The sequence below is a fragment of the Diceros bicornis genome, chromosome 4 (genome assembly GCF_020826845.1).
Source record: "Diceros bicornis minor isolate mBicDic1 chromosome 4, mDicBic1.mat.cur, whole genome shotgun sequence".
Taxonomy (NCBI): domain Eukaryota; kingdom Metazoa; phylum Chordata; class Mammalia; order Perissodactyla; family Rhinocerotidae; genus Diceros; species Diceros bicornis.
In genome coordinates this window covers 32,206,672-32,350,850 of record NC_080743.1, presented here as the reverse complement: position 1 = coordinate 32,350,850, position 144,179 = coordinate 32,206,672, and the positions used below count along the sequence as shown (strand labels likewise).

At 35.6% G+C, this 144,179-nt stretch overlaps 1 protein-coding gene across 5 annotated transcripts; it reads right to left on the bottom strand.

The window, feature by feature from the left end:
- Positions 1–48,366: 48,366 nt before the first annotated feature.
- PTBP2 (polypyrimidine tract binding protein 2) lies at positions 48,367–119,639 on the bottom strand. Of its 5 annotated transcripts, none has more exons than XM_058538597.1 (14): positions 119,524–119,639; positions 117,825–117,855; positions 91,611–91,686; positions 87,269–87,441; positions 86,151–86,294; positions 80,777–80,941; positions 80,575–80,685; positions 76,180–76,375; positions 59,079–59,233; positions 57,596–57,629; positions 57,086–57,178; positions 50,225–50,441; positions 50,047–50,124; positions 48,367–49,858 (listed from the first exon to the last, which is right to left on the bottom strand). In XM_058538597.1, the coding sequence occupies exons 1-14, from the start codon at positions 119,529–119,531 to the stop codon at positions 49,726–49,728; spliced, it is 1,614 nt and encodes a 537-aa protein (XP_058394580.1). In that variant the 5' UTR covers positions 119,532–119,639; the 3' UTR covers positions 48,367–49,725. The 5 variants fall into 5 exon arrangements, with proteins under 5 accessions (XP_058394580.1, XP_058394582.1, XP_058394583.1 ...); XM_058538599.1 differs by having other exon boundaries at positions 48,367–49,855; XM_058538600.1 differs by having other exon boundaries at positions 59,079–59,218.
- Between the last annotated feature and the right edge of the window lie 24,540 nt (positions 119,640–144,179).

The following is a 144,179-nucleotide window of genomic DNA, read 5'->3' as shown; positions in this document are numbered from 1 at the left end:
CGTGTAAGACAGGTCTAGTGGCAATGAACTCTCTCAGCTTTTGTTTGTTTGGGAAAGTCTTTATCTCTCCTTTATTTCTGAGGGACAGTTTGCTGGCTATAGAATTCTTGGTTGACAATTTTTCTTCTTTCAATATTTTGAATGTATCATCCCATTCTCTCCTGGTCTGAAAAGTTTCTGTTGAGAAAACCACTGATAGTCTTATGGGGGTTCCCTAGTATGTAACTTCTCTCTTTTCTCTTGCTGCTTTCAGAACTCTTTCTTCGTCTTTGACTTTTGCCAATTTAATTATAATGTGTCATGGTGTAGCCCTATTCAGGTTCAACCTATTTGGGGGTCTCATAGGTCTGGATGTCCATTTCTTTCTCCAGGTTTGGGATGTTTTCAGCCATTATTGCTTTAAATATACTTTCTGTCCCTTTCCCTTTCTTTTTTCCTTCTGGAATTTCCACAATGTGGGTATTATTTCTTTTGGTTGTATCCTATAAGTCCTGCAGTCTTTCTTTACTCTTTTTCAATCTTTTTTCTTTTTGCTCCTCTGACTGGGTAATTTCAAATGTCCTATCTTCTAGGTCATTGATTCTTTCTTCTGCATGATTGAGTCTGCTTTTGAAGCTCTCTATGGACCTCTTCAGTTTAGTCATTGTATTTTTCAGCTCTAAGATTTCTGTTTTCTTTTTTTTTTTTTTGAGGGTTTCTATTTCTTTGTTGTACTTCTCATTTTATTCATGTGTTGTTTTCCTAATTTTGTTTAGTTGTCTGTGTGTTCTTGTAGTTCACTAAACTTCTTTAAAAGGACTACTCTGAATTATCTGTCTGACAGTCCATAGATCTCCATTTGTTTAGGGTCAGTTATCAGAGCTTTATTAGTTTCCTTTGATAGCGTTATGGTTACCTGATTTTTCATGATCCTTGATTACTTATGTGGGTATCTATGCATTTGAGTAAGCAGTATCCTCTTCCAGACTTTACAGGTTCACTTTGGCAGAGATAGTTTTTCACAAAGTCAGCTCAGTTTGGGTTTCTGGACATGTCTGCTGGTAATATCCTTGGGCAGGTAGGTCTCGCTATTAGTGTCTATTTTTGTGCGATGCCACTTGCCTGAGCTCTGAGGTCAATGGGGGTCGCCTCTGGCAGAGAACAATTGGATACAACTGCTGGCTTGGTTTCCTGCCAAAGCAAAATCTAGTGATACAAATTTCTTATCCTTTTAAACATACAGAACATTACTTATAACAAAACACCCACCCAAAGAAGTTGCAAACATTTGCATTAAAAACTTAAAAATATATATTTGCTTAAAATATTTGCTAAAAAAGCAAATATTTTTCTTAAAAACACAAAAATTTATACTTCTTAAGTATTATAATAGTAACATGGGTATTGCTCCCTTTTTTATCCTAAGTGATAAGGATAACTTTCCATAGAAGTGGCGTGTTTGAAAAGACCATCCCAATGACAACTACTTTTCAGCTAGGTTTTCCTGGTGTTTGCCACTCATACTTTAGCTTGGCTAAGGTATTCCCCTCACTGAGATAGTCTACCTGACAGGTAATGAATTAGAACTCACTCTCCTTTAAAAGCACAGGATCCTGAGGAAGCAAATAGGATGCAATTATAGTACATTCAAATACACGGAAAGAGAATGTTAAAAGATTAAAAGCCTGGTGCTACTTGAGTCTCAGGAGAAGGCAGAACTGCAGTTTACTCCCCAATCTTCATTTCACAGCTTCTCCATAGAGCAACATAGATTAGGGAATTAACCTCAGCTCGAAGGCTGTACCTGATTGGTTCAAGTTTAATCCCATCCCCTTGATTGGTTCAGGTCATGTGAGCTAATTCCAACCAGTAAGACAAAAGGAAACATTCACTAGAATCTTCAGAGACAGTTTTCCTTTACTCTGAAAAGAGAGCCATCTCTCTCTTCTGCACAATTTGTTTCCATTGTTACTGGCAGCCATCCAGCTGCCATATTGGGAAGGAGCTAAATCAGTTTGAGTTAGTTTTATATTACTTGCATACAAAAGTAGTCTAACAGATATACAAAGTATGTTTTACAAAACTCTTTGTATTTCAGGTGACTATGTTGTTATGGTGAAAGCAATTCTGAAAGAGAAAGCAATGTTATAATGAAAGCACTAGGATAGGGTCAGATAAACTTGGATGTTAGTCTTGACTCCACTGCTTACAAACTCTGTGACCTTGGGCAAATTACTAAACATCTGTGAATGTCAGTTTCCTCATCTATAAGATATCTACCCTTTCTATTTCAAAAGAAGATAAATACGCTTAACCAAAATAAAGGGATTCTTATCAAAGAAGTGTAGAGCAATGTAGACAAATTTTGTCTTTTTAATGCTTTTCCTAGAAAGAGTTATCTCTACTCACATTTCAGTCAGAAATGTTCAGAAACATCTGTAAGGTGAAAAACTGTACACCATGCACTAATTTACATATATTTCTAGCAGGACAGGATTTGTGAAGGGGCAAGGTGACTTTAAACGGAGTGCTGTAGGCACAATGCTCTCTAAATTACATTGTATGAAAAAGTAAAGAATATTTCAGAAAAAATAAATCATGTTGTATTTCAATACCTCTCTATAATTAACATTCAAGGGGACTTCATTTGGTAATTATGTTATCCCTGTGAAATATTACTTGGTTAAAAATATAATTCTGAAACTGTAATACATAACCTGAATGCTTTGGGCAGATGGAATTACTTTCCTCTGGGACCTCAAGGTACTTGGCAAACATTTATTCACTTCTGCTCTGCCTCTGTAAGTCAGGTCAGGGTTTTTGTTTTATGGATGAGAAAATTAAGACCCATGGAGTATTTGGGAGATTTGGTCATGACAGTCCATTTTACTTCCAACATTGAAAGGGAGAAGATTATATAAAGTTTTATAAAGAGAAGATTATATAAAGTACGTCCATTTCTTATCGATCTACCATCTTGTACTCAGTGTGAGTGTTACAGAATCACATAGGTACAAAAAAATACCTTTCTAAAATATCAGAGTTGGGATCCTGTTATGGCCTGAATTGTGTCCCCCTAAAATTCAGTGTTGAAGTCCTAACTCCCATTACCTCAGAATATGACTCTATTCAGAGATAGTGCCTTTAAAGAGGTAATTTAGTTTTTAACCTCAATTTATGAGATCACTAGTGGGGGCCCTAATCCAATATGACTGGTGTCCTCATAAGAAGAGGAGATTAGGACACAGATACTTACAGAGGGAAGACGATGTGTAAACACAGGGAGAAGATAACCATCTACAAGCCAAGGAGAGAGGCCGGAGAAGAAACCAACTCTGTCAACAACTTGGTTTTGAACTTCCAGCCTACACAACTGCAAGGAGATAAATTTCTGTTGTTTAAACCACTTGATCTGTGATACTTTGATATGGTAGCCCTAGCACACTAATAGAGATCCTATGGGTGTTTAGATCCTAGAGCAGAAAGGGTTATATATTGCAAATCCTGCCTTTTCCCTGGATTCTTATAGTCTGAAGGAATAATTCCTAAGTCCTCACAACTTCTATAACTCAGGCCGGAGGCCAGCACATCGGGTCCCCTTTTTGGAGCTGAGCAAGACTTAAATGTCTGAACTCACCAATTCTAACTCCAGAAGACTTCTGCCTTGCTGTTCTCAGTACCCATCTCAGGCTACACTTTATGACTTGCAATTGTAGGAAGTCCCAGATATGCAGGTTCTACTATGGCACCTGTCACTAATGAGCTAGATTGTAAAGGCAGTTTCTCTATCTGTATAATGAGTGAGATAATTTTGACAACAGTTTAAAATTCATTCTGGCTCTTAAATTTCAATTCTAATACACAGATAAGGATAGTTTAAGGGAAAGAAAAAATTTTAGCAAAATATAGTTGACGATCCAAATCCAGCCCACTGCCTATTTTTGTACAGCCTATGAGCTAAGGATGATTTACATTTTTTAAAAAATCAAAAGAAGGTTAATATTTATATCAAGTGCTTTACAATGTGTCATGCATTGTTCTAAATCTTTGCATTTCTTAATTCATTTAATCTTTACAATAACCCTGTGAAGTAGGTACCATTATTCATTTTATAGATGAGCCAACTGAAGTAAATAGTCACAGATCACACAACTAACGAATTTCAATTCTGCTGAAATTCACAGTCAGGGATACTCACCTCAGAGTCTGTGCTCCAAACCTGCCTCCTCATGTTGAAAATGGTCCAACACTAAGATGATAGTACATAAGTGCCAAAAGAAAGGTGCTGGCGACACATTCCAGAAAGTTCCCTGGAAGAAAGATCACTGTGTTTCAGAGAAGCAAGGGAAGGTTTTGTAGGAGAATTAGGAGAATGAGGCCACATTTCCACCAGGAGGATAGAGAACACTAAGTTTGGCCCCCAATTAAGCAAAATGTTATACCCCGAAAGAATTCCATTCTTCTCATTAATAGACATATATCACAAAAAATTATATTCATTTATTATTAACTAAGTTATATTGATTAATAATATTTGATTATTATTATTTTAAAAATTTGTGAACATTTGTTTTTTCTCTTTTATATAAGTACCTGCATAATATCCTAGATTTTGCCCCTTGGCCCACAAAACCTAAAATATTTACCATCTGCTCCTTTACAGAAAAAGTTTGCTGATCTCTTCTCTAGAATGTTAAAGTGTGAAAATAAATTTGGGTGATTAGAAAGATGATTGTAACTATTAATATTAACTCTTCTCTCCTTTATTAGCAAGTTGTTGTCAGTAAAATTAGGTACACTTCAGCCATTATGATACTGATTATATTTTAACTTTCAATGCATCATTTTAGGTTTAAGAAGTGATTATTTTTTGAATGACAGAAATAAAAACATCTTTTGAACAAAAACAAAATGGAATAAATGAGTGTCCATAGATGCATCATACAGTGACTGTTTTAACCAGATATTCATATTTTGTTCCTGTAGATAACATTCTATAAACATAAAAGGTAAAGACAAGATAAATCTCAATGCAAGGTGCCACAGACCCAAGGTTAATAGTCTCACTATGTCTTCTAACTGGATTGTTGTTAATTTACGGTTTTGCTTATTAATTTATCCGGATACCCCCATATGGAAATTTCCCCACTACACACACTCTTGATTTGCTTAAAAACATTGCCATTATTTGTGTGAAATTAAATGTGAATTAGAAACTGAGCATGAGTAATTCCTATAACTTTAGCTAAATATTTACGTTTTTAAAAAATAATACATATCATCCAATGAGCTGAGAATTTTTAGCGCTGAGTTTTTCAGTTTGACCTAAGCCCATCAAAATGTTCAAAATCTGTTCTACAGAAATGCTAACACATTGCTATTTCTCTCTCTAAGTGTTGAAAACTGGGTTCAGAATTTTTATACAACTGTACTATTTTAGTGACTCTCCTCTCACCATATTTAGTAGTGCTCAAGAGGCAAATTCTGGTAAAATTAAAAGCCAGGATAGTCTACAATCTCTTCAAATTCAACATGGGTGAAACGCAGTTCTAGCACCTTGTCAAGCTAATAAATTCTCCTTCTGTCTGCTGTATTTCTAAAAACTACTCCAGGAATAAAACCTCATAGTCTTTTATTCTTTTTTCTCTACGACTTCAGAAACTAATCAGTCACTAAAATTGTAAATGTTTATCATAGACCTTCTACAGGCTTTGACATCTAAGTGCTTCACCTATTATATTATTTCTAATTCTCATAATAGTCTTGCAAAGTCATTTTTATAATTTGATTAAAAAGTCTGATTCTCAGAGAGATTAAATAAATTGCACGCTATGTATCTACTAAGTACTAGAGCCCAGATTAAAATCTAGTATGTCTGATTACAAAGACTTGATCTTCCTAAGTATTACTGATTTTTCCTTCACACAAACTCTCTATCCTGTTCCCTTCCATTCCCAACACCCCCACTAGCTGCTCAGAGGCCAATCATTTCCCTCCTACCAGCTTCACAGGCTCTAGTTTCTTCCCATTCAATCATCTGCCCTCTCCCACTGTTACTGATCTTTCAATAGTGTGAATGGAGGACAGGGGTCTTTGAAAACTTCCCTAATTGACTCACAGAACAAGATCTCTCCTTTGAATCTTTATTATTCTAAAATTAGTTTTAAAATATTAGTCTAATATAAGAAGTAATTTATCCTTGTATGATAATTTTGTCAGCACTTTTCCTATTAGAGTCAAAGGTTTTAGCAGGCAGGAATTTATACCCAATAAATATTACTGAACGCATGAAAAATCTCCTTTTTTCACTCCCTAAAAGAATTTATTTGGTTGTTTCTTTCTTTCTTGTTTTCTAAGTAGTTATTTTCTCCTTCCTGAAAGTCAATAAGGCATTAAAGAAAATATAATAGCAGGAAGACCTTACTATGAGAAAACTTCTTTATAAATGTGTGTTTGCCTGGCATGAGAAGACAATTCTGCTTCTCCTAGGGAAACTGTGCATCATTTTGAATAGCATTCAAATGACTATCTTTGCTAAATCTCCTACCTCATTGCCATCTTTGTTAAAGTCAGGGCACCAGGGAGTTCAAGGTGAGATTTTACCGACACAATGTAAAGCAACACTCCGTCCCCTCTTGTACTTGAAAGATCGCTGTACATCGTCTACATATCTCAAAATAGCACTGCCCTTCTTCCTCGTGGCAGTGCACTGTGAACTCCTATTCAATTTGTTATCCACCATCCTCCCCAAATCTCACTCAGCACGACAGCTTCCTGAGTAATACCCCCATAATTTGAATCTGTGCTGAGAGTTATTTTCTCTCAGGCGCATATATTATCTTGTATGTCTTTATATTAAACTTCATCTCACTTTTTTTCAACTAGTGCCTTGAATTATCTATATCCTGCTAGGTTTGTAATATGTCATCGTCTTTATCTCCCCTACCTGCAAGCTTTGTGCGATTTGCAAATTTTGTCAATATCTCTTTGACCTTCTTTGACCTTTTAAAAAGGATTAGATGGTAATGGTGGGCTCAGGCTCTTACTCTGATGGAGCACACAGGACCCTCATCCCAGTCCTGTGCTACCCTGATGATAACCGCTCTTTGTATCCTCTTTGTAAGCCATTCCAGTTTATCCACCATCTCTCATTGTTCTCCAGATAATACTTATCTAATCTCTCAATGAGTTGTGAGTGATTGGGGGTCAAGTGCCCTGGGAAAACTAGAAAAGCATCAAGACTATTGCAAGCACCAAGGTGGAAAGGGCAAAGTGGAATACAACGTCCAAACTTTTTTTTAACCTCTCAAATACAGGTATTATTCAAGATTCATGCCATTTAGTTAAAAGCTGAAGGCTGCTTTATCCATCATTTCGTGTGTTGGGTGTTTTAACCCTGTTCTGCTTTTTATTTTTTTTGTTTGTGTGTGTGAGGAAGATCAGCCCTGTGCTAACATCGGCCAATCCTCTTATTTTTTTGCTGAGGAAGACTGGCCCTGGGCTAACATTCGTGACCATCTTCCTCCACTTTGTGCATCGGTGTGTGCCGGGATCCGAACAGGCGAACCCCGGGCCGCCTCAGCGGAGCGTACTTAACCGCTTGCACCACTGGGTCCGCCCCTGTTCTTCTGCTTTTTAAACCCAACATCTGTACTTTCTTCTCTCAGAGTCCGTCATGGGATTTACTTGCAGCTGAATGCTTATTTATGTGTCACTCTGCAAATGTGATTACCTGTGTTCACCACTTTATCTCAGGTGTATTTCGAATTGCTTATTAAAGTTTCAAACCCAATTCAAATGCTTTTTCCCTGTGTGTTTGGACTCCAAAGAGGGTAGCAGCTAATGTACAATGCTGAATTCCTTAAGTGGGAAGCAGAGCTCTGGTCTGAGGTCAGTGGTTGGAAGGGTTAAAGAGAATGGGGTGTGATTAGGTATTGCTGTGGCCTCAATTCCATTCATCAACTTTATTTTTACTTCTCTCTTGCCATTGGGACACTTGGAGTTATTTGTCATTAAGGTGGATTTTGTAGTATTTTTTATTTTTTCTTTCAGTTTTATTGAGATATAACTGACATACAGCATATATATACCACATTTTCTTTATCCATTCATCTGTCAATGGACACTTAGGTTTGTTTCTGTGTCTTGGCCATTGTAAATAATACTTCAGTGAACGTGGGGGTACAGATAGCTCTTCGACATAGTGATTTTTTTCCCTTCAGATATATTCCCAGAAGTGGAACTGCTGGATCATATGATAGTTCTATTTTTAATTTTTTAGGAACTTCCATACTGTTTTCCACAGTAGCTGTACGAACTCACATTCCCACCAACAGTGCACAAGGCTTCCTGTTTTTCCACATCCTTACCAGCATTTGTTAATCTCTTGTCTTTTTGATGACAGTCATTCTAACAGATGTGAGGTGATAATTCACTGTGGTTTTGATTTGCATTTCCCTGATGATTAGTGATGCTGAGCATCTTTTCACGTACCTGTTGACTATTTGAATATCTTCTTTGGAAAAATGTCCATTTGTCTCCTTTGCCTGTTTTTTAATTGGATTATTTGGTTTTTTGCTATTGTGCTGTGATTTTGTATTATCTTTAGGATTTTGTAGTATCTTTAATCTCTGTGGACTCTAATATTTCTATTTTAATCTACAATTTTTGACAAAAGAAGTGAAATGGCTCTTATTTCTATCTTTATTCCCCCTTTAACATCCACCTCTCTGGCATCTCTACAAACACTCTTCTTCCTTAGACTTTTTAAAGAATGTTATGGATAGAAATGCATCTCCAAGTGAACACTATCGTGTACCTGTTACACCCAGAGTAGTTGAGGAATTTCTCAACAGGTGGCATAAAAATTTCAATTCATTCTACTCTGGAACTTAGAACAACCTGGAATCAGTGTCAGTTCACTATCAAAAAGTTTTCTGCTTTACCTTTAGACTCCAGAAATCACAGGGCTAAAACATCAGCTAGTTCTGCCCTCTAACGCAGTGGTTCTCAACCAGGGGCGATTCCTGCCCTCCCACGACCACCACCACCACCACCCCCGTCCCCGGGACATTTCGCAATGTTTGGAGACATATTTGGTTGTCACAACTTGGGAGAATGCTACTGGTATCTAGTAGGTAGAGGCCAGGGAAGCAGCTAAACATCCTACAATACATTGCACCCCAAAATGTCAGAAATATCAGGGAAGAGAAACCTTGGTCCAACGTCTTTACATTACACTACTCCAAAAAAAAAAAAACACCGATAAGACAACTGAGGTGAATCTATGCGTCTCGGCTCCCTGGGTCGCAGAGCCTCCCAGTACACTTGAGGTATTTTCCCCAATATTTCCCTCTCTAACCCACTCTAGTTCGTCTATTAATCCCAGTTCTGACTTCAGTGGAAAAACACAGATGCCACCATTCTACATAGTCACAATCCTTTCTCAGCTCTAAAGCTTCAACAAGAGTCCCTCAATTTAGGACTTCTTACAAAAATCATTTCCTTTCTCTTTCTCTCTTCTGGCTCGCATTGAAGGTTTGGGGTTTTTATGTCATCGTTGGGACAAAAGTTCCCTAACCTGTGTCTATCCCAAGGCTGTTCAACTAATGAATATCTCATAAGGGATGGAGGGGCTGGTTGATAAGCAAACAGGGAGGAGAAGGAGAGGGAAGGGGGTGGGGAGACAGGAAAGGGAAGGACTCCTGGATCAGACAGAACACTGCATTTCATTCTCATCTGGCAATTAATTTACAGAATTTCTTTTGTCTAGCCAAGTGCAGCATACATCAAGTCACCCTCTTGGTTGTCTCACACCTTCACGGTGGGTCTGTTCTCCAATTAATTTTCTACTTCATGTGGATGAAGACACCTACCAGGTATCTGATTAGTGATGCTGGTGTCACTTTCCTTCATGCCGCCAAATAGTCACAGCCACAGACCTCTCCAAGGAGTCCAGCATCCTGCGCTGTGGTCTAATGTCCCAGCAGCACCACAGAAGGTGAGGCAACCTGGGATTCGGAGCCAGGGGGCTGGCCGCTGCCATCAAGGAGGAGATGCTTGCTGCTGCTCCCTCCTCCTGTGAACCGCAGCCTCCCCTTCCTTTCTCCTGGAGAAGGAAAACTCTTGTCTCTTGTCATCTTGTAACAGCTGCTGACATCTCTCACTGCAATGTGGCCCTGCATTTCTCAGTGGCCTCAAATTTGAATGAACGCCGTAGAGATAAAAAATTTTGATGAGTGTGGACAGAGGAGCACTGAAAATTATTGTACATTCTTTAAGCTAGAATCAGAGGCAAAATTTGCTCTGGTCCAGGCGATGGGAGATAATTGATCTCATATTCTGAACAGGGGTATCTGATTTCTTTGCCAAACAAACTTTCTTGCTCCCTGCAGTTCAGATTTTAAGAAGCTGGACTTAACAGAAGTGATCTCTCCCTCCGTTCTGTACTATTACTGCATTTATAGGTTATGTACCACTCTACAAATATGGCGAGAATAGTACATCATCTATAAATGTACATATTTTATATGTGCCAATTTTTTCTATTAACTATATCGTAGATTATATATGAGTTCTTTGTGCCAGGCACCACACAAACCAAGGTGAGCTAGACAAGTTGGAGGGCTGTCAATGAATCAGGTGTTGTGTGGAGTCTTTTACAAACATGCTACCATTAATCCTTATAATAACCTTATGAAGAAGGAATTTTTTCTTTTTTTTTAAAAAAGAAAGAGTCCCTCATTTTCCCGAGGAGAGTTATCAGAAGGTTCATAAGATTGATGTCAAAGCTGAGTCTAAAAGACTTGTACGGGTTAGGATCTCTGTCTGCAAATTCTGATGTGCAATATATTCTATTTAATTTTTTTAAATTCAACTTAATTTCTATCTTGCGTGCCCGTTCTGCCAGATGGTGGAATGTTCACGCAGTCAGTTTGGGGTTGCAGCCCCCTTCTGGGGATGTTCGTAGTGTGTAGGTGTTGTGTGGAGGGGACGGGAGCTGGCATCTACAGGGACATCCATCCTCCTACCTGCTCCAAAGGGCTGGTCCATGAGGGTTACGACCGGGTCATCCCTCACGCGCAGTAAAAGGCCGCTTCCAATCTAGCAAATGCCTCCGGCAACTTTCTTCCCGCTGCTGCCGCACTTGGAAAAGCTATGGTGCTAAAATCCTACCACACTTTCCTTCATGAGATCATTCTGAGATGTCACGGCTCCCTGGACTGGCGGGTCCCACGTGGGGCTCTAGGGCCGTCTGCTGAGATGAATCACACACCATTCCTTCTCTGGGCGCTGCTCCCCCCACCCCACCGGGGTGAGATACAGCCCCCTGTGCTCTAGGTCACACATACCTTTCTACAAGATCTGCCTCTCCCTGTCCATCTTCTCTTTTTCTGGGACCCTCCCCTGCTGGTTACTCATTCCTCATTTCTGCTCCTTCCTCCCCAAAGAGTAGAGAATTCATCTCTGGTGGCTTCATTGGGGGAGGGGAAGGGGCAGACTGCTTTTATGCATCATTATTTTCTCAAATCTATGGACTCTCTTCCTCTAAAGGCCTAAGGCTTTTAAAAATCAAAAGGCAAGGATGAACTTTTTGTCTTTTCTTTCTGCTTTTCCTGAGACAATAATGCCTGAGACAACTTATTGCTGAGAATAAATGCCTTAGCTGACTGAATGAGAGAAAGCCCGGGGTAAAATGGGCAACAGGAGAGAGGCTATATTCGCCATTTTAACAGAGGAAGAATTTTTCAGGTAGACAAGTTAAGGAAGGGATTGCAGACCATTGGAACATAATGTATAGAGTCATCAGAAATCACACGGCAGGTGGTTTGGAATAGATGAGGGGCAGACTTTAGGGTGAGGGATGAGAGGTGGGGGGGTGTGCAGTGGGGAGAGAGTCAGGGAGAAGTGGGAGAGAGGCTTTGAATTCAAGGTGGGAGATGCTTTAAAGGGCTTTTAAGTGAGGAAGTTGTGGTGACTGAATGTTTGTATCCTTCCCTTCAAAATTTATTGTTGAAGCCCTAACCCACGGTGTGATAGTGTTAGGAGGTGGCGCCTTTGGGAGGTAATTAGGTTTAGATGAGGTCATGAAGGTGGAGTCCCCATGATGGAGTTAGTGCCTTTATAAGAAGAGGAAGAGACATCAGAGCTTCCTTTCTCTGACTTATGAGGATGTAGCAAGAAGGCAGCCATCTGCCAGCCAGGAGGAGAGCTCTCACCAGAACTCAACCATGCTGGCAACCCTGACCTCAGACTTCCCAGCCTCCAGAACTGTGAGAAGTAACTGTCTGTTGTTTAAGCCACCCAGTCTGTGATATTTTGTTATGGCAGCACAAGCCGACTAAGACAGAGGTGGTGAATGAGTCTGTGTTTTAGGAAGCTTGTCTTGGCACCGTGAAAACAGAAACCAGGCCTCAACCTCTTCCAGGTTCCCCACCATGGCAATACTGAAGTGCAGAGGAGGCAGTCAGTAACGACACTGAGGAGAGCAGAGTTTCACAGATGAGAAACCCTGCCAGTCAAACAATCTCATTACTTACGCTAACTTGACACCTCAAAAGGAACTCGGGCCCGCGGGCTTGAGAACCACATAGCAGACGGGGAACTTGGATACTCCTTTAAATTCCATGTTGTGTTTACCTTCTTCACAAATGCCCGTGGTATTTTTCAGACTTTTTTATTTTAAATGGTGGTTATTATCCCCAATTTGACTTTTCAAATTAAAGAAATTGAAATGTAGCAAATACCTAATCAGGTTATAATTTGTTTTAAACTGAATTTAAGTGCCTAAGCGCTTAGATTAGTCAATGGGAGATTTTTCCCAATATTGAGCCCTAATTTTTAATTAAAAAACAAAATCCTGATTAGTTGCTTACCATAGGTACTTAACTAATTCAGAAAGGGTGTAGATAGAATTATAAAAGAATTACTCAGGAGGGATTCTAAGTCTGTGTATGGGTCATAGTTGACAAAAAGCCTTGATTTTCTTTTTTTTCTTTCTCTTTGAGATTTGATTTTGTTATTTAATTTATACTACTCTTATTTGAAAGAGTTGGTCTGTGAAAATGGGCTGAATCAAACTGCTCTTCCTAAAAAGAGGGGCAATTTTTAAATTTCAGTGAAATAGACCCTCTTTTGAGGGAATGCTGTGAATCAACATAGTCTTCTTGGCCTATTTTGTATGATTTCAAAAACGGATGACTCATCTTACACCCAATTTAAAGCCTCAAACCACCTGATTTTAGGACAGGTACTTAAAAATATAATTATAGGATAGAATTAGTTTTAACTCTACAGTTGAAATAAGGCAAAAAATGCAAACAATATGTCTCTTCTGGAAAAATAAAGTACACTTAAAGTTATACTATGGTGTTAATGAATGATGTCCCACCTTTTGATGAATGCAGATTTTAATAGCACGAAGAAAAAGGGAGCAGAGGTATAGGGTACTTAAAGTAGAGAAAGTCCATAGATGAAGGGTTTTTGTTGTTGTTTGTTTGTTTGTTGAAATCTCAAAAACAATTAACTGAAATATGGAAGACAAAGACTTACCTTTTTGACCTGTCTGCTGGGAACATGCTCAATCATCAGAAGCACAAATGTCTTCAGGAACTGTATTTTCCCCCAATATAATAAGTAATTCATGTTGAAGTTTTAAGCCGTTGGCTGCATCACTATACCTAGTCCAATTCTCAGTCCTAGAGTCACAACTCACTTGTGTGGTACAATCAGTTATGAGATGTTGCAATTTGTCACCTTTAATAAATACCAAGGTACAGAGACAGTTGGATTTTTCATAAATGTTAGAACAGATTCAAGATTATATCACTGTAATAACATAATTTGACTCGCAACTCAATATGTTCTTTTGAGTAAAAAAGGAAAAGGTGGACTTAAAGTAGACTTCCAAGAATAGCACATAAACCGCACCCCTTCTGATCCTTGCCACACCCTATAATCTGGGTATAACCATGAGAGTGTGGTGCACTTTTACAGGCTGTCTGTAATATGAATCATGGCAGAAAAAAATGGAAAGCCATTGATCTAGTGTCACCAAAATCAAAAGCAATCTATACTCGGAGTCCAGGTGTTTTTTTCAAGGCAGCCAGGCCCAAATCAAGGTCAAACAGAGACCCTCAGGGGCCCGTGTCCACTACTTGACCTAGTTAATAAACATGGAAGCAAAGCAAAAAGTGACATTATACTTGAAACTTGAAAGACTGCTTAGCTTTTCCTCTGGCTTTGATGAATTGCATAGATATCTTCCTAATCAAGTCCCAGGGTCTTAGAAAAGCACCTTAAAGCAAACACAGTCTGAAGAAAGGCTGACAGATTAATGGAAAGGTTGAAGAGTTGAGCAAGAGAGTATAGCATGAGATAAAGCGAGTAAATAACTAAAATGTAACCGCTGGGCTCTCTCTAATAGCCTCCTGGGCTGTACGACGGCTCTCAGTTGATTGGGCACTAGGACACTGCAAATACATGGGAATTTAATTACACCTAAAGGAAGGCTCTAAAAGGCTATGTTCTGAGAATTTTTAATGTTCCTGCAATATCTTCGGAATCGTGGCTCTAAAACCACATGTGGTGTTCCCAAATAAATTGGATACACAATGTCTACTGTGTTCTCATGATGCGTCAGTGTAGCGGCTATATCAAAAAGGAAGTAGGGTGAGTTTGGCATGATTCACTCTTAATTAAGAAAGTTGATTTGTGTTAATTGTGCTCCGTTTTCTAAGTATTTGTGAGCAGTTTTATAAAAAGCAAATTCAGTCTAGAACATTGCCCTGCATTATCATTAATCTCATCTGCTTGTAGTTTGAAAAATTTACCCTTCATTTGTTTTTTTTGGTTATTTTTTCCGAAAACCAAGACTATTGCCTTCAGTTTGGGAGTACCTCTCCGGAACTTCTCATTTCCTCAGAAATCACTAAGTAGCATTTGGGTTGTACCTGTAGGTTCTGAGGGTAATCTGGGATGAAGTTCATCCACACCAGGACACTTGAACTTTTCCCTCCTCCAAGTCTTAATTCCCTTTTACTAACGTCTAACATAATATTTTCTACTAAAGATAATTTTCTTTGAGAGGAAAATAAAATGTGAGTTTAATGATTCTTTCCTGTATGTCTCTCTTAGGTAAACCCAAAGCACTGGTTCCTCTCATTGTGTTCTTAACCTATTGAGAGGTAAAACTGTCAAGAGAACAAGTCAAGAATTTATGTCATAATGTTTTTTTTTAAATACATATTTCTTCTTCTAGGCCCTAAGCACCCTGAAGGTTGAGACCATATCTTGTCATTTCTCTTCCTGTCTCTGAGTCATGGTACTTAGCACAGTGCCTGATGCGGAAGAGACCCTTGAACCACGATGAATTGCTCTATTTTACAGAGTTGAGTGTGAGGGGGAGATGTCGAGGGAGATTGTCCTAGTTTTTCAGATTTTGATTCCATGTCTTCCTGACTTTGTCCGGGGTCAAGGATATCCTAGGCTACTGAGGATTTCTGATTCAGAGCACTGAAGGGCAGAAGGGTCTCTTTTTCCCAGATAAAGTCATCTATTCATGCTATGGTTCGGTAAATATGAGCTTCCTGGATTCTTATTCATATGTGAATAAAGTAGGCTCAGAGTTAGCCAGAGAAGGTCCTCATAATCCCTAGCACTCGACGTTAGGGGCAGCAGAAATCCCTGTTCCGCCTTTGTCCTCCTTCCTGCAGCAGTCGACTGTAGCACTTGTTTCTTCTAACGGTGCCCAAGCTTGCTGCTAAGCTTAGACGAATCTTCAAAAGGAGGCTAGACGTTGCTCTCTAAGTCTATGCATCCACGAGGAACTGGAAAAGGTTTTCTGCTACTGAGGAAATGCTAAGACTTCCTGCTAATTGGGAACTGCCCTCTAGGACCTGGCAATGCGTTCATTACTTTGCGTCTGCAGCTGAGTCTGTGAAACACAGGCAAGTAGGGTGTCATCTTCACTTGGATGACCTACAAGCACCTCAAAGGCAACATGCCCAAAACCAAAATCATTTCCTCCCTGACAAGCCCAATCCTCTTCCTGCATTCCCCTCTCAATGACTGGCACATTCATCAACACAGACACTCAAAAGAGAAATCTGACGGCTATTCATAATCTTTCCATTTCTCTCACAATCAACCTCGCTTCCTCTATAAGGCAGTGAGTCACCAGATCCTGTATATTCTTTCTACTTAATTGCTGTAATCTGTCTACTTGGATTACTGTCTCACCTGATAATTGTAACAGCTTCCTAAGTAGTCTTATCTACAATTATCCTTCAAAACTCAACCTGAGCATCACTCTTCCAGGCAGCTTTCCTAAACCCAACAGTCTGATTTTGGTGCCCCTTTTGGATACATCTGTCAGGACACTTACCTTCTGCGTCATGAGTGTTGTCTACCTGTGTCTCCTCCATTACCTCCTGAGTTCCTTTAGTGTCTGCATTGTGGCTTTTTAGTCCTAACATCTGTGAGACTATTTTTCAGACTAAATGAATATGGTGTTTCTTGCTTTAAGATTCTTCTTCCTATGGATTCTTGCTTGTAACTGAAATCTTTTCTGTTAGAAAAGCTCCCCTTCATTTAATGACAAGAGTCTGTGGCCTCAGACAATGCTAGACAGCCAGGCTGTGAGTCAACTCCTGGTATGAAAACTGGGGGTCACCTATCCACCAAGCACGTACCTGAATTCTCAGTGACAGCAGCAAGGCTGTAAAGAAGAGACTCTAGTTAAAAAAAGAGAGAGAGAGAGAGAGCCCAGAGTTGGGGAAAAGCCCAGGCAATAAAGAAGGCCCTCATCCCACAATGTTCACAAGAGTTGCATTAAAGAGAAGAAGAGTTCCCGTGGCTCCTATGCCAGGGAGGGCAGGAGGGAGCACGAAAGCAAAGATGCCAGTCTTAACCTGTGGGAATGCAGAGAAAAGGCCTGGAGAAACAATCCCTGGACAGGAAACGGTGCACCCAGCCAGCCTCTGTGCTCAGTGGGGGCGATGAAGACAGTCCCCAACTTAGCAGAGAAAGAACTTGCTGGATGAGGGAAGAAAAGTAAAGCTGACCCTTGTCTCCTCCCCGCCAAGCTCACTGGGTATCTTGTGGCTACAGGCAAGGAACACAAGACTGCTTATAGCTGTAGAGACCTCGTCTATCGAAGCAGTAGGCAGAGATGGCCCTTTGGTCAAGAAACGGTAGGAGCAGATAAGGGGCAGCATAGTTGGCACCTGGCCCCCAGAGGGTTACTGTTCTTGACTACAAATCCCTTTGTAAGACTTGTGCTGGCATTTCTGGCTGCACATCAGATAAGCATCCACTCCTTACCAGCCATGTGAAGAGTATCTTCTGGCAAAGTTGATCTCCCCGGGACAAAACCCTTTGATCAGAAATTTTGTTTTGTTTCAGCTCATGCAGATAGATCACAGTAGGTGTCTGAGAGTCAATAAGAAAATCCTCTCGCTGGGGAGGCCGAAATCAGTGTTTTAATCATCTTGTGGCTGCTTAATTAACATTTGTAGGCATTATTTTTGCTGCTGTTAGCAAAAGGTAACTATTTAAATGGCATGTATTTTTCATGGAGCAGGAGAACTGTGAGCACACAACTTGAGGAAAAGATCTAGCCTCTTCTTAATCTCAGCTCATAGAACACCCTTTTCAGCTTTTGTCAAGTGTCTTAACTTCCTGACTTTTCTACCTCAGTTTTTCCACCTGTAAAAGAGAGAGAATGCAAATGGTTCTAAAGGGGGTTATAAAGATTAATCACCAACTGTCTGGAAAAATTCTTTGAAGATGAAAATGGGCAAATGTAGCACTTCCACCTATGAGCCAAAGGACTCAGCAGAGAGAGAACATGAAGAGACGTGAATTATATGCGGAAATTATTCTACGTACTTCGCATTCACTCCATTTTAGCTGCTCAGGGTGCTGCATATCAAGTATATGTGCTCATAGACCACGGTGAGCAACAGAATATTCAAGAGAATAAACTAAATAACCCTAAAAATAAAGTTGTTCACTGAGAAGCTGTTTATTTCAAATTGTAGCTTATGCCCAGATGAATCCATTAATATATCCATATCCCAGCTTTTTTGCTTAAACTTCTGGATGCAAACTATTTACAAGTTAAGAAAAGAGAAACTGCAAAAAATAAGGATTGTAAATGTCATAGAGTAAGCAGTCCTCAAGGGGAAGCATTATCCTTCATGTTCAGTCTATGAGAACGGAGTTTGTAAATATCTTGTCATGACTGCATGGAGATCGGTCCTTCCTCAGGGAACTTCCGGCCCTTACATCGAGCTCATATAATGCAGGAGTTTACATGACCAATGACCTATTACCAAGGCTACAGGAGGAGGAAAGGGGCTGGATAGTGAAGTCTGGAACTTCCTAAGCTGCCTTTAATAGTGAAAAATTAGCTTCATTCCAAGTCCATTTTTATCCCATCTTCCAGGTTAAACAAAGCAGCTTCCTAGACCTTCCATTTTGAACTTTGCCAAAAAGTGCTAGGTATTAAAAGGGAGGTTTTAGGAGGTGGAAAGTTTGCTAAACCAGGGGTTATATTTCTAGCTCCATCATTGAACAGCAGTGGTGGAGCCTCTGTTTCTGTACCTGCAGAACAGAGACACCATAGAGGCATACAGCAGAGTGCTGAATGTGCAGGCTCCAGATCGGACCTTCTGGGTTTAAATCCTGACTCAGTCTCATACAGCTAACATACCTGGGATGATTTACCTTAATTCTCTCTCATTTCCTACCCAATAAAGCAGAGATATAATAATCTTAGGGGATTTCATGAGGATGAAATAATAATATATGTAAACCACTTAGAACTGACAGGGGCCCAAAGTTAGTAGTCCACTAAAGGTTAGCAGCTAACGTCATCACCATCCTTGTCGTCCTCCAGACTACCTCCGAGTTTTGTGTCAAGTGCAAATGAATATAGAAACGCATTGCAAACTGCAAAGAAGTTATAATTATTTTAAATAAAAACTCCAGACCTAGGGGCCAGCCCTGTGGCGGAATGGTTAAAATTTCACGTACTCTGCTTTGGCAGCCTGCGTTCATGGGTTCGGACTCCGGGTGAGGACACACTCCACTCACCAGCCATGCTGTGGTGGCAACCCACATACAAAATAGAGGAAGATTGGCACAGATGTTAGCTCAGGGCTAATCTTCCTCAAGCAAAAAAAAATAAAAAAAAAAGAGGAGAATTGCCAATGGATGTTAGCTTAGGGCGAATCTTCCTCACCAAAAAAAAAAAGTCCAGACCTGAGGGTCTGAGGTATCCTAGACAATGTAGAAGCCATCATAAGCAGCTCTCAGAGCGAGGTAGCACATTCCACAGATGGTCTGGGAGAGCCTTCTTTGTTGAACAAACCCGAGCGAGGCGCCAGGAAAGCTCAGCTGCTTATGAGAGCCCTAATGTGGTACGCCAGGGAAATGCTTTTGCCGATCTGTACCTCAGGCTCCTCTTCTTTCCAGAATGCCGTGGCTTCAACATCCTCGCCCAGTGACCTGCACAGGCAAGGAGGCTACTTGTGCCCCAGGAGGGAGGAGCATTTCCTGTATAGAGAGCTTGCAGCAAGTCCAGGAAGTGAGAGAGGAGAGTGAAGCACGGTGAAATGCGGAACAGAAACACGGGGGCCTACAAGCCCAGAGCTGCTTTTCCAGCAGCAGACTCGGGGGTGGGGTGTCACACACCCAGAAAAAGAGGAACAGTTGAGGCAGGATGCGGAATCTAAAGTAGAAAGTGAAGGAGAAGGGGCCGCCCTGTGGCTTAGCCGTTAAGTGCACGCGCTCCGCTACTGGTGGCCTTGGTTGGGATCCCGGTGTGCACCGATGCACCGCTTTTCCGGCCATGCCGCGTCCCACACACAGCAACTAGAAGGATGTGCAACTATGACATGCAACTATCTACTGGGGCTTTGGGGGAAAAAAAAAGAGGAGGATTGGCAGTAGATGTTAGCTCAGAGCCGGTCTTCCTCAGCAAAAAAAGGAGGATTAGCATGGATGTTAGCTCAGAGCTGATCTTCCTCACAAAAAAAAAAAAAAAAGTGAAGGAGAAGGAGAAATAGCAGATTGCCTATTTTACTGGTAGAGCAGCTACAAATTCCAGTCTGTCGTCTCAGGTGAGAAAGAAATGCAACCGTATTTTTCTCTTATTGAACTAATTATTGAGCCCTCGTTTCTAACGTGGTTGATGGAAATACTGTCAAGCAGTTCCTGTCCCAGTCTTTGTGGTTCTTACACACATCCTGCAGGAACTGCTCCCTTATCAATGAAGCCTCTCCTGATCACATTATACAAAACAGCACCCTCAACTCTATTCCAATCTCTTTCTACCTTGTTCTGCTTTATTTTTTTTTCTCCACTGCACTTGTCACTACTTGATATATATATATATATCAAATTATATACACATAATTTGTTTATTGTCTATCTTCCCCTACTAGAATGGAAGCCCCATGAGAACTTTGTTGAGAATCAAGACCACTTGTGGCAATACAACTTCGATGACTGTAGACCACCTATGTCAGCATGACTTAATTGTTTGTTACAAAAAACCTTTGCCCAGAAAAGAGAAGTCTGTAAGCCAATAAATAACTTCACTGTTTACTTCAGGAAATTCCTTCAGAACAATTTAGCAAAGATAAGGATCTGCTTGATGCTGGCTGTGATATCAGTTCCCCAACGTTAAAGCCAGCATATGTGGAGTTAAAACCAAAAGCACTCATCCCATTTTCCCTGCTCCTCTAAATTACATTCACATGTAAATATCAGTTTTTTTAACCTTTGTATCCCTGAATCTCACAAGGCAAACGGAGGTTACAAATTGTTAAAGCCCAGGTGGCCTCACGCTGGGGCTCACACTGAAGTTCGGCTAGGTATGGGTTCTTTGAAGTTTTGTTATAGGGAAACTGATATCCAGAGACTATCAAGAAGCTAAAGCTTCCCAGACCCCAACTCCTTGGCTTCCTAGTGCCAGAATCCACCATTCATCACAGAGGCAGACAACCAAGGACACTCACTTGCAGATTCCCCTATCTTACCACCCTCCTTCCTGCGAGCAGCCTCACAAAGCCAAATGCAGGTTGATGGAAAAGCGCTGACCTGCAAAGCCACAGCTCCCCCTCCTCTATCTAAAACCTTATAACAGCTGGCTCAATGCCAGAACATCTGGGACCCTCACATAATTGCCCCACCAGATGTTTGCAGTCATGTAGACAGCACATTTTTCCCCCATGGATTTCTCTTTAAAAATCCTAACTGCTAATGCTTCGCGAGGACTGTGGGTTTTGTGGCAATAGCCTACCGCATCCTCATTTGCTAGCAAATTAAAAATTACTCTTTCTTTTCCTCAATCCCTTGCCATTGTGTTCATTGATTCAGCTGTGGTGACAAGGTCCCGGTTTTTCAGCAATACACTCACCTGGACAAACAGTTCGCTTATCAACCATGGTTTACTTAGCAAGACTCATTTCAAGACTCTCACTTCTCTGTGTTGGCCAATCCTGAAAGATTACATCACAATCTCTGCTCAATTACATTCAATTCCCCACTTTGAAAGACCCACCTTCAACTACTTGAGCTCAGACCCCAAAGTCTTATAATATTTTAATTTTGACTTCTCCTTTCTGAGACACTCATAAAACTCCATCAAGGTGATGCTCTCCCTTAATGCAGTAAGTTCTAATAAATTTATCTTTGCTTTATTATCAGGTTGTCTGGTGATATTTTGGGGAAAATCAACAATGTTTTGTTTAATTCTGTGTTTCCCACACCTAGTTCAGTAATAGGAAGATAATAGGTGATCTGTGAGTATTTGCTGAACAGATGAATGAACAAAGGAATGAGTATAGGGTCTCCACCTTCCTGTCCCTGCAACTCGTTGAAGAGCGTTTATGCGTTGGAGCCTGCTCTGCGGTGCATGTTCTCAGTCCTGACTGGCATCTGTTATGACATCAGTCATCCTTTTGGGTCCTTGACCATTGGATCCAAAAGGACCTGAAGAATGTTGACGGGTCATTCCTTTGTTCTTGTCTGTGCTGGCTTCTCCAAGCCCTGATGACATTCTTGGTTATTTTTGTACCATCATTATTCTGCTGCTTCCATGCTACACACAAGCTGCAAAAAACTCACTAGGACTATTTTAGGCTTTTCTTCATCTTTTTGCCATTTTGAGTTCATGGGAAACATTTGAGTGTTATGTGCTGCAGAGTGGCACAATATTCCCACACAATATTCCACACATCTACTTGGGGAACTGGAATTAGCCAATGCTCTAGGCCAGGGATTGGCAAATGTTTTCTGTAAAGGGCTAGATAGTAAATATTTTATGCAAGCTGATAGGTCTTGCAACTATCCAACTCTGTCTTCTCAACATAAAGCAGCCATGGACAGTACATAAGTAAATGGGCGTGTATTTACAAAAACAGGCAGCTGGCCCACGTGACAGAATTTGCTGACCCCCACCATCGGCTGTCCTAGGCAATAGAAAACAGACTTTTTCTATTCTTGGATCCACAAATTTATTGAGATTTGATCACTTCTCTCGAAGTCTCAACCTATTTTTGGGGGCAGGATATATAACTCCTCCTCAGCCCTTCCAACATTCTAATCTCTTTACTTGTCCTTTAATCATTTCTTTCTCCCAAGATAAAGTCTTGGGGACAAGAAAAAGCTGGCTTTGACAAATGACTTTTTCTTCCAAATCTATGATTTTATCTTTATACCTCAGCTTTAAGAAATGCCAAGAATTTGACTCTCTTATCTATTCTTCTTGAGGGAAAGATGCATTACTTGTCCAGTTGGGAGAAAGTAAGAACATAATAGGATATTCCAGGAGGAAATATCAGCTAATGTTTCAAAATATCACGAGAATTTTATCAATAGTTCTTGGGGAGAAGGACAGATGGAAACAGGAAGAAAGCTCATGCAGTCCATCAGTTGGATAACTGGGGGTTGCGTTGTGACAGCAGGAGGTCCACTTGGGGTTCTGCTTCACTTGGGATGGAAGCCACGGTGAATCATGATGTGGCGGGCCTTTCTCTCACTCACTCAATCTGGTTGGGGCCAACCACTCAAACTGAAGAAAGAATTTATCTGTGACCTTCTGACCAGAAGAGAAATTTGACTCTTTTTGGGTGGTATCAGGAGAAAGGAGGCAGGTAGGAGCTCGAAGATGTTGTCACCTGCTAATTTGAGATGAGACACTCTGCTAATTTTCTTCATGATTGGAAACTGGATAGTGATGAATTAACAGTTCAATAAAATCAGCAAAGTGTGGTTTGGCCTGGAAAAAATGAGTGTGAATGGAACTATGCACAGGGAGTCTTGCCATGGTTCTCAAACAGGTATTACTAAGAATATATTATACATGTGGCTGAGACACCACATGAGTTTAACGCTACATATCACAGAGAGCGGCTCCCATTTGGAAATGGTCAGAATAGTGCTTCCTCTAAAAATGACTGGCTTCCTCTTTTGGCATAAAGAACCTACCTTGCATTTATATAGTGCTTTACGATTTCCAGGGTACCTCCTTATCTGTGCCCATTGCACAAAAGTATGTCATAACAGGAGAGACAAAGATCTGGGATTAAAAAAAGAAGAAAAAAATATGAAAGTGGGTAATATTTTCCCAAATGAATGTTACAGAAGCCACTTTGGAGGGTGGAGAAAGCTGGAAATGGAAACTTTAGAAAGAGGTAATGAAGGAGATGGATTTCAGAGGAATGATGAAAGCAAAGGCAAAGGAAAAACTAATGTGAACGAATTATGGGGACAATTAGAGAAGAAAATGAATATAATTTTAGATCAAGGAATAAAGCCAAATTCCAAAGGAGCTAGACGTGGGGCTCTGCATTTTATGTATGAGAATTTATGCATGAGGATAAAGAGATGCTGACACGTAAGACGGACCATGTGGCTTTTTATCCTACTTCCACTTTGTCCTCATCTTTGGTTTCATTTTCCTTCACTTTTACTTCTGCTATCTTTTATGATATATATCCTCATACACTGCCTTTAAACCTGTCTGGGACAAGACGTAGTAGAAATAAACAAATACCATGTGCTCTATCCTGGTAATAACCAACACTCACTGCTCATTTGCCTCAAATCCTTCTGGAAGCGGGTATAACATAAATCAGTGGTACTCACTCTGTGTCCCACAGAGTCCTGGTGGTTATTACAAGGAGTCTGCAAACTTTGAAAGTATACAAACATTGGCTGAGGCGGCACTGAAATATTTTTAATTTTGTATGGTTAACAAAGTAGTAGATCCATTTAAAAATCATAGTTTTCTACTAGTATGTACTCTCTCAATCACAAAGGTACTAAAAGTAAGAATTTTCGTGAAATCACCTAATGAAAAGTCCTCAAACTCAAAAAGACCGGAGAAATTTTGTAGAAATGTATGGCCTTGTTAGAATAGCCTAGCTTTTCTTCTATTCATGACTATTCAGAGAATACCTATTGAAATAGAGTGTATATGGAAGGTCCTGGAGGAAATTTCTATAGGAAATGATTTTAGAACTTTAATTTAGTAGGTAGGGCACTCTCTTATGTGTGTATGGGACTCAGGAAACACAATGGCAAAGGCCTCAGTTTTATCAGAATCACATGAGTATGATATAAGGTCTTTAACCAGATCAATGGAATTTAAGGCAGAGTGTGAACATACATGGTATGCAAAGTCTGTCCAGGGGGAAATGAGTGTGAATAGCCTTAAAGAAATCTGTCTCTGCCTCAGCTTGCATAGTACTCTCTTTAAAAGCTGGTTTGCCTAAGTGCCTGCCTGGGTTCACACTAGACCTTCTCCCCTATACCAAATAAGGCATACCCTTCCCACATATTAAATATTACTGTAATTTCTTGCTGGAGGTTTGAAAATCTCCCTGTAGCCAGAAAGGGTACCTTTCAATAATTAATCAAGATGGCATAGACCCATAAAAATTCTTATATTTTCCTATCATTATATATTCTCATTCAGGATAAAGCTTGTGTTAGAAATGTGGAATTTTGGTCCATGTTGGGATATCCTGAATCCAGACATATGCTTCTTCCCTCCTCCAGTAGAAGGTGAGAGGGTCCCAAGGAAACAACGCAAGAAGAGCATTGGTAAGAAATAGTGAAATGTTGATGTGGCAGACAGACCCTAACAAGGTGACCCCCAATGATTTTGTTCCTCCTGGTGTCCGCGTCGTGGTGTAATCTCTGTCCCTTGAGTGTGGGCGCCACTTATGACTACTTCGAACCAATAGAGTATGGCAAAGGTGATGGCATGTCACTCCCATGACTATGTCATTCCTCCTTAGCAGACTGTAGAGAGAGATTCTCTCTACTAACGTGATAAAGTAAGCAGGCCTGTTGAGGAAGCCCACATGGCAAGGAAGTACAAGCTGCCTCTAGAAACCATGGGCAGCCTCTAAGACCTTCAGGAGGTTTCCAGCCAACAACCAGCAGTAAGCTAGGATCTTTAGTCATATAGCTTCAAGGAAATGAATTCGGCCAACAATCTGAATGAGCTTGGAGCAGATTCTTCCTTTGTTGAGCCTTCAGATGAGAACATGTCTCAGCCAACACCTTGTGAGACCCTAAGCAGAAAACCAGCTAGGCCATGCCTGGACTCTTGCCCAACAGAAACTGAGACAATTAATATGGGTTGTTTTAAGCTGCTAAGCTTGTGGTAATTTTTTCCACAAGAATAGAAAATGAAAACAGTTGATATTTCAATTTTTATAAAGATTTTGGTTGCATAGGATGTAAGGGTAATCAATAAAATGATAGGACTATTTAGAAAAAGAGGAGTGAAAATTCAAAGTGAGAGAGTAAAAGAAAAAGTGTAAAATTTTAAATGTCAAAGGAAAGCTTTTGCAAATAGATTTTAGATGGAAGATGGTTAGTACCAAACAATTATGGGTTTTAAATTCCATTAGTTTTATTTAAAAGTAACTACAGTTTTATTCTAAAAAACATTTATAATATGCTGGAAATTAAATCATTTATAACAATTCAAATTTATAACAGAATGTTTAGATATCAACTTAAGATGTGCTAAGGGGTACATACTTTTTCAAAATTATTTTAGGAGGTATATGAGTGAAAAATACTGAAGACCACATATATATACTATAAGCTCTTTTATAGTAAGGGATATGTACATCTGGTTTGTATACTCTACCCCTACGTTCTAGTGCAATGCCTAAAACATAGTACAAATTTCATGAGTTTTTGGAATTAGGGATGATTATTTTTATAGAAAATCTACTACTATAAAAAGGGGCAGAAAATAGCTTTTTGGTAGAAAAAAATTCATAGCATAAAAAATTCATAACAGATATAAAGATGGTAGCATTTCCTTTGGGAAAGCACATTTTCCCTATCCTTAGTTTATGTGCTTAGGACTCCAGGGGTGGAGCAAGTGATTCAATCTTGGCCAATCAAAGCATTCAATTCCCCTGGCTACTGTGATTGGTTCAGAGGTAGGCACGAGACCTCCACTTGCCCAGTCAGAGAAATTCTATCCTCTGGCCTTACTGATTATCTCATGAGTTGGCATGACTCAAGCTGATCCCACAGGGCTAACATCTGAAACTTGAGAAATTACCAAGAAGTGAAGTTCTTCATCTGCAAAACTGGGCTAACCATATACGCTTGATAGGATGTTAGCAAATTAATGCATGACATATGTAAACTACTTGCATATTAAATTTGGCAGTTAGAAGGTCGTTGATGATGAGCATTAATGATTCTGTGAAAGAAGTCTCTTTGGAATGTTGGTGGCAGAAGTCAGACTACAGTTGACTAGAAAGGAGTAAGTCATGAGAAACAGTGGGTATAGATTACACCTGTAAGCAGTGTGAATGTGAAGGGAAAGTGAGAGAAAATTGTAGTTAGAAGGGGGCAGGAGATCATAGAAAGTGTGTGTATGTTTGTGTGTGTTTGATTATTTTATGCAATTTGAGTATGTTTATAGGCTGAGATAGAATCCAATGGGACAACTTAGAGCTACAGAAGAGAGTAATTCATAAAGGAGTTCCTAAATGGGCAGGAAGAAGGGCATTGAGAGGAATTATTCTTGAATAGGATGGGCTCATTCTCTGCAACTGAAGAGAAGAGTGTATATAGGTGGTTGTTACGTTGGCAGGGAGAGGTTGAGACTTTTCATTTGATTTCTATTTTGATTGTAAAGTTGGATTGGGATTGGGGAGGGATATCACAGGATCATTTTTTTCTCTAATTCAATGAAGTGGTTTTCTTTTGTTCGTTTTTTTTTTTTTAAAGATTTTTTTAATGTATGTATTTTCCCCCCAAAGCCCCGGTAGATAGTTGTATGTCATAGCTGCACATCCTTCTAGTTGCTGTATGTGGGACAGGGCCTCAGCATGGCCGGAGAAGCGGCGTGTCGGTGTGTGCCTGGGATCTGAACCTGGGCCGCCAACAGCGGAGCGCGTGCACTTAACCGCTAAGCCACGGGGCCGGCCCTTGTTCATTTGCTTTTGGCTGAGGAAGATTAGCCCTGAGCTAACATCCGCTGCCAATCTTTCTCTTTTTTGCTTTTTGTATGAGCTGCCACCACAGCTAACACTGTGGACCAGTGGTGTAGGTCTATGCCCAGGAACTGAACCCAGGCTGCTGAAGGAGAATGCGCCAAACTTAACCACTAGGTCACTGGGTCTGGCCCTGAAGATTCTTTTAAATTTCAGCTTTATTGAGGTATAATTGACAAATAAAATTGTAAGATATTTAAAGTGCACATCATGGTGATTTGATATACATTGTGACATGATTCCCCCCATCTAGTTAATTAACATTCATCACCTCACATTTTTAACTTTTTTTTTTTGATGAGAACATTTAAGTTCTAAGCTCCTAGCAAATTTCAATTATATAATACAGTGTTACCATACATATAGTCACCATGTTTTACATTAGATCCTCAGACTTTGTTCATCTTATAGCTGAAAGTTGGTATCCTTTTACCAACCTCTCCCTATTCCCCCACCCCCTAACCCCTGGCAACCTGGCAGCCACTTTCTACTCTCTGTTTCTATTAGTTTAAATTTTTTTTTTTAAGATTCCACGCATAAGTGATACCATGCAGTACAGTATTTGTCTTTCTCTGTCTAGCTTATTTCACTAAGAAATAATTTAGGTTGTTTTCATATCTTGGCTACTGGGAATAATTCTGCAGTGAATATCGGAGTGCAGATATCTCTTCAATATCCTATTTTTGTTTCTTTTGTATATATACCCAGAAGTGGGATTGCTCAATCATATGGTAGTTCTATTTTTAATTTCTGTGGGAACGTCCATATTATTTTCCATAGTGGTTGCACCAATTTACATTCCCACCAACAATGCACAAGGGTTCCCTTCTCTCCACATCTTCACCAACACTTATCTCTTGTTTTTGATGATAGCTATTCTAACAGGTGTGAGGTGATACCTCATTGTGGTTTTGATTTGCATTTCTCTGACGGTTAGTGATGGTGAGTACATTTTCATGCACTTGTTGGCCATTTGTATGTCTTCTTTGGGAAAATGTCTATTCAGTTACTCTGCTCATTTTTTAATTGGATTTTTTTTTTTTTTTGCGCTATTGAGTTCTATGAGTTCTTTATATATTTTGGATATTAACCCCTTACCAGATATATGATTTGCAAATATCTTCCCCCATTCCGTAGGTTGCCTTTTCATTTTTTTTTTTTGATGGTTTCCTTTGCTGTGCAGAAGCTTTTTAGTTTGATGTACTCCTACTTGTTTATTTTTGCTTTTGTTGCCTTTGTGTTTGGAGTCAAATCCAAAAAATCATTGCCAAGACCAATGTCAAGGAGCTTACCCCCTAAGTTTTCTTCTAGGAGTTTTATGGTTTCAGATCTTATTTAAGTCTTTAATCTATTTGAGTTGATTTTTGTATATGGCGTAAAATAAAGGTCTAGTTTCATCCTTTTTACCCGTGGCTGTCCAGTTTTCCCAACACCATTTACTAAAGAGACTATCTTTCCCCATTGTATATTCTTGACTCCTTTGTCAGAAATTAATTGACTCTATATATTTGGGTTTATTTCTGGGCTCTCTGTTCTGTTCCTTTTATCTATGTGTCTGTTTTTATGTCAATACCACACTGTTTTGATTACTATAGCTTTGTAATATAGTTTGAAATCAGGAAGTGTGACGCCTCCAGCTTTGTTCTTATTTCCCAAAATTGATTTGGCTACTCAGGGTCTTTGGGGTTCTATACAAATTTTAGGATTGTTTGTTCTATTTCTGTGAAAAATGCCACTGGAATTTTGATAGAGATTGCACTGAATCTATAGATTGCTTTGGGTAGTATGGACATTTTAATAATATTAATTCTTCCAATCCATGAGCATGGAATATCTTTCCATTTATTTGTGTCTTCTTCAATGTCTTTCATCAATATCTTATCGTTTAAATCTTTGGCCTCCTTGGCTAAATTTATTCCTAGGTACTTTATTCTTTGCGACATCATTGTAAATGGGATTGTTTTCTTAATTTCTCTTTCTGATAGCTTGTTGTTAGTGTACAGAAACACAACAAATTTTTGTATATTGATTTTGTATCATTCACTGAATTTGTTTATTAGTTCTAACAGTGTTTTGGTGGAGTCTTCAGCGTTTTCTATATATAATATCACATCATCTGCAAATAGAGACAATCTTACTACTTCCTTTCCAATTTGGATGACTTTTTTTTTTCTTGCCTAATTGCTCTGGCTAGGTCTTCCAATATGATGTTGAATAAAAGTGGTGAGAGTGGACATTCTTATCTTGTTCCTGATCTTAGAGGAAAAGCTTTCAGCTTTTCACCATTCAGTACGATGTCAGTTCTGGGGTTATCATATATGGCCTTTTATGTTGAGGTATATTCCCTCTATGGTCAATTTGTTGAGAGTTTTTATTATGATTGGATGATGAATTCTGTCAAATGCTTTTTCCCTATCTATTCAGATGATCATATGATTTTTATCATTCATTAGTTAATGTAGTGTATTACACTGATTGATTTACAGATTTTGAACCATCTTTGCATCCCTGGAATAAATCCCACTTGATCATGGTGTATAATCCTTTTAATGTATTATTGAATTCATTTTTCTAATAATTTGTTAAGGATTTTTTGCATCTATGTTCATCAGAGATATTGACTTGTAATTTTCTTTTCTTGTAGTCTTCTCGTCTGGTTTTGGTATCAGGGTAATGCTGGCCTTGTAAAATGAGTTTGGAAGTGTTCTCTCATTTTCTATTTTTTGGAAGAGTTTGAAATCCAAAGGAAAAATCTGGAGATAAAGGAAAGAGAGTACTTCATAAAGGAGTTTCTAAAAGGGCAAGAGGAAGGAGTCATTGAGAGGAATTATCCTTGAATAGAATGGGATAGTTCTCTAAGACTGCAGTGAAGGGCATATGTGATGGTTATATAGGCAGGGAATTGAGAGTTTTCACTTGATGATTTCTATTTTGATTACAAAGTTAGGGTAGGGAGAGAGGAGGGGCATCAAAGGATCATTTACTGAGTGAAACAGCACATGTATGTATTTATTAGGGCCATGTGTGCATATGTTTGTTAAGTGGGGGCTTGAGTAACTTGTGCTGAGAAGAAGGGGAGCAGGAATTCATCAAGGTCGGTTAAAATGAATAAGAGGCAGCATTGAGGACCAAGTGAGACTAGAAAAAATTTGTGGTAGCCTCAATCTGGTAGTTGTGAGCTTGTCCTCATCTTTGGATCCTAAGCCCAGGTGTGTGAATGAGAAGTCTTATAATAAAACTTCATTAACAATGTAGGCAAAACACAATACTAAACTGATATTTACAGTAAGTTTGGGAGAGACTTGCCATTTGGCTCCTGTCTAATGTAGTCTTTAAAGAATCCCATCTCTCTAAAGCAACTGTAGTAGTGTTCCACAGAGCTCTCCATCATCATTTTATATTTAACATATTCTAAGCCTATGATGATCTTAAATCATAGATGTTAAATCTTAACATTCCTATAGAGATCTTTGAGGCCAACTATGATTTTCAGGATAAAAGCACTGGTGCTCTGAGCCCTTAAGCTAGTTAAGGATAGAGCCTATTTCAGACACTCAGGTCTTCTAACCCAGAGCAGTGTTTTTCCCACTATACTATAATTTTTTTATTCTACTTACTGAATATTTTTAGTGCTTTTTCTTCCTAGAGATCAAATCTCCAATTAATTTACCACTAAAAGCATTATTTGTTGTCAGCATTTGTTTAAAAATGTACAGCATTTCCCATTTTTCCAAGATGGAATGATATTTTAGTTTCTCTGAAATTGCATCAATTAATTATAGTAATTCTACTCATGAGAAAATTTATCTCCTAAATGGTTAAATGATTTATTCGAAGTCAGATTTAAAACAGTGGCAATACTGGCTTATTCTCCTGGACTTTTGCATGCATTTCCTTAGATATTAAGTTTCAGTTTTAAATCTAAGAATTTTTCATGATAGAATAAACATTTTCTAAATGAAAAAAATACAGTCGAACTAAATATATGTAGTAAATCAGAAGCTACAAAGTCTTTAGGTTGTATAAATAGACTTCAGTGTAAAAAAATTGAAAGTCTAAATAAACAAATTTTTATTTTTATTTAGGAAGTGCTTATTTACTTTTAAGTTCAATTAATCAGTTTTGAACCATATCTTATCTAATGATTTGGAAGAAAAAAGAAAGCTTAGTTTAATACAACTACATAAGGAAAAAAAGTGCCCTGAATTTTTACTTTAGGTGAGAGCCTTCCAGTTCGTCCTTTCTTCCCCATTGACTTTAGAAATTATATGTTCATTTAAAACTCTATTGTATTATTTCAAACAAATAGTCTTTTTAGGCCTCACAAGTTCTTGCTATATCAAATATAAATGGAATGGAACTAACCTATACTTCATAAGGAAAGGTTTAGAACTTACCAAAAAAACTTATACATGCCTCTAGGCGCAAAAACAATGTAACATTTAGATAAATACACAAAGAGAAATCTTACTTTATTTGCAACATTTTGGTGAGTATCTTGATTTTTGAAACACGTTGGATTCCTCCATTTAAGAAGAAAGTACTTTAAAAGTAATAGATATCAGCACACAAATTGTTTATATGATTATGCTTTTTTTAGAAAAGTAGTTACAATTTGAGAAATTAATAAAAATGAAGTTTTTGTTCCCACAAAAGGATATTTTTTGAAACAAAACAGTATATAAGATTTTGAGCTACCAGTGAACAGTTTTAAAAGAGATATGCACTTGTTCTTATTTTAGTAAATGATTTGTCCTAACATTTTCATGGATATATCAAGTATTAAACTTGTCATCAGTAAATCATGGTTGTTATGATACTCACAACTGCCAAAATAACTTTACCGTCAAGTTAATTCCAAAGTGGAAAACATTCTTATATAGCACATGGTACTATCTCTTATCTCTGTTAAATAGATGGCTGAAAATCAGCCATAATTACAGATTTTTTTTTAAAGAAGATTAGCCCTGATCTAACATTTGTTGCCAATCCTGTTTTTTTTTTGCTGAGGAAGATTGGCCCTGGGCTAACATCCATCCGTGCCCATCTTCCTCTACTTTATATGGGATGCCGCCACAGCATGGCTCGATAAGCGGCGCATAGATCCACACCCAGGATCCAAACCCGTGAACCCCGGGCCACTGAAGTAGAGCATGCAAACTTAACGCTGTACCACCGGGCTGCCCCCATAATCACAGATTTTTGAGTTAATGTGTATTGTACTCGAATTCTTTTACTATCACTACACAACTAAAATCTGTGATATGTAGGATATGGCAAACTTCCTGATGCATCTATAGTTAACTAAATAAAGATACACACATGATAAAAGTAGCAATATACACAGTACTTATCCACAGAGAATAGTAAATTGAAATTTATATTAAAAAATAAATATAATAGGCAATAAAACTTCTGTGATTGACTGATAGGCATTCCTCAAGAGTTATATGAATAAATTTGAACCCCAGAGTCAAAGCAGTATTTTAGAACCAACTGATTTCCTATGATAAAATAGGTTTCCTGAGATTTAACTTGAGAATAAATGAAATTTCTAGCAGCTTCATTACAGCAATAAGACAACTTGAAGACAGTGCTTCTTGAAATTATAATCATGTTTGTGATTTCAAACAGAGCTCAAGTTCAAAATGCCTCAAGAGCATATCTTTTCCTTTAAAGTAATTTTAAAGAACGGATGAAAACCTGAAATTCTGTAATTTGAATGTTGTTTTGGTGCCATAATATATATTTTAAAATATAATACCCCAGGAAAAATATAGTGCTGAGTAGGACCAATGCAAAGCTTTCAGATATTTTATAAGTCAGATCATTAATAATATTAACTAAGTACTGTGAGTAGTCGATAGCTATAAGAAATGCACAGTTATTGGCCCTCTATTACTGGCTAGAGAAGTATGGAGTAACTAATGATGTGACATGCTTATGACAGACTTGATAGTTATACAGACATATAGTAAGAACTGGCACAAAAATGATAAATTGAACCATAGAAAAGAGATTTTGAAGCAATTACTAATCAGGAAAAGATTCTAATAAATCAATCAGCATTAAGGTTGCTCTTCATCAACTAGATTCATGGTATTGCAAATTATTTACATTTTTAAATGGCTCACCTGGCTTAGCAATGATATTCAAATAATTTCCATAATGTCGCCTGACAAGGACATCTTAGAAAATTGCTTATTTAACTCTAAGATTCTAATGGAACAAGGAGAGTGGGGATAGGGGGGAGGGGTAAAGAAAAAAACTCCACTAAGACAAACGAAAATATAAAGGAAAAAAAGCCAAATCTAAAGGAATAAAATTTTAACAAGTATCAACAAATATAGATCCAGCCTATTTACATAGTGTATGTGTAGATATAGAATTGTACAGTTTCTCTGTGATAGTATACCTATAAGCAATTTATATCACTACAGAATAAGCATTGATATTCTAAGTCCTTTTCAATACATTTGGTGAAAACCCTAGAGTACATAGACTAGTTGTATGTTGTAGCCTTTCTGATTAGCATATATTTAAGCTTCAAAGCAGAACAATAGAAGTAACAATACATCATTAACATTACTACCCAAAAAAAAATAATAACTTTTCTATGTTCTTGAAAAGCCTCTAAGGAGAAACTGTGTCTGGAGTTACATAGTAAGTTCCACAGAGCATTCAAATTTTTCCCTGTGGTAGAATTTCATTATATTACACACCTTGCCAGAAATTACTTTCTAAATTACTCTCTCTGCTGAATTGAACAGAAAGTGCATAAGCAAAGAAAGAAAAATGCTTTAAAGATAAAAGAGCAAAGAGAGAAAAAAGTTCTTAAGCAAATACCCATTCATGTTGAAAGTATCATTTTCTTCTACTGGGCTCCTAGAAGCATTCAAAATTGGACTCAATCCCAGCCCTCAGTGAGTACACAGTCTACTTGGACAGAGAGGACTGATAGATCATGAAATAGATAAACATAAAAACCTCTACCCACTCTCTGCAGATGATCTTCGCCACTCCTATTGCTTAAACTATTATCTATATGATACGGCCAAAAGACTACCTGGATATTATCTCCACTCCCACCTCTTTTCTCTTCTTCATAAATGCTTTTACACCCTAAGTGGGTGTTCCAACAGTTCTTTGATGCTGTAAAACCACACTATACTTCTTTTCCTACTTTTATAACACAAATACATTTGTATATTAATAATACAAATACAAATGTATATTAATAATACAAATACAAAATACAAATACAAATGTATTTGTATTATAATACAAATAATAGAGTAAACCTCTGGTCATCAACTCTTCCTTTTTCTTCACGTTCTCTCATTTAATTATTCCCCCAGCCCATGTTTGAAACATTTCTCAAATTCTCTCCATTTCCACTGCCTGAGTTTACAGCATTATCTTTGGCCTGCACCGTCCCAAGAGTTTCCCCAACTCATCTCAATTACTCTAGGCTCTCTTCACTGCAATCTATTCTCACCATTCCCACCAGGTATCTAATACAAATCTGATCACATAGAGCTCTTATTTATATATTCATGATTTCTATCTACACGGAAGACTAAAATCTACACAACAGACAGGACTTAACAACTTTTCTAGTCTTATCTCTTGCTCCTCCCCGCCTCCCATACTATATTCCATAAATATTGAACTGTTCATATGAGCTGAAAATAATGTCTTTCCATTTCTCTGTACCTCTGTACATATCTCTCACTGTACCTAAGATGCCTTCCTTATCTATTTCTCCTTCTGGAAAATGCTCACTTACCCTTCAATAATACTCTAGCCAAATGTCACTTCCACTGTGGCATTAATTTATCCTTCCCATGTACTCTCATAGCACACTTATATATACATCTCTATTACAACCGTGGCAACATGGTTGTTTTATGTTTTCTTTGCCAGCCTGTTGGTCATTTTTTGCAATCTTTGCTTGAATTAAACGGATTTGGCAAGTGCAGTGATACAGATAAATAGTTTGTTAGGGGAGACAAATTACCAAGACTAGGCTGAGATATCAGGGAAGGATTCCAGTAACACAATTCAGTCTTAAGTACAAATCAGCAGGCTGGGAAAGAGGGAAGTAAGAACACTACAGGCAGAAGAACAAACATGTACAGAAAGTGATGTTTGGTGATCCTTAAGTATTTGCTAGTGGTAAAGTTGGAAATACATATACATAGGCTAAGAGAAATAGGAAAAGGCAATTGACCTTGATCCTTGAAATGATTAAAAAACACTGCAAAGAACCCAAATGAGTTGAGCTCATCTGCAAGGATGTAAGATTTTGTTCAATGGTACTTAGCAATTCAAGCAAAGAATATAGATTTTCATATTGATCTGGGCTGGGATTTGTTGGGCAGGTGTGGCATAGGTAGAGAGGCAAGGGAAATGAAGATTTTAGTGAGAGTGGCTCAGATGACAGTTCTTGGTTCCAGACTAAGTGGTAGAACTGGAAAGTATCAAGGAATACAAGCCCTCTCTGTTTTCAAAAATCAGATATACTGGGATTGAGAAATTGAAAGTTGTAATTCCTGGATTCAACAGGTATTTATTAAGCACTTACTATGTACCAAATACTGTTTTAGGTGCTGGGGATACAGTAGAGAGAAAAAAAGACAAAAATCACCAAGATGTTTGTTGAAGTTCAAATTTTCAGAGATAAAGCAATTCTGGAATATACAAAGATCAGATGTTGCCATGGGAAGGGATGACTGAAGTGTTGTGGAAGTCTGGGTCACTGGAGTTTAGGAGAGCAAACAACTCTAAGGAGAATATATTGCATAAGGTATAAATATGGACAGGAAATCAATCAGGACATTGTCAGCACTTGTGTAATAAGAAAAAAAAAAGCCAGGTTGCAAAACTCTTCAATGAATGTGAAGGGGTGAGCAGTAGGTTGCTAGACTGTACAGATGAAAATGGGTAGAAGGTGTAGTCAGATGCAAAGGTTTCATTGTAGTAATGTTTACTTGAAAGTACGGATATGAGAGAAGCACTAGTTGAGAGACAAGAGCATGCCCTACCTTCTAACCCTGTGGGATGTAAAAGGATTAGAACCAGTTTAGCTATGGAAGTGGAAAAGCGATTATATGAACCCTGTAAGAGCTTTGTTTACCATGGTGTGAGGAGTAGGGCTCCACAAGCCCAGTAAAAAGGTCAAGGAGGAAGAGTGGCAGTGGGAAGTTGGTTCAGAAAACAGAAAGCCCATAAGTATGAAGATAAGTGCCCAGTAGATGATAAACAACTTGAGGAACTTACATTTTGGACAGTGATCAAGGGGTGGACTTAGCTGACTCGAATGTTACAAAAAGCATAGGTGCAGCAGGTTGGCTCCAGGCTCTAGAGACAGATTTCCTAAATTAGATTTCCAGATTTACCACTTATAGACTCTGTGACTTTGGAAGTCATATAAAGTACTTTGTGTAGAGCTTGCACATAGCAATTCTTAAGTATTAGCTATTATTAATGTGCTGAAGCCCAAGAAGTCTTGCAAGTTGAATGGAGCTAGTCACCGAGGCCTGTTTTTCAAGCTGGTGTAGGCCCTGGGAAATCAAAGGTGTGATCTTTAGATGTTGAAACCAGTGCAAGAATAGGTCCCTGGTGGAAATGGAGGCCAGTGTATTGAGACACTAAGAGTGGACTGAGGCCTCAGCACACTGTCAATAAAACAAAAATACCCAACTTAAAGACTCAACAGCAAACACCATCACCTAGTCTCTGATAACGCACTCCCACTGGAAAGTGAGCCTAGTTTTGTGTTTATTTGTCCCATTGCTTGGCTGTGAACCCTAGAGCCTGAGGTAGGCAGGGCAATGAGACAGGAAAAGATTAAATATCAAAAGAAAACTACACCTATTTATGGAGGCATATGATAAAGTGTTATCACTAAAGGTCTGTGAACTGAGATGACAGTGAGAGGATTAGTGTTTAAAACACGGGCTCAGGCTTTGCCATTTACTATGTGATGTTGGTAGTAACACTGAGCCAAATTTTCTCTAATATGAAAATATTTGCCTTACACTGTGGCCACAGGAATTAAATGTACAAATGCATATAGAGTTCAGCATACGTAAGCATTACTAGAAAATATTCTTTAAATTCTAACTCTTACTTACTACAGGACCACAACTGTAAATCCAGACCTACTGGACGTCAGATGTGTGTTTCTTGTTGCCACTGCTCCAACATGTGTGTTGTTTCCTGAAGCTTTACTAAGCCCCCCATTACCGGAAAGGAAAGGAAAGGAAAATAGATGTTCTCATGTTCATCCTGTAGGAGAAAAATGGAGGACAGCTGAAAGTTCTGGCTCTCTAGTGCAAAAATGCATTTAGATCTTAGGATAAAAATGGACAAGATTGACATCCAAAGGACAGAGAAATGTTAAGTAATGTAAAACTGTGTCAGGGATAAGAGTTATATTGATAAGCGACCAGGTCCACGAAGGATAAGATTCAATCAAGATCTTTTCATCTTCCTTTGACTGAAAGGCTACCATGGATCGCTTTTAGTGTTGGTTGTATAGACAAATTGAAGGAGTATGTCTTCGTTGGCACTACAAATCTAACAAAGCTAGAATAGGTTTATGGTTCTCTTTGATCATGTCTCTATCACAGCAAATGAAACTACAAATTTAGCTTCTTAGAGAATACATAATACTTTTTTTTTTCCCTGAAGGAAGACAGGGAAAGAAGAGGGTTCACCATGACTCCACATCCCTACCCATGAAAGGTTGATTGTTGAGTATAGCTACATAACAGGAAAAGGACACGCCTAACCATGTTTGTACTCTTTCAGAAATCTTGTTACATGCTATACAACTTTGCTGTTTCCTTCTGTCCTGTTTTATAATCTGAATCATTTCCTATTATTTGCTTCAACGAACCTATAAAGAGCCAAATACTTCAGCTCTCCAACTCCAAAAGAAGATACATTCTAACTAGTCTTGAAAAGACAAATAAAAAAACTCTTGTGTATTAGTATATTAGTACCTGTCTATATCATGTTCAGATCTAGAATTTAGAAAAAACAGTGAGATGGCAAATGAAAACAAAATTTGCATTAATTTTGCCAATTATTTTGCATTTCTTAGGCCATGTGTTAGACCAAGATGCTCTGAAATTTATGCAGTAAATATACTCAATATAGAATGAATAAGACGCAAGTTTTTAGATCTCCTTAGGTCAAACACCATTAAACTGATTATAAACAAATTACATCTGCTCAATAACAATTCATTTAAAGTACGTGTCAAAAATTTGACAGTCTTTTGGAGTTTCTCAACTGGGATTTGACCTGGATATGAACTCCATACATCATCCTGGTTAAGAATGATTAATAAAAACAAAGAAGAGAGACAAAGAGAGAGAATATACTTGAGGGAGAGAGAATATATTGGTAAGGAACCTCGGGAGTTCTAGGCTAAATATAGTGATTCAGTGATCAGAAAAAGAGCAAATGCTAACAAATATTTTTGGAAATTCTATTTATCTATTATAAAGCTCAATATTTCCAGACATCTTATTTGTCCACTTGATTTCAAATAATTCTCATTAAACTCAAGTACGTATGACGTATGACTTTTGTATACAAAATGATAAGCTAGGGTAGATAGCAAATTTAGAGGCACAAGTGGTAAAGTATGCTGAATTTTCAATCATTAAACTGGTTTTGAGTGTGATTGTAAACTCAAGAATATACTGCATGTATAATTCTACTTGAATTAGCTAAAAAATAAATTATGGTTAACATACTCATCTTACTAGCAAGTAATATTTAAACTTACTGAGATCTCAATGTTTTTTAAATGATTAAAACATTTTTTCCAAAGGTCTCTTCTCATTTACATCAATTCTTTTGACTCAACAAAATAACTGACATTTCAGATTTAAAATTTCTATATTACTTAAGAGTAGCGACTCTCAGAATTCTCAAGCCAAAACGGCAGCCTGAACAGCATAGGGGAGTGAATCAATATTCCTGCGGGGTCTTGAAGCACAGCCTAAAATGGTCCTAAAAGGCTAAAATGGCTTTAAAACTTCATTTTAAATTTTATGAAGTTACAATTCCTAGCTTTATGTTTTGCATTCTTCTAATGATATGACTATGTTTGTTTTAATGAGAAAATATTTTTAATATTTTTAATTACCGTAAAAAAAGACAATTCAAAAACATGCAGGATGTTTGTTCCGTGGCTTTGTCTGACTCTTATCATATGTTTAGAGAAGCATGGACATGGGGTTTAATCCGTCAGAGGATAATGCAGCCTTAGAGTAAGGGTCTTCCTTTTAATGGCATTCAACAAAAGATACTTTTGGAAGTCTCAATTTTGTATTCTTTAGAAGAATTTAATGTCAAGTTCTGTTTCAGGTTCTTAGATGGAGAGGTTTTATTTAAACCTATTTAAATTGTTTTATTTAAACAATATTTATTTGTGTGATTTTTTAGAGTTAGGAAAACACGTTATATAAAAAGATATTTTAATGAACATGGTAAATTTACCAGTCTGTCATGTCAACCCTATTCCCTCTTTTAAATCCATTTTCCAATAGTTGTGTTTAAAAACAACTGATCTGAATTAGAATAGAGTCCAAATGCTTTAGCATGGCCCATAATCTGACCTCTTCCTATTCAAATACGTTTCTCTACTCCTTCCCTGTCTCATAACTGACGACCTAGCCACACTGAACTTTTAGCTCCTCCAGGGTGCCATAATCTGATTCAGTTCTAACAAACTATTCTGTCTGCAACACTTCCCTCCATCATCCCTCCCTCCAACCCAGCTAACTCCCAAGTGTAACCACCTCCAAGAATCCTGTCCTAACTGGTAAAGGCTGAGTATACTATAATAGCACTCAGCAGTTTCTCCATAAAACTTATCAAACTATATAATTGCTTGTTGACTTATCTCACACCAGACTGAAAGCCCCATGATAGGAAGGAACTGTGTTTTATTTGCTGTTTCACAGCATCTAAGCTGGTACATAGTGTGAAATAACTGTTGAATGAAAAAAATGAATGAATTCTCAAGAGGTTTATATGCTAAAAGTAGATGTTAGCAAATAAAGTACAAAATCTTTTAAAAATTATGATTTATGTTTCTAGTTGGTAGAAATCCATAGTTTTAGGGACTTGTATTTCATTTGAAAGCATAATACTGCATATTTTATGCTGACAATCTTTAAAACTGAAATCTACCTCTTCTAGTGCTCTCCTGTAATTTTATATATATATACAAATACTTAAATTCAATTATGATTTTTTAAAAAATGGAAAGTCAAGAGGATAAATTACAAATAACTTATGTACATTGTGTTATTCATTGCGGTTTAAAGAGAGCATGGGCTTTGAAGTCGAAAAGTGTCTCCATTTGCTTAGAAAATATCTTGTATCATCTCACCTTAAAATTGGTCCAAAAAGTGATTTTTGTGTCACTAGACATTCCCAAAGCTGTATTTCTACAGCAGTTGATATTTTATAGAGTGCATAAATTATCCTGTTTGAAACTAAAAATAACCCTGTAATACAGAAAGAACATGAGAGAAAATAGGCTCACAAAACTAACATGCCCTGCTCAAGCTGCCATGATCAGAAATGGTGACGCCCAACCTCAGATCCTGTTTTCTGAACTCCAATGTCACATTATTTTGCTATCTATCTGTCATAATGTTAATCAGACTAGAAGTTCTTTGAAAGTAGACAGTCAGTTCCACTATAACACAACACAAGCACTTCCAGAAACTGCCACACCATGCAAAAATAATGTAATAAAAATCACAAGGCTTATGGAAAAAAACGGAGTTAGGGCACAACACTCAAAAACTTCATCAGTGACACAAAGACAGAAACAACTGGCAGCACAGCTTTACATATGTTAAACGGTTAAGAAATACATAAACACTTCTATAGATATGACTTATCTTGCAAAAGCTCTGAAGTTTGCTTGTGGAAGTGGGTTTCAGAAGCGTTGCAGCTTGTCAGTTACTGGGAAGTGTTGGAAGGAGGGTTTTCTGAAATTGGATGGAAAGTTGTTGACACTAGATGTGGCTAAGTGTGGCTCCTAACGCGTGGAGGACTGAGGTAGCTGAGAGATGTTTGAGGTGTGTACATGTGTGCATTTTGTGTATTTCTACACAGGCCAGTTTAACTGGGTGCAGTTTTCTGCTTTCATGTTTCTCATGACGAAATCGCACGTAAGTAAATGTGTAATTCATGTAATGTTTAATATCAAATATGTTGGAACAATTAGCGTTTTCACAATAAGCATTATAGAACGTTTGTGTAGTTCTATTTATTTTTGTATTCCCTACAATGCACAAAGCAGGTGTCCAATAAGTGTCTTTTATTGTTTTGTAAGGAAGATCGGCCCTGAGCTGACATCTGCCAACCCTCCTCTTTTTGCTGAGGAAGACTGGCCTTGGGCTAACATCCATGCCCATCTTCCTCCACTTTTTATGAGACGCCACCACAGCACAGCTTGCCAAGCGGTGCGTCGGTGCATGCCTGGGATCCGAACCAGCGAACCCCGGGCTGCCGTAGCAAAGCGCGCGCACTTAACCGCTTGCGCCACCGGGCCGGCCCGCAATAAATGTCTTTTAAATAAAAGAGATCTAAATTAATATTTAGGGGAAAAAACTTCCACAAACAGAATATCAAAAATCTTCCCCAAGCAATGGAAAAGAACAATTACCAATGAAATGGAACTGTGTTTCATATAATCCTCATAGTGAACATTATGAGGTAGATAGCTCCATTTTACAGATGAGAAAATTAAAGCTTGCAAAGGTCTCAGAGCTACCGGGTAGCAGAATAAGGTTTGAATACAGTCTAATGTCAACGCCTATGCTTTTTCCAGAATAAAAATATAATTTATTATATATTTTATATGATAAAATTTCAAACCTAGGGAAGAGATGACAACAGCAATGTTATTATGCTCTCTCGAGAGCTTTTATTTATACCTTTAAAATAATCAGTAATTATCGCTTTGAACATACGCACTTAAATTTCTAGGAATCACCTTATAGAATTTTACAAGTCTCCTTAAAGGAGCTCTTTAAGCACAATTCTTTGACAAATTCCTCTCCCCTAGAGTTGAGTACACTAGTGATAAATACATGAATGTTTCAGGTTTCTCCTAGTGATTCCAATCATCTGGAATTGTTACAATCCCAGAAGTTAAAAAACAAAACAAAAAGGAAAAAAAGGGAAGAGGATTTTAAGCTGAAACAGACAAAAATAGCAAAAGATCTAAATATTACATACGGGAGGGCCCCGTGGCGTAGTGGTTAAGTGTGCGAGCTCCGCTACTCCGGCCATGCTGAGGCCGTGTTCCACATACAGCAACTAGAAGGATGTGCAACGATGACATACAACTATCTACTGGGGCTTTGGGGAAAAAAGGGAGGAGGATTGGCAATAGATGTTACCTCAGAGCCAGTCTTCCTCAGCAAAAAGAGGAGGATTAGCATGGATGTTAGCTCAGGGCTGATCTTCCTCACAAAAAAATAAATAAATAAATATTCCAACAATCCTTTGGAAAAAAAAATAAAAATAAGAAAAATAAATAAATATTACATACAATACACTATCATTTGTCAGTTCATTAACCAGCAGTAAAAAGGAATAATCTAATTGGTTGTTACGGTGATAAAAATGTAAGTCACAGGAGCAAGAAACTTAATTGCAAAGGAGAAAAGAGAAGATGAAAAAATGAAGAGAGAAATAAACAGCACAAGTGATAGACAGCTAAAGCAGCAACAAGGTTTGGAGACAGCAATGGGGGTGGTCAGCAGGAAATACTCAGCAAGACAGGACAATAGAGAAAACTGCTAGCTACAAGAACATTAAAAAAATATATGCTAAGGGTATGGGTAACAGCCCCTGAAGGCATACTATGGCACAGCTAAACTATATTTATACCACAGCTCTTACTCTGAAACAGACTATCAGTCATCACTCAGTAAGGCTTAGGCATTTATACTATAAAACTGTGCTGTCCGACTGGGGTGGAGAAAGAAATTGAAGCATTCAGTGAATAGGAAAGCCTTCAATTTACTAAAAGACCCAAGGGCATCATTTTATTATACTATATGATAGAGTCAGGGCTTAAGAGTGTTAATTTACAGTCATTTAAAAAAATCAATTCACATGGAAGTTCCCTGTCAGGCTAAATTTGACGTTTGGTACTAAATAAAAAATCATACTGATTTTCATTACTAGCTACTTATCTATTAACTTATACATTAGTTTTAATTTACGAATACCTAACAATAGGCCTCTATTTCCTTTAATTGGTATAATACATGGGAGAACTGAACTGGATACCCAGGGACCTGGATTCTAATAACCAGTCAGTCATAAATATGTTGCTAAACTATTCATTTGACCTCTCTAGAACTATTTATCTTTAAAACAAGAGGTTAGAAACTATATGTATATGTAAGGTCCTTTTTCAGTTCTACAATTACTTCTTAGTTGAATAACTTAAAATTACCAATAAAATATAACAATTTCCACACTCAGGAAAAAAAATGGGAAAGAAAACCTTTTAAGCTGATTTTCATAGAACTGAAAAAAAATGTCTTACTAGAGTGCTTCTCAAACTTTAATGTCCAAATCGATTTTACCTGGCTATCTTGTCAAAATGTAGAGTCAGCAGGTCCGAGACGGGGCCAGAGATTCTGAGTTTCTAATAAGCTCCCACGTGATACTAATTGCTGCTGGTCTTGGGACTGCACTGAGTAGAAAGGTTCCAGGACCCAAAAAAATTGTAATGTTGACAGGCTAGGCTAGCCCACTTATTATTACAGCAACTATGACCAGGAATACAACACTGTATGAAAAATTTGCCAGAAAGTCTGATGATGAATATGTCTGGGATTTCCATTAATATGGGAGGTGAAAAGTGGGTGGAAGAAACAAGGTTATAAGTTGGTAACTGAAGCTGAATGATGGGGGTTTGTTATGGTTTTTTGGACGTTTGAAATCTTTCATAATAAAGTTCAAATTCTTTGATTCAAAAATCCTACCCAACAATAGCCCAAGTAAGGGGATGAAAACCAAAATGCCAAATACTGTTTCTGTCCATTGATAGGGGAGGGAGGGCAGGGGGCAGGAGAAAGTTGCAAGAAGAGTGGCTATGACATGAAGTTAGAAAGGCTATGTTTGTATTTAAGGATCTCACAAACAATTTCAGCTTTCAAAATACTAATAGTTCCTTGTTTACTTTTTACATTTCTACCTTAGGAGAAATGTGAGACAAACTTATTCAATATTTATTGAAAAGGAATTGCTTTAAAAACCTCCTTAAGGGGCCGGCCCCATGGCTTAGCGGTTAAGCGCGCGCGCTCCGCTTACTGGCAGCCCTGGTTCAGATCCCAGGTGTGCAGCAACGCACCGCTTGTCCGGCCATGCTGAGGCGGCGTCCCACATACACCAACTAGAAGGATGTGCAACTATGACATACAACTATCTACTTGGGCTTTGGGAGAAAAAGGGGGAAAAAAAAAAGGAGGAGGATTGGCAATAGATGTTAGCTCAGGGCTGGTCTTCCTCAGTAAAAAAAAAAAGAGGACTGGCATGGATGTTAGCTCAGGGCTGATCTTCCTTACACAAAAAAATAAATAAAACCTCCTTAAAATTGGTTAAATGCCATGATTTGATAAGGGGAGTATCAATCTCCAAATATCCTAATCTTAAAAAATTATAAAGTGTGTTGGATGACAAAATATTGTACCATTTAATCACCAGGAATATTACAGTATTTGCAGTATTTTTGTAACTAGGTAGAAAGAGAAATTTAGGCTATAGAATACAGAACAAACTCCCTTTGAAAAACCACTGAATTCAAACACTAAATCCAAGGTCACGATTACCTTTGGGGAAAGGATGAGGTAGGTACTAAGATCAGAAGAGGTACATAAGGGATGTCAGTTCAATCTGTAATGTTTTATTTTTTTAAGTCATACATAAAAATTACATATTAAGTATGGAAAGTATTAGGTGGTGAAAGAGTTGAGCGGTCAGTGCATAAGTATTCATTAGGTTTTCTTTGTATTTTTCTGCATACTTGAACACTTCATTTCGTACTTAATGTGGGGGTAATCTGATACTCTTTAACTTCAACATTTATACATTTATTTGCAAAATCTGAAACAAAAAGATAACTTAAAGGGAATAAACATATTCAGGAGAATAAAGAATAACCAAAAATTAAGATTTTTGATGACTGGTGTACATATTCTAATACTGTGGCTTAAAATTAAGATTTTCCTACCGAATTCTTACCACCAGATTTTCTAGAAACAAATATTTAGCTAAAATAGAAACCTACGTATACTCAATTTCACTAAACAATTCTGTACTCACTTCTCCTGAATGAAAAAACATGTTTTCAGATTTATGCTCCATTTTAAAATATTAAGGCAGTGAGGCAATCCTGTTCAAGTCCTGAGGTACTCACGAGAATGTCTTTTCTTCCTTTCATAGCCTTAAGTCTTTATTAGAATAACCTCCAAGTTGCACAGCAACATTTAAAGGTATATACATATAAAATCTCATTTTTAAGTGGAGTCTATAACTAAATATGTATCTATGTTAACTTTACCAGACTAACTTTAAAGTATTAAAACATTAAAAAGTATTTCTTTGTAGCAAAGAGAGACAGGATAACACTTATTGTGGATAACTAAGTTTACTATAAGCAAATCTGGCAGTCAGGGACCTCTGGCATTGTAACTTCTCCTACACAGCAGTTTACCAATTGTAGAGCATTTCTGCACTTATCCTACTTGAGCTTCAAAACAACCCTGTGAGGTGGGCAGAGCAGAATTTATTGCCTCCATTTTACAGATAAGGGAAACTGAGGCTTAGAAAGTGACTCAGCCTTTTCCTGGAAATTATATGCTAATCCAAATAGACCTACATGAACAAATTAAGTTAATTACCATAATCTGATTATGCTAACCTTAAATCTTGAAGTTAAAATGCCTCAAAAGTGTTAGTATATTCCTAATATAACTAATAGAATGATTCATTACCCTTCCTGGTTAAGCCAGGGTTTTCATAGCTGCTTTCAAATGCTAAATTAGATTTCTAACATTAAATATAAACTGTATGAATTCATTCCTTAAGTAGATACTTTGCAACTCATTTCCAAAATCCTCTTTAATGTAAAAAAAACAAAACAGTTTTTCTCTTAAGAGAAAAAAAACATCAAGTTACCTACTCAAGCAGCTCAGTCTTAAGAACACTTCACCATTAGCTAGTTCATGGTAAGAGAGAAGACTCTGAAGCATATAGGTGTACTAATCATGATGACAAAGCTGATGTTATTTTCACCCAACACTTAAGCAATTTACTATATGACAAGGATTGGGTTAATTTAATGTACCAAATTTAAAATACTCTAGAGTGTCAAAATTCCCACTTTACTGACTTGCTGCTTTGGAAGCCTGGCTGTAATGGAGTGTACTGTTAAGAGACTGTAGAATCTGCCACTCCCTAGGCACGAAGAACTTTGGTTTCTGGTCATCCCCTACCGGAAATATTGGGAACTCTCCCCAGCTCGGCAACCTGAGCAACCCCGTTCCCATGCATATCCCAGGACTTCTGTTTCTTCTTCCAGGCCAATCCCAGCCACAAGGAACTACCTGAAAAGGGGGGTTGTACCTACTTTCAGGTATTTCAACCACCACCCTATACTGAGGAAAACTTGAAGAAACTTGGTTCAATTACTATCCATTAACCACGGTATTGGTTTTTTACAGACTTGAGGCACATCTGCTGTTGCCAGACTGCCTCTGTACTACAATGCTATTTTATGAAGAAAAAATATGAAAGGTCACCTAGCTTTCAAATCACCCCCATGTTGTTGACTCAAACGTAAACAATTATTTTTATTATATTCTTCCTTTTTGGAGGTGACTGAATTATTATATTAATATAGCACATTTAAATGTATCTTATATGCCTTCATTTGCTTTTTATTCTCCTAACATGAATTCTGCATAATTATCAGTTATTTTATAACAGAATAAACCTAAGGAACATGTATAACTCCAAAGTTATCTGACACCTTTAAAAAAGGTCACCAAAAATATTTTGAGTAATACAAATAGCACCCTAATCAGAATCCTTTAAAAACTGAAAGTAGCAACCTTGCAAGTTACCCTTAAGTTTTTAAGTACCTGAATGTACACCTTCCTTCCCACCCAAGGCAAAAACAGACGACAGGTTACTGTTTCTTTCCAATAACATCTAGGTCCCTTTGTTAAAATTCACTAGGCAGTCTAAGATTAGTAGGAAATCTTTAGCAGACACAAAAGATGAAAGATGAAACTGCAGCAAGAGAGCATGGCAAATCCAAAAGATCTATTAGTGCATAAATCTACTGGAAAATAAACAACAACAACAACAAAAGAGATAGAAAGAATTAACAAGCTACAATAAAAGTTATGTCTTTAAAGCAGATTATAACAGGGTGGGAAATGTTTAATATGTGTCCTCCTGAAAAGCAGTTACCATCTTTTAAATTAAAAAAAAAAAAAAACAGCTGGTATATTTCACAGCATCTAGATTTATTTATGGTATAAAGCCATAGAATTGTAATAGTATTACTCCTTTCCCACCCTGGCAGAGAATAAACATGAATTCAGAAGCACAGTGGAGTGAAAACAAAGAAGAGGAGAGAGAAAAGGCAGCAGAGAAAGACAGAAAAGGTGAATACAGAGCTACAGAAGTGTTTATTGAGCATGCTACAGAGGTAAGCAGAGTACACACAAAAGGAAATTAAACAACCATCAAACCTCCCAACTTTGTTAGAAAATTAATTTTTAATTGTGCCGCTTTCAAACTATACTGAATTTTACATTTCTAAAGATGTAAAAACTCAACTAATAGAAAATATACATGACCATTCTGTCTACATAGATAACAGAATCTATGAATCTTGAAACTAAGTACATCAATTTCAAAAAGTATTGGTCATTTAAACAGAATCAACAATTCAGATTGACAAGAACTGTTCAAATTAATTTGACCTGTAGATTCTGAGCCATGTTTTTATTAAAGTCAGATCTATTCCTAAATACAAAATATTTTGAAGATTTATTAAAACTGAATATTACAATGCAAGGTAAATTAAGACTAAAGGCACATAAACTTTGGTCCCACCTGGTTGTCAGTTTTAGAAAACTGCCACGAAATTAATCTTCCTGCAAATTTTCGCAGTACACTTTCTTTATCTTTGAAAAATACATGCACCAGTTCCTGAACTAGCTAGACCAGTCTGCACATGCTCAGAAATCCACAACCATATTCCAAATCTTAATTACAAACTAAGGATGGCAATATATATTTAAATGCACGTAAGTCATGTCAACTTCAAAAACATCTACGAAAAATATTCAGCCACAAACAAGACATTACTTAGTGCTGACATTTATATGATACGTCCCACAAGAGTGTGTACAAAAAGGTTAAGATTCCACAATGCTTTCCACATAGGGCTCAAACTTACAGAAATCACTTTGTTGTCTTAAGAAATTAATACTCTGCCTCTTGTTAATTTTAACTAATGCCGACATTCATAACTGAATCTAGACCAGAATTGTGAGATACAAAAGGCCAATGTTTTTTTAAAGCAATAAAGCCTAAGGTAGTAAAAACTAAAAAATGCTGCTTTATTCTTTCAATATCATGTATCTTCTTTGATTAAATAGAAAGAATGTGACAAGCCAATAATTCAAAATAAGTTCCAAGCAGGAGAAACAAAAACTTAACCTTTTTACACACCCCTGCCTAAACATATTATAATTCCCATATAACAATGTGCCCTAGAAAACCAATTCCTTTTTTCTAGTAAATGCACAATAGCAACACTAGTTTTCCTTTTTAAGGCACGTATGTCAACTAAGTTGAAAAAGGAAAGTAAAATTAAACTGAAATTTTAAACAGACAATAAAAATGGCTTCCCTATAGAACAGATGAAATATAGCAGTTAACAACTCTGCCTTTACATACGCCATTTCATTTTATAACCAAGGAATGATAACAGCATGAAAAAAAAAAGGAAACAACAAAATAATCAAACTCTGGTCCCCACTTTTCTGAACAGTCAATAGGTGATGACACCAAACAACGTGATTCACCCACAATCTTCATCTCTCCTTTTTTAAATTGTTGACTTGGAGAAAGATACTCTCAGATGATGGTTTTCACCAAGGTTATAATTATGAAGATCAATCAAAGCCTGGATAGCTTCTTCCACTGTTGCCATCTGAAGAAGAGCCATTTTGTGATCTCTTCTGAAACAAAATTATGAAATTAGATACTTCATAAATATTAGAAAGGGCTTAAATACTTGAATTTTGCCCACTCCAGAATCAAAAATTTCATAACCAAAAGAAAAAGTAGAATAAAATAGAAATATTTACTTGAAGAAAATTTTTACTTCTACCAAGTCACTAATTTAAAGACAAGAAAGCTTGCTTACTGAAAAAACTTGAATGCTTTCACAGTGCCCCCAGTGTTCGCAAACAGTGTTCGCAGATCCTCTTCTGCTACTGAAGGACTAGAAAAATTGGATGCAAAAAAAAGTAAATATTAATAACAGATTTTATATTTTATCCTTAAAACATAGATCCTTAATAAACTCCAGTTTTAATACTTACGGGATATTGGATAGGTGAAGGGTTGCAGAAGGAGGAAAAATGTTCTGAAAATTTTTGGATCCAGGTTTCTTAAAACGATGCAATGGAGAATTACCAAAATCTTTCGTTAGCCCTTGATCATCAAGTCCCTCTCGAGGTAGCTGTACAGTCTGATGCTTAGACAAAGTAACACGTATAATTTTTCCATACATTTTCTGTCCATTAAGATGGTTCATGGCTGTAAGAACAAAGAATGCCTATTAAAAAACATTAACAGAGTTCAAAGCAAAATTAGTTTGTATTTTAAAACAGTTCAAAATCTGAATTCTCTTATGATTTTAAAATCAATCATGAGTTTACTATAGCCATTGGTGACAAGACTTAATTTGCACTAGACAAGGCATTTTGGCAAAAAAGCCAGCTTCTTTCATAGAATGAAAATCCAGATTATAAATATCTCTCTTCCTTGACAATCCTGCTGATAAATCATATACTTAGAGGCCCAAGAAAGAAACTCAGTACTCATCTATAACTTCTTCCCCCTTCTGCTCCACATCCTAATTGCCCAGTCCTACGATATTCTTCCTCCCATAAGTATCTCTCAAATTCATATTCTCTCCAGTTCCCCACTTTCACTGCCATTATTTATTTGTTTATTTTTTTTGTGAGGAAGATCAGCCCTGAGCTAACATCTGCCAATCCTCCTCTTTTTGCTGAAGAAGACTGGCCCTGGGCTAACATCTGTGCCCATGCTCCTCCACTTTATATGGGACGCTGCCACAGCACAGCCTGAGAAGCAGTACATCGGTGCGCGCCCGGGATCTGAACCCTGGGCCGTCACAATGGAGCACTCGCACTTAACCACTATGCCACGGGGCCAGCCCCCTTCACTGCCTTTATTTTTGATCTGAATCACTCAGTCTCCTAATTTGTCTTCCTTTTGGATTATTCTCTAGTTTTCTCCAATCCATTCTAAACACAGCAGCTGGATGACCTCTGTAAATTGCAAATCTGATCATGTCATTATCTGCTTAAAACCCTTAGGGATTAAGTCTAAATTCATTTTTTAACACGGCTTGTACCTTTCCTAGTCTGATCCTAATTTCTCTCTCCAGCCCCTCTGAACAGATATTTATTGATGATGTATAATACCAACCATTTTGTTAGTGCTGAGAATCAAGTGGTAAGACAAGAACCATCCCAGCCCTCATGGAACTTACAGTAGCTTAGTACTGCACTTCTTGCACTTGAATGCTCCAGCTATACAAAACATTATTTCTTTAAGTGCCAGTTTTTCTTCCCTTTAGTCCTGTGTGCATGGTGTTCTATCTGTAACAATTTCCTGGTGTTCTATCTGTAACAATTTCCTATCTCCTTCACTGTCCCTCCTGGTCTACACATCCTTTGATGTTACTTCCTCAGGAAGACCTTTCTTCATTCTCTGGAAAAGTTAAGAACCTCACTAGATATCCCCCATACGGTATCCTTTACTTCCTTTTAAATTCACCACAATTTATTTTAATTATCCTCCTACAGACCATTGTCCCTACCCCAGCACACAGCACAGTGCCTAAGAACATTACGAGGCTACTTCTTGAGGTAGCAGTTGGGTTATTTTTAACCTAAATAAACTGGTCTGAGACTGAAGAACAGTTATACGTTGTACATCTTATTCAGTAGTCACAACAACTAAAAAAGACTATTTTATAAGTCATATGCTTGAGCTAAAGTGAAGGTGTGATTTGACTACTCAAATCAGAGTGTTAAGAGCAGAGAGGTAGAGGCATGTGGAAGGGCAGGGAACTGTGAACAGAATCCCCACTCTCAGAATGTTTTCAATTTGATTAGTACACCATCGTCCACAGTCTGACCCAGGAGATACCCAGAATTAAAATCGTGCCTCTTGTCATACTTACTTGTATAGAATAAACTAGTTAAATATAAAACAGGCTGGAAAAGGAAAATGCTGTAAAAGTATAAGACACCATTCAGAAAAGATTCAAAAGTCAATTTTTTCACTCACAGCTTCCCTCATTTGTAAAAAGTTTACTCTTCCTGATTGTTTTACCGCAGAGCTATATATTTGTAATAGTTTTTCCTTAAATTTTCAACTGAGGCTAACAGAAAAAAATTCTCTCTCAGGCCTGAATTTCCTCTCAGTAGTTTCTTACTCTGCATTTCACATATACTGATAAATGTAAACTTACACTTAGAAAATCAACTCAATTATTCATAGCGATGGTACATAAACTCCTTTTTAATAAAATTTACTTGAATTATAAAATATTTTTCAAGTTCTGTAATTCTATTGTTTTAAGTGAACAGAACTTTGCTAATGATAAAGTGCTATTACCTCCCACGACATGTGTTGTAAGGAATGAATCTTGGGAATGAAGCGGTATAAATCAGACTGAGGCTGTGATAAGAAAGCTGTCAGTGCAGCTTTGGAAAGTTATGAAAAGACTGCACAAAAAGCTGAGCTTTGAAATATTGAAGGGCAAGAATAAAAAAACTGTAAGTTCTAGGCATAATAACTGTACAAGGAGGAGATGGATAATAGAGAAATGGGATTAAAATAAAGCAAAATAACCAAACAGCTACCTGAGGAAGTAGCCAGGTAATGAGAGTGATTCTAGTCAGCTGATTTTTGACAAAAGTGATCTAAAGTGGATGGGGTTGGAGGAGGAGGGGTAATTAGAATATCAAGGTTTTTAAGTTAAAAAAGAATGCTTGTCAAAAAGTTAAGTACATATGTAATGATTAAACAAAACAAAGCAGGAGATTATTTGAATTACTAATTTAAAAGGACATCAAGTTTAAAAAAAGGGACTCATATCTTAAAATCCATTCCAAAAAATATGGCATGAATGCACAAAGCAATGATAAAGGAGGGGAAAGTCAATGTTGCACAGTGGAATGCTATTTTTGGTTAAATATAATTTTTTACCTTTCCCTTAATCCATCTGTGAAGAAAATATTAATGAATAATGAAAAGTTAAAAGTAAAAAATTTACAGATACAAGAGGAGTTTATATAATGTGGAACTGGAGCTATATCAATAGTTATCTCCTTTATAATTCAAAATATTGTGTTGCCTCTCTCATTTTTTTAAAATGAAACTCAACATCCACTTGTCTATTTTATTAGTCTTTTCAAAGGACCCAACTTTTAGCTTTGTTTTTTTCTCTCCACTGTCACTATACTATTGATTTCTAAGTCTTGTCTTTATTATCTCCTTTCCTTGGGTTATACTGTTATTCTTCAAGTTAAAACTTTCTGTCAAAACACCACTTTCACTGTACCACACATATCTAAATTTGTATAGTACCTTCATTATCATTTAGTTTTAAATATTTTTAAGTTCTCATTAAAATAGCTTCTCTGATCCATGAGATATTAGAACTTATTTTTAAATTTCCAGGTATACGGAAATTTCAAATGTATCTTTTTATTATTAACTCTAACTTAATTGTGCACTAGTCAGAGAATTTGGTCTACTCTTTGAAACTTACTGAAGTTTGCTTTATAGTTTAGTATGTGACCAGTTTCTATAAATGCTCCATATGTACTTAAAAAGGAATGTGTTGGATGCATAACGTTAGATGCATAATTCTATACACGTGTAATTCTGTTAAGATAATTGTATTGTATCATTTGTATCTTTCTTGATTTTTTTTTGGTCTGCTTGACATAATTCAGAAACGTTGGTTGAAATCCCCCACTATGATGGTGGATTTGCTGAATTCTCCCTGTAGTTCTATCCATTTAGGATGTATATCTTTTCAAGCTATTTCACGAGGCATATACATATACAGAGCTGCTGTAACTTCCTTATGAACTAAATCTGTTAATCAACAACTTTTATCTTAAATTAATATGGGTATATGTTTTCCTTTGCTTTCTATTTACTCAATATATCTTTTTTATATCCTTTTACTTTCAACCCTTCCACATCCTTGCACTTCATATGTCTCTTGTAAATAGCAAATAGGTAGCATTCTAAAAATCAAATCTGACAATCTTTTAATTGATGAATTTACTCCTTTACATTTGTTTTTATCATTAATGCATCTGGACTTCATTCTATCATAATTTAACTTATATTTTCCCCTATTTTTCACCATTTCACTTGCTATTTTCCTCTCCTTGGTTTTGGGAAGAAAGGTCTCTTGAAATTTCTCTTTTGTGAGACCAGGAAAGCCTCAAAGTATGACTTACAGTTCTTTATTATTCATGATAGTGAAAGTGAAAGCCAATATATACTTAAAAATTGCTCAAATATCATAACACCAGAGTTACATGATTTCCACTCACAGCACACTTTGATAGACATAATTTAGTAGGTAAAGGTCTGTTATGAAGAACTAAGTAAATATACTTTTGAGATGCAAATATATATTACATAAAAACAGGCGCATTTTTATAAGTACTTCTTAAAAATATTAATTGGAGAAGCTAGATAATTATTTTAACATGAAGGAACTACTCTTTGGCATTTTGCTAGAATTTAATTGACATTTTAAGGACCAGTATACTATTTTTAAAGATAATTTACAAATTACATTATTCCTAAGCGAAAATACTATATCAATTAAATAGGCTATGGTAAAAAGTTTACTAAAGAAACATCTTACTGTTTACAAACCTTTAAACTCTGGTCTGAAATGATTTAACATGGCCTCTCTTAGAGAACTGCAACAATTCCATTCACATTCAAACATTACTGTCTCTCTTAATTTTCCTTGCTGTTTATTTCTCCCATACTACTTCCTAAGCATAAAAACATCTGCTTATATTATAAAACAATGAGTATTTCCAAACAGAATTCCATGAAAATCAAAATGAATGAGAACAGAGACCAGCCCAGAAACAAAGCATCTTAAATTTATTTTAAGTCTCATTTTCTTCAATAGTACACCCTAGTTTTGTGTGAGATTTGAGCAAGAGTGTATGTGAAAGGCACTGATGGTGTAAATACATATTTTTATGGTCATATACTTCAAGAAAGCAAAATGTACCCCAGCAGCGATGAGAAATAATAAATTATTTGCCACTACACATAGTCCAAAAATTATAAATCATGACATTAGTAAGTCAAAGCTTTAGTGAAAAGATCTTATAAAAAAATTAGGTGTAAAAGACTTACAAATGTTAAGTACTGTTATGCACTGAACTGAATTCTCCCAAAACTCAGATGGTAAATCTCTAACCCCTCAACGTGACTATTTAGAGACAGGGCCTTTAAGGAAGTACTTAAGGTTAAATGAGGTCATCAGGGTGAGGCCCTAATCCAAAAAGACTGGTGTCCTTATAAGAAGACAAAGAAATACCAGAAGCTCAGAGGAAAGGCCATGTGAGGACACAGGGAGAAGGTAGCTGCCTATAAACCAGGAAGAAAGTCCTCACCAGAAACAAATCTATTCGGACTTTGATCTGGGATTACTAGTCTCCAGAACTATGAGAAAATAAATTTCTGTTGTTTAAGCCACTCAGTCTGTGGTATTTTGTTATGGCAGCCCAAGCAGACAAATACAAGTATAGTACAAATTAAAATATCACCTATTTAAAATAGGCCTTACATAAACCAAAACCAAAAAATACCTAGAAGAACTTGGTTAAATTCTACCTCAGGTACTTCTCAATCATAATGATCCCTTATTTATATAAGGGAAATGCCACACTCAGCTCATGAAGTGATGAGTGAAAAAAAAAAAGAAATATTTGAGAATGTTTTGTTAACTATGAAGCACTGTAAAATGAAGCACTGTAAAATGCTACTTACAATGTATATAAAAACAATGGCAATGACTATCCCCACCAGAGGACAGAAGTGCACACAAGCAGAGAAAGAAAAGATTTATGCATAGATTTACTAAGCATTAAGCATGACATGATCAGCACTTTATATACCTTTCATTAAAGATAAGATATCTCCATTTTAAAAAACAGACAACCAGATGTATAAAGCTTTAGACACTGTCTAAGGCTACCATGATAGCTCATTAAGAAACCCTGAAATTTAAACTTACTTCTAATTCCAAAGGCCAAAAGGTCAAGCGTATCATGTTGTTAATCTGTGAGTCTCACTGGATATAATAGCAAAAATACACTAGTCCTTACATCAAAAACGGCAAATTTCAAAATTAACATTGTGAATACTAGTCTGAGGCACCATAATCCCTGAATCCCAATGAACAGAACCATAAACTAAGAACCTACTGATATTTACAGTCAATCACATTATGAGTTTGCAATTGTAGTCTAGATTTATGTGATCTGACTTTGTGTATGAAATCAGATGAGATGTTAATTAAAATCATCAATTACTTATCTAAATAATAATTTAAGTGTACCTTGACTGAAGTACATTTTAAGATTCCAAATGGAATTAACAATGGTGTATCTGGTGTTAAGTTTTTCATTTCGTAAGAACATGGTATCTCTAAAATACATTTTCCATTTGACTCCTTCCATTACTAAGTTTAACCAACTGCTTATAAATGATTTAGAAGAATTAAAATAACATGGCATTAATCAGGATTCCGTGGACTATATACACAGTTAACTTCTATTACAGGGAGCAACCAGGAATGAAAAACACCAAGGATGTTTAACGTAAATGCCATAATTCTTATGTGAAATTGTTATTGCAACTTTCGGGCCAAAATCTTTCTCCATTAGACTGCACCTGAGAAATGGTCAAAGGATAGCAAAAAAATATAAATATGTTCATCACGTACAACTATTCACATTAAAACATGAAAATTAACATGACATTTTGAGCCCTATTAAAAAAATTAATGGTTTCTTACTATTCACAGATTTACATTATATATTAGAAATCAGATTTGAAGATGTATAGATAACACAGTTTAATCTTACCAAGTTGTGATTGGTTTCCGTCAGCCATCTGTATTAGAGCACTGTCTTTCTTATTGTACAAAATCTTCACACGCTGCACATCTCCATAAACACCTTTTTTGGAGCCACAGAGAGGTAATCCAAAAATGGAATTAATTTTATGTGCAAGTCAGCTAAAGATTATTTTTCTGACATATTAATGAAACATTCAGACATCAACATGATCACTCATTCAAACTCATCATTCTCACAAATGAATAAAGAAGATCAAGATTTTGAACAGTGAATTTTGAAAAGAATAATTTTTGATAAACCCTCAAAGCTATGTGAATGATATTAAATTAAAGACCATGCAAAATAAATCAGCATGCATTAAAACAAATTTTGTGTCTATGGAGAGTTTTAAATAGCAAAGAAAAATAGCAAAAGATTTACTATTCAACTTTAAGCCAAAGTGCTAGCTACAAATAAGAATTAAGGTGAAACAAAAATCAAATCAATAATAAAAGTATAGTGCTAACAATAACATACCGAAGAGGGTAAACAGACTTTGGGGCGTAACCATCTTTAGAAGGAGAGAAGAGCAAGCAGCGTAAGACAAGAAGAGAGAAGAGTCGAGGAAGAGCGGAGATGAACAGATCATCCATAACGAAGGGTGGTTCCCGCAGAATGGTGAGGTGGTCATGGATCATGGTTCAAGGCGGTTAATTGGGGCAAGTTGGTCCGAGGAACATTTGTTCAAGCACAGAAGCATGAACATAGGGAATGGAGACAGGGAATGAAGACAAGGACAAGGAAAATAAAGGATAAGACAGGGAAGGGAATGGGCATTTGGGAAAAGACAAGGAAAGGGAAGGTGAACACACAGGGAAAAGGATGAAATGGGGAAGGGAAACAGCAATGCAGAAGAAAAAAATAAGGAATTGGGGAACAAAAAAAAAAATAAAATATAGGTCAGTACATAGGAAATGCAGGAATTTGGTCAGAAAATGGTTGGTTTATGTACTGTACAAGAAAAACTGAGTAAAATGTAGTCATCCAAGACAAATATGGGTAAAGTACATCTATATCAAAGAGTAAATTACAGCATTTCATTTCAACATAGGGAAGGAAAGCATGCATAGGAATTTTTAAACTTTGAACTTTAACTGCATAAGCATGGCTGGTTATGAAATGCAGGCAAAATTCTTAAAAGAAAAACAAAGGCACTCTGATTCAAACATTTTAGCATGCAGAACTATGAATGACAACACTATTAAATGATAAAATAAGCTTAATGTTCATATTAACAGAGGCCAATTAAAAATGAAACAAATTAGACATTGTAAACTGATACATTTAGCTTCCCACATTTCATACCAGCTTTCATAGCAATCAAAATAAAATATACCAGACATAAAATGTACAACTAAAGAAAATAACTCAGCAATAAATTTTATTTAACAAGAAGGGGGGGATAAAGTTGAAAAATATTTTTAGAAGACAATGACTAATAACTGCAAAGAAAAAATTACTAAGAAAGACTGGAAGAGTGCCTCGTCAAGATCTTTGGAAGAACCTTCAAAGAAAAATGTATTAGAGTAGTTCACACAAAATAAGATTTAAAAAAATGCAATGACACATAAGCATGAAATGAACAAGCAAATAATTAGAAAAAGCAACGAGCAAAATTGTTTTACAGTTAAATCTGCAAATTAGATCATATTTGCCTTTGAGAGTAACAAAAAGATAAAAAGCCAAACTATGGTACTTCACCATATTTTTCTTAGGAAAAATAGGTAGTTAGGTTAAAAATATATATATATATATATATAAAGAGATATGACTATCTAAAGAAATAAAATATTACTTAAACAAGTACATAGATTTTATTCAGAAGTAGAAACATACAGAAAATACTTTGACTAATGAATGTACATAAAAAGAAAGGCAAGTGCAAAATGAAATAAACATGAAAAACTTTCACGAATGAAATGGAGTTAAAGAAGAAACATTAGAAAATTATTTTACTAACCTCTTCATTTAAATTGCTAACCAACAGGACTGTATTGCCACCAGCTGAGACTCCAGGCATACCCACTCGGCCAGCAGCAGCCGCAGCAGCTGCTGCAGCAGCATTTGGAATAGCCAAAGGACTCAGAGCTCCTGGAACAGCTGCAACAGGAAGCCCTAATTTTAAAATAAAGCATATTTTACGAAACACACACAAGTCGTTTACAAAAACCAATTTAAGCACGATGGGTGCATGGCTTAGGGCTGCCCATTCCAACTGGTTCCTGAAAGTTAATTTTTATAACATTTAGAAAAAAGACTTGGTGATATGTAGTAGTTAGAGAAAAGTAACTGGTTTCAATGAAATCATTAACTACTAGAACTAAGGTACATACCTGTATTATGTTAAAAAATTAAATATACAACATTCCATTTCCTATGGAAAAGCAAACAAAGCACAAAGAATATAATATTTCCAAGTCAGAGACCTGAAAAATTCACTTATGTGGTTTATACTGAGAAGCCAAATCTGAAAAACATCATCTTCAACAGAACATTAACTCACTTTTTTATACAAGCGCTAGCTTCACAAACTCATTTGAAATCAGACAAATAATTACAGCTTATGAAACAAATACAGTAAGCCCTTCAGTTCGAGACAAATCACTCTGAACATCATTATTTAATTCATTCAAATGACCTAAAGAAAATCTTACCAAAATTGGTCTGTCTGAATTCCACACTCAAGTAGTTATAACGAACACAAATTTCTCAAACACGATACTTCCCCAGCAGAAAGAATGAGAAAACGTCACTGTATCACATACTTTCTCTTTCACTATTTTCCTGTCCTTTGCCTACCAATTTTAACATTTCCCTCTTATCTCTAGTCTACTTTCCAGTCCTGCGGTTGTTCTATCATCTTTAAGATACTTCAGCCATTTATTCTACAAAGAATTCTCTTTTGTCTCAGCATTTTTTATCCACTTTTCAATTAACCAATCAGAATCCTTTCATTCCTTAAATTCTCACATACCAACTTATTTCTCAATAAATATTAGTTTACTAAAGAAATGAATTACATGTTCTTTTTCTCCTTCCCACAATAAAGGAAACAAATATCCAATCTAAATGAAGTTAATTCATGACATACCTGGGTAGAACTGACCCTTAGCACTGTCGTCCCATAAGTTCACGTTTATTTCTTCTTTTTTTCTTTCCAGCCTTCTTGTGTATGTCATAAGGATGTGCTGTTACCTTTGTTTCAGATACCCTATTCTTTTAGCCAAGTTTTTACTCTTTTTACTTTATCGGAACTATAAATGGCTTTTATTGGCAGCCTGAAGGGTTCTTTAAGAGTCCTGATTCTTAACCTCTTCAGTTTTTGACTTACAATCTCCCTCCAATCTCCTTTTATCCCTTCTCTCTGAGCATGCATCAGTGGAATGATGTTTCTCATTACAATCTTGCTCTAAACAAGTTTATTTTACAGATTTTTGCCAACACCATTTTTGGAGATCCCCCTTTTTTTTTATTTCTCCATTTTTCTTTCTTAAAATTTACTTTCTGTTTTGGAAAACTTGCAACATATATAAAAATAGACAGACTTGAATAATGAAGCCCCATGTACTCATCAGACTGGTTATTAAACAACTAACGGCCAATCTTGTTTCATCTACTCGCCCATTTTATTTTTAAAGTAAATCCCATAAATAAGGATCTAATTTTAAAACAGAAACTTCTCATGTTTAGTATTTACTAAATGCATAGTAGTCTTCAGTGTTTTGGATCTATCAGCGTGGATCTTTTTACCCGACTATTCTATAGCATTACTGACTTCTCCATGTTAAATACCATAGCTCTCATTACGTTGTATAGGTTGTTTCATTTAACATTCAGTGGATATCTTAACCTGCTGCCAATGTCAAGTATAAAGATACATTCCTAATTCCTAGGCATGCACTCACAGTAATTTTGTTCTTCATACTCTTAGAAAGTGACTCCTTCTCTTTTCTTTAAACATTGTTCTTCAGTTTTCTCAAATAGCTTTGGCTGAATGCATATAGCATTCAACTAAAGTTGACAACAACACAATTATTTAAGTGGCAGAAACTCCAGATGTAGGCATTATATTGTCAAATCATTCACTTGTTTCTTTCTGCCTTTAATTGGCTACCTCTTAGTAGAAAAAGTAACGTAAAATTCTGTTAAGTTCCTTGGTCTTAATGGAATCCAGTTGATGGCCCAAAACAAACAAACAAACACACACCAACTGCAAATTCCTGGCATGCAGAAGAAAAAAGTTTAGCATCAATCCTCAAATTCCCTTTTAACAATAAAAAAAGACTTAAAAAAGCCATCAAAGAAATGTGACCAGCTCTTTTCCACAACAAAAAATTAAATCAGTTTAATTTCTGGTTTTATTTTCAATTCTAACAGGCAACAAGTGGTTCTCAGGGCCCACTAAACTAGAAAAATTTAACTGAACTAATTATAATTAGTTACCAAAATTAAAATCATCTCGAGAGTCTCCTAATCCCTAGCATTTTCTCCGTGTATCTCTTGACTTTTAACCACCATCTCTTGTTTATTAAAAACCCTGTTATCTCCTACTTATCTACTAGAATTGTATTAAACTTTGTATCCCACGTTGTAAGTTCTCAAACTTTCCGGTCTCAGGATCCCTTTACACTCTTAAAAATTACTGAGGACCAAAAAGTTACCTGGGTTCTATCAATTGATATCAGAAATTAAAACCAAGAACTTTAAAGCACAGGAACACATGATCACACATCCTGTTAGTTTTCAGAGTGATGAAGAAAACTCCAACATATTTTATTGAGAAAATGAGTCAAAAGGCAAATAACATTTTAGTATTATCATGAAAATAGTTTTGATGTTGTGGACCCCCAGAAAGGGTCTCAGGGGCTCCCAAAGATCTCTAGACAACATTTTGTGAACCACTGCATGTATATTTGGTATGATGCTTTATACACATAGGGTGCTCAAAAAATACTAAGGAATTAAAAAGATGCATCTATTTTACTTCAAAGGAAAAAAATGCTGTAATATATAAAAAAGAATGCGAGACATGTACTTAGATTACACATTACTGTCACTTCCAAAATTTATGGTTTTAAAGTCACTTATTACTCCTCTTTCCATGCTGACATTTCAAGAAAAATTACTAATTCATGAACATATAAAATATCAATCTCTCTAAATTCGATATATCAATCTCAACACAACAGTCTAAGGTTAACACTTCATTTCTGCAGAAAAAGTTTCTTCTAAAAATACATCTCTACCATGCCAATGTACAACTAAACAATCTAATGAAAAGTTTACCAAAATATTCAAAGGTGATGGAAAATTTGTTCCAAGAAACTTTAGATATTCAAGACGTAATTGTTTTAAAAATACATTTCTTCTTGAAATCTGGGTTTTATAACGGAGATAACTTGGTGGCACCACATTATTTAAAACATCAAGACTCATCATGGAAAAATGATCACTGAAAATTAAAAGAATAATTAAAATTAATTTTAAACGGTAGCTGAGAATTGAAAGTCTAGGTTAAACCCCTTTTTTTAGTGTGATAGACCCAAGAGACCTTAAAAAAATGCCAGAGAATGCCATATTTTAATAAACAACACTGCGTTTCAGAAAAAATAAGACTGCTAATTTTCTAGTGAGAAAAATTTAGGTTCAAACTAGACGCAATTTACCTCCTTCTAGTAAGCAAGTAATGGAAGACTTAGCAAAAAGTAGAATGTAAGCCATGACGTCCCCACTGTTGTTACTACTGTTTAAATGCTATTTCCCAGTCTCCCAACTTTTCCATTTATTATCACCATTCTGAGCCACTATGCTAGTAAGTCAGGTGATCTAGTCTTCTGCCAAATGATCTTTCTTCATTTTAGGCAGCCTGGAGTATGGTGCAAGAGTGCTTTAAGAGATGAAGGCAGTCACTGTCCTTAATGTCACTAATATGTACTTCCTCCCCTAGGGCTGATAATTTAGAAAAACTGCTTAAGCCATCTTTATGTAGTTCTAAATCACTAGAATAGTCTGAGTTTTTACCGGACTTTTAAAGCCTCTAAGGACGGATTCTACAATTTCCCTCAGTATACTCTTAGAAATGAGGTAAAAATTTTTTCAGGTTTAATGTTGTCTGCTACTATAAAAATATAAAAACCTACAAAAGATTTCATGATGCACCATTTATACCATAATGATAAATCCTGAAAAAGAAAATTCTGTATTGTATTTTTCATATTAATGTTAACTCCTAGCTATAAGAGAAGACAAATTCACCATCTTACTTTTGTAAAAATTATATAAAACAAGTTACATACATTGGCTCTGATGGATTATTTTTAGCTGTAGAAATAATTTTAATTTTAATGATTTAAATCTTTAGTTAAGGAAGCAGATATTTGAGAAAAAACACTAGGCATATTGATAATAGAGGATCAAGATGCCTATTCTACTTCCAGGATAGTTATAAGGACAAAATAATGTCAAAGAGCATCATAAACTGCCATATACTAAAGAAAAGGAAGACGTCGCAGGGATCCTTTCCATGTGATATGATCTTCATCAGCAGGGCCACCCAGACATTTTCAGTGATTCAGTAATTTTATAAATTTCTGTTTTGACATATTATTACTAACCCTTCCTCCACCAAAACTGATGGACACACAACCTTGTATCTGATAAAGATTCAAAGTCCAGTGGGACGAAGTAATGGGATATCTATCCCCTCTTCCTTTGAAGTCATATTTTGCTGACGTGCATAGGCATCTCTAACCTTGCCCACTTCGACTGAACAATTAAACTGTTTTTAACTTATTTTAAATCATTTACAAATTTTATCTTTGATTTTTAATAAACTTTTATTTTAGAACAGTTTTAGATTTACAGAAAAATAGAAAGTTCTGCAGAGTTCCTATATAACCCAGGCATTCCATTTCCCCATTATTAACATCTTACATTAGTATGGTACAGTTGTTGCAATTTATCAGCCAATATTGATACATTATTATTAACTAAGTCCATACTTTATTCAGATTTCCTTAGTTTGCATCTAATGTCCTTTTTTTGCTCCAGGACCCCATATTACATTTAGTCATGTCTCTTTAGGCTCCTCTTGACCATGACAGTTTTATCCATCATTTTTAAGGATGCAGAATTCGCTTTATCCCTTCATTTCTCATTCTAAAACTTCTATCCAAAGCTTCTATCCAAAGGTAATTACATGATTTCTTTTGATCTTCTTTTCCCTTGTTGAAGACATCTAGTAGTTATTAGTCTCACATACTACTGAACAGAGGATTGGTGGTGGGACTTAGAGGCCCCTTCTAATTCATAAATTATAGGGTCCTGGGTGCGGAGGGCAGTTTCTACATTTTACTTCGTGATGTGAAAATAAAAATTTTACTTTTAACAAGAATGACAACTGCTAACCTTTCCTTAAACAATCCATTCCTCCTCTTCCACCAGCCTTCCCTTCAATTCCTATTTTGCCCTCTGGAATCCATTCTCTTTTTTATCATTAACAATTGCATTTTTATTCAATATGTTCCTTAGAGAAACTTTTTAATTAAAAGCTTGCTTTGTCCTAATGAAACTTCTCTTATAATCCTCTCAAAAAGTCATTTTTATCTCCCTAAACCCTTCCCCAAAGGGAAGAAATAAGATGCATTATTCATCACCCTACCCCACCTCATGTTACTTTCAGAACTCTGTTCTACCACCACCAATTACAACGGCATTTAATGTCAATGCCATGTAATCATTTCTCATCAAAATAGCCATCAGGTCACTGGGACATTCTCTCGAGTTATATAAAGACTTTGGCACTTGGCTTTATTTCTCTCTCTCTCAGCCTGTCATTATCCTGTGATCTGTCCAATACACTTAAAAACTTCTACGTTGATGATTTTTACTACATCAATCCTTTTTAGCAACTTTTCTTGTTACATCTTTGATTTTTCTTTTCTCTCTTTTTTTGGCCATTCATTTCTCACATTTAAATCCCCTTCCTGACTTCATTCTTCCATCTTCTTGATCCTCCCACTCCCATACTGGGTAACCACTGAACCCACTTCAGGCCTTCATGGTGACCAGTTCCTTTCCTATTCTCCCTTGGCTTGACTTTACAATGTTGACTAAGCATTCTGGCTCGCTTGCGACTAATCTTTTAATGCTCTACAATGCCAGATTTGGATAAATTCAACTGTATATTTTGGCTATGCTTTCATCTTGGTTTGTAAAGTATGAGTGTGAAAACACACACACACAGACCTCAAAACTGATTCCACAAACGTTTTGTTATTCAACATCAGCTGATTTCCTAGTCTATTTTCAAGAATTCCCTAAAAATCCACTAGACTTAAATCCTGTATCCTACTCTCACAATCTCATTGTGGTCAGCAAGTATAAGATTGAGATCAGAATTCCCTTGAATTTTTTAACCAACTTCAAAAGTGCTCCTTTCTTTCATCGCTTCCCCTTTCTCTCTTTCTTCAAAAAATAGAGTTGTAAGAAGAAAGAATATGGACTATAAAAGCTGATAACTTCAGTTCTGGCCCCAGCTCTGCCCCTAAATTTCTACATGAGCTTAATAAAAATCCTTTCTAGTTCTCACAATGGTCCTAAAAAGTATCTCTACATTTTCTAAAACCCAACATTTCTACTATTCTCTTGATCAAATCCACTACTATCAACTCTAGGACTTAAGTTAGCCTTAAAAACAAATACTACCTAATATGAAATGAACATTCATTATATTCCAGGCACTGCAAATTTCTTACACGTTAACACATTTAATCCTCACAATAGCCTTGGAACACAGGGATTAATGTCACTATATCCATTACAAATTTGGAATTTAGACAGTGAAGCTGAGCTAGATTTTGATATCAGGACGCCTAGATTTGGAGCCAATACTCTTAACAATTATGCATACTTCCTCACTGCAAACATTTCCCCTTGGGCCCTGCTTTACTCCTCAATTACCATCCTATTTTTCCTTTTTTTCTATAGCACACTTCTTCAGAGTAGTGAATACTTTACCATATTTACATCCTTAATCCATTAAAATTTGATTTATACCCACTCTCATGAATAACCTTACGGTAACTATTAAACTGAACAGGCACTTCTAATTTCAATCCTATTTATTTCATCCCACAATTTCTTGCTTCTTTATTTTTCCCACAATATAAATGTGCACTGCTTAAAGTTTTAATTTCAAACCTTTAACCCTCCTGCTCTTTTATAACTGGGGAATCTTAAACCAAAGTTTTAAATATCACATCTCTAGCCTTTAAATCCACAATCCCACAGAACTTTTGCCCAAGTCCTAGACTGAATTTCCCACTATATAGTGGACTCATCTACAAGGTTAATTCTTAAGTAACATATCAATCAGATGCTAAGTCCTCTTATGTTTAATTTTACCCTTGTTTGTTTCTTTTCATGTTCCTAGTTAATATTCACAATTATATCTTACTTAGACTAATATAGTTCCAGTATACTCCTTGAGATAGCATCTAAGATCTTATCCCAAACCAGCTCTTTCTGGCATCACTGCCTTTCATATTTTCCTAATGACCCTATTCCTCATTCATAACTGAATGCTTGTCACTCCCTAAACGTGACATATATTTTATCACATTTGCTCATGCTGCGTTTTTTTAATCCTCTTTATTCTTATCCAAATCCAATGGCCTTTGGCCCATAAAACCCTCCCAATTTCTCCTTTGGATGATGAATTACTCATTTCATTATGTTCTGATACCACACTAACACTATATTTCAATTTGCCTCAAATCAAAGCTACTCAGACATTTGCTGCCTCCACCAGATTATAAGAACAGAAATCTTGTAATGCTTCTGAATCCCTTTATAGTAGCTAGCACAGTGCTAAAATGACTGTTGAATAATACAATGAATGAATAAACCAGGATGCCATTGAGGGGAGGCAGAATCCTTCTAGAGATGCGAAATGCTCATGGCAATTACTTAAGAAGGGTATCAGAAAAATCTAGAAAGTGGGGCAAATAGAAAGGTAGATTCGGAGACAGAGGATATCACTTTTAAATTAAAATCAAGATCAACATGAAAACAAGAAAATACAGAAACTAAAAAGGAATAGATATGAAGTTAGGAAGAACTCAGAAAAAAAAGGTCAAGAAAAAAATCTGAATAAAATTTCCTATATGAATCTATTGCTTTCTTGGTGTATCTTTAGAGGAGCTAGTGAAAATCTTCCATGTAATTTTTACCTCCTTTAGATACAGGCACATTTTATATTATGGTCACAAACATATATAGTTTTTCTTCTACTAACTGCAGAAGCAGCGATAATATACTCAGGAAGGCTTTTCTTTGTTTTAACCATACCATATATATATAACTGTCAACTCTTAAAAACACAAAATTTTTTCAAAATAAAATCTACAGCCTAATCTAATCTAAACCTGTCTTCTGTATCTGGAGGCAGTAGTAGATTACCACTGAATTCAGGCTATTTAGCCTTAAAAAATACCAACACTAGGATGAATACGAGAGAGGTTTTCAACTATCTGACAGATTATCACGGAAAAGGAAAAAGTAAATATGGGATTAATAAAAGGAAGAAATTTCTTAAAACTACAGCTGAGAATAATATAATGGGTGACTCTAACACATCAGTTTAAGTAAAGACTACGTCATCATCCACTAAGAATTTTATATAAAAAAATTTTGCCCTGGATAGTTAAAAGGCGGCCTATGAGTAACATTTTAGTGCCATCGTAATAAGCTTATTCCATTTAAAAATGCTGCTAAGTAAATATGAACTGACGTAATAACATATTTCTTCTGTTTATATCACATCTGTGGCCCATTATACCACCAAAGTACGCAATTACCACCAGACACATTTCCTTTCCTAGGAAGATAAAAATAATTCCAGACTTAAAACACATTTGTTTAAATATTATTCAAAATGGACACAAAGAGTTAAATAAACTTCCTACAGGTTACTGTTTCAAGTTAATTTGAGATTCAGAAGTAAAATTTTATCCACTGACAGAAATTTTAACATGAACAATTGCATCTCGGCTCTTACAACTTCTTTTCTAAGAGACATTTTAAAGACAAAAAAATTAATATTTTTAAAGGTCAGCCAAGCAAAACAGAGGTAGTTCAATAATTCAAAGAGCTCAACATCATTTTCCAACAACGCACACATGGAGAAGTAGGCATGCTCACCTATAGCTTCTTACTTCTTAGATGTTAGAACAGAAATGAAATGAGAAAACCAGTTACAGGACGATGAATTAGTACAGGTAATTACGTGTGACTTCTGACCAAAAATTTCTGATTTGTTTATGTTGAACATGATAAAATATTGCCTTTTTAATTATACGATTTTTAAAAAAATTTGGGTGTTATGGCATTCAGGGATACACTTTAAAAATCTACGTAGTTTAATATTTCTGGGGACTATTTCTAGGATGTTTGTGTATAATTATTTTGGTTTTTCTTGGAGCATAGTTTTCAAATGTGTCTGCAGTAGATGGGTTATTTGGTTTGATTTTTATGGCCATAATTTCCTTTGCTATAAGCAGTCTTACAATAGAATATTATAAGATTAGGGTTTTGCTAAAATTAAGATATGGTGTGTAAGTTGTAATGTATATTTTGTGAAAAGATAAAAATATAAATTCAGTTTACTATATTTTGGTTTGCATGTTATATATATCCCTACTTTGGATCCAATTTTAAATGGATATATGAACAATACTCCCTTTGGTTTTATAATCATATGATAGCCAGGTTAAACACTGAATAAACTTTGCCACAAAAAATAATCTGTCATGTCAACAGAAAACATCTTATTATATAAAACAAGAAGGAAATTAAAATAACAGGACTTACATATTTACTACAGGTATGACATTAATCTATATTAACTCCATAGGTGAAAAGGCAGGCTAAAGGGCCCAGCTAATCTATAGTACATTTTATTTTACTGTTTTTATTAGTTAAGAATATGGACTTTGGAGCCAGGCTGCCTGTCTCAGCCACTCTCTAATCATGGGAATCTGAGCAAACTGCTAATCTCTTTGTATCCCAGTTTCTAAATCTGTAAAATGGGGGCAATAAAGGTAACTTCACTTAGGGATGATGTGAGGGTTAACTCACAAATAAAAGGCTAAGAACAACGCCTGGCACATTATATATATTCGATAAATGGTTAGCTATTATTTGTATCCATATGCATCAAACTTTTGGTTTCCGGAACTGGTTCCTTAGAATTCCATTCTAAGCTGTAGTAGTTCAAATGTTTTTGCCATAAAATATATGAAATGAAGAACTCTCAGCAACAGAGGTGGCATCTAAGTAACTACTTTTAAATTAATAATTTTCTAAACAGTTATTCCTACGAGAGGAACTAACCCAAAGGGATCTATGCAGGCATTTTGATGTGGAGCCAAATTTTTATAGGGAGAGCAAATGGTGGTAGGAAAAACAGCTAATCCCTTCTATCAATACCAATCATCCAAAAAGATTCCACTCCTTAGAAACTGGTATGTGTATATCTTTAAGACTCTTTTTTATCAACATTTCTTTTTAGAAAAGTCTACTTAATGGTCTACAGCACAATAATTAACTGAAAGTAGCCTTACAAACTCATGAAAATCCCAAGTGATAATTTTGTTCTTCCTAAGCTCCGAGGCTATTGAATGGTTCAGTAGAAAAAAAAAAAATTTTCCAAATAGCATTCATCTTTGGAGGATTCTAAAACCTTGAACAGCCTAAATTTATTAAATAATATCTAAAAGACAATGAATAAATATATCTTTTCTAAAAAACCAAGCCCCCCCCCACACACACACAAGGAAACACAGGCATCACTTATTGTAAGAAAATGGAGTACTACTCTACTAGCTCGATGCTACAATCTAAAATACTAATTAATTTTCAATTAGTCTGCCTTTGTTGTTTTTCCCCCGCTCATCACTCTACTGTAATTGCATATATAAGATAGCAATGTTTCACAAACTGATCATTTTTACTGCATATCTTATAGAATCCTATTCAAAAATAAACAGGCACAGACTGCACATACACATGGGTAAAGAAAAAGAACACCTGAGGGATGTTAATCCTTTAATTGAGTAAATAACTCACTCATCTCTGGAGGTTTTTTTTTTCTCGCAATTAGCTATAACAAGCGATTGATAGTCTACTGGTATTTACTGAGAAAATATTAATCCTTCCTTGTTCTTTAACTTATGGGGATAAATATTTTTTTGAGAAAAGCATATCTAAATTTTAATTAGCTCTATTTACTCCTTTATCCAGCCTCCTTTCTGTTTTGGGCCATTGGGCAAGACCAAAAAAAAAAAAAATTACATAAATCAAACTGATCACCTTTAGGCTAAGGGTACTATCTCACACCACTCTGGGGCTATCAGAACCTGGAAGTAACCACGAGTTTCTAAAGTTTAAAGCAGAAGTTGGGAAGAAAGGGTAGGCTTTACCCTTTCATAAACCGGCTTAAATAATTAAAAACAAAAGCTAGGAATCAACTTTTTCCACTAAAAATCAGCAAATAAATTAGCAAGAATCTAACCAACTGTCCTGCAAAAACTATATTACAAGGTTAACAGCCCTAGCTGAAGAAGGAAAATTCTACTTTATAAAGATTTTCAACTAATTAATATAGAAGGAACGTGTGAACTGGGGGGAACAAAAGCAACATTTGCAACCCCCAAATGAAATAAATTAAGGCATTTAGCGGATTAGTATCCACTAATGGTATCCACATTAGTGACTACTAAAACCATGACTAGAAAAAGATAATGGAAGGATCAGCATGTCACCACCTGAAATCACAATCAATCTTAAAGCACCACTAAAATCACTAAAAATGGGATAACCAGATGTTCTATGTTTTCACCGAGATACAATACGAAGCACAAGGAACACCTATCAAGTATTCTTACTTTAAAAATATAAAAAAAATAAATAACAGAAGATAAATTTAATCAAGCTTTGGAGCTAACTTCTAGTTTACATAAAAAATGCAGTGGATGGTGGTACAAGTTAAGATGACACTACAAGGAAACAGCCAGATCAATCCAGACTGTGGAACTTTCTTAAAGGATAACTAGGTTTCTTCAATAAGTCAAATGTATCTGAGGGTGAGGGTGCAGGGAGGACTGTTACAGATTAAGAGAGACAGGAGAAATAACAACCAAATCACATGTGTGGCCCTTGAGAGGTTCCTATTTTGAACAAATAAACCCTTAAAAAACATTTCTTGAGGCAACTGGGGAAATTTGAAGATGGACTACATATTCAATGACATTAAAAAATCATCATCAAATCTGACAGATGTGATAATCACATTATGGTTTGGTAAGAAAATGTCATTATTTTAGAGATATTACGATGATGTTTGAGTTGACATGACATGATGTCAAGAACTTGCTTCAAAATACAATAGGAAAAATGAACAGATAAAACAAGTGTGGGAACTATTGAACTGAGAAGATGGGTATGTGGATTCATTATATATAATGACGGAAATCTTTGATGAGAAAAGGTTTTTCAAAATTACCATGTGAATAACCCATTCAAAAGTAACAAAGAAAAACAAAAGCTTTCAGAAATCTTTTAAAAATAAGTTTTAAAATTAAGCTTAAATAAGTTTTTAAAAATGTTTAAAAAATAAGTTTACTTGTTAATTTTAAGCACCACAAACACATATAAAAGAAAAACAAACTAAACTCAATTTAACAGCTAAATAATATTCTGTGAGAAGAACTGTACCAAGATAGGTTTATACGTATCTTTATTCATGCCGTAGCATGAACGTAGCATGAATAAAGAAAGTATTAAAATACTGCTCAATAGCTATAAAGAATGTTTTTATGTGAACACTAATAACTTCCGCTAAAAGATAAAATTTAGCATCTAAAAAATTACAAACTTTTCTCTACACCAGTAATTCTCAATTCCCACTACCTAGTAGAACCATCTTGGGATCTTAAAAAAATCCCAATGTGTAGGACCCACTCCTCCAGGTTCTCAGTCTAGGAAAGGGCCTGGTGATTTCGGTGTGCAACAAAGTTTGAGAAAACATGCTCAATAAGGACTACATATTTACTTTTATGAATAAATGCCTGTTATATCTGTTCTCAATTACCAAATATTTTAATACCAACAGATTTCCTATAAAAAGTTTCCTTTGCTTTTCTGCTAAGATCATATGAGAATGGCTGACTGCTACTTTATTCAACTCAAAATACACAGAAAGCTCATTTAAAATAAGTATTCTTTGTATATATTATCTGCCCTAATTTTTTAAATGTAGACAACATGATCATGAAAAATTAATTACTTCTAGCAATTTTTCTAAAAGTGATCCACCCCTTAATAAATTAACTACACTTTTTAAACATGATAAAATGATCATTATAACAATGTCTCAATTTATAATCTCAAGGATTTTTGATGACCTTGTTCTTTGAAGTAGAATATGTGAATAACTAATAGTCTGCCACATTTGTGGTTATGTATTTAGATGTCCGATTTCTAACTAATTACAAAGCACTCAGTCTCCCTTCCTGAATAAATTACATTTTCTGAGAAACTGTGATCCCTAGCACTAAAAGAAATAAGCAGAGAAGCTTAAAAAATTACTGCGTAAAATAAATCAAAATTTATAATATTAATCCCAAAGTATTTAAATTCAGTCAACTGCTTAGGTATAATATAAAAATTACCAAGGTAAAGTGAATCCCCATAAATACTTAGCAGAAAACAATTATCACCTTGTACTTGTGTTCTTATAGAATCTTTGAAATAAATGGATATCCATCAATTACTTCATTTTGAACAAGTATTGTTTGAGGAAGACTCAGCAGGAAATGGATTCAATCAATACTAGTTGGTTGTACTTTGAAGTCACCTGACTTATTAAATATCATTGAAGGCAAATAAACATAGAAAAGATTTAGTCACCATTCCAGACAGCACGACCTCACTAAAGCAATATTGGATTCACTATAAAGAGTGTTTGTAAAAAGAGGTTCCTCATAAAGATCACAATATCCATTAAATGTGTGAAAAAAAAAAGTTACTTTAATGTTCTGTAAATAAATACCTTTGGATTGAGATGAATTATTTAAAAATACTTCTTCCATACACTGGCCAGTCTTAAATATGTGAATAAAGCTGAAAGCTCAGCTTATACCAAATATGAATATCCTTAATATGCATTTTACAAGTATTGTACACCCCGACAGAAAGAATCCAGACAAGAAATTCAGAGACCTGTAAATATCTAATAAGCATTTAAAAATTACAAACTAGCTCATAAAATAATAAAAATTAAAATAATAATCTGACACATATTCCTATCTAATTAATATCCTAGCAAATCAAAAATATAAAATTCAAGGCTGGTACGGGAATAAGTAGTAATAGCTAGCCAGCCTCATACACCATTCATGTTAGTTGAAACCAAAATCACTTTTCTAAAAAGAAATTTGCAGTAAGAATCAGAAACCTTTAACATTTTGTTTGACCAAATAATTCTAGTTCTAGGAATCTAGTCTAAGGAAATAATTTGACAGACAAAAAAGTTACATACAGGGTGTTTGTCACAATGCCATTTACATTAATAAAAAGTATGGAAGGAGACTAAATGCCCAACAAAGGTACTTTCGAAAGTATATACCCACTAACATGCTATAGAGTGATTAAAATGATCATTTTCCAAAAAAATTCTTAATAAATTGACAATTCCAATAAAACACAAAACTGGAAAATACAGTGTGATTTTAATTTGCAAAAAAATATGTATTTACATAGGAAAAAGACATATATCAAGATATAATAGTGGTTAACTCTTGTAAAGTATCAAAACTACTACAGAGTCCATTATTTGACTTTTATAACCTGTAACTCCCCTAATTTCAAAAACTATTTGAGGATACTTAAAAAACCCAGTTATAACAAGATGCAAAACCATTAAAACAAGTAAATAAAGTCATTTAGTAAAGAAAGGTGAATTTACATATTTTCACCACAAAATGCTTTCCTTTTTCTTATCAGGCAGAGTGCAGAAACAAAAATATATTATATTAAAATATTAATACAGAGCTGGAAGAAGACACTACAGAGCTGGAAGAAGACACTACACAAATTTATTAAGAACTGAGCAACTTTACTCATATGCTGTCAATGCAAAATGTAGACCACCTGAAAAATGAATAATAAAAGCATAGAGTAAGATAGAAGTTAGTTATACCAGGGCTTCATAACCTTTCATGAGAAAGACTTTTCATTTATCATTAGTTTTTAAAAAATTTCAGCAAGGCCATGAGATTACAAGCAAAATGGTGATGAATTCCCTAGGAGAAAAGTCCAGGTGACTTCTAACCAGGACTCCATTCAGAACCCAAACACAAGCACATCTAACTATACCCAAATGGGCAAACACACAAAGCTCCTTAGGGTCCAAGGGAGTGATTATTATTATGGTCCTATGTTTGATGCTACCTGGAGTTTCTTGGTATTTTACTCTTACATTGTTTCTTTAATGAGTTGCATGTGAATTTTTAAACTCAGAAACTACATGGAAAATCTTGATGTTATCTTCTACTTTACTTAGCTATTTTAGGGATTAAATAATGTATCTGTCAAGTGCCTAGCAGAACACCTAGGACCTAGAAGCTAATCAATAAAGGCTGATTCTTTTCTCTCCTATAAAATAATGAATTTTTTTATCAGTAAAGAATTTAAGAATCTATAACAATTATAAGCAAAGGTTATATACTCATTATTGTCTCACTTTTGACTTTTACCTTTAAAAATGGTACACTATTAAATAGTCAACCAACGTACAAGCCGAGTTGAGGGAATAAAGGCTTAAACTAGACCCACACAGTGATAGAGATTCTGCCAGGAAAGAATGGTATCAACCTAAAGCATCTACTATAGTTGTGATAAACAGCTATGGCTTGTGCTAGATGTATTAGAAAATTAGAACAAAGGGTCAGTTTTGCCTAAAGTCACCAGAATTAATTTCAAGTATCAATTGCTTCTCTTGTTGTGCATTAGTGTGTCTGAGTTCGTAGATGTTTATCACTTATAACATATTTACAAATGGATAGCACAATTGTTACATATCCACAGTAAACAAATATCTACTTCCAAGAATTACTTCATTATAATGTTTTTTCTTTTTTTATTGATGGACATAAACTAAACTGGAAGAGTTACTTTGTGACTCATCAAACTTGGGTTCCATATGGACAGAAACTCTGATTTAAAGATAATCTTACAAATGTCAGAAATCTAGAATTCCCAAACACATCAAATAAAAGGAACCTATAAAATTTCATCTTAAGCTATAAATCACTTTACTCATTTTACTTATGAAATAGCATTTTCCCTTATTTTTTCTTCATCTTGACTCTACGAGATCTTAGTTGCAAATTTCTGCATTGTTTTTTTAAGTGGGTCAAATCCATTGTAGAATTAAGTGAAATGTAAATGATTAAGACAAAAGGCAAATAAAATAAATTTTATAGAAAATTCTTTCTAGTTTAAATTGTTTTTTAAAAGAGAGGCTATGATACGCTTCAAAAAAACCCATGTGCCTACTCCCATCACGTGTTTTATCTGTTAACTTTTCTCTGTTTCTAGGCAGTGTTAAATTAAAACAATCAGATTAACCCTAAAGAATAGGCACAAGGGCCCTGACTTAGACCTAGACAGTGTGACATCAAGTTTAAAGTGTAAATTTTTTATTGAGAATTCAACAGTATTTCTTCATTAGAGCTTTTCTTCTTCTATTTCGGAAGAGGGGGAGAGAAGGTGAGGGTACTGAAAGGAATATAACAGATATAATTTTAATTACACATATGAAGAACACTTTAGGTTTTTCTCCCAATAGCATTCACATGCCTTCTCACCTGAGAAAAATAAAACCTTATACAATTTCTTAAATTCCAGAATGGGGGATTCATTATACTTACTGGAGTTTAACAGGCACTTTCCCATTTGGAAAAATGGGAGAAAAGTGGTATAGACAATAGAAATCATACCTAAGAGGGATGTCTCCTTGGCAAATGCTGCAGCAATAGCTGGGTCCAATGCAGGTTGTCCATCCCCAGATGGAAGGTCAGGTCGAGTATAATCCCTACTTTTATCATTGTTGTATTTTACATTCAAATTCACAAGTTTAGAAAAATCAATCCTTAGAGTACAGCAAGCATTATAAATATTCTGACCATCTAGGGCCTGTAAAAGTGAATGAAGTACATCAGAAATCTTAAGGAAAGAAAATTATGACTTTTGACAAAAGGTATGACTTTGACAATAAAACTCAACAATGAAAACCTGAACATACAAGCCACCAGGAAAGGAATTAAATTTCACACATCATTCTTTGCTAACCCAGCTGTACATGTGTTAGTCTCCACAAATATTATCCTTTTTAAATAGAAAGTGCTACTTAAAAATATAACCAGTTAAACACATGTGCTAATACTTTCAATTCAAAAAATTTGCAATTTAATTTAAAAAAACTAATAAGGATTACAAATATAGTCAGTTCTGCCAAAGCAGTACCATAACAGTCTGCATGATACTTTAAATTTAATTTTATCATACACGTATTTTTTGATGGATGGCAGTACTTATAAGAATTGGTATAGTTTTATTAGGTAACTTCTGTCTGAGGCCACATTGTATGACGCGCTGCAAGCCAAATAAATATCACTATGACGCATAATAGCAATTCCCATGAAATGGGGAAAAAATTATTATCTTCCTTAACCTGAAGTTCAACATGAATCAGAATAACTTGCTGAATTAGCAAAGCCAACATCATCCCACAATAGAAGAGTGCCAGCTCTAGAGATGAAAGCCTACACTCAATTAGGTCATGTTGAACAAGTTACTTAACTTCTCTGAATTTCAGAATCTATCTTAATCTGGAAAACAGAGATGATAATGACTGCCACGATCCTCACAGGGTTATTATGAGGATTAAACAAAAGATCACACATGTAACAGTTCATCATGAATTATAAAGGACTATGCTGCTGTTATGATTATTACATTTTTTTTCTGATCCTATATAATCATCATTTCTACTCCCAACTGGATATAAGCCTGGAACAAACTAGAGAACAGGGGAATATACTGTTAATTTTTCATTAGAATAAACATTTACTGTATACAATAGTTCAGAAATGAACATATTTAGATCTATAAATCACTGTATAAATGAAACAATAGTTCTTGTGATAATATACAAATAGATCAAGCCTTATGTACATAGACCAAGACCCATTAGGTGTGTAAATCTAAAACTTATTAATAGTAGACCAATATTTTTTTCAGGAGATTTTTAAGAGACTGGACTACAATATATACCAACCTCAGGACAAATTCAAGAGATTGTTGTATTTTTTTCCTCCAACCCTCACTAATAAATCTCCAATGTTAATCTGTTTTTTCCTGAGTTGTTATTGTCTTATAAAGCAAAATGCTAGGGGAAAAAAATTCCACTTATCTGAAAGTAATTGTCAAAGATCATAACTAGTATATGGGAAGAGTTTGGTCAGCTCTGTCACTCAAGCAACTTTTATATAGCAGTACTTTCCAGAACTTTCAAAACAAAAAAACAACAGAGTATTGGGCTCCCAATCCCAAGAATTATGATTTGTTAGTTCAGGATGGCCTAAGACTCTCATTTTTTATAAGCAATCTATATAACAAGAACATAGGCGGGCTCTGGACCACACTTTGAAGAACACTATAAATTCTGTTCCCCAAAACCTGAAGGTACACTTTGCCTGCTAGATTTAATTCCCAGTGCTTGATACTTTTTTAAATCTCTCATGCATTTGAACAACTATCACTAGAAGTGGAGAGGTAGGCCTGAGATCCTCTTCTCAAACTCTTATTGCTTGCTTTTAATTTTACATGACCACCATTGTTTTAATAAGCATAAAAATGTAGCCACTGAATTACAAAGTTTAGAACCAACTCATTTTATAATATACTGAGATGTACACGGCTAGCTGAAAGATAGAAAGAGATCTGCACCACACCAGGTGCCAGGAAAGCTATGACATGGGACGAAAAAGTCCTAGTACCTACAATATGTCATACCTTATGCTAAGTTCCAGGAAAACAGCAGAGAACAAAGCAGACATGGTACTCACTCTTATATAACTAATGGTCCAAAAGAAAATATAGACATTTAACAAATAATCATAAATTTGATGTATGGTGGTGAGAACTAAAAATGGATGGGATCTAATCTAGTTGAAAGGTTATGAAAGACACCTTTCTGATAAAAGACTTCTAAACTGAAACTTGAAAGACGAAGACAAGAAGGCACTGGGCATAAAGAGATGAAGAGAAAGCAGTATTAGCAAATGGAATAGCAAGTTGCAAGACTGAGAGATCAGAGAAAAAATACAGCATACGCAAACTATTTAAAGAAGTTCAATATAATTAAAATGTGGGAGATGAGACTGCAGAGGCTAACTGAGGATCGATTTAGAGTTCTGTATGCCACTGTTAAGGAATGAGGACTTTACACTACAGAAAAGAGTCAGTCACTGAAGGGCATTGAGAATGGAAGTAATATGACTTTTAGTTGAGATCATTCTCAGTACTCTGTGGAAAAATAACAGGTGTGAGGGAAGAAGTCAAAGTGGTGAGTTTAGTCAGAATGCCAATGAAACAGGCATTTAAGAGATGATGCTGGCTTAGATCGGTGCTACTCAAACTGTGATTCACAGACTAGCAGCCCAGGTCACTCTGCATGAAGATCAACAAGAGTTTGTGTCAGGGGCCGGCCCCATGGCTTAGCGGTTAAGTGCGCGCACTCCGCTGCTGGCGGCCCAGGGTTCGGATCCCGGGCGCGCACCGACGCACTGCTTCTCGGGCCATGCTGAGGCCGCGTCCCATAAACAGCAACTAGAAGGATGTGCAGCTATGACATACAACTATCTACTGGGGATCTGGGGGGAAAAATAAATAAATAAATAAAATTAAAAAAAAACAAAAAGAGTCTGTGTCAGAATTTATGTTAACACCAACTCTAAACATACTGTGGCTAGAAGTATGTTGATCTGTATTTTGGCAAAAGCTCTTGTAGCATCAGAGACCAGCACTTTGAACAACACTGGCTTAGACTAGGGTGGTGGCAAGAGAGTGAAAGACAAAAGGATAGATTCAATAGAAATTTAGGATCTGGAATCAATAAGATTTGGTGATAGGCTGAAAGGAAGAGGAATAAAGCATGACTCCATATTGTCTGGCTTGTTATCTTACAGATAATGTGCATTATGATAAGTAATTTAGATCTTTAAATCGTAGCATCTACTTGTAACACAGGAAAAATTCCTGTTCTTTTTACAACATAGAGCAGCAGTCAGAAAAAATGAGGTAACACTCGACAAACCATTCCAATTATGCTACGATTACTAGTATAGCCTTTCTGCTACCTGAAGCTATTTTTGCTCCCCAAATGAGACTCCGGGGATGGAAATGCAATGAAACAAAAATCAAAAATGGTCCAGGGTCCACAGAAGCTACCTTGATTTGGAGGAAGCACTTAAGTATTACAGACCATAATTAGTTTGAGTGGAAAGAAAGAGAGGTGAGACAAAGTAAAGACAATTGATTTAATGGTTTAATAATGAATATTTAATGGTATAATAATGGAATGAAATAACATGGCACAAGAAGTTAAAGAGACAGAGCAAAGGTAGATTTAAATAAGATATACAAACAGAAGAGTATGGAATTTAGAAGCAAAGATGGGGGATGCAGTTTTCAATGGCAGCCATGACATGGGAAGATTCTACTTCTTTTAATCGTTTCTTACCCTCCCTACATAACGATAATAAAAAATGTAAATGATGTGACTAAAAAGTAGATAAGGAACCTATTCAGAAAACCTGTCTTTGAAAAAAGTCTTTCAAAAGAACATTGGATATAGTCTTAAATATACCGAGAGCCTGTCACAGCATTTGAGCCACATGTGTATTGATGTATTTCAGCTAAATTATCTTGATAGCTAAATTAATTACTTTGAAACTGCTACTGGAAAACACTTAAAATCTTATACAAATGTACATGCACAATACAATCCTGCTATAGCCTCAAGAGCACAAAACTTCTGGACCTAAAGCCTAAAGCAAACAAAAATGCAAAATAAAATAAGCCTATATAATAGATAACTACAGATACGACTATCCTTAAAAATAAACATTTCTTTATCACAAATACTAAGCTTTTCTAACATTATGTTAATGATACCAATTTGTGCCATCTATAATGCTACATGATACTGCTAAGTTATGTCAGTATTAATAACATTAGCTACATATACATGTGTGTATATGTGTGTGTGTGTATGTACATATCCGCCATTGAAAAATATCACTACTTCAAAAAAAAAGCTCTAGACTTACTAGTTTTGCCTGTTGAGCATTTACTGGATCACCATACTGGAGAAGAGCTTGAAACTGGTTATTTTTTGTAAATGTGATTATCTTCAACACAGCACCAAACTTAGAAAATATCTGTTAAAACATTAAAATCAAAACATAATTTATCTACTGTATTATTATTTCTCCAATTTATAGGCAAACATAACAATTAAATTAAACTTACTTGGTGAAGAACATCAAGTGTTACAGGGTAGTACATATTGTCAATAATTATTCTAAGCACTGGACTCTGGGCTGGAGTCACTGCACTCTCACTAACTGTGGTGCCACTAAGAGGAGTATTTGCTGTCTGGACAGCTGTCACTGCCTGAAGAACTGCTTGAGCACGCTGAAAATCAAAAGATAAGCACTTTAGAAACACACCTAGTATTTTCACTTATACTTTGCTACATGTTACACTATAAGTTCATTTCTTTTCTAGAACACATATAGATTAAACAAAATTTAACAGTCACTCAATAAATACTTTTGAGCACCTGCCACAAGCCAGGTATTGTCTGTTTATAATTCAAGTATTCTACTAGTGTTTACTTCAAAACTATTATCTAGGGTTTGAGACCAATGCTGAACAAGCAAAGATAGGCAATGTAATTTATTCTTGAAAGAACATGTAGTTTGGTAGATTCATATAATGAGAAAATGTTTTGAACAGAAACTTTTAGAGAACAATAGAACTTCAATCTAACATTATTCACTTCATAAAAAAGGCACATGGTAAATCTTAACAATGGAATTACTAGATTATCCAAAAGAACTCCCATAAAGCTTATCACTTCTAATACAATCTTAAAAGAGGAATATTCAGGATACATGGTTTTTCATAATACTGTGACTTCTGACAACAAAATTTTTAGAACAGAAATTGATGTAAAGCCATAAAATTTTCAGGAATACACCATAAATTATAAAATACACTATGATTTTATGTATGACTAATAAGATATTGCTAATTAAACCATGACAGATGATTATTCTGAGACACATCTTGATTTCTGAGATTTTAAAATATGAAAATACATACAGAATTGAAGAAATACAGTATTTTTAGGAAATCTGTCAACTAAATCATGTTAAATGCTCCAAAAACACTGCCTTTATTACTCTTATGCCTTTCCTACTATTACTATGACAGATTCACTGATAAGGAAATAATTTCGTTCTACCTTATCTGGGGTCAGAAAATCTATATAAAGGCAGATAACTGTTAACTATAACAATGACAAATACCTCTACATTGCTTTACAGTTTAAAAAAGCTGTATTGGTAGATGAATAGGAATATAAACAGAGCACAGTGATGAAAAAAAGGAAGCAGAACACAAAAGAATTAGGACACTTATGAGAATAAATTATTCTTGTTTATTCTTCGACAGCACATATACTATGGTGGTAATCATTTCACAACATGTAAGTGTATCAAATAAACACGTTGTGTACCTTAAACTTACACACTGTTATATGTCACTTACATCTCAATAAAGCTGGGGGAAAAAAAGAAACTGTCACTTCACTGAAATATCATATAACCAGGGGATCACACAGCTTGGGATTCAAAGTGACCATGTACGTCCTCATGTAGTCAAAACTCATTATTTAAATGCTAATTAAATAATAATTTGACCTATACATTTATGTTAACTAAAATTACTCATTAATTCAAACTCAACATTTTGAAACATTTGATAAACATTTACACTACTATGGAGAATATAGTTACAAAGAAAATAAAGAGGGATAAAAAGATTTCTAGAGCAATGTTTATTAATTTAAATGTTTGAATATATTTAACCTAATACATATTTAAATAGTTTTTTAAGTAGTTCATTGCAATATTACTTTCTTCATTAGTGAACATGTCCTTACATGTATTTGTCTATTACTACAAGTATGGAAATATCACAACTTTGGTAAACACTAACATCTGCGATTTCAAATAATGGAACACCTTTTTAAAACAGGAACCACAAGATCATGGTATACTACCCAAATGGTACAAAAGGTTAAAAGTTTCCTCTGCAATACTGTCTGCTTTCCCCAACCCACTCCTCACCAATATTATCTTGGGTATCCTTCCAGAGAAACCATCTACATATACAAGCACATCTGTATATATCTACTCCATACAAGCCTTTAAGTATCTACCTATTCCATACTTTTTTCCCCAATACTATTCACTGTTCTCCATCTTCCTTTTTTAGCTTAACAATTATATTCTCCATTATCATTAACAAATAACTGCACAAATTTTTTTTAAATTCAAAAAGCAGAGTTGGCTTGCCAACCTAGATTTTAACTAAACTTCTTATTGAAACACTACATATACACAAAGGACACAAATCACATGTATACAGCTCAATAAAATATCACAAATTGGACATATCTGTGAAATGATTATCTAGGTAAAAGAACATTACCAACATGCCAGAAGCCACACTCATGTTTCTCCCCAGATATGTAAAGGGAATCACAGAGTATGTGTTCTACTTTAGTCTGGCTTTTTTAAAGATGTACATTCATGTGTTGCAGATACCAATAGCTTGCTCATTCTTTTTGTATTCCAATGAATTTCAACAAATGAATATACCACAACATATTCTACTGCTGCTGAACATGTGGACTGTTTCCAGCTCTGGGCTATTACATATACCATGCCATGAACTTTCTTATACATATCTTTTGATGCATATATGCATGTGTTTTCTCAGGTATGTAACTAGAAGTAGATTTACAAAGTCAAATATGTATATGCTCAGCTTTAATATATATTTCAAGTTTTTAAAAATGATTCTACCAATTTACATTCCCATCACTTACATATGAGAGTTCAAGCTTCTCTACATTATTACTGACACTTGGTTTTACCCATCTTAATTTTAGCCAATCTGGTAGTACACGGTAGTATCTCACTGTGATTTTAATTTGTATTAAAGGTTCTTAAACCAAACCCAATCCACTCTTTGTGGATCAGAGGATGGCTTTCTGGAGGAAACTAGCTAAGGGGAGACCTGAAGATGTCTAGCAACTGGCCATGTGAAGTGTGGGGTAGAAAAGTGGCACAAAGGCAAAGAGGCCATGATATTCCAGGCAAAAGTGACATCACAGAGACACAGTGGCCTCAAAAGACTGAAAATAAGAGAAGGCATGCCAGGTTAGAAGATCTACAACTACTTTGGGATAGAAGCTTAGGCAAATAGGGTGGGAGAAACAGTAGCCATCTCAGAAAGGGCCTTTAACCCAAGTGTGAAAAGGATCTGCTACAGGGGAGTAACTTAGATTTGTGCATTTTACAAAGATATCTACTTGGCTGTACTAGGGAGAGAGAATTCAAGAGGGAAAAGAAAGTAGATTAATAAGAGAGCTATTACAGTAATACAGCCAAGAGGTGACTGTGTCTGAGGTATAGAGTAGCAAGAAAGATGAAGAAAACAATGCAGATATTAAGGAGAATGAACTGACTGGACTTGGTGATTTGATGAAGGGTTACGGAAAAATTCATGTTGACAAACATATTCATCTGCCTCTCTTCTATTGTGAAACACTAATAAAAATGCCGATAAATAAATACAAAATGAAATAAATGCAAACACTGGAGAGAGAGAAGGTCATCATTACCTGAGAATAATTTTATCAAATTCCTAGAACACAGAAAATGAATGGAACAAAACGAACAGAAGACACAGTGAACATATAACAAACATGGTTTGCACTGGTAACAACCACAGGAATCAGATTAGAAATTGGCAGGTTCACAGGAGGAATGAGGGTAAAAACAAAAGGGTTAATACAAAGTCTGGCTAATAAACAAACAGCAAAACTCCTCTTCCTCCCCTCCCCCGAGCATCTCCCCAGCTTATAATTAAAAACAAAAACAACAACAAAATCCTCCCTTAAAGGAACCAGAAATTCTATAGGGAGTTTTGCTGGACCAGAATAAAGATCTCTTTGGCATGTGGGGGGTTCTCAGCTTAGTATCCAACTCCTTGTTACTTTACTCTACAGGAAAGCATCTAAGTCCAATAAAACCTAATTGTTTGTTCTGAAATACAGACAAGGAAGGGGAGAAAGGGGAAGAGAAGGAGAGAGAAAACAAGAAAAATGTAACAGCTAACATTGAAGAAAATATGAGATAATTTGAGTATAGTGAAATATTTAAAAAATACTGTTAATTAGTATCCTTAAAAAATTGTGAAGTTGTAAAACATGACAAGTTGCAAAGTAAAAAGGATGATCAAAGAAGATTAAAGCGTTCTGAAAATTAAAAACATGTCTGCATAAAACTTTTTCAATAGAAAGAACTTCACATTGATTGTTCCCTGTGACTGGAATAACCCAGACTAGAAAAAGTGCCTTATTCCATAACCACTTTGAAGTTTGTTACTCAAATGTCACTTCTTAATAGGGCTTTCACGGGTTATCCTATTTAAAATTACAAATCCCCCTCCCCTACATACATCTATCTACAGATGCCTTATCTTTATTCTTTATACAATCCTTTCATTTGAATATTTTAAAATGAAAATGTATTCTCTAATTACTGAAAATACTAACATATAAAATAAAATTGAGATACTAAATGCCACTTTAAATTCTAAGTAAAGAGAATACGGAATAGATGTTTCCTTTTGGTGTATTTCTTCACGATAAATTCTTAAAGTACAACTTCTGGTTCAAAAGGAATAAAATTGCCAAATTCAAAAAAAGAGAAAGCTAAAATTTTAGCCTTATCTTTTAGACAAAAAGTTTTAAAAGCTTATTTTTCATAAACTATCAAAATGATCTTGAGTCACTTTTTATGAAAGTTAAAATCTATGAGGAATTATTTTCCATTAAATTTTCAATGAGACCGAGTCAGGTAAGTTTAGATTTTACTGAAACAGAAAAATATAATTAGCTAAAAAACGATATTAAAAGAGCCAAAGTTTTTAGACCATTACTGCAGTCCTATATATTTAGGTCTAAAACCATTCTTATACTACTTTTTTAAAATATACTAATTTTAAATAATTAATATCTTCTACATCACATTCTTAAAAGATCAATAATACATTCACATATTCTCAATTCTTACATTTTTTTCCCCAGGAAAACCATTAACATATCTCAATAGGAATTTTTCCATAAGAAATTAAGATCTATAAAAAGTCAAATAACCAAAGGCACTGAACTTTACACCTTAAATTATAAGCAGCAGAGCTGTATAAATACTTTATGCTAATAAAAAGTCCTAACTCATAAACACTTTCTATACAAAAATCTTAACTTGCAACAAAAAAAAGATTTTGACCAGGACTTGAAAAGCACTGATAAAATTCTATTTAATTCATCCAGTACCAATTTAAAATATGAAAACAACAGACCACACACACTTTTTGTAAATTAATATAATATTTAATACTGCAAGAAAATGTCTTAAAAATAACAAGAAAATGCTCACAAAAACATCTTCTGAATGGTTAAAAATTTTATTTTCTGTTAATATGTTCATGAGATTCTAAATATGTTCTAGGCCATTTTATTTATGTACCTACACATACTCACTTGGTTTAATGTATTATCTGTTTTTAGTTCTTTGTGATTGGAGTACTGGATATAAATCGGTTGGTTACGAAGATGAGGTGTCACAGCAGAATAGTAATTAACCATAGTAATAGCTGCTTCCTCTGTTGCTAGTTCCAAAAATGCCTGAAAATTTAAATAGCAAAAATGTTAATAATACTATGAATTAAATTCAAATGAACTTCAATATCTGTGTAATCTATTCAGCTAATTAGAAAAATCAGTATCTAGAATATAACTTTTCAAGTTACATTTAGATGCTCTAATAAGTAAAATTAGAAATCCTTTATTGAAGCTTAGATATACAACTAAAGCTAACCTCAGAAGAAAGTTCTTTGAGTACACGGTGCTTCTGCCTTCTACCTCTGATTTTCCATACACCACAAATGTACTTCCCTCAACAAAAGCTAAAGAAAATAAAATCTAAACATTTTTTCTAGCTTTAGAATTTTACCACTCCTAACCCAGAGAACATAAGAGATCCCAGTCATTTTTAAAGCAGTATAATTTAACGAAGAAAAAAATTAAAAATTAAATGTCAGATTATTAGTAACATTAACAACATTTAAGAGAATGCTAAATTTCATAGATTCTTCTAAACAGTACCATTAGAAATTTTATAACAATATTTGATTTTTAATATACCTGGGCCCTACTGCTATAGGTACATCTATGCAATGAAAAATATCTAGGATTAATGAGTATTTTCTGCTAATGCTATCAGAAATATTTCTATGGGATAAACTTAATGGAAAAGATGCTAGTTAGTGCCCCTACTGATTTCTGATATTACAAAGAGCAGAGCCGCAATAAAAGAAATACTTCATTTGTATTTTCCACAATCTCATTATAATAATTGTTCAGTTAGAGTCCTAAAGTGAATTCAAAAGGCAAAATTTGAAAACTATGGTGAGATTCATTATGGCTCCCTAGCACTAGTTTTCCCCACACAGCTACCAGGAAAAGTCAGAATAAGACTTCTCTTAAGTTCTTTTAGAAAAGTAACCTACCATATTCTACCCCTGTATCAGGCAATAGCTAATTCACATCTGCTGGGTAGTTTGGGGCTTAGTATTTTATAAGTCCTGAAAGAACTATACCTGATTTTTTCCTTTCAGCATAAGGATGTTGGTCACCTTACCAAAAGGTAAGCCTAAAGCAATAACTTCAGTTTCTGTCACTTCACCAGGTAACTTTCTAATATGAAGTACACGTGAAGGAGCACCATCCATTTTATCTTCTCCTTTAAATTTTTTACTATCATTACCATTGGCTGAAAGACATTAAAAAAGAAGTCTTTATTATTACTTTTCCTTATTTGCATAAAAAACACAAAACAAAGTTAAAAAAAAAACACAGCTGAGTATACTTGAATAATTCCTAAAAATTCAAAAACTGGGCTTTCAAAGAAATGAAGAAAATCATATCCACCAATTATTATTAAATGAAATTATCAATTAATTAACACTACTATTGGGTCAGTATGTTTATGAACAGTATATGTAAAGGGTAACAAGCAATATGCAAATACATTAAAATACAATTTCATAAAGAAATTGTCCAATGGCTAAAGAACACAATTAGTCTGTAATAAGATGATTAATTGCAAAATAACAAAAACACAAAAAATGGGAAAAATTTGACTTAGTAAAAATTAGGGAGATTATAATTTCACCTGAGAAATTATACATTGCTCAATTTGAAAATATTCTACCCAAAAATGAGATCAAAGAAAGCAATGCTGTAAAAATGATTATGCAGTCAATCCACATTATGGCTTACCTACAATGAGCCTCTCCTAACTTGCTGATATTACTACCTAATCTACCTAAATATTTTGTCTATCAACATCTATATACTATAAATTATTCATGGACTTGATTAACTTATTCTGTTACTTTGAGCTTTAAAGTAAACTGATATATTTTACTTAACAAATTAAAGTTACCTGCCTTTATTCCACAGCTTCAACAAAAATAAAAATCTTACTAAAGGGGCAATAAAATAGGTGACGTTTTACGGAAAACTGTTTGAAGAACTTGCAGTCTATTCACTATTCCAGATTGGTGGTTATCTTCTAAGGACTCAAGGATATTTCTGAGACTCTAAAATGAAGAATCCCGATACACTGAAAAATAAACCTGTATACTCCATTTTGTATATCATTTTGGGTACTTTATGGTACTCCCCAAAACATTCCACACTATCTATAAACAATATTATATATATAAAATATATAAATATCCAATAATACCTATAAAACTCTAAGATCATCTTGATCTCTAAGTGTCTTCAAAATTCATTCACACATTGATTCTTTAAACAGTTACTGAGAATCAAGAATGTGTCTGGCACTGTTTTGGGCTCTGAGAGTATAGCAGTGAACAAGATCAGTAAGATCCAGGATACTGGGAGAGGTGGACTAAATAGCACATGAACCGGATAATTTCTCACAGTGATTAAGAGCTACGAAGAAAGGAGAGTGATGTGATTAAAGGTGATTTAGCTGAGGACTCGAAGAGGATGGTGTGACTGTGACTTGACTGGATGAATCAGAGAAGGTATCTCTAGAAGATTATACGTGAATTTACCTGATAATTTACTTGTTGAGTTATACTTAAGTCATATTTTACTCTAAGAGTTTCACTCAAGTTTATATATATGAATGACCAGCCAATGCACTTAAAAATCCCCTTTGCTGGCTTTGGCTTCTGAATACATTACCATGAAAATCTTGCTGGCTAGCTCCTCATCGCTCCAGAAATATAAAACACTACAGGAAGCTCTCCACCACACCTCCTTTCATAACTAAGGAAGATTTGCGCACACACAGGCATCCGAACTTATCAGAAAGAAGAAACAGGGTACATTTTCTGTTTTGTAGCATCTTACCTAACAAAATCATCATTGGGTCTGTTAATTGAAAATGTAAGTTAAGCAAGGAATCAAAAAACACATATATACCTTAAAACATATTTTTTTAATTTATCCTACTTGATATTTTCCTTCAAATATTTTAAGTTTTCAGCCATTACTGCCTCAATTACATACATATTTGGCCCTATTCTCTTTACTCACTCTCTGGAACTCCAATTTCACATATGTTGGACTGCTTAATTGTCCCAAAGATATACTCTGCTCTCTCTGGTAAACTGAATAATTTCTGTTCATCTGTACTCAAGTTCACGAACATTTCTTCGGTTGTCTCCAATCTGATATTAGTCTCAATCAGTGAAATTTTCATTTCACATACTGTATTTTTCAGTTAGAACGTTTTCTATATGCTTTCTTTATAGCTCTCCTTTCTCTCTTAACATATTCCTCCATGTATTCACTCATTATTTCAATATGTTCCCTTATAGCTTTAAAAATATTTATAGTCCTTGTCTGCTAATTCCAATACCTAGGTCATTTTGGGGTCTGTTACTATTGAATGCTTCTTCTCTAGTTTAGGGAATGTTTTCATGCTTCTTCACATGATTTATAATTTTTGATGGTATGCAGGATACCATGGATGATAGTTGTAGGAAGACTGAATCATGGTGTCTTCCTTAGGGGGTGGTGTTTTGTTTAGGCAGGCAATTAAATTACTGGTGAATCCTGCATGTCTTGTCAAGCTACACTATCTCAGTTTCTTAACTTGGTCTTATTGTTGTTGACACTTACTATAGCGTGTGATCCTTTCTCTTAAAGCCTGAGCTTTCTGTAGTCTAAACTGAACGTTTGAGGTACTTGGCAAGACGTCCACATTCTGACTTCCCAGAACTCCAGTATCTCAGAGCACTAAACAACTTTTGGAATCACCATTCTAGCTCTCAGCCCCAGTGCAGGTCATTTCTGATAGACTATGCAGAGTCTCAACCTGAGCACATGCAGCCCAGCCATTATTCAAAATTCTAAACGAAGTGAATTCCCACACCAAATTCTGTCCCCTGCCCTAAGCCCTGGACAACTTCTTTTTTCAGGACCCTTCTCCACAAATCCCAGATGTCTAAGCAGCTTTGAATTCCAATCTTAGTCTCTTCAGCTCAGTCAGACTTCCATGCTCTGCTTAGGCTCCAACCTCCCTGTACTACAACAGTAGGGGGTACCCCAAGGCAGAAAGCCAAAATGATCATGAGACTCACCTCACTTGTTTCCCTTCTCTCACAGATCATTATACCTTGTAGTGTCTGCTCATCAATTCCAGACAACAGCTGTCCCATATATTTTATTCAGTTTTATAGTTTTTGATTGGGGGAGGATGAGGAGAGAAGGAAAGGCTGCTACCAGTTACTCTGTCATAGCCCTACATATTAATTTTTAAAACATTTCCATTATCAATCACTATTATGTATTGTTTTAAAAAATAAACCAGCAGAGCAGAGTTACAGACATTTGAGCCTATTTGTTCAATTATTTGTACATGGTACTTTGAATATCAAAATCATGGCCTAGTAATTTTGCTTTGTAATCATGACATGGAAAAGTCAGTAATAATGATGTGTGGACAAATTTATCTTCACATCATTATGACTATATTAGGTAAGTACTTCATTTTAATTTTTACTTAACTGAACTATCAGGAATGTGTACGTGTGTGCCAAGGTGTATGTATACACAAGCAATGGCTATCTGAAGGAAATTAAAATGCTTCCAGTCTTTTACAATCTCTTTATTGCCAAATACAATTAATTCTGCAAGCAAGTAATTCAGGAGAGGGTTTAGAATAAACGAACTTTGATTTTAAGTAAAAAATGTAAAATGTAAGGTCTTAAGGCAAACTAATTCAATCATCATCATCATCAGATTCAAATTTTGGTCCATCAGCCATAAAACTAAGGCCTAAAAATTAGTCTATATTTGTTTACAAACAGACATTACAAACAACCAACGTTACTTCAGACATATACAATGTAAGGCAAAAAACCCTAACTATGAAGATTAAATAAATCATACAAGTAGATAAAGTAGATTTCCAAGTAGATAAATAAAGGAACTCAATTCAAAGAATTAAAATATTGTTACAGCAAAGAAGAAAGGTTGTAAGCACACAAAAAAGACAACTATGTAGTTGAATCTTTTGGTTTTTATTTACAGTTTGGGCTTTACGGCTCATGGGATACAGAATACTTAAAATTATTCTAAGACACGCAAACACAAAAACTAAAAACAAAAATACAAAAGTGGTAAGAACGAGGGGACTTGATAACATGAAAGAAAAAGAGTTATATTCTTGTGATAAAAAAAGCAATCAGACTTAGTCACTTGCCCACAGAAATCATCATCTTCAGGTTTTTTCACTTGACACATATATACTCTAGTAAAATTTCCTCTAAAATGCTTCAACAGAAAGCATTTAAAAATAAAAGCTATTCTGGTAAAACAGACTACATTTTATTTTTAACATTCTGCCCCATAAAATGGCAAATAATGACAGACTGTTAAGAGAGTAACACTTACCTGTAACCACCATGCTGCTCATATTAGAGTTTGGACTACTGAGAACACTGCCTGAGAGTAGTTCGTCAGATCCTCTCTATAAAAACAAAAACACATTAGCACAAGACAACTTTAAATTTAAAAATATTAATCTGAAAGCTTGTCACTTATCTGTAACTTTTCAAATAGTCACTGAAAAACAAATGTCAGGTATTACACTATTGGAAATAAGTTAAAAAATTTAATCTCTAAAATAAAAAATTAATTCCACTTTGTCACTCTCTCTCCCTATTCCACAAAGCCAACAGTTTTTCCTTCCTTCCTTTCATCCAGTCTACAAGACAATAAATAGGAAAAACGATTAGATTCCATAATCAAAAGCTTTGGAGAACTACCACAATTTCTTCATAAACAAACTAATGCCACACCAGCTGGACTTTTTAACAAACATTCTGTGAATCTTCCAACCCTATAGCCCTTTACTCATCCAGATAACTCAGAAAATCAGAAACTCCATAAAATTAGAACTTTATATATTAGCGAATTGGATAACTAATCATCATCATCATTAAAATTAACAATTAGGTATATACTTCAGTGGCTAGAACACTGAAAGCAAAAGCAAAACATATGGAACGAGAAATTTCTTTCTGCCAATATAAAAAGAGATTAAATCATGTCTTTAAATCCTTTAGAGAAAGGGTTATAAATTCATACTTTCTGAGAACCGCACAATTGTTCAAACCAGCCAGTGCTGTTTTATCTATTTTAAAAAAGTGTGTATTTACAAGAATATGTGTGAAAAGACTAATATTTAAAATAGCTAAATCAACTGTTTTGCCTGTTTTAAGTATGTGTATATTTACATACATGGGTATTAATATTTAAAATAGCTAAGTCAATACTAGCTGATTTAAACAACCAATCAGAACAAAGAAGTTGAAGGCAACTATCAAAATGAAAAAAATGTATAAAGGAGATAATTTATCAAAGCATTTCAAAAAGTCCAAAACAATCCAAATTAACTATAAACCTTATGCTAATTTGTTTAAACTCATAATTAATAAGCTGTATTATAACAAACACCAAAATGGTAAACAAATATTCACAGGTCATCTCCCTAATTGTTTTAAAAGCTTTCTACTCATTAACATTGAATGTTCAACAGAAATACAAGCACGAGAAAAATAAAAACACAGTATCAAGCCACATTAATCCATATTTGCATCATATCTAATTTATCAAGGTATGGAAGATTCAGTATGGCATAGTTTTATAAGGACATGATAAACAGAATTAGATACACCAGAGATTCTCCAAGTGTGGTCCCTAGACCATTAGACTTGGAAACTTGTTAGTAATACATGTTCTTGGATTCACCTCAGACCTGCTGAATAAAAAACTGAGGGTCGAGTCCAGCGACCTGAGTTTTAACAAACCCTCCAGGTGCTTCTGATGCATGCTAAACTTTAAGTACAACTGATATGTATTACTGGTTCACTATCAACAATAAAAATGTTTCCTTTTTCTTCTTTTATTTTTTCAGAGCGGTTTTAGGATTACAATAAAATTGAGAGGAAGGAACAGACACTTCCCATACACTCCCACCCTGGACACATGCGCAACCTCGCTCATTATCACACTGCCCACGAGAGGGTACATTTACTACCAAGGATGAAGCTACACTGACACATCATAATCACCCAAAGTCCATAGTAAACCTAAGAAGTTCACTCTTGATGTACATTCAATTGGTTTAGACAACTGTATAATGACATATACCCATCATTATAATATCATATAGAGTATCTTCACTACCCTATAAATCCTCTGTGCTCCGCCTATTCATCCCTCCCCCTCTTCTTATTGTCTCCATAGTTTTGCCTTTTCTAGAACGTCATATAGTTGGAATCATACAGTATGTAGCCTTCTCAGAGTGGCTTCTTTCACTTAATAATATGGATGTAAGGTCCCTTCATGGCTTGATAACTCATTTTGTTTTAGTGCTGAAGAATATTCCATTGTCTGGATATACCACAGTTTAATTATCCACTCACCTACTGAAGAACTCTTGGTTGCTTCCAAGTTTTCGCAATTATGCATAAAGCTGCTATAAACATCTGTGTGCAGGTTTTTGTACGAACATAAGTTTTCAACTCCTTTGGGCAAATACCAAGGAGTGCGATTGCTGGATCATTTGGAAGTGTATATTTAGTTTTGTAAGAACGGCCAAATTGTTTTCCAAAGTTGCTACACCATTTTGTATTCCCACCAGCAATGTATGAGGGTTTCTGTTACTCCATAACCTCATCAGCATTTATGGTTATAAGTGTTCCAGATTTTGGCTATTCTGATAGGTGTATAGTGGTTATCTCATTGTTGTTTTAATCTGCATTTATTTCCCTGATGACAAATGATGTGGAGCATCTTTCATATGCTTATTTGCCATCTGCATATCTTCTTTGGTTAGGTGTCTGTTAAGGTTTTTGGCCCATTTTTTAATCAGGTTGTTTTCTTATTGTCGAGTTTTAAGAGTTCTTTGTATATTTTGGATAACAGTCCTTTATCAGATGTATCTTTTGCAAATATTTTTTCCCAGTCCTTGGCTTGTTTTCTAATTTTCCTGATAGTCTTTCACAGAGCAGAAAGTTTTAATTTTAATGAACTCCAGCTTATCAATTATTTCATTCATGGATTGTGTCTTTGGTGTTGTATCTAAAAAGGTATCATCATACCCAAGGTCATCTAGGTTTTCTCCTCTGTTATCTTCTAAGAGTTGTATCCATTTTTGCATTTTACATTTAGGTCTATGATCCATTTTGAATTAATTTTTGTGAAGGGTGTGACATCTGTGTCTCAATTCCAGTTGTTCAAGTAGATGTCCAGTTGTTCCAGCAGTATGTGTTCAAGAGACTATCTTTCTTCCATTGTATTGCCTTTGTTCCTTTGTCAAAGATAAGTTGACTATACTTCTGGGGGGCTCTATTCCGGGCTCCCTATTTCTGGGCTCTCTATAATGTTTCATTGATCTATTTGTCTATCCTTTCACCAAAACCACACTGTCTTGATAACTGTAGCTTCACAGTAAGTCTTGAAGTCGGGTAGTGTCAATCCTCCAATTTTGTTCTCCTTCAATATTGTGTTGGATATTCTGAGGCTTTTGCCTCTCCATATAAACTTTGGAATGTTTGTTGATATTCATAAAATAACTTGCTGGAATTTTGATTGGGATTGCACTGAATCTATATATCAAGCCAGGAAGAACTAACATCTTGAAAAGATTGAGTCTTCCTATCCACAAACATGGAATATCTCTCAATTTATTTAGTTCTTTGGTTTCGTTCATCAGAGTTTTGTAGTTTTCCTCACACAGATCTTGTATATATTTTGTTAGATTTATACCAAAGTATTTCATATTTTTGGGTGCTAATGTAAATGGTACTGTGTTTTTAATTTGAAATTCCACTTGTTCATCATCTGTATATACAAAAGCAATTGATTTATATATTAACCTTGTATCCTGCAACCTGCACTAATCACTTATCAGGTCCAGGAGATTTTTTGTTGATTCTTTTGAATTTTAAACATAGACTATCATGTCATCTGCAAACAATAACAGTTTTAGGTCTTCCCTCACCATCTGTGTACCTTTTATTTTCTTTTCTTGCCTTACTGCATTAGCAAGGACTTTCAGTAGGATGCTGAAGAGAACTGGTGAGAGGGGACCTACTTGTCTTGTACCTGATCTTAGTGAGAAAGCATTGAGTTTCTCACCATTAAGTATGATGTTAGCTGTAGTTTTTTTGTAGATGTTCTTTATCAAGTTGAGGAAATTCCCCTCCATTCCTAGTATACTGACAAGAGTTTTTATCATGAATGGGTGTTGGATTCTGTCAAATGCTTTTTCTGCATCTATTGATATGATCATGTGATTTTTCTTTTTTTTAAGTCTGTTCATATAACAAATTAACCCAGTTTTCTTTGTTTGTATGACAAGTATGCAAGGTGGCATAACAGAAAAGGGTTCTGCAGAGCAATTAGGCAAGAAAAAGAAATAAAAGGTATCCAAATTGGAAAGTAAGAAGTAAAACTCCGGCTGTTTGCGGAGGACATAATTCTATAATATAGAAAACCCTAAAGAATCCATCAGAAAACTATTAGAAATAATCAACAACTACAGCAAAGTTGCAGGGTACAACATCAACTTACACAAGTCAGTTGCATTTCTATATACTAATAACAAACTGGGAGAAGGGAATGTCAAGAATATAATCTCATTTACAATCTCAACAAAAAGAATAAAATATCCAGGAATAAATTTAACCAAGAAGGTGAAAGACCTATACACTGAAAACTGTAGGACATTATTGAAAGAAATCAAAGAAGACATAAAGAAATGGAAAGCTATTCCAATTCATGGATTGGAAGAATAAACAGTTAAAATGTCCGTATTACCTAAAGCAATCTACAGATTCAATACAATTCCAATCAGAATCTCAATGACAATCTTCATGAAAATAGAACAAAGAATTCTAAAATTTATATGGAACAACAAAAGACCCTGAATAGCCAATCTTGAGAAAAAAGAACAAAGCTGGAGGTATCACAATCCCCGATTTCAAAATATACTACAAAGCTATAGTAATCAAAACAGCACGGTACTGGCACAAACAAAGACACACACATCAATGGAACAGAAATGAAAACCCAGAAATAAAACCACACATCTATGGACAGCTAATCTTCGACAAAGTAGCCAACAACATACAATGGAGAAAGGAAAGTCTCTACAATAAATGGTGCTGGGAAAACTGGACAGCCACATGCAAAAGAATGAAAGTAGACCATTATCTTATACCACACACAAAAATTAACTCAAAATGGGTTCAAGACTTGACTCTACGAGCTGAAACCATAACACTCCTAGAAGAAAATATACACTCTTTGACATCAGTCTTAGCAGTATCTTTCCAAATTCCATGTCTACTCAGGCACGGGAAAAGAGAAAAAATAAACAAATGGGACTACATCAGGCTATAAAGCTTCTACAAGGCAAAGGAAACAGTGAAAAGACAACCCACCAACTGGGAGAATATATTTGCAAATTATATATCCAACAAGAGGTTAATTTCCAAAATATATTAAAAAACTCATATACCTCATCAACAAAAAACCAAACAATCCAATCAAAAAGTGGGCAGAAGATACGAACAGACATTTTTCCAAAGATATACAGATAGCCAACAGGTACACTAAAAGACGTTCAACATCACTAATTATTAGGGAAATGCAAATCAAAACTACGTTCAACATCACTAATTATTAGGGAAATGCAAATCAAAACTACAATGAGATATTACCTTACACCTGTTAGAATGACTATAATTAACAAGATAAAAAAAACCCCAAATGTTGGAGAGGATGTAGAGAAGAGGGAACCCTCAAACACTGCCAGTGGGAATGCAAACTGATGCAGCCACTATGAAAAACAGTACGGAGATTTCTCAAAAAATTAAAAATAGAAATACCATATGATCCAGCTATCCCACCACTGGGTACTTATCCAAAGAACATGAAATCAACAATACAAAGAGATTTATGCAACCCTATGTTCACTGCAGCATTATTCACAATATCCAAGACATGGAAGCAACCCAAGGGCACATCAACTGATGAACGGATAAAGAAGATTTGGGGTGTGTGTGTACAGTGGAATACTATTCAGCCATTAAAAAAGACAAAATCATGCAACAACATGGATGGACCTTGAGAGTATTATGTTAAGCGAAATAAGCCATACAGAGAAAGACAAACACTGTACAATTTCACTCATATGTGGAAGATTAACAAACACATGGATAAAGAGAAGAGATTAGTGGTTACCAGAGGAGAAGGGGGAGAGGGGTGGGCAAAAGAGGTAAAGAGGCACATATGTATGGTGATGCATAAAAACTAGACTATTGGCGGTGAGCATGATGCGGTATATAGAGAAACTGATATATAATAATGTACACTTGAAATTACACAACGTTATAAACCAATAGGACCTCGATAAAATAATTTTAAAAAGTAAAAAAAAAAAAAAAGGGTTTCCACCTCCTACCTATGTAACTGGTAAATTAACTATTCTAAGCTTTAACTTCCTCATTTATACAATAGAGATAACATCTACATCACAGTCCTAGAGATTAAATGTGATAATATACGGATAGTGATTACCAGGCAAAGTACCTGGCCCACATCAGTAGTGTTTGCTATAATATTCCCCAGTGTCAACCAAGCACAGGGTCCACTCATAATTGCTGAACAAATAAATGAATGAATGCTGATTATTATTAACTGCCTTAGTTCTCAAAAAACACTCTGACTCCCCTAGTTTTCAAAAGTATATTTCACCCATTTTCAAATACATATTACCAGTTTACTCTTTAGATATTTGCTTACTTGTGAGTCAAAATCCTTCCAAACCAGTGGATTCATAAGTGTATTACTTATGGAGATGAGGGGTGTGGAATCTTAGGTCTACTAAAGTAAAAAAGAAAGCCTGTAATTTTGACATGTGGTGTCAGGGCACTCTCTTTCTCCTTCCTGCGATGCACCCTCATGAATGACAAAGTATTTCTATTTTAGTTTTTTTTTTTTTAATTTTCTATCTGTGGTCTTTCTTCTCCCTCGGAATGATTTTACACCTATTAAGAGAATAGGTTTAACAGCTTTCATAACTGAGTCAGAAGAATTAATATCAAATTATTTGCAATTTTGAGATATTTTTACAAAAATTATTGAATATATTTTTGTAAATGTATTGCATTATTTTTTATAAAAAAATCAACTATGCTTTTCTACTGAATAAAAAGCTTACAGTGGTATATAATAGTGATTATACCCAAAAGAAGTGATTCTACAGTATTGATAATGTTTAAACATTTCCATGTTAACTGACAGAACATTTTATTTGAAATACCATGGCACAGGTGCTTAACCTGAAGAGATATAAAATTGAATGACTCAACAGTATAGTGATTGAAGGCTGTTCCACAGGAGTGGCTGATGAAACAAATTAGTGGTACTTAAACTCAGAATCACAATCTCTACTAAGAATATGTATTTTTTTAAATTTAATTCATCTAAGATAGACGTCAATTGATCTTACATTCAATTAAAAAAACAAATTAAGCGTTAAGATGTGCACTGATGTCCCTTGTTAAATTTGACCACAGAAAACTTTTCCTCCTGTACAGTAACAATGACCACGTCATGAGAAACTAGCATCCCACAAAAACAATTAGGAAAATGCTAATATAAGAAGATACAATCTATATACCAAGTAGAGAAAGAAACAAGTGTAAAAAAAATAGGATAAGTACAGTTTAAATGACATTTTGCATTCACCCCAGGGGTAGAAATTTCTTGTTTTTCACTGCTCTTGGTTATTGGACATTCTGTTCATCATCATAATCCAATGCAACTACCATCTATCACTCCCAGATGGAAGAGCTGCTGAAACTACCAGGAAGACAAGAAAGAACTGAAGGCTAAGCTTGACAAGAGTCCCTGATTCTGCGAAGTTTCAGGACTGAGAGCAGCCCAAAGACTTTCTCCTCTGGAGAAGAGAGAACCATGACAAAAAGTCATGGGACAAGGATGCATGTTCCTGAGGAAAACCAGATTCTTGGAGAGGAAGAAGATGCTCACTCATGTGAGTATTTCTGGTCTCCTTGAACACAGAGGTGCTGCCAAGGAGCCGAAGAGGTGGACTGAATGGTAACTACTTACTAGAAGCTGTGAAAGCACTAATTCATACAACCAATAAAAATACAGAATACAGATAACAATGATAAACTAAGTTTATCATTGATTTCTTTTAAACAAGACAACAAAATAGACAAACTTCAGGAGAGAATAATCAAGAGGGGAAAAAAAAGCACAATTATACATCATCAGACCACGCACACAAGAACAAAAGCTTGGGGAATAATGAAGCAACAAGATCAAAGAAACCTGGCCCAGTGAATAACCTCATGGAGCAGATTGACAGGACAAAATCATATATGAAAAAATGAGACATAAATAATTCATGGCAGTCACTACTCATGGCAAGGCAGGAGGGGGATGAACAGGAGCATATAAACATATGGAACAGTATTATTAACATTCAATAATAATTATCAATTCCAAATATTAATTTAGAAAATTCAAATTCAAAAAGACAGAAAATATACAGAGCAAGTTCTCCCTCAGTCCAAAATTAATTATCCTTAAATTTAATATAATTTCTTCCCCCAAATTTATATACATCTACATGTTTTTAATATTCATACAAAACAGGATCACACCATACGTGCTGCTTAGCATTGTCCCCTTTTCACTTAATAACACAGCTGAGAGATTTTAATTCAGCACATACTAATCCATTTCATTTACCAGCAGCTTCATAGCATCCTAGTACACTGGTGTCCCATGTTTTGCTAAATGCCCCACTTGATGTATATTCCAGTTATATGCAATTTACCCATTGTATTTAAATATCCATGAAAGTCACAAAAGTAGATCCCATACTATGTAACGAATACCTCAATAAATTCCATGAAGAAGAAACTGTACAGACCATAATATTTGGTCAAACAGACATTTTAATGAAAAGAATAGAGAAAAGAAAAATAAAACAAAAATCAATTGTTTTAGTTTGATTAGATGAAATTTTGAAATAGTTCCTAAATAACTGGGGTCAAAAAGAGAATCAAAACTTCAAATACAGACTATTATAAAAATTTAGAAAGACCACTCTATAAAAAATAGGCAAAAGATTAGTTCTCAGCACATGAAATGGAAATTATTCTTAAACTGAAAAGCTGTTTAATCTTGCTCACATTAAAAATAAATTCAAATTAATACTACATTTAGATGCCATCTCACTCATCAGACTGGCAGAACTCCAATCATTTAACAATATACTCTACTGGGCAGGCTATGGGGAACAGAAGCACTCATATACTTTCTATTCAGCATCACAAACAAATGAGAAAAATTTCCATATATAGCCACAGAGTGACCTCCAGGATGATCTCCATGATATAGTTATCATTAAGTAAAAAAGGCAAGATATAAAACCCTATGCTTACTGTGCCACTTTTTCTCTAAGGTCTGGTAGGAGGGAGGAAGTAGGAAGAAATTCACATTTGCTTATATTAAATAAAAGAAGAAGAAACCAAAAATTAATGAATATAGACAACTACAAAGGGAGAGAAAATGCAAAGTAGAGTGGCCAACTAGACTTCTATCAATGTAGCTTGTTCTACAGTTTTGACTTTGGAAAACTTAGCCAAAAGTGAAAAGCAAAAGCAAAATGAAACAAACAAACCTATGAGCTTAGTCGTAGAACCACACATAGAATTCTCTCAATAAACTTTAGAATTCTGTAATTATACTATACAATCTTTGTGGAATACATTTTAAGAACAAACTTAACTGCAAAAAAATCTTAAACTATATTCAATAATTACAACATTAGTGTATTACTTAACGTTGCTTTTTAAAAACCTAGTACATATATGTAATAATGTTAACCTTAGTGAGCAAGATTTTTTCAATGTACAAGAGACACAAATATAAAATCAGAAAAGTCTAAAAGCCATAAAATTAAATATGAATTGGAAATAACACACGAGCTTACAATGTATTTCTGTCTTAAAAAATTTTGCTAGCTCTATCCACCGAAAGGGCCTTGAAGCAAAAACAACCTAACAGCAATTAGCACCTCTGCACTCACATTATTGTGGTCTCTAGGGACCTCTTCCCACCCAAAGAAACCAGGATTTTTTTAAAGAAATGGCTAATTAAAAGTCTGAAGCAAGAAATAATACTTCAAGCAAGTCAATATCAAAGCTACTGGTGTTATGGGCTCCCGCTGGCCCAAGATGAAACAATTGAGGAAATTTAAAAAGAACGATCTTTGCAGTAAGACTGTAAAATAAATGTAAAAATCCTTGCCTTCACAATGATACTAATAACAAGAATGAAGAACTCACAATGGTTACACTGGAGGTTGCTAGAGTAGCAACTCATCAGGAAAAATTTTATAGTCAAAATCTTATCCTGCTTTTCTTATAAAATGGGTATTTCAGTATGACCAAACATGGAAAAAGTTCTTAATAGAAGAAGTGTAACTAATACATGCAGGGGGTGAAGAATATCACCGTTTTTGCAATACTTAATGTAATTATGCAATCATTAGCTACTAAAACCCAACAGTTGAAAGGACAATAGAGCACTCTAAACTGGATGCATCCAGCTGACAACACCTAAACCTACTGATAAATGTTAACATCACAAAGAGGTAACTAAACATGTTCCACCTGATGTGACACAATAGGAATTACACAGAGTACATCTAGAGAATATCCTTGCTAAAATTTAAATTAAACCTGAATCTGATCAAGTCTCATCTAACTTTAAGTTTACAGGAAATAGGATATGAGGAACATACAAAATGACAACATGGAGGTATAATCAGCAAATCAAGAAAGTGGAAAATTGTACAGAACAGATGACCCAGTTTCCCTAACAAAGAAAAAGCAAGAAAAGGTGAGGGAGAAGGTAAATTGATTTATAGATAAAAAAGACTTTAAAGGTATTTACCAACTCAACATTCTGATTTTCCCTAGCTCCTGGTTTGAAAGAAAAAAAAAGTGAGACATTTTTGAGGGACCTGTGAAATTCTGACTACTATTGGGTGATCAGAGGATATTAAGAAATTATTTTAAATTTTATTAGGTGTAATAATGGTATCAATGTCATCTTTAAGAGAGTATATCTGTTAGAAATACTCACTGAAGTACTTGGTGATATGAAATGATCTCTGAGATTTGCTTCAACAGGAAGGAGAAAGAAGTGTATTATACCCTTCACATATATACCATTCACACTACTTTTGCATAGCTTGAAACTTTTACAAGGAAATTTAAAAAAATAAAAAGATACAAGACACTGATAAAAGAAACTGAGGACAATCCACACAAATAGAAAAATATTCCACGCTCATGGATTAGAAGAACTAATATTGTCCAAAGTCCATACTACTCAATGCAATCTATAGATTCAATGCAATTCCTATCAAAATTCCAATGGCATTTTTCACAGAAATAGAAAAAAAAAATGCTAAGATTTGTATGGAACCCGCAAAGGGCCCCAAGCAGCCAAAGCAATCTCAAGAAAGAACAAAGCTGGAGGTATCACACTTCCTGATTTCAAACTATACTACAAAACTTTAGTAAATCAAAACAATACAGTATTGGCATAAAAACTCACACAGGTCAACAGAACAGCATAGAGAGCCCAGAAATAAACTCATGTATATTTGGTCAATTAATTTACAACAAAGGAGCCAAGAATATGGGGAAAGATACTCTCTTCCATAAATGGTGTTAGGAAAAGTGCACAACTACATGCAAAATGAGACTAGACCCCTATCCTACACCACACACAAAAAATAACTCAAAATAGATTAAAGACTTGAATGTTAAGACCTGAAACCATAAAACTCCTCAAGAAAACAGCGGAAAAAAGCACTTGGACATTGGTCTTGGCAATGATTTCTCGAGTGTGACACTAAAAGCAAAGGCAATCTACAGAACTACAGACCAGGAGAAAATAACTGCAAATCATGTATGTGATAAGAGGTTAATATCCAAAATAAATAAAGAACTCATACAACTCAGAAAAAAAGAAACAATCCAATGAAAAAATGAGCATATCTGAATAAATATCTTTCCAAAGACGACATACAATTGGCCAACAGGTACATAAAAAGGTGCCCAACATCACTAATCAACAGGGTAATGCAAATCAAAATCACAATGAGTTACCACCTTGAACCTGTTAGAATGGCTATTATCAAAAAGACAAGAGGTAACAAGCATTAACAAGGATGTGGAGAAAAGAGAGCCCTAGTGCACCGTTGGTGGGACTATAAACTGATGCAGCCACTACGGAAAACAGTATAGAGGTTCCTCAAAAATTTCAGAAAGTACTATTATATTATGCAGCAATCCCACTTCTGAGTATTTATCTGAAGAAAATAAAATCACTATCTTGAAAAGATATTTGCACCTCCATGTTCAATGCAGTATTATTTACAACAACCAAGACATGGAAACAATCTAAATGTTCGTCAATAGGTGAATGGATAAAGAAATTGTGGTATATACACACAGTGGAATATTATTCAGCCATAAAATCCTGCCACTTGCGACAACACAAATGGGCCTTGAGGGCATTATGCTAAGCACAATAAGTCAGACGGAGAATGACAAATATTGTACGATGTCACTTGTATGTTGAATCAAAGAAAAAGAACCCTGAATTCATAGATAGAGAACTGATTGGTGGCTGCCAGAGGTGGGGGTGGAGGATAGGCAAAATGGGTGAAGGTGATCAAAAGGTACAAACTTGAAGTTATAAGATAAATGAGTCCCAGGGATGTAATGTACAGGATGGTGACTACAGTTACCAATACTGTACATATGAAAGTTGCTAACAGTGTAAATCTTAAAAGTTCTCATCGCAAAAAAAAAAAAAAAAAAAAAAATTGTAGCTGTGTGTGGTGACGGATGTTAATTAAACTTATTCTGGTAATCATTTCACAATACATACATATACCAAATATTATGTTTTACACCTGAAACTACAATTTTATATATCAATTATATTTCAATAAAAAAAGAATAAGAGAACTCTAAAAGTCAAAACTTATTGCCAAAGATATCAACTGATCTTTCTTAATCTTGAATGCATTTCTAAACAGGAAAATAAACAAGTTCAAGATCCACTGTAATGTGGACAAAAAATAACAAAATAAATCTAGTATGAAGCAGAGAAAGAAAAATAAAAACAGAAATTAGTGAATTATGAAGCAAAACTACAAAAGTTGGTTCTCTGAAAAGACCAATAAAATAAGGTCTCTGACAAGAGAAATAAAGAAAAACAAGAAAATACAAATGTTCAATATTAGTAAAGGAGGAAACCAAGGAGAGAATTCAAAAATGCTATACAATTCGGAGAAATGTGAAACTCAGTAAACAGATAATTTTCTAGGAAAGTACTGAATAACTGAATAAACCAATAACTTGGGAAGAAATTGACCTATTTGTCAAAGAAGTATCCCTCTCTCAGTCCTTAACACATAAGCTGTTTAAAATCCTTGTAATATAGAGAAAATGATGGGAAGTACATACAATGTTGATTTACTTTGGTAAAATTACTGGTGATTTATTTTCTTTTCCTCTCTTTGCCTCAAGCATTAAGTTTTCTGCATTAGGCATGTCTTTCATAATTAGAGAGAACATTATGAAGAAGGGGAAAATTCTTCAAAAAAATGTTATAGTTCTCTGCCTTTGAGCTCAAGCATTGCCATCTATTTTATTGATAATGCAAACACAATGCTCCCCCAATTAACTTACAAAAACACTGCAATTTAAACCCAAAAAGTTTTCATAGAACTTACCCAACTGATCTTAAAATACATATGTTAGAGAAAATGCCAAGACAATTGTGAAGAACAAAGTTGTGAAATTACTCTATGAGATTCCAAGACTTACTGTGATGCTACACTAAACTAAGACACTGTGGTACTGGTATAGGAAAAGATAAACAATGAAACAGAAGAGATAGCCTAGAAAGAGTTCCATGCATATAATAGAAACTTGACAGCTGACACTGCACATCAGTGGAAAAATACATGAGCTACTCAACTGAGTTGGTACTGAATTTGTTAACCATAAGGGAAAAATCATTAAACCTTTACCATACTACACAAAAATTAAATTCCAGGTAGACTGAAGCCCTAAATGTGAAAATCAAAATTTTTAAACTTTCAAAATAAAATCCCCAAGATTATATGTAAGATCCTGAGTTAAAGAAAGATTTCTTAAAACTGAAAAATAAATGTGATATAAAATTTCCAACTTCTATTCATCAATGTAAAAAAGTAAGCCACAGATAGGAAGGAGTTATCTGTAGCACGTATAACTAACAAAGTTTTAGTATTCACAATATATAAAAACTCCTAGGAACCAATAAGAAAAAGATAAAAACTACATTAAAAAGAAAATGGATAGACTATATGAACCGGCATTTAACAGAGAAAAAACACGACTGGGCAATAAACTAAGAAAATACTAATACTTAGGGAATTCAAGTTAAAACAATCTAATGTACCATTCACATGTACATGAGAATGACAACAATTAAAAAGTTCAACAATGCCAATTATCAGAGAGGATGTGTAGAAACAGGAATTCTCATATACTGCTAATGGAGCATAAATTAGCCCAACCACTTAGGAAGGCAACAAATCAATATCCAATCAACTTGAAAACAGACACACCTTATAATCCAGCAATTCCACTTCTAGAGAAGCTCAAATATTGATGTATATTGATATATGCACAAGAATGCTCAGAGCAGCAATTTGTAACAGGAAAAAATTAGAAATAACCTAAATATTTGTCAAAGGGGCAATAGTATACTCATATAATCATAAACTATGTGGCAATGAAAATAAATGAATTAGAGCTACATATAAACTTAGGGTAAAAACACCAAAAATAATATTGAACAAAAAGACTAAGTTACAGAATACACACAGCATGACAGCACATATAATTTAAACATGTAAAACAAAATCATATATTGCTTAAGAAATATTGCTTAAGAAAAAGTATATCAACAATACATGTAGCAAAAGTATAAAGAAATGCACAAGAATGGCAAACACCAAATTCAGGACAGTGGTTACCTGGGGTGGAAGTCGCGGGAAGTATATGCAGGGTGTTATGGACTAAATGTTTATGACTCCCACCCCCCAAAATCATATGTTGAAGCACTAAGCCACAACTTGATGGTATTTGGAGATGGAGACTTTGGGAGGTAATTAGGGTTAGATAAGGTCCAACTCCCTACCCTCGAAAATTCTACTAAATTTTAAAGGCTCAAAGGAATCCTCCATAAAGCCTCTATTAACATCACTAAAATGAGCTCATTTTGTATCCTACTTTTTTCCTGACTTCTTTTGGATTATACATCTTTAATTTCAGTCACTTCCCACCTCCAATTATTTTAGAAGTTATACAGGCTATCTCTGTTTTCACTGTGCTCACCCTCACCCTTACAATTTTAAAATATAAACTTATCTGATTCATTTTGGACTGTAAGTTTCCACCCTCAAGACTGAAACTGTCCAAAACAAAGGGAATGTGAGCAACACATGCAATCTCATAAGTTTTCTAGTAGCCATATTCTAAAAAGTAAAAAGAAAAGGTAATACAAATGATATATTTTATTTAACCCAAAATATTATCATTTCAACATGTAGTAAGTATAAAAATTACATTCTTTTTTTTCCATCAAGTCTTAGAAATCTGTATGTATTTTACAATTGGAGCAGATCAACTTAGACTAGCCACATGTCAAGTGCTCAATAACCACACACGACTAGTAGCTCCATAATGAACACAGCTCAAAACAATACTAGATCATCAGAACTTAAACTCCATTTACTCTACTACTCTCTTACATGTTGCTATGATTTAATATTTTTAGTTTTATTTTTTAAACCCCAAATCAAACAATCACTGCTATTATTTTCTTATCTAGTTAGCAATAAAATTTACCCACAGGCTTTCCAATTTTTGGGTAACCTTAGTTCTCCTACCTCAGACCTCCTTTCTGGAGTCACTGGCCTTCTTGAAGCACAACCTCTAGAAATTCCTTCAGTGGGTCTGTTGATAAATTTCCTCAATTGCCTTTTTGGGGGAAAAAGGGAGTGTTTCTGAAAATATCATTATTTTGTTTTTCTCCTTATGTGATAATTTAGCTGACTATGCAATAATAAGTGGATAGCTGTTTTCACTCAACACTTTGCAGATACTATTCCACTATCTTTTGGATTCCCAAGCTGCTGAAGAAGCGTACTGTGTCTTTCTAGTTCTTATGTCTTCTTAGGGAATCTAATTTTTCTCCAGCTGCTTTAAAGATCTTCCCTGTCTTTGGTGTTCTGCTCTTTCATGTCGACATTTCTAAGTTTTCTTGTGCCTCCCAAATCTAAGAATTCATGTAGCTCATCAATTTTGAAAAATTATTGGTTTTTAGCTCTTTGAATTTTGCTTCTCTGCAATCTTTAATTTCTCTTCCTGAAACTCTAATTAGATGTTTGCTAGAATTCGCTTCCTTTCCTCCATATCTTTTAAGCCCTTTGTTGCTCTGTGTTAAATTCTGAGTAAATTTTATTTTACAGTTCACTAATTTTCTCTTTTGTGCTATCTGACCAGCTATTTTTAACCTAGACTCCACTGCTCATAAAAATTAATCTGTAACATTTTACTTCCATTAAAGTGTTCCTTCCAAATCAGATTTACAGATCAAAGAACTACAGTAACAACCAGCACCATCACTTGAGCACTTATGTGCCAGTCTGTGCTAAGTCTTTTAGATATCTATCTTCAAAATAACTTTTGACATAGGTCTTATTAAGCCCATTTAAAAATCTGTAAAAACTGAAGCTCAGAGGTTACTTTGTTCAGTGTTATAGAGGCCAAACGCTAGTGTGTTAATTCTAAATCACATGTTCTTCTTAACTCAACAAGATCATCAACGAAAACACATTCTCATCCACCATCAAAAATTCCAATTTACATTAAATTTTAATATTGTATTTCTACTATATGAAACATTCTTGTCCACCATCAATATTCCCAATTTACATTAAATTTTAATATTGTAGAGGCCAGCCCACAAGTTCACACACTCTGCTTTGGCGGCCCAGGGTTCATGGGTTCGGATCCCAGACTCGGACCTACACACCACTCAATCGAGGCATGCTATCATGGCATTCCACAACCAAAATAGAGGAAGATGGGCACAGATGTTAGCTCAGGGCTAATCTTCCTCATCAAAAAAACCCAAATTTTTACTATTGTATTTCTATTATATTAATTTTAAGTAAACTTTAAAAAACACTTCTTTGCAGGTATCCTTTAAGAATACTGATGAACAGATGTTTACTGAGCACAGACTATGCTGAGACAAAGTGAAGGAAAAGTTATTACAAGAAATATTCTTGTGCGTAACATCACACCACTCATATATAAACTATAACCAAAAACAAAAAAAAAAGAGAATCTGATAGTCTCTAGGTCCAACTACCAATTGACAGATATATGGGGAACATATTAAATTACAATAGAATACAATCAGTAAACGCAACCTGTGGGCAACTCTGTATAACCAACAACCAGTTTTCTTTAAAAATAAAATGTAATTAAAAAAAAACCACAGAGCTAAAAGGAGAACTTGTAGATTAAAAGAAATTTAAAAGGCATTATCCGTCTATAGAATGTGTTGATCTTAGTTGATCCTGACCCATTCTCCACTAAAAAAAAAAACCCTGTAAAAATACTGAATTTTATGAGACAATCAGAAATTTTAACACAAAGTTGGCACTTGATAACATTAAGCAATTGTTTATTTTTTTGGCATCCTAACAGTATTGTGGTTATAGTTCTTTAAGGAAAAAAAAAGAGACAAAAAGAGAGTTCTGATCTTTTAAAGAGACACACCAAAACAGTTACAGATGAAATGATATATCTGGAATTTGTCTCAAAATAATACAGGAGAAGAAAAGTAGAGTGTGGATATCACTAAGTTTTAGCAATGGGTTGTTTGTTGATGACTGTTGGGACTGAGTGACAAATAAATAATGGTTCACAATAAAAATAATGTCTTGGGCCGGCCCCGTGGCTTAGCGGTTAAGTGCGCGCGCTCCGCTACTGGCGGCCCGGGTTCAGATCCCAGGCGCGCACCGACGCACCGCTTCTCCGGCCATGCTGAGGCCGCGTCCCACATACAGCAACTAGAAGAACGTGCAGCTATGACATACAGCTATCTACTGGGGCTTTGGGGGGGGGGGTCTTTTTTCTATGTTCAAAATTCACCACAATAGTTATAAAAAGAATCATTGCTCCAAAACACATACCTTTCATGATAACTTTTTCTGATACTTTATTACTTCTAAAGTAAAAATATTATTTAACCACCTTAGCTCCTAATGCAGTATGTCTAAAATTAAGAAAGCTATTACAGTTTAGCAACAGAGACCAAATAAGAGATTAAAATAGTTAACGATTATAGAGACTCATGATTCTAATTCACAGTGCTCCGTGTAGTTCCAAAGCCAATCTTTTTGGAACTCAGTCTCCACATTCCAAAGACAGCAGAACAATGAGCTACTTATGCATGGAGACATACAGGTGTATAGAATAGCGCCCATCAGTTCTGAAATCTTCTACAACCTACCGGCATCTCTTCCTCTCATACCCATATACAAACCATATACCATGAAAGCCAAATTATTCAGCTTACTGTTCAATGGCTGTGAATTTGTGCCTGCTATCAACACAACTTTGGCCATGTCATTCCCTCAACATACACTGATCATCTCCTGTCCCAATTTATTTACAAAGCACAGGTCACAACCCACTACTTGCATGAAATCTACTCTGATCCTACCAACCAAAACTAATCTCTCCTACTACAGCCATGCTGAACTCGCTTAAACATTGTTACTTTTCTCTTCAACTAGACAAGGTCCTAGAAGACATAACTCTTTTGGATCTCCAGCAAAAAGGGAGAATGTGGTGCAATAAAACTGATGTTTACTTTTGATGAGTGGTTCATGAGGCAATGAGTATACTGAAGCCAGAGACCCTTCAAGAGGCATTAAATATTTACTGAGTATGTACTATTTAACATGTACTATTGATGATGGAGGAGCAATAAAACAAAGTCTCTGCCCTCAAGGAGCATATACTGTCTCAGTGTCTTTGAACACCAGTGTCTCAGTGTCTCTGAATCACCAGTTTCTAACACAGTGCTGTCATTTAGTAGATACACTATAAATGTTATCTGTAATTTGAAATTCTAATATAAATACCAATATAAATACCCTAACAAATATACATGGCATTTTAAGAAAAAGCAAAACCTAAAAGCCCCAAGTTTTTAATAGCATACCTATTATAAACAATCAGTTATGTTCAACTATTACAAAAAAAGGTAATGGTTAGCATTATTTCATTACAATTATCTAAGAAAGCCAATGATGGTGAATTCAATAGCTGTATCATAACAAACTGTGTGTTGAGCAACTTATAAACAGTGCTTTCAAAATACTAGTAAAATCCAACTTGGAAAAAGTCAACAACTTATTTTAATAAACAGGTCCTTTATCAATTGTCCAGTTATAAAGGCTTCATTTAGTTTACTAAAAATAGAACTGCTACAAATTTCACCATACTTAAAATCTGCATCTGAAAAGTTAACATTTTACCATATTGAGTATCATCTTGTATTATTCTGCAATCATTGCATGCTTTGTCTTCCCAAATAATAGGTCCATTATTTTGCAATCCAAGATTTCACAGTGGCAAATGGTTAAGAGAGTAGAAATAAAACCAGTAAAATTACAAATTACAAAGAATGTAGAAACCATTTTACAGAAACACAACAAACCTCTTACTAAAAATGCACAAATTTCCTTTCTTGTTTTATAATCTCACTAAGCTAACCAAAAAGAAAGGAGTCTAAAACAACGAGAACTGAATACAGCAAATTTATTAGGGTAATGAAAAATGAAATTTCAACCTATCCTAAAGTTATAAAATGTGGACACTCTACATATAGTGTAAATCCGTTAACATTAACTGAGGACTTAGTTTGTGTAAAATACTTTTTATGCATATCACATTTATTCTTCAAAACTATTATAAGCCCAATTTTAAAGATAAAGAAACTGAGACAAAAAGTGTCTTAAGTAGCAAATAGACAAAAAAAATAAAATGAGATTATACTACTAAACAATTCAAATATATCTTTATGCCCAAAACCATACAAAGAAAATCAAAGAAAAAGTACCTACGATGCATCTGAAATCAATTTTTATAGAGTTGTAATAAACAAGATAAAGATGATCATTAAAATAGGTCACAGATACAAAGAGGCAGTCCACAGGAAAAGAAATATAAAGTCAAATATTTTAAATCTCATCCATTTCAAAATATAAATCATAAAACAGTTTTTTAAGCCTAAAATTAGCTAATATTCTAAATTTTTATAAAACCCAGAATTGGTAAGGGTGCGGAAAAACAGGCACTCCCATACACAGCTATGAAAAACAAATTAGTGAAGAATCCTTTTGGCACTGTAGTTTTCATAAACTTTTTAGCTGTAAAATTCATTTGACACAGCATTTTTACTTCTATTTTAAATATTTCCACACTTTTTACTTGCAAACCGGAATCAAACCAAAACGTCCATCAGTGTAGGAACTACATTGTGGTGTATCCATACAACAAAGAATGAGCTCTATAACTACAGAAACCATATTACGTAATTTTTACAAGAAGAAAAAAAAGGTGGATTTCTACTTTCAGCCAAGATAATGTACGTTTGCCCTGTTGAAATAACTAAAAAAAAAAGAAAAAAAATCACACAAAATATATAAAACAATTGTTTTCAAGACCACTGGACACCAGACAACGACGGACAATGAACACTGAGAGTCAGAAAGCAAATGAGGTGAGTCCATGATTGCCCCAGCTTGCTCCCTTGAGAGAAATTTCAGGCCATGGCATAGCTCAGATGGGGAAACCAGGCTGAACTTTGAAAATGCCCTTAGTTGAGAAAGCCAAGAGTCCAAGGAGACCAAAGCAATTACAGTTTGTATGGCACAGTACCAGAGAAGAGAGTTGCAAAGAGAGAACTTCAGAAATCTGCAGAGAATTCCCCCACCCCAGTATTCAATGCACACACCTAACAATGTTATGGGTGATGCAGAAGTTATTTTTCTTATTATTTAAATCTTTTTAAAAGATAACTGGCTGTTTAAACAAAAAGAATGCAGAACAGAATTTATTACATACGTGGAAGTAAAATGTATGATAACAATAGTACAAAGGCCAAGGAAGATAAATATCCTATTATAATATTCACATAGTATATGTGAAGTGGCATAAATATTCCTTGAGAGAAGACTGTGATAAGTTAGAGATGTATGCCATAATTCCTAAAACAGCCACCAGCATAACAAAACAGTTATAAGCTAATAAGCTAACAATAGATAAAATGGAAGAAAAAAAACATAATCCAAAAGAAAGCAGAAAAAGAGAAAAAAGGGACGAACACAAGAAATAAATAGAAAACAAACACCAAAGTCGTAGTTTTAAAACTAACCATATTAATAATAACATTAAATGTATACGGTCTTTAACCAAAAGAAGAGGGTATAGTTTGGATTTAAAAATCAAGTTCCAACTTCATTATGTCTACAAGAAACACTTTAAATCTAAGGACATAAATAGGTTGAAAGCGCAAGAATGGAAAAAGATATACCATGTGAAATCTATTCAAAAGAAAGCTGAGATGGCTGTATTAATAACAGAAAAATAGGTTTTAAAGCAAACAACATTACCAGGGATAAAAATGGTCATTGCATAACAATAAAGAGGACATAATAATCAAGAGGACACAGTAATCCTACGTACTAATCATAAAACTTCAAAAAACATAAAGCAAAACTGGTAGAACTTCAAGGAGAAACAGACAAATGCACACGTACAGCAGGAGATTTCAATATCCTTCTCTCAATAAGTGACAGAACAACAGACAGAAAATCAAGGACAGATACGACTTGAACAAATTTACAAAGATCAGTCTTACAAAACGTCTTCTCTAGCTACACTGGAATTAAATTAGAATAACAGAAGATATATGGAAAACTCCAAATATTCGGCAATTAAATAACATACTTCTCAAAAGCCCATGGGTCAAAGAAATAAAAAATATCAGAATGTATTTTGACTTGAATGAAAAGAAGTAAACACGTCAAAATTTGAGAGATGCCATGAAAGCAGTACTTAAAGAGAAATATATAGCACTAAATCTCTATAATTAGACAAGGCATCATGTCAATGACATCAGCCTCAATGTAACTAAGTAGAAAAAGATGAGCAAACTAAATACAAAGCAGAAGAAAATTACAACAGCAGAAATCAATAAAATAGGAAACAGAAAACAACAGAGAAAACTCAATGAAACCAAAAGCTGAGTTTTGGAGAATATTAATAAAATCAATAAACCTTCCACCAGACCAACAAGGAAAAAAAGAAGACACAAATTACCAACATCAGGAATGAGATAGGTGAAATCACTACCGATTCTATAGATATCAAAAGCATAAAAAGGTATTATCATGAAGAACTCCATGGCAAATAAGTTCAATAACTTGGATGAAATGGACTAACTCTATGGAAGACACAAATTACCAAAGCTCACTCAAGAAGCTTTAATTAATTAATTAAATAAATTGAATATGAGGTTTAAAACCTTCCCACAAAGAAAACAAACACCAGTCCACAGAGCTTTACTGGTAAATTGTATCAAACATTTAAGACAGGAATAATATCATTTAGGTTGTTCACTCTAATATCAGGAACAAAGTAAAGATCATCACTTCTATTCATTATTGTACTAGATGCCATCGGCAAGAAAAAGAAAAAAATGGCATCCAGATAGAAAAGGAAGAAGTAAGAGAAACCGTCTATGTAGAAAATCTAATGGCGTCTACAAAAAAAGCTGTTAGATCTAATAAGCAAGTTTGGCTAGGGTGCAGAATACAAGAGCTATATGCAAAAATCATTTGTATTTCTATACACTAATAACTGGAAATTGAATTTTTTTAAATATCATTTACAATAGCATCAAAAAACACAAAATAAGGATAAATCTGACAAAAAATGCACAAAACTTGTAGAGTGAAAACTAAAAACACTGCTAAAAGAAATTAAAGATCTAATGAAGAAATAAGTTGTGTTCATGGATGGAAAAACTCAACACTTAAAATGTCAATCTTCTCCAAACTGTTTTATAGATTCAAGTTAATTAAAATAAAATCTCAGCAGGCATTTTTGTAGAAACTGGCTCATATGAAAATGTAAAGGACGCAGATGAGCCAAAACAACTCTGAAAAAGAACAAAGATGGAGGACCATGACTGCTTGATTTTAAGACTTTAAATATAAAGTCACAGTAATTAAGACAGTATGTTTTTGGCATCTAATAGACAAAAACGGGTCAATGGAAAAGACTACAGTACAGATAGAATCATACATACATAGATAATTGATTTTTGACAAAGGTGCAACGCCAATTCAAGGGAGAAAGGATAGTCTTTCAACAAATGGTGCTGGAAAAAGTGGATGTCCATATCCAAAACCAAAACGTTGATTCATACTTTGCACCACATTCAAAAAATTTACTCAAGAAGACTTAAATGCAAAACCCAAAACTATAAAACTTATAAGAGAAAACAAAGGAGAAATCTTTGTGACCCTGGGTTAGGCAAAGATGGCTTAGATATGACACTAAAAGCATGATCCATACAGGATAAAAATTGGTAAACTGAAGTTCATCAGAATTAAGAACTGCTGTTCTTCTAAGACACTGTTGAGAGTATGAAAACATTAAGTGGCAGCAAATAATATTTGTAAACCATGTATCTGATAAAAGACTTGTAACCAGAATGAAGACTTCTCAAAAGTCAATAATAAAGAAAACCCAATTTTAAAAAGTGGGCAAGAGATTGAAATAGACACTTCACCAAAGATGACATACAGCTGGTAAAAAGCACATGAAAAGATGTTCAACATTATAGATATTAGAGAAATGCAAATTAAAACCCTAAGATTACCACTTCATACCCACTAGAATGTCTATAATCAAAGACAGACAGTAACAGGCATTGGAGAGGATATGGAAGGACTGGAAATTTCAGATACTACTGGTGGCAATGTAAAATATAGTACAACCACTTTGGAAAATAGTTTGTCATTTCTTAAAAAGCTAAACACATGCCTACCATATGAGCCAGCCATTCCAATCATAGGTATTCCCCCAAGAGAAATGAAAGCATATGTTCATACTAAGACTTGTACAGGAAAGTTCACAGCAGCTTTCTTTATAATAGCCCAAAACTGGAAACAACCCCAATGTCCATCAAGAGTTGAATGGATAAACAAATTACTGTATATCCAGACAATGCAATATTACTAAGCAAATAAAAAGGAATAGACTACTGATACACAACATGGGTGAATCTCAAAATAATTATGCTGAGTGGAATAAGCCAGACAAAAAAAGGGTACATGTTGTTTGATTCCATTTATTTAAAATTCTAAAAAACTGCAAACTAATCTATAGTGACAGAAAGCAAAACAGTGGTTGCTTGGGGAAAGAAAGGCAGATGGGAGGGATTACAAAAGAGCAAAAATAATACTTTTGGAGGTGATGGATGTTCATTATCTTGATTGTGATGATGATTTCATAGGGATATACATATGTCAAAACATTGTATACTTTAAATATGTGCAGTTTACTTTGTCAAATTATATCTCGATAAAACTTTTTTTTAAAAAAAAGGCAAGATGTGGGCCAATACACATGGTATGAATCCATTTGTGTAAATAAATAAGGATGTTTATATGTGTGGTAATATCTAAACCAATAATTTCAGGAAAAAATGCACCAGAAAAATTTTAACATCATTACTTACACCTAAGAAATAGGACTGGGAATCAGGGAGAAATACTTTCAACTTCAAAGTTTTTTACCATGTACATGTATTACTTTAACTAAAAAGAAAATATATTTATGAAAGTTTAATTACTTATACATAGGTCTGACTCCCAAGTAAAAACTCTTAACCACTATCCAAGAACATAGCTTGAGTTATTCAAACTTTTATATTAAACGGATAAAAAATGGTTAGCAATTATTTTCATATCATTTTCTAATGTTTTCTCCTCAAACTAGTACTAATACAGAAAACTAGTGTAATCAATAAAGCATACCTAGACATCTGATTCCAAGTCTCCTCACTTCTCTCTGCCTACTCATTCTTGGTCTTGTCTGAGTTTCTTCTCCCATCATCCACTAATAGTAAACAATTCAGACTTCTATCATTTACTCTCTTACAAAATTCACTTCCAGAGGATATCTGTTCGGATGGTAACTACAACATCTACATCTTGCACTCTTGAGCTATTCCTGATTTCAAATCCTACAACTATCTGAACTCAGAAAATATCATTGCCAAATAAAAAATATGCCTTCCCTAAAAATGCTCATTATTTCTCCCCTAAATCTACATAATATGAACTCAACAAATAAGCCTAAATATTAAGGATCGACAAGTATCTAATTCACTGTAGGGTAAAGGACAGAAAATAAACAAGAAAACACAAAAGTATTCTGAAGAATATCTCACTGTTATGGATGAAATTTTAAGAATTCCAAAAAATATTCTGAACAGTAAGCATCACTGGACTAAGCACACAGCCTCTCAAGACTACTCACACTTGAAGGGGGAAAACATCACTGCATCCAACAAGTATCTGAGTACTAGGCTTTGGAAGGTGTCTCACCAGGCTTGGAAAATTAACAAGATAAAAGACAAGGACCATGCCCTAATAGGGTAGACAGGCTTGCAAACAAAAATTATAATACATGATGATGTTAAAATGCGCAAGGATTCAAGGAACCGAAAGGCATAAGCATTAGAACTAAGGTTTAAAGAATGAGTAGTCTTCCTGGCCAAAAAGTGTGTGAGGAAAGACTACCATAAAGCCTATTTTCCTTTAACAGAGCTCTAAACATCTGACTCTAATTGGAAGCTAATTGCGTAAACAAGTTTCTTTTCTTTTTAAGAAACAGGGTAACTGATTTCTAATGTGGCTTACCATTGACAAAAACATTTTAGTCTTCATAAGACAGAAGAAGAGTAAAAATATTCTTAGGTCAATAAAATTATATGATTTAAGTCAAATCACTTATCTGTCCACTTAAAACCATAATTTCCCCTCAGAAAACTGGGATATCATGTTATATTCACAAGAAGCCATGTCTGAAAGCATTTCTAATTCCCTGAGCACCATTCATACCTACTTTAAAATGTTCTCACAGACTGCCTTTCCAGAAAAACTTATGGTTGTTGTCTAGACTATAAATCATTTTTATAATCCAACTTTAAAAATTAAATATTTTACACTCAGGTTTTGTTAGCTATATTAGTTTTCAAAAGCTAACTGAAATTTAATCCAGTTTTCATTAGTTTCAAACAATCTTTTCCTACCTTCACGCCAACTGCAACCTCAGTGACAATTCTGTAAAGAAAAAAAAATTAGTTTCAACCTCTTGTTATTCTTCTAATGCTCATTCTTTGATAGGAAACTTTTAGGGTAGTTCATCATTCATAAATCTTCCACTCAAAATGCAGATCGTCAGTAACACTTCTTGTACTATTATCAACTTGGGTTTCTAGAAATGACTTTCAAATGTGAGATGAAATTCACTAAACTTATGGTATTTTTTAACAGTTTAAATAGCAAAAAAAATAAAACCCCAAACAGTATAATGCCATTTTTACAAAGCTAGTACACTTAGATTAGTAATTTAAAATGTGAATCAACTCTTTAGTCATCTTGAGAGAATCAGGGTACATGAATTCCAGTGCAAGTTTTGCCATCAATTTCCATGTTGATATAGGGGAATACTGAACTTCTCCAGATCTACGTTTCATCTGGAAAATAACATCTAGATAAACTCTAGCATGATTTGAGTTTTGTTACTGTTAACTTTTATATGGTCTTGGTATCTTTTAAAAACACCAAACTCCAGACACTGAATCAAACTCTTATTTTACTTCTGACTCTTCAAACACTGTCATTGATTCTAATACATGTACTTTTTAAATGATACTGTTTTTATACCCCGCCAAATGGGCTGAATACTGCTATACTTTCGCCCTAAAGGGTGCTCCTTCCGAACAATGAGTTAAACCACTGAGGGACTTTTCAGATGTGGAGCATTAAGTACCAGGGAGACCCTGGTGCATACCCTTTTCCAAAGCCCTTGTCTCACCTCACTCAGCATTCTATGTTCACTCGGGCTCTCAAAGATGCAGCACGGTTCTGGCTTTTTGTAGTTGTTTTGTTTTTCCAGAAACTGGTCAAAGTAGCTAAAAAGATGGCCCTGTGTTGACTATCTGCTCTTGTTTCTGCCATGGCTGTTGGCCTTCGCCCATGTGACTGATGTCGACCACAAACACTTCGGTTTTGAGATGATTTAATTTCTGGGCCCTTTTGCCAAGCCTTCACTGTTCTTAGGCCCCACAAAAAGGCATTTTTTCCGCCTCCCGCCCCCACTCCCAGACGCAAGTGAAAACAAAGGAGTATGACATCTGCCCTCCCCCTTCCTCCCGCCGCCGCGCGCCTCCGCGCCCCCCTTGCCCGCGGCGCCCACTTCGCTCTCCCCGAGCTCCCGCCAGGGCATCCCCCCGCCGGGGCGGGCCGGGCGAGGCCGGGGAGGTCTGGGACGGCCGGCGTGCACAGGGGGGCCTCTCCTCTCCCCAGGAGCCCCACACAGGCCTCCCCCTCCCGCCACGACACCCGCTCGCACAGGCGCGCTACCCCAGGGTTCGGGTCCCAGGGTACAGAGCGAAATGGCTCCTTGAGGGGGCAGGGACGGGCCAGACGTTCCGGGGTTCCCTCCCCATCCCCCGCCGCCGAGCCGGAGCCCGCTCCCCCGGCGGGGTCGTCGCCCCCGCCATCGCCCCAACGCCTGCCCTGCCTACGAGCCTGCTTTCTTCTCATTTTCTCGACCAGAGCCCGCCGGGGGAAGCAAACGAGGGGTGTGTGCGATGGGGCGGGGGTTGGGTAACGGCAGCCCAGCCCCGGGAGGGGCCGCCGGAGGGTTTCTGCCCGACCCCGGACCCGGCCGAAGGAGGGCCCAACTCCCCTCTCACACACCTCCTCGCCGGCCCCATTACATACCCGTCCATTGCCGAACCGGACAAAGCTTCGCTCACAAGAACAGAGCCACGCAGCCAGCGAGACACACAAGCGGCGAGAAAATGGCGGCCAGGGCCCGACGGAAATTGCCGAAGGTGCCGGAGCGCACGGGGCAGCGCGCGGCAGCGGCGGCGCCGGAAAGAGCCGAGCGCGCCGGCGCCCGGCGGCGGGAGGCGAGCGGCTGGGCGCGGGGACGAGGGGGAGTGGGTGCCGCCGCCGTCGCCTCCTCCGCGCCGCCGCGCGCCTGGGGCCCTTCGTCCTCCACCCTCCGGGCCCAGGCCTGCTCCTGTGAAGCATGGCGTCCTGAGTTCCTTCTGGATGCTCCTCTAAGAAGTCCCTGTTGTCCTCCCTGGGTGGTGTGGGTGGGACACCTCCCAGCGCTCCATACCCAGTGCCTCGGACCTCAGGAGGGTGGCCCCTGGACTGCAGGACTGCCGCCGGGCAGCTTCCGCTTTTCCCTCCAAACCAAGTCCCAACTTGGCTACTCTCGACCTATGGGGGCCAAGGAAAAACTATTTTATACCTTTCCTCCTATGCCATCTGTTATTTGCAAACCCTCTTCATCCTCTAAAACAAAGATCAAAAAACTTTACCCGGTGAAATAAGACCATTAGTTAGTAAAAACAATACTTTCCAAAGCAAGCAGATCTCATCAGACTGAAACAGGCTTTTGCTTCCAGATATTTGTCATTCCATACCAAATAGAGGAAACTGATTCTCACCTCAGTTGATGATTAGTGAGCAGCTGTAGGGAATATTCACGCTACCCTGGATGGAAAAGGACACAGGTTGAGCCATGTGTTAAAGAGTTGGTACGAAAAAATGCTACCAGTAGTTACGATCTACTGTTTACGGGCTTGAAAGCGGAAGTGGAGATGGGAGTGGTGGCTCAGTCTTCACCATTGATTAGAGATGGAAGAAACATTAAAATAGGTTACACAAATTGACTCCCTTTTCTATATGTCTCATGGTCTCCATTTTAATTTTAATAGCATATTGGACATCGTTAAAGTGTTTTTATCAGAGGCTCGACAAAGTTTGAGAAGGCACCCATTTTTGGAAAATTTGCTCCATGAGTGACTGCTTTGCCAGCAACTTTTCCTCTCCTCCACCTTTCACCCCCAACCACAACACACAAATGCGTTGCTAACCCTGAGAAATGAAAAAAATTACCTATATCTATCCAGTTACTCTCAATGCCCTCTCTGGGTTTTCCTATATGTCCTTCAGGCAAACCTCTTACCCCTTTACTAATGGGAATTTCAATGTACTAAATGGTACCTTTGGTATAATTCATAAAATTATATAATTTTTGAAGTTGGACAGAACCTTAAAGAGCATCTTGTCCAAATATTTTGTTATAGGACTCTTCAAAGCACTCAAACGTTAAAAAATCTTGATTTGCCTCAGAGATTGGCAATCCTTAAAAAAAAAAAGCCATTTCCTACAATGCCTTCCCTTTGCCTTAACCATTGACTTATGATACATAAAGGACCCAGTACCAGTGCCATTAATAAGCACTTTTCACATATTTGTGGTTTTGTACATGTGTTTTCACTCAACAATTAAATATGTAAGCTCCCAAAGGGCAGGAACTCTAGCATAACTTCCTGTATTCCCCACATCAACTCAATCAATATTGATTGATTTGCTCTTGCTTTATCTTGACAAAGACAAACTGTTCCATGAGCGAAGCCTGTTCTTAGGTGGCAAAAGAAATTATAGTATTCACAAAAACGTTTTCTTTATAAATAAATTTTCTTTATTTTTTTCTCCTAATAAAGTACAAGACTACGAACAAACAATAGTCAATATGCTTGCTTATTTAAACCCATCACTTTCTAGAAAAGATTTAAGATTGTTTACAAGACATATAAAGTACTAGGAGAAAGAAATAAAGTGAAATAAGAAAGACTAAAACAAAAGGACCAACTCTAACATGGAGTTGGGAATGAGGGTAGTGCAACAATGTATATCGCAAAAACATGATTGAAGACTGGGTCCAAGTTTGGGCTCTTTCATTTAGTAGCTGGGTGACGTTAGGCGTGTTCATTAACCTCTCAAGGAAAAAGTTTCTTTTACTGAAAATAATAGGATTTCCTTTACCGAAAATGAAAATGGAATAAAAAATAGGGACTTCATCCTAGAAGGTTGTGAGGTCTAATGCCTTAATGTATGTGAAGCACCTCGATGTAGCTCGATGACGGGCTACAATAAATACCTAATAAAGGGTGCTATCATCATCCTTATTATTTTGTTATTAATTATTATTATTCATTTGGAAAGAAACTGGTCACAAATTTGGATCTCAGATTTTTAATAGCCAGCAATATTCATATAAATAAATCTATATAGAGATTTTCACAAAGGTTAAACATGTCACTAAAGTAATTAGATTGACTAGTATCTAGTGGAATAAATCTGGGAAAATGTCATAGATAAATTTCTAAAACCCCATCCAAATCTAAATTTGTATGATTTTATGAGTTAATCATGGGGTAGATTATTCATCTCAACATTAGCAGATGGCCAACCTTTGTAATATATGACAAGACTATACTAGTGTTTATGGATTCCTAACAAAGTAAGGCAATAAAAAGTGAAGTGGCTGTACAGTATTATTTTCGTACCCATATTTTTTTTCAGTATAATGATTTGTTCTTTCCTTTCTGAATGGTAAATGTTTTGACCTTTTACGGAGATTTACATTATGTGAACAATGATTAAATCTAAATTTCAGTGTATGCTAAGCCAAAATGAGGTCTAATATTGATGCAATAAAAATAGGAAATAGGATCTTGTTCATAATGTTCTGATTTTATTCTGAGCCCCACCTCTCATCTGCTTATAGTACTAAGGACTTTGTTTTAACTTCTTCATGCTGCAGTTTCTTCCTATGAGAAGAGGGAATCATAATACGATCAATTAGATATTTTTTTGGGTATGTATTTTTGGACAGGTGATTTAAATTCAAAATAGAGAAAACAAATTCAAGAGATATAAAAGCATATACAAAAAGCCCAAAAGGACAAATATAGAGAGACAGAAAGTAGATAAGTGGTTGCCTAGGGCTGAGAGTGAGAGTAGAAAATAACTGTAAATGGACACAAGGTTTCTTTTTAGGATGATGGAAATGTTCTAAAAGTAGATTGTGGTGATGGTTGTACATTATACTAAATACACTAAAATTCATTGAATTATACACTTAATACTGGCAAATTTCACAGTATGTAAATTATATATCAATAAAGCTGTTAGAAAAAGAAAAAGCGTATACTTTCTACTCCTGCTCGCTGGCTACTGAGTCCTGTCTTCCAGAGGTAACCCATCCTACCAATTTATTGCATATCCTTCCTGACATGTTCTAATGCATGAATTGATGACATACAGTTTTTCTTTTTTTCAAAGTAGTTACTACAGCACACACTGTTCTGCAACTTATTTTTTTGCTTAAAAAATATATCTTAGAGATATTTCCTTATCAGTACATTTAGAACTGCCTCATTCTTTATATAGGACTGCATAATATTCTACCAAATAAGTAAATCAATAAACTAGATCTCATTGAAGGGCATTTGGGTTGCTTCCAATCTCACTATTTACAAACAATTCTGCAATGAATATCCTTGTTTCTAAGTCATTTGCCACATGTAAGAATATATTTGTTGGATAAATACTACAAATTAAATTCCTAGGTAAAATGCATTTTTAATTTTAACAGATGCCATCAAATTGCCCTCCAGATTTTTGAGTCCTTGTGGGAAAATATTTGCAATTCCTATAATAAAAAAAGGACTGATTTCTTTAATATATAAGGAGTTCCTACAAACAAAAAGTCAAACGCCAGCAACCGAATAGATAAACGAGTAAAGCATACAAATAGAATATGAACAAACATTATAAAATGTAAAAACAAATATCCTGTCTCACTTATAATAAGTGTATAAGTATAATAAGTGAATAACAATATAAATTCAAGGTAAAACTGTACTCTTTTTCACCTGTCAATGCCCACCTCACCACCCCATCCCAGGCAGACATAACACAAAGCTTCCTGAGTACTGATAAAAAGGATTCCTTTCCAAATGATCAATAATATGTGAAAATAGGATAAAGATACTTCTAGATACACTAAATGTCAAAAAGTTTGTTTCCTGTGCATTTTTTCTTTGATATCTTCTGGAAGATGTATTTCCCAGTGAGAGAATACATCAGTAAAGAAGATAAGGGATCCAGGAAACCAGAGATCCAGCATATAAGAGAGGAGAATAAATTAGATGTTGATGAAAGAAGGCGTAGAGCAATTCTATACAGCTATACAGCAGTTCTTGTGTTCCAACGCAATGTGAGACCAGAGGGGTCCAGGTAGAAACATGGAACTTATAGACCAAAAATGTTTGAATATATTGAGCAGAGTTTTACAGGGCTGTTGGCAAGCTCAGGGAAAAAAATTAATGAAAGATATATGGAAAATTTTTTAAAAAATTAACTCCAAGACAAATAAAAAGTTGTCAGGAAATATAATCATCGTACACTCTGTGGATCAGTTGTAATAATAGTTACATCTTCGTAATAATGTAAGCACTGACTACAATAAAATTAAGATTGTGAAACAATTTCATGAGAGGATGGAAGAGAAGTATGGATGTGTACATATGTGTGTGTGTGGTGGGAGTATAAATTCTCATATTACAAAGTAGGAAGTCAATAGTTAATGTCTAGAATTGGTAAATTCTAGACATTGAGAAAATACAACATGAGCGTATTATTCAGAAGCATGGAGGTAAATACCAGGAGAATTAGGGGGAAGAGTTGAAAGTGGTTGTTTCTGGGGCATGGTACTTAGGGATTAGAAAAGGGTGAGACAGAAGAGAATAGTTTTGTGTTTTGTTTATTTCACGATAAATCTTCCAGAACGATTTCCTTTTTATGCTATGTGCATGTGTTACTTTGATAAAAATAAATTTTACATTTAAAAAAGAAAGGATTAGATGGCAGTGAGCAAAGGACTGTCTTAGCACAAACATTGCCTCTTTTGTATTCAGCAAAAGTGACGGCTTATCTACATGTTCACTGAAGAAAGCTCAGCATAGCTGGCTGTCCTTCCTATATTGTGCATATAATAAAGATTATTCTTGGAAGAGAACACAATGGTTTGAGTGGATCAGCAAGTTTTTAGAAGGATCATGCATAAAGAATAAACTAGGGGGGAGAATGAGAATAGTAAAGAGAAATACACAGAAAAATAAAAGATGGAAAAAATGCCAAATACAAAGGAAACAACATCATTTTGCTTTATAATGTTATAAACTATGAAATATTATAAATATATTATAAAAACCACATCATAATTTATGTGGCTTTATGCAAAAAGCTACATAAATGATAACTGATGACAAGTGATTTGCAAATAAAAATACAGGTTTTAAGCTCATTCCTGGAATGAGTAACTCTTCCAAACTAAATTATTCTTTGATAACTTCACAAAGGAACCAAATAACAAATGGAAACCATCAGTCTTTTAAAAATTTTTCAATATTTCTAAAGTTGTCAAAGTAGTTTGAATGCATTTGCTTCTTAACACTGGCAATGAGAAACTGAGAAATGAGAGCTGAAAATAGCTCAGATTTGGTTGTTTCTTAATTATTTTGCACTAGATGTTTCTGTGGACCATTGTCACCTCAGTCTATGATCACTTCACCCTTACAACCATTTTCTATTATAGAAATAAAGTATCGTTTTAAGAAAGGGAAAGGGAATATGATTTTTTTCTCATTTCATATTTACAATATAGTATGTTTACCAAATTTATAAATGACAGATAAGTTATATTAAGAAGATAAAATCAGCATTCAAATTGATATTGAAAGAAATGCAATAGGAATATGAATGTAAAGTCATTAGGTTTAAAAAAAATCAGCTGCATAAATACTCTACATATTAGGGGATACATAGTTTGATGATAGACCCCATAAAGAAATCATGAAGCATTGACCCAAAGCAATTACAATCTTAGAATGTGTTAATTAAATGAAAATAGTCAATTAAGGATGTAATAGTCCCATTGTGTTCTGCTCAACTTTTGCCCACAGATTAGCTTGAGTAAAATAAATGTTAAAGAAAACAATAGTTATACCAGGATAATTGTGGAGGGCATTACAGTTGGCAGCTCAACAGTTCGCAGCTCAACGGTTCATTCTATTCTCCCCTGTGAGTAGCTGTGCAATTTGGAGGAGTTAGACCCTCCTACTGAGCTCCAGCGGTAAGCCAGTCAAAGTAATCATCTCCCTTCCATAGTGATAGTTTTGGGTAATCCAGACCTAAGGCCAGGCAGAGCATGGCATTCTCTTAAACCGAGGGGTTGGTTTGGGGTGGGTCAATCAGCGTGAAATTTGATGGTAGTAATCATCATCTCCCTCTTGATGGACACAAATGTGGAAGCACGTAGCTCTTATCAATGCTGGAGGCCACACTAAAATCACAAAAGGAGCCTACCAAAACATAAAGCCTACAGAAAGATGTAAAGAAACACTTGCCTTCCAACAATCTATTTTTAATAGGAGCTAGGGAGATTCTTTTAAAGTGTAAGTAAGATCATGTCACTCCTCTGCCCAGAACCCTGAAATGGAACCTGATTTCATTCTGAGTAAAAGCCAAGGTCCTTACAAAGGCTTAGAAGTCCTACATGATCTGGTCCTCTGTCCTCTCTCTGCCCGCATCCCTTCACTCATTCTTTGCCAATGTATTGGCCTTCTTTGCTGTTTCTAGAACATTCCAGGCACTCTCACCTTAGGGCCTTCACCTAAGCTGTTTTTCTGCTCTTCCCTCAAGTATCCCCTGCCCTTCTCTCATGTCCCCTCAAACCCCCATCCTGCTCTCCCCACTCTACCAGATAACTCCCTCATCTTTAAGTCTTTGTTGAAATCTCTCCTTCTCAATGAGAGGTACCCTGATCACACTATTAAATATAGCCATCTGCTCCCCCTCCCCATCAATCTCAATCTCTTTCTTGTTCTACTCTTTTTATTAAAAGCACTTACCACATTTTTAACATACCACATAATTTGTTTATTTTTTTATAATTGTTTACCATCCCTTGAAATATAAGCTCCTGAATGGCAGTTGCTTTGTCCTGTATATCTAAAGTGCCTAGTACAAATGCCTGGCACATCATAGATGTTTCCCAAGCATTTGTTGAAGGATGAATGAGTAACTGAGTTGCTGAATCACCCACTTTCTGAAGACTGATTCTAGACATGCCAATGATGTAAACCAAGGTGATTCCCTTACTGCTTTATACATTTGGAGTAAAAATATCTTTTTTAGACTGTTGAAAGCAAACTAATCATTAAAATAGTGAAGGATGAGCGATCTATATCAGAGAAAGAATCTCTGAAAGATTTGGAGATGTTTACCGTGGGGAAAACCAGTGAAGAACGTGTTAGTCATCTTCAGATAAATAAAGGGCTGTCATATAAAAAGAGGAATTAGGCATATTATATATTGTTCCACAAAGTAGAATGGATTAGAGTTATAGAGAGGCAAATTTCAGCTCAGCATAAGAATGAACCTAACAATAAAATTGCGTCACATTGGAATGAGCTGCCTCATGATTTAGTCAGCTCTCTATTATTACGAGTGTTCAAGCAAAGGCTGAATGCATCCATTAGAGAGAGGATAGACAAGATCACCGCACTGGGCAGGGGATTGAATTTGGTGATTTTTTGAGTCCCTTTCTATTCTAGAATCTAGTATAAAGTATTTTGATTTGGGCACTTAGAGGATATTTGCTTGGCCTATAAACAAATCCTCTCTCTGTGAACTATTGCTTTCCTCATTCCTTGACTCTCTTTGCATGGATGGGCTTTCAGCAGCCATATTTGTATTGTGACAGCTCAGTCCCCTTGGCCATAGTTTATTAGACAGAATGGGCAGCTTAGCACCTAGAAATTTAGAGACAGGAGAAAAGATTCTCAGTTGGTCTTCTCATGTGATTAGAAAGGTAACATCTTAACTCGCAAGTAATGGACAACCATATTCTACTGTGTGAGCTAAGGAGAGGAGATAACTGGTCTTCAGAAGGGATAAAAGAATGAAGCTGATGCGAAGAGGGAGCAAAACTAAGTGAGAAAGAACTAGCTCCTAGTTCCCGTCCTACCTAAGGCCCAATGGTATTCTTACCCTCGAGCGTCTCTCTCTTGCTTTCTCTCTTTACTTTAAGCTATTTCTGTAACTTGCAATGAAAAAGTCACAACCAATAAACACTTTATTTTGTTTTTAACCACTGTATTTGTAGGATCTGGATTAATAGAGAAAATCTTCTATCATTTATATAAAAAGGGTAAAAATAGGATTCTTTCTACACATTAATTGGGATGGCATACACTGTCAATTAATTGAAAAAATGAGTCATATGACATTTCTTGTAATGCATTAGTTGCTTTACCATCGTCACCATCATATTAATACTTGACATAACGTTCTAAAAAAAACTGTGATAACAGGTCTAAAATGTTGAGTATTTTGGGACTTTACAAATGTACTATATTTTTTTATTTGGGTACATTAAAAGCCTTTTATTATGTCCTACTCACTTTGGCGGGTATTAGTATTTTCTGTTCCTGTCCTCTTCTTAACTTTTCTGTTCTGAAAGAACAAAAAACCTGAACCTGAAAGGTTTAGTTGTTGGTGGTATTGTGAACATGTTAACACAGGTGTTACAGACTAAACATTTTTAAAAAGCAGGCATGGCACATAAGTACAAAGTGGGGGAAGAAGGGCTTTTTCATTGACGCCCTTTGCTAATTACAAGGAGTTGTAACTACTAAGGTTACTAGCCCCACTTCAAGTGTTGGGGTTGGGGGAAGGATACATAAGGAAATAAGCATAACCTTTTGGCCAGGTCTCCACCATGAGAACGGGTCTCCTAGAAGTCAGATCTGGCCCCTAAGGAGGTGATTTCCCCTCTACAGCTCTCCCCTCTCTCAGTGCATGGGAACAGAGGCAGTGATGTGCTGGTAACAACTGGCTCTTTCAGAGAAAAGCTCTGCTTTGTTGTGTTTGCTGATTTGCGTGACATAAATACTCCTGCCATGGCCGATTTCAAGCTACAAACATGACTAAACATGGACTTGGGAAGAGGTGAGCATAGTTGACTCTTGAGGGTGAGTACAAGCTGGCTCCAGCACACCACTGATATAGGCCATCTTGCTATTTCTAGAACCAGCCACCTCAGGTCTGGGCTTTCTGCCTTGAATGCCCTTCCACATCTTTGTGTGGTTTTCTGTCCTACTTCATTCAAGTTTTGCTCAGAAGTGATCCCCTCAGAAAGGCCTTCTTGGACAGTTCTATTTAAAATAATAACTCTGTTCTCTTCCTCACTTAATTTTCTTCTTGGAAATTAATGGCCTAACATTATACATATCTATATGCTTAGTTGATTATTATTTTTCTCATGTTCCAAAATGCAAGCTGCAGGGGAGCAATGAATTTGCATTTTTGTTCTTTGCTGCTCTCCCAACACCTAAAATGATGCCTGGAACAAAATAAATAGTCAATAAATAATTATGGAATTAATTAATGGATAGACTTCATTAAATCAAGTGGTAATCATCTCTATATTCTAAGTGCTTAGCACAGTGCCTGGACCAGAATTGGCACTCAATAAAAATGTTTGAATATATGAATAAGTAATTAGATATCTAAGACAAACGAGCTAAACTGGGAAGTTAGAAGAAAGTTCAGTTAGAAACACTATTATTTCTAGTGAAATGCCTGTATAGCAGATGGCAAATCTTTTCTTTCTTATCCCGTTTCATAGCTTGGATGACTGAAAATACTGAAAAACAAAACATTTTACCTACAGACATAAAATGTTGCATTTATATAAGGCTAGTCGGTCAACTCAGAAATGAAAGTTTAGATTTAAACTAGTCTGATAGAATGGAAAGAGCACTGGACTGGTAGTCCAGGAGAGTTGTTCTTCCTCCAGATGCATAAACGGCATGGGATGTGTCACTAGGCTTCTTTTCACCAAAAAATGACCTGACTAGGAGATGTATAGATTTACTTCCAACTCAAAGATTCTAGGATCAGGTTATCTTATCTAAGAATATAGACTTACAGATCATTTATACCTTAGATGAAATATCCAGTTGAAATAAAAGTAAGTTTCCATTCGAAAAGTTTCCATTCATGTTGTTGTTAATGAGCTGAAGTTATTTAATCCAAGTTTAAATATATATAAAATAGCTGATCATATGGAATAGGAGATATTCATTTCTTCATGAAACAAATATGTGTTCAGATAATACATATTTGTTTATTCAATAAACATTTATTTATTCATAAATATTTATTTGACCACCCTATTATAGGGGAAGAAGAACTATTCCTCTAGCCTCTAGGCTCTTCTGGCTGGTCTAAGAGTTAAATTGACATGAGACAGAATAGTAGGAGAAAATCAAAGAAATTTAATAACATATGTATGGGAGAAACCCAAGAAAACTGAGTAACTCTTCAAAATAGCAGAAGCCACCACCTTAAATACCATCTTTAGCTAAAGGCAAAGGAGGATGTTGGGGGTAGTGGTTTGGGACTTCAAAGGAGAGGAGGGCAATTCACATGGAGATGGAAAAGCGAATGTTTGGTAACCAAATGTTGACAATGCCTTGCAAAGACAATGAGACACGGAGAGGACTTTGATTAAATGGCCCTTGCTAGATTCCTCCCTGTCTACCCCACCTAGTTTGTATTACACTATAGTTATCTTACTGTATTAGCTCCTTCCTGGAACAGGCCTTCTATCTTAAATTCTTTTAGGCAGTTAGGGGGAAGGTCAAAGTTTCTTCCTGAGTCTTTTGTTCCTAAGAAGAAATCAAGCCAGGAGCTGGCCCTTTGGCCTAGTGGTTAAGTTCAGCATGCTCCACTTCAGCGGCCTGGGTTTGGTTCCCGGGCACAGACCTACACCACTTGTCAGTGGCCATGCTATGGCAGCAACCCACATACAAAATAGAAGAAGATTGGCTCAGATGTTAGCTCAGGGTGAATCTTCCTCAAGCAAAAAGAGGAAGATTGGCAACAGATGTTAGCTCAGGGCAAATCTTCCTCAGCAAAAAAAAAAAAAAACAAAAAAACAAAGAGAGAAATCAAGCCAAAGAGACACATTTTGGGATGGCAAATTCTGATCCTCCGCACTAGTAACAGGGTAAACTGTTCCCCTTACCACATCTGATCTTCTTCACCTTACTTTCATTTTTTCCTAACATCTTCCAATATAGTAAATAATTTCCTTATTTATTATATTTACTTTTTGTTGTCTTTCTTCCTCCCTCATGACTCCCTCACCTCAGCCACTCACAAGGGAAAGAGCTTACTTTGTTCACCAATGTATCCCAAGCACTTAAAACAGTACCTGGCACTCAATAAATCTTTGTTAAGTGAACGAATTTTACACTTGCTGTGTTTCAGACACTATTTTAGGGAAGAGGAATACAGAGGAATACAGTAGAGAACAAAATAAAGACTGTGCTCTCAGGGAACTTATATTGCAGAAGCAAGACAGGGAAAAAAATATATGTGTGTGTGCTTGTGATTTAAAAGGAGATAAAGAAAACAGTACGAGGCTACAGATGTAATAATCAGGATGGTAAAGATATAGAACTATATGGACTGTGGCTGCTCAAAATTTTTGAGAATTAAGTTATTTAACACATATTTGTTGAAAATCTGCCATGTCTCAATCTCTGTGTGAAGCAATGGAGTCATAAACACGAAAACAAAGCAAAAACAAAAAACCCCAACTGTCCTCAGCCTCAAATAATTCAACATCTGGTAGAGAGAAAAGATGAGAAAATCAATGATTATAATTCAGTGTAGCACCGGTATAACCAGGAGAAACACAAAGGAGGTCCTCCACACAATTTTTTTTGAATATGAGTTGAAGAGGGACTTTTTTTTGGAATATGAGTTGGGGATACATGATTAGGTTTTCTGAGCGATTGCAGCTTCAACCGTTAGGTTGCCAGTAGATGAGTCAGGGAAGGGCATTACAGATAGAGGAGCAGCATATGCAAAACAGGGAGTCAAGAAAGAGAATGAAGTGCTTAGAACCTACACACAGAGAGATAACAATGGTGTTGAGGATTTTGGTGTAAGGAATGGAGAGCAGAGAGGAAAACTGATTCTGAAATGTCTATATATGCCATGCTAATGAGTTTGAACTTCATCCTTGGTGACCCAAATAATCCATAATCAATCTGTAAATCAAAATTGGGGTGAGCTTATTATGAGCCAAATTTGAGAACCATATAGTCCGGAGCCTTTCTTCCCCAAGGAAGGAAGGGCACCAAAGAAGTGGGGTGTACAGAGCAGTTATATACCATCAAAGAGCATGTATCACATATGATTGCAATGTCCCTTTTACAATAGTCACAAGATTGCCCTGCCGGCACAACAATTGATGGACACAGCAAGTAGCAGGTCTGTTGTCTCGAGTTGGGTGGTCACAGGATGAGCACAGCCATGAAATCCTAGCCTAGAGAGAAATGCTTATCCATAAGGAAATGCCAATGTGGAGGAAGTTGCAACCTTGTCTTAAGGGCATTTGTTCTTGTCTTTGGGACATGTTAATTGCTTAAAGCAGATGTACAATTCATGTTCAAAGGCCACAGGCCCTTTTGGAAAAACAAGCTCAGGCCGAATTAGTTTTGCACCAAATGGCTTCCTCACATGCGCCAATATATCCTATTCCTTGCCATTTATTTATCATCTGTCTTTTGTCAGTCTAATTTACAGGGCCCCTGTTGAAGAACCTAAGATAGGCAGAGGAAGAGATTTTTCCTCCCCTACATCCCATTGGACACGTGGATATAGTTAAATAGAAGATACCAGCCTGTCCACTGTGATGTTATATGTACTCTGGAATGCAAGTGACTAATTAGGGTGTATTTTAAGATAAGGTTTTAATGATTTATAAAATATATCTTTGGATCTTTTTTACTCACGTCACGTGTAGGCACATCTCTAGATCTCCTTTTCAATATTGCTAAAAAAGGAAAAAAAAGAAAAAAGAGAGAGAAGACAGAGAAAAAAGCCACAATAAAACCTTTTTAAAAACTCCACAATATTCAGATTTTGTGTAATTTAGAACTTCTGAGCCAGACATTAATAAAGTTCATCTTTGGCAAAAGACTTTCTTGCTTACAAACAGTACAATTTAATTAAGTGTAAGCAGAATGTTTAGAGTAACAGACTATAAACTGTTTCTAAGCACCTTCAACACCCTCAAGTACTTCAGAAGTAGTTAATTTACATACAATTGATATGCTAGTTATGATTAATTTATGAATAATTCTTATCTATTCATTAAATCAGTCCCCTAACGATTTTTATTAGTCAGCATATTGTTAGCTGTAAGAGTTTGAGTTGCTTAAGACTTGATGGTCGAATGAGTAAGGCAAAATTGTGAAATATTTTCTGCCCTTTATCTTTTTCAAATAAAGTTGGACATTTCCCCTTTCCTCAAAGACTATCCCAATTTGTTTGGTACCTCATTTTTAGGATCCAACACCATTATGTGTGTTGAAAATATCTACCTACATAGGCCATATAGTAATTTTTGAAGACATAATTACCAACAAAAGTATGGTTTTCATCTTATGGGTTTCAGGACACACTACCACAAAACATGGGACCTTGGTGTATTGAATATCTTAAACTGAAGGAGTTTAAGAAAAGGCAGAAGCAAGAAGTTCACTCTGACTTCCCTCCATCCTACTCACCCTTCGTCCCTGAAACAGATCATAAAACTCATGTAAAAGATACTCTCCCTGTACCAGGAGGAAGGATGACAATCTTATCACCAGAGACAGAAAATTTGGGGTTAAGAAATCTATACAAACAAAACTTGTTAAACTTACCCTTATATTACTAGTTACTTCTTCATCACTTACCACCCCTAACCCAAACCAGTCTTTGTTAATTTTTCAAAAAATTTAGACAAATTTAACAGCTTCCTGTTCTGGTGACTTCAGGTCTTCATTCTCTTGTGAAGGCTCCCATGTGCATGTAAAAACTCAATAACATTTGTTAATGCTTTTCTCCTGTTAATCTGTCTTTGTCAGTTTAATTTTCAGACCCAGCCAGGGACCCTAAGAAGGTCGAGGAAAACTTTTTTCCTTCCCTACCCAGTCTCTCCAGCTCCCAATATAATCCAAAATCAAAAAATACTAAATCTTGCCCAACATATTTTTTATAGTAACCATTTGGAAGCTTTTCATTGAAAAAAAAAATGTTGCCCCAGCTTTGATGACATCCTGAGCACAAAATTAGCCTGATTATTCGTTAATCCAGCATTAGCCACTATAGTGACCAATCTGACAAGCCTTTTCTAGACAATGTCCTGAACCAGCCAGAGGAGAACTGAGAGTCAGCACTTACCTCTAGGAACAGATGCTTATGGCTTTTGGTACAGGGTTGGTATAATGTGGCTTTACTTGTAGCCCAGCCACAGAAATTTACAATAGATGCTGAATGTGCATGTGTTTCTGGTTATCCAGTCTCTCCTAGAAAATTTACATGTGCTATCATAGTACTCTGATGTTTGAAAATGTCATGCCCTTGTTATATGAAAACGACAGTGCTGAGCTGTGCTTTGAGTTGTTTATTTGAAGACAGTGAAAGGTCAGAGATCCAGTCACTCTTTTTTCTCCTGTTCCTCTTATAAAAGATAACATGCATCTTTTTTTTTTTAAATTCTATTAGAAGGTGCCTTTGCATATTTTTTATTTTATTTTTATTGCAGTAACATTGGTTTATAACATTGTATAAATTTCAAGTGTACATCATTACACTTCTATTTCTGCATAGATTACATCACGTTCACCACCCAAATACTAATTACAATCCATCACCACACACATGTGCCGAATTACCCCTTTTGCCCTCCTCCTTCCCCCCTTCCCCTCTGGTAACCACCAATACAATCTCTGTCTCTATGTGTTTGTTTGTTGTTGTTTTTATCTGCTACTTATGAGTGAGCTCATATGGTATTTGACCTTCTCCCTCTGACTTATCTCACTTTGCATAATACCCTCAATGTCCATCCATGTTGTCACAAATGGCTGGATTTCATCATTTTTTATGGCTGAGTAGTATTCCATTGTGTATATATATCACATCTTCTTCATCCATATGTCCCTTGATGGGCACTTAGGTTGCTTCCAAGTCTTGGCTATTGTGAATAATGCTGCAATGAACACAGGGGTGCATGTATTTTTAAGCATTGGTGTTTTCACATTCTTTGGATAAATACCCAGCAGTGGAATAGCTGGATTGTATGGTAGATCTATCCTTAATTTTTTGAGGAATCTCCATACTGTTTTCCATAGTGGCTGCACCAGTTTGCACTCCCACTAGCAGTGTATGAGAGTTCCCTTCTCTCCACATTTTCTCCAACACTTGTTGTTTCCTGTCTTGTTAATTATAGCCATTCTGACGGGCGTCAGGTGATATCTCATTGTAGTTTTGATTTGTATTTCGCTGATAGTTAATGATGTTGAACATCTTTTCATGTGTCTGTTGGCCATCTGTATATCTTCTTTGGAGAAATGTCTGTTCAGGTCTTTTGCCCATTTTTTAATTGGGTTGTTAGTTTGTTTGTTGTTGAGATGTACGAGTTCTTTATATATTTCGGAGATTAACCCTTATCAGATACATGGTTTGCAAATATCTTCTCCCAATTGTTAGGTTGTCTTTTCATTTTGTTGATGGTTTCCTTTGCTGTGCAGAAACTTTTTAGTTCGATGTAGTCCCATTTGTTCATTTTTTCTATTGTTTCTCTTGCCCGGTCAGACATGGTCCTTGAAAGTCTGTTGCTAAGATTGATGTTGAAGAGTGTACTGCCTGTGTTTTCTTCTAGAATTTTCATGGTTTCAGGTCTTACATTCAAGTCTTTAATCCATTTTGTGTAAATTTTTGTGTATGGTGTAAGGTTAAGGGTCTACTTTCATTTTTTTGCATATGGCTATCCAGTTTTCCCAACACCATTTGTTGAAGAGACTTTCTTTTCTCCATTGTATGTTCTTGGCTCCTTTGTCAAAGATTAGCTGTCCATAGATGTGTGGGTTTATTTCTGGGCTCTCGATTCTATTCCATTGATCTGTGTGTCTGTTTTTGTGCCAGTACTATGCTGTTTTGGTTACTATAGCTTTGTAGTATATTTTGAAATCAGGGATTGTGATACCCCCAGCTTTGTTCTTTTTTCTCAGGATTCTTTTGGCTTTCAGAGTCTTTTGTTGTTCCATATAAATTTTAGGATTCTTCATTCTATTTCTGTGAAAAATGTTGTTGGAACTTTAATAGTGATTGCATTGAATCTATAGATTGCTTTAGGAAGCATGGACATCTTAACTAGGTAACATGCATCCTTGAGAGGGATGACTCAGAATAGAGTTTGTGTATTGAATACTTCCTATGTGTAAGGCATATGCTAGGCAGTCAGGAGATATAGAGGGATCAATTTGAATCTCGTCCTTGAAAAGCTATAGTGGGGGCCTTCCTACCTTGACTTTAGAGCTGGTGGTTCATTGGCAAATGGGATTTTATTTCTTGTTTTGTTTGTGTACTTGCTTGTTTGCTATGGTAACAATGGGTCCACAGGAATATGTTTACTTCAGCACGGCTAAAATACAAAATGTGAACTTCATAATTCCAAAGTTTTAACCTTAATGTAAATAAAACTCTTAATTTCTATTGTGAAATATTTCATACAGACAATACACAAATGTTCATAAACAGTTTAAAGAATATTAAGGAAATAAACATCACCTGGGTTAAGAAATAATAGTTAATGAAATAAGATCCTAAGTGAGTCCTTGGTAGCAATAAGTTTCACCAGTCTGGGCCCCTGGCCCAGTTGTAGTGAGGACCAGTTCCTTGACCTACAGCAGAAATAATGGCCACAGGGAGTAGGCTGCTCTCTCTTTTTTTTTTTTCTTCTAAGATTGCTATGTTCTATCTCCAGCTCTCAGGAGTAAATAAAACCGAACATACTTCTATATGGTGAAATCAGGGCTCTCAGCTAATACAGCAGCAGTGCATGGAAAGGAAAATAGAAACCTTCCTAGTAAATAGTCAAGATAAGTCAACCACAGATAAGAATCTGAGCTAGGCTTATTAGAGTCCTTAGCCATTAAAGGGTAACTTGCCTGACTTGCCCTCCATGAAAATAAAAAATACCAGAAAACTTGAAAAAATATGAAGAAACAAATGTTTTCATACATTGGACAACAAGCAGTGCAGGACTGAGAAAACAGAAAAAATGAGGTGAGTGAGCCCTGATCTCTCTAGCTTTGTGCCTGACCCACTTTCTGGAATATGGCGAGGGGAGAGTTAAGCAAAGCAGAATATGACAGTCTCACTAAGTTGAGCTGACATATATCAGATTTCGGAGAGGCTAAATCACCTGAATTTTGAAATGCTGAGAACTGGAGAAGAAAGAGGGCAGAGAAAGAGCTTCAGAAATCTGCAAGAGTTACCCTAGAGTCTGTTGGTGAATACTGAGCTGCACATGCATAGGGTGAAACTCCATAAGGCTGGCCAAAGAATGATTGAGGAGCTATAAGCTGAGCAATGCCCATCGCTCATACAGGGTTTTACAGAGCCATAGTAGAGAGTTCTCCTTGAACTCCCTAGACACTCAACAGAGATCTCAGAAAGGTCACGCCTTAATGGTAGGGATAAACTAGCCTTAATGTTAAGATTGTTCTTGACTATCCCCAACCAAGCTACAGAACAAATCATGAAAGAGTCAAACTGATCCAAAAGTAACTTAAATGCCTACCAAACAGAATTCAATACTTTTTAAAAGATAACAAAATACAGACACACAAAGACATAAAATTTGCAATGTTCAGAACTCAATACAGAATTACAACACAGGCAAACAAGCAGAAAAATGAGACTCATATTCAAGAAAGATATCAATCAATAGAAATATACTCAGAAGTTATAGAGAGGATGGGTTTTAGCAGATACTGTAAAACAGCTATTATAAATATGCTTGAAGATTTCAAGAAAAGCAAATATAATGAAGACAGAAATAAATGATATAAAAATATTATTATATATAAAATTATTATTATATAATATATATAACCAAGAAATTTAAAAATCACATGGAACTTCTAGAGCAGAAAAAGAATATTTGAAATGAAAAATTTGGTGGATGGACTTAATAGAACTTGTAGACACTGCAGAATAACAGATCAAAGAACTTGAAGACACAGAAATCATTAGATTATCCCAACTGATACATAAGAAGAAAAAAAAAAGCCTGAAAAAAATGAACAGAGCCTCAAGGACCCATGGTACAATATTAAATGGTCTAAAATATATGTAATTGAAATTCTGGAGTTGGAGGAGAGGGCTGGAGATATTTGAAAAAAATAAGTGAAATGTTTTCCAAATTTGATAAAAGCTATAAACTCACAGATCCAAGAATTCAACAAACATCAAGCATGATAAACACATAAGAAAACCACATGAAACCACATCATAGTCAAGTTGCTGAAAATTGATGGTAGAAAAAATCTTAAAAGCAGCCAGTAGAAATGAAGAATAATCACAGACTTCTTGCCAGAAAAAACTGCAATCCAGAAGACATGAAATAACATCTTTTAAGTGTTAAAAATCATTCCTGTCAAAGTAGAATTCTATATCCAGAGAAAATATCTTTCAAAAATTAAGGAAAAAGAAATTCTTTTTTCAGAGAAACAAAGGTTGAGAAAATTTATCAGCAGATCTATACAAGAAACGTGTTCTTCAGATAAAAGGAAAATTATACTATGTGGGAAATTGAATCTTAATAAAGGAATGAAGAGTTCTGGAAAAGCTAAATATGTATGTATATTTAAATATGGTCTTTCATTTTTTAATTTCTTCAAAAGATAATTGACCTTAAAGCAAATATTCATAACAATTTATTGTGGGTTAAAAGAAAAGCAAGTAGTTAATATTGGTTGAAATGCTGTATAAAAATGATAAAACCTGATCTTTTCATGTCTCTTTTATTTTCACAGTAAAATTGTTTTCCAATGAAATGAAAAAATATAAATAGCACATGTAGAAGAAAATGTATGACAATAATAACGTGTGGGATGGAAGGGCATAAATAGAAGGATGATGTAAGGTTTTTATATTATATGTGATGTGGCATAATATTATTTTAAGGAAGATCGTGATCAGTCAAAGATACATATTGTAAAAGCTACAGCCACCACTATAAAGATATAGCAAAGAGTTACAGCCAAAAAGTAGAGAATATATAATGGTATCATAAAAATATTCAATTAATCCAGAAGAAGGCAAGAAAAGAAAAAGGAAATGAAGAAGCACATGGGATAAACAGGAAACAAAAAGTAAGGTGGTAGATTTAAACCCAATTGTATCAATAGTTACATTAAATATTAATGGTCTGAACAGTCCAATTAAAAGGCATATATTATCAGTCTGGATAAAAAGCAGAACCAACTGTATACTGTCCACCAGAAACACTCTTCACATATAAAGACACAGACAGGTTCAGAAGGAAAAGAAAAGAAAGTAGTTAGTATTGGTTGAAGTGCTACATAAAAATGGTGATACTTGATCTTTTTAAGGTCTATTCTATTTTCAAAGTAAAATTGTTTTCCACTGTTGTAACAAAATGTATAAAGCACCATTATTAAGTCACAGTTAAACTATTTTTCATTTTGTAAGCAAGTTATCATTCACATAAATGAGAGATTACTTTTTTCTATTTATCTAGAACTACAGTGATAATAAATATTTTCATAAGAGACTGCTAATTCTAGTAACAGAAGATGCAAATCCTATCCTCTCTTTGACTGGCTGTTAAAACACATGGATCTGTTTTTAATCTGTCATATTCAGTAGAGGTGCTCTCCCAATATCCTGATCTTTAAATCACTGTTGTTCAATACCTTTCAAAGATCTGGCCAGAGGAAACAACTATTTTCAAAGAACCAACTGAAAGCTATGTCATCATTCTGTTTCTTTATGTACTATAAAATCTGCCCCTGTAGTATGACAGACATCAGAAAGCATATACGCCTGGACCTCACTATGTTTGCCTCATGTTATGCTGTTAGCTTATGTTAAGACACATTGTGGATCATATACAGAGTGACCATATACCCTAGTTTGTCTGGGACAGTTCTGGATTCCAGTTGTCCCACTGTAATTATCATTAGTGCCCTTCTCACTCTCAAAAGTGTTGCAGTTTGAGCAATAAATTATATGGTCATCCTAGTTATAGATAGCTTTTACTTTCCTCTTTCCTGTATTGTCAATTTTCCCTTAGTGCTCACATACTACTTTTTTATTTTTTTTATTTATTTATTTTTAATTTTTTGTTTATTGCAGTAACATTGGTTTATAACATTGTAACAGTTTCAGGTGTACATCATTGTACTTCTATTTCTGCATAGATTACATCATGTTCACCACCAAAATACTAATTACAACGCATCACCACACACATGTACCGAATTATCCCTTTCACCCTCCTCCCTCCCCTCTTCCCCTCTGGTAACCACCAATCCAATCTTCACATACTACTTTTAATGCAGGAAAAAGTGTTATAACTGCTACTTTAAAAAAGAAAAAAAAATCTTTCGTATCATTTGTACATCCTCACAAAACATCAAACTTCCTAAAGAACTTTTCATACTTCCAACAAAAATTACTTAGAATCATAGAATATTAAAGTTAAGAGGAGTTTTAGAAAACATTTTGTCTAATCACTTCACCAAAGATATAAAGACCCTGAGACTAGAAGGCTCATATGACTTGCCCATAGTCATTCAACTAGCCTGGGGCATAGGTAAGATTATGAGTCTAGAGCTATGCTATCTCTTAGGCTACCCATTAACCACATGTGGCTACTTAAATATAAATTAATTAAAATTAAACGCTATTAAAAGTCAATTTGTTGTACATATTAGCCACAGTTCAGTGCTCGATAGTCACATATAACTAATGGCTACTATTGGACAGTCCTGGCATGTCAACTTCCTCAATTACAGTGGGCTAAAACAGCAAAATTTTCAAGCACCTAACAAGAGAAACTTTGAGGGACATAAATATGTATGTGACCCTCACCCTTTTGGAGTACAAAATCTGGCTGCAAAGGTCAGGCATCAGTTAGAACTCTGGTAGATATGAGAGACAGGAAACTAGACTCAGATAAGCTTGATTAAGAAAGTGCATTTATTAGTTCATATAACTGAGACATCTAACAGTAACTCAGTTTAGGCGCATGTGTTAGATTGATTTAAAGACTGTCCCCAAGTCTTCCTCCTTCCCTCTTTCTACACCCTTTCCAATATGACTTGGCAGATCTTTCCATCAAGACACAGCATCTATTCCCTCCCACTTGAATCTGGGCTTCCCTTGTGACTTACTTTGGCTAATAAAATTTGGCAGAAGTGATGGTCCTTATACAAAAGCAAAGGGTCTTTGTGCACTTCTGCTCCCTCTCTTGAAACACTGTCATTGCCACTGGAACAAGTGTGGGCTAGCCTGCTGGATAATGAAAGACCAGTTATAGTTCTTTTTGTCCTAGCCTATAGCCAACTAACCACCAGGTATGTAAATGAAGTCATCCTAGACCAGTTAGTCACCAGATGATCACACACATATAAGGAAGCCTAGTCAAAATGAGCTGGCCTGATCAGAGCAGCAGAACTAAGCAGCTGATCCATAGACTCATGAGCAATAATAAATGCTTATTGTTTTAAGCCACTGAGTTTTGGGGTTGTTTTTACACAGCAACTGATAGTGGACATAACATAGTTGACAACTTTGAGCACGGGAACTTTAAATGATTACATTAAGATCTGCTTTTTCTTTCTTTAACTCTTAGCTCTGATTCTTCTGTGTTGGTCCCATTCTCAGACAGGAATTTTATTAAGTATGTGAAGATGATTCTGGCCTATATTCTTCCAACTTCATGTCCAATGGAAAAAAAGTTAGTCTCTTTTTCAGTAGTTGATACAGATGTTTTGAGATTCACTCTGATTGCATGGTTTGGGTCATGTGTCCATCCCTGAACCAATCATTATGGTTACTGGAATTTGATGTATTCATTGGCTCAGGCCTAAATCATATTACTGGAGCAGGGATGGTTACCCCCTAGACAATACTTTATTCAGCCAGTATATATTATTACTTCTGTGCCAGTTGTTTATAGCCAATGTCTGTTATGATTAGTTGGTGTATTAGTTTTCTATTGCTGCTACACAAATTACCACAAACTGAGTGGCTTAAAACAACAGAAATTTATTATCTTACAGTTCTGGAGGCCAGAAGTCTGAAATGAGTCTTGTAGGGCTAAAATCAAGATTTTGGCAGGGCTGTGTTCCTTCTGTAGCTTTCAGGGGAGAATCCACTTCCTTGCTATTTCCAGCTTCTCTAGGCTGCCTACTTTCCACGGCTTGTGACCTCTTCTTCCATCTTCAAAGCACATCACTTCAACCTCTACTTCCGTACACATCTCTTTATCTCTCTGACTTTCCTGTTTTCCTCTTATATGGACCTTGGTGATTACACTGGGCCCACCTTCTTAATCTAGGGTAATCTTCTTATCTCAAGATCCTTAACATAATCAAATGTGTAAATTCCTTTTTGTTGTATAAAGTAACGTATTCACAGGTTCCAGGGATTAGGATGTGGACATCTTTGGGTGGGGGACATTATTTTGTCTACCACAGTAATGTATTCACAGGTTCCAGGGATTAGGATGTGGACATCTTTGGGTGGGGGACATTATTTTGTCTACCACAGTTTGGACATCTATTTCTGTGCTCTAGTGATGTTTAATGCATTGACTATCACTTTCCTACCCAATTGAATGAGTGTTAGGAAGGTTGGTAAAATCATAAAAGAAAATCAATAACTAATGCTAGATGAAATTAGAATGGGAGCAAAACCCAATGTCCACCATGCTCAAGTGGACAGAAAGCACACTATAACCACAAGAGCTAACTGAAGGTGTTCCCAAGTGTACGTTAGGATAGAGGCCTCTTAATTATTTATTGTTTTATTAACACTGGCCCATACATCTCTTCATTCCACTTTTCAGCTCTTTTTTCCTCTCACTCAATCACCCACAGCCACTTCTCTATGATTTGCCAGGATTTTCAGTGGGGAGAAGCAAAAAGAAAGCAACAGGGACTTAAATCATATTTCCCTACCACCCTACTCCGTGACTTCTTGACAGTTCACTCCTTCCCTTTACTTCCTTCTCCTCAGTGATCTCAAGACTTTGGGGAAATGGAAGTAACTCCTACTTATGAAAATATCTGGGCTCTTTGTCAAACATGCTGTATGACCTTGGTCAACTAACGTGCTCTCTCTGACTTCAAAGTTCTTATAGTTAAAATATGAGTTAGTATTACTTAGCCAAGGCACAGAACATGAAAACCTTTGATAAATGGCATGTCATAGCTTAAAAATTAAACACAAGTGCTTGGGAATGAGAATCTCTTGTGCTAATTACTTCTTGAATCCTTAGTTTTCTCCTCTGTAAAATGAGGATTAATAATAGACTGTAATTGTGAGACTTAAATGAAAAAGTACATGTCAAATCCTTAGCATAGCCTGGCATAACTTACTAAAATGACAGCTATTGTTAAAAATAATACTCACCAGTTCAATCGACATTTCTTGTACTCCTACTATGCCATAATGTGTACGAGGTGCTTTCACACATGTTGCTTTTGGCTCCTCCTAAGAAGTATTTTAGCAAAATAAGGCATTTTGCAGTAAGTTTTCTTATCTTATCAGTTGACTGATTAATTAAGACATTGTAACAGAATACTTCAAACCCAAGTAGCGAAAACCTAACTCAATTGGCTACAACAATAAAGAGACCATACTGATTCATGAACTAAAAAGCCCAAAGGTGGAGTAAAATTGATTAGAGATCAGATTCCATCCTGATTTTCACAGCTTCATCTTCCTCTATGTGTTGACTCTGTCCTCAGACTGGTTTTCCTCATGGTAGCAAAATGGCTGTAACAATTTTTCCAGGTCATATATTTGCACACCACATCATTCAGAAAGGAGAGAGATTTTCTTTCCACAACCATTGAATGAAAATTCTGGTTTTCACTCTGATCCGATCAACTGAGGCCTATCGTTAACTTATCACTGTGAGCCAGGGGATTCCAGGTGCTTGGATTAATAGGAGCAGGAAGTGAGATGGATTCTACTCAAAATGCATGGCTAAGTCACAGTGTGAAGCTGTGGAATATTTGCTGGAGAGGAGATCAACAATGTCTACTATACGCTTAACAAAAAGAAACACGCAAATTTGAGAGTTAGTTAAAATTACCTCAACAATGAGAAATCCTGCTCATAATTATTATGGTTTTTCAAATGGGACATCTACTTTAAAAGTTGCTACTTCAGGTAAGACTCTTGCTTGCAAGTGACAGAAAACTCAAACTCGCAGTGAAAGGGATTGCATTGGCTCATGAAACTGAAAAGTATGGAGGTGGAAAAGCCCAGGCAGAATTGGATTCCGGATTCAAAATTTGTCAGGGGCCCTCAGACTTTCTCTTTGTCAGGTCTGC

Excerpts from the sequence above, each read along its gene's own strand:
- PTBP2 (XM_058538597.1), bottom strand. Across the intron at positions 91,687-117,824 it reads AGGTTGCAGTTGGCGTGAAG|AGAGGATCTGACGAACTACT; the intron begins GTAGGAAAAGAT and ends TTGTTTTTATAG. Across the intron at positions 50,125-50,224 it reads CTTCACCTATCCAATATCCC|TCCTTCAGTAGCAGAAGAGG; the intron begins GTAAGTATTAAA and ends CAATTTTTCTAG.